Source organism: Tachysurus fulvidraco, chromosome 12, assembly GCF_022655615.1.
Source record: "Tachysurus fulvidraco isolate hzauxx_2018 chromosome 12, HZAU_PFXX_2.0, whole genome shotgun sequence".
Classification (NCBI taxonomy): domain Eukaryota; kingdom Metazoa; phylum Chordata; class Actinopteri; order Siluriformes; family Bagridae; genus Tachysurus; species Tachysurus fulvidraco.
Window position 1 is genome coordinate 24,933,998 of NC_062529.1, and position 144,179 is coordinate 25,078,176.

The 144,179-nt window shown below is 40.0% G+C and overlaps 5 protein-coding genes and 2 long non-coding RNA genes across 19 annotated transcripts in view; 6 read left to right on the forward strand and 1 right to left on the reverse strand.

Moving 5' to 3' along the window:
- Positions 1-29,433: 29,433 nt before the first annotated feature.
- LOC125145964 lies at positions 29,434-35,807 on the forward strand. Its single transcript, XR_007144454.1, has 2 exons — positions 29,434-29,943; positions 35,269-35,807. It is a non-coding gene; the product is annotated as an uncharacterized LOC125145964 (long non-coding RNA).
- A 650-nt stretch (positions 35,808-36,457) lies between these two features.
- On the forward strand, positions 36,458-45,874 carry LOC113641460. Its single transcript, XR_003440316.2, has 4 exons — positions 36,458-37,483; positions 44,333-44,394; positions 45,575-45,676; positions 45,792-45,874. It is a non-coding gene; the product is annotated as an uncharacterized LOC113641460 (long non-coding RNA).
- Positions 45,875-48,172: 2,298 nt separating this feature from the next.
- Positions 48,173-59,612, forward strand: zgc:154055 (uncharacterized protein LOC556036 homolog). Of its 3 annotated transcripts, none has more exons than XM_027144150.2 (11): positions 48,174-48,588; positions 49,712-49,765; positions 50,578-50,686; positions 51,141-51,266; positions 52,653-52,826; positions 53,495-53,712; positions 54,320-54,481; positions 55,030-55,171; positions 55,536-55,756; positions 57,647-57,798; positions 59,098-59,612. In XM_027144150.2, exons 1-11 carry the CDS (start codon positions 48,404-48,406, stop codon positions 59,280-59,282), a joined length of 1,728 nt encoding a protein of 575 aa, XP_026999951.2. In that variant the 5' UTR covers positions 48,174-48,403; the 3' UTR covers positions 59,283-59,612. The 3 variants fall into 3 exon arrangements, with proteins under 3 accessions (XP_026999953.2, XP_026999951.2, XP_026999955.2); XM_027144154.2 differs by lacking the exon at positions 48,174-48,588 and adding an exon at positions 50,294-50,415 and having other exon boundaries at positions 49,748-49,765; XM_027144152.2 differs by lacking the exon at positions 49,712-49,765 and having other exon boundaries at positions 48,173-48,588.
- A 2,146-nt stretch (positions 59,613-61,758) lies between these two features.
- Positions 61,759-69,527, forward strand: tdh2 (L-threonine dehydrogenase 2). Of its 3 annotated transcripts, none has more exons than XM_047821069.1 (9): positions 61,759-62,001; positions 63,477-63,659; positions 64,757-64,799; positions 66,264-66,334; positions 66,430-66,579; positions 67,091-67,263; positions 67,352-67,442; positions 67,568-67,837; positions 68,447-69,527. In XM_047821069.1, exons 2-9 carry the CDS (start codon positions 63,536-63,538, stop codon positions 68,575-68,577), a joined length of 1,053 nt encoding a protein of 350 aa, XP_047677025.1. In that variant the 5' UTR covers positions 61,759-62,001; positions 63,477-63,535; the 3' UTR covers positions 68,578-69,527. The 3 variants fall into 3 exon arrangements, with proteins under 3 accessions (XP_047677025.1, XP_026999869.1, XP_026999868.1); XM_027144068.2 differs by having other exon boundaries at positions 61,766-62,001; positions 63,530-63,659; positions 68,444-69,527; XM_027144067.2 differs by having other exon boundaries at positions 61,771-62,001; positions 68,444-69,527.
- Positions 69,528-77,134: 7,607 nt separating this feature from the next.
- LOC113641409 (neoverrucotoxin subunit beta-like) lies at positions 77,135-96,183 on the reverse strand. 5 transcript variants are annotated; one of them, XM_047821061.1, is made up of 12 exons: positions 95,852-96,183; positions 91,163-91,255; positions 81,770-83,520; positions 81,497-81,616; positions 81,078-81,166; positions 79,559-79,745; positions 79,364-79,477; positions 78,824-78,925; positions 78,619-78,707; positions 78,304-78,502; positions 78,113-78,226; positions 77,135-77,930 (listed from the first exon to the last, which is right to left on the reverse strand). In XM_047821061.1, the coding sequence occupies exons 2-12, from the start codon at positions 91,251-91,253 to the stop codon at positions 77,886-77,888; spliced, it is 2,901 nt and encodes a 966-aa protein (XP_047677017.1). In that variant the 5' UTR covers positions 91,254-91,255; positions 95,852-96,183; the 3' UTR covers positions 77,135-77,885. The 5 variants fall into 5 exon arrangements, with proteins under 5 accessions (XP_047677017.1, XP_047677016.1, XP_047677014.1 ...); XM_047821060.1 differs by having other exon boundaries at positions 91,163-91,258; XM_047821058.1 differs by having other exon boundaries at positions 91,163-91,273.
- Positions 96,184-111,642: 15,459 nt separating this feature from the next.
- Positions 111,643-124,044, forward strand: srrm1 (serine/arginine repetitive matrix 1). 4 transcript variants are annotated; one of them, XM_047821354.1, is made up of 17 exons: positions 111,643-111,795; positions 113,185-113,274; positions 113,818-113,940; positions 116,884-117,054; positions 118,647-118,732; positions 118,839-119,042; positions 119,164-119,367; positions 119,485-119,601; positions 119,767-119,921; positions 120,180-120,260; positions 120,417-120,503; positions 120,581-120,725; positions 121,023-121,106; positions 121,232-121,540; positions 122,065-122,281; positions 122,774-122,953; positions 123,356-124,044. In XM_047821354.1, exons 1-17 carry the CDS (start codon positions 111,775-111,777, stop codon positions 123,461-123,463), a joined length of 2,382 nt encoding a protein of 793 aa, XP_047677310.1. In that variant the 5' UTR covers positions 111,643-111,774; the 3' UTR covers positions 123,464-124,044. The 4 variants fall into 4 exon arrangements, with proteins under 4 accessions (XP_047677310.1, XP_047677312.1, XP_047677311.1 ...); XM_047821356.1 differs by having other exon boundaries at positions 123,363-124,044; XM_047821355.1 differs by having other exon boundaries at positions 118,854-119,042.
- Positions 124,045-128,788: 4,744 nt separating this feature from the next.
- The window catches only part of clic4 (chloride intracellular channel 4), a 17,923-nt gene continuing 2,532 nt past the window's right edge, over positions 128,789-144,179 (forward strand). The window contains exons 1-4 of one of the 2 annotated variants that reach the window (XM_027144144.2): positions 128,789-129,199; positions 140,697-140,806; positions 143,221-143,346; positions 143,525-143,631. In XM_027144144.2, the coding sequence (XP_026999945.2) occupies positions 129,134-129,199; positions 140,697-140,806; positions 143,221-143,346; positions 143,525-143,631 (409 nt within the window). In that variant the 5' untranslated portion in view covers positions 128,789-129,133. Of the gene's footprint in view, positions 129,200-131,190; positions 131,391-140,696; positions 140,807-143,220; positions 143,347-143,524; positions 143,632-144,179 lie in introns of those variants that run through there. The other variant, XM_027144145.2, reaches the window with a different exon arrangement.

The window sequence follows — 144,179 nt, forward strand, 5'->3', positions numbered from 1 at the left end:
TGTGTGTGTGTGTGTGTGTGTGTGTGTGTGTGTGTGTGTGTGTGTGTGTGTGTGTGTGTGTAAAATATTTTTATTTTTTCTTTTATTATTGTTCGGAATTGTACTTTTTTAGTGAACATACTGTATCTCTCTCATTAAATTAATAATTGATATTTCAAAAAGAGAAAAACATTTTTGTGTTTGTTGAAGGAAATTGGATAAAGAATGAGATGTGAAGTTGCAAATGATTATAACTCAATTCCTATAAGATTTTTTATTTGTAATTTTCTTTTGCTTTATTTTATATATATATATATATATATATATATATATATATATATATATATATATATATATATATATATATATATATATATATATAACACATTTATCTGTTTTACACTACTTTTAATAAAAACAAGGCCTCCCATTGTGAGGACCCTGAAAAGACAAGGTCTAAGTCTGACTCCTTCATCTAAAGATTCAAACAATAGATTAAGTAGAAGAACTTGAAGAGGATCCTTTGTTTGTCAGCAATACCGGGATAAAACAGACCCAAATGTAGGATAGCTAAAATAAAAGGGTTTATTAAATAAAAGACACAAAATCCTGAACACAGACACAACAAATGACATGACACGAGACGACACGAGACAACACCAAGGACGAGGATTCCGTGCCACCATAGGTAACGCGGCACAGTTAAATACACAAGACAATCAACACATCAGGAACAGATATGCAGAGATGGGGTGAGGAGTAAACAAGGGTGGGGCAGACACGTGACACAGAACATGAATAAAAGCAAGTGGCCAAAAGTCTGGGCTGGATTCTGCCATTGTTAGAAGATCGAGGTACTTCGAGGGACTCCTGCGTTCAAGGTAAGACCAACTCTGATAGTCGATCTTGTGTTCTAAAAACTAACCCGTGCAAACTAGGACACATTCCTTAGTGGGATTGTGGAAGGGTTTCCTACTCAATATACGTCAATATACGTCAGTATAAATTACTCTGTATGTTTTTAGTTGTCTTCATAATCTGGATGTGATTTTATAACAAAAATTAGAGGTTCATCTGAAGAAACAATCACATAAATTATAAATCAAAAAGATACCAGGTTTAGGCTTCCAAGCATCACCATATGGTCAAAAGTACAGTAACATTTGAAGAGGTGTGATGTGGGAAGAAACGTTTTCCAAATCTGAACCTAAGCAGTAAAATGTTAGTAGACTCTGACATGAGCCATCGATGTAGGACTTCATTGGATCAGGGACTACCAGATTACCTGTATGAGTACTGTGAGTAACCCAGTGAGAAAAACCAGTAACAGTCCCCAACAGTATGTCTTATATCTTAAACACGTCATGCTGGAAAACACCACTGAATAATCTGTTAATCAAAATCTAACGTAGTTAAACGTCATTTCTGAAAACTGAAAGTGTTTTTTTCTTTAAACAATTAGGCCTTGGACTCTGTATTTATTTGATTGGCTAGGATTAAAATATCGTGTTGTCACTGGAGAAGTTAAGAGGGTTGAGCTTAAGCTTAGTATAATACAGGGGCAGTTTTACTTTCTTTTTTATTTCGCACATACACTAAGACATCGCTTTTGCAAGGTAAGGACACTTTATTATGATACTCAGAAGAAATTATTATTATTATTATTATTATTATTATTATTATTATTATTATTATTATTATTATTATTATTATTATTATTATTATTATTATTATTATTATTATTATTGTTACAGGTTCTCAGGAAGCTTGACTGTATATTAATTCTACATAAATACATTATTTATAAAATACATATGTATGAATAATTCTGCATATAAAATTATACTATTGTATTATATTCACAAAATAACATGCTGGTATGATTATTATTTAAAGTATTATTATTTATTTAAGTTGTGTTTAAGCACTTATGTTTATAAACAATATAAAATATTATTAGTAATAATAATAATATTATTAATGAATTTTTTTTATTTTCCCTTTGTTGCGGCAGGACAATGGAAACAAACCAGTATGCTATGAATTCATATTTTGCAGATGTGGCAAAACATCAAAAAAAAAGGAGAGGCAGCAGGTATGCCACACATACAGAATGACAAGAAAACAAAATTTAAAATTTCTGCTTTTCCATGTAAAATACATTTTTCAGAATTAATTTAATCAAAATATGATGTTGTCAGGTGCTGTTGTGGGTTTGAAGGTTTAGGCTTCCAAGCATCACCATATGGTCAATTTGAAGAGGTGTGATGTGGGAAGAAACAGTTTCCAAATCTGAACCTAAGCAGTAAAATGTTAGTAGATTTTGACATGAGCCATGGATGTAGGACTTCAGTGGATCTGGGTTACTACCTCTGTATGAGGGCAGAGAGAACTGTGTCCATATTATTGGCATTAAATCTAAATTAGTTAATGTGGGTGTTGAACTCTAAGGGTGTGTCTTATCTCTTGTGTAACAGACACGTCATGCTCGAAAACACCACTAAATAATTTGTTAATCAAAATCTAATGTAGTTAAACGTCATTTCTGAAAACTGAATGTTTTTTTTTTTTTTACCAATTAGGCCTTGGACTATGTCCTATTACTTTATTTGTTTGGCTAGGATTAAAATATTGTGTTGTTTCTGGAGAAGTTAAGAGCTAAGCTTAAACTTAGAATAATACAGGGGAAGTTATTACAAACATAGTAAGACATCGGTTTTGCAAGGTAAGGAAACTGTATTATGATACTCAAAATAAATTATTATTATTATTATTATTATTATTATTATTATTATTATTATTAGTAGTATTATGGATGAGCGAGTACAGCATTATCTGTATCTGTATCTGTTAACCATATGAATTATCTGTATCTGCATCTGTACTCTGAGTGGGTGGGGCCTAACCCGGGCGTAGGCGGGGCTTGTCTTGAAATGGGCGGGGCTTTAACCAGTATGTTATTTTAAGGATGCAATTGATATGGGGTGATCAGAAATTGTTATATTTATTGCGGATTAGAAAAATATTTACAGGACAGCATCAGGATTGAGCTTCAGATCAATGGTTTTGATCACGATAGCAAACGAACTATATTACAGAACAAGTTTTGCAACAATGAAAAAACAATGCAGAAGTGCAATTATGAAGTAAAATGTAATGAACAACAAAACTTTCGTTTTTAACTTTTTTAAAAACATTTTAATGATCAGTGTGATTTTTTTTTTTTTTTTTGGTTCTTTTTTATTTTTTTATTTCCGCACCAGGTGTGTGTGTGAGTGTGTGTAGCTTAATAATTAATTTGTAATATTTATAACACTAGCTTACTACCTTTAAGTTTTTATGAAATACAGCAAAAAAGTGTCAGACACTCAATGTCTGGTTACTGGTTAGAGACAGCTGAAGGTTTAAAAAAGAAAAAAAATCTCCGACAGGCAGAGACACAATGCGAGTCGCATTCTACCAAGCGAGCACCACGTGTGAATGAACCCACGTTTACCAAAACTCTACTGATTAGTAAGTACGTATTATTAACGTTACAACCAGAAGTAAAAAGCTGAAGAAACCCTAAACATTAAAATGGAAAAGACCCGCGAATCCGAGTGTCTGAAGGAGAGACAGCAACACAATACATCTGTATGTGTGTATGGGAGGGGCGCTGTGACTAGCCTATCACAGAATGCTGACACAATCAGATACCCAATGATGATTTTCATTCAATCCGAGCACAGATATTGACTCGTATTACTCGTATAATACTCGTACTCGGCAGAAGTGCTTTATCCGTACCGGATACTCGTTTCAGCCGAGTATCCGGCTCATCTCTAATTATTATTATTATTATTATTATTATTATTATTATTATTGTTATTATTATTAGTATTATTATTATTATTATTATTATTATTATTGTATTTATATTTATTTCCTCTGATCCTTTTTTGATGCAGCACAATGTATACAATCCATCTGAATGATATCAAGGCACTGATAGAAGCTGTGGCAGAACAGCAAAATTTGCATGTAAGAAAGAATCTGATGACAGTTTATGTCTTCGGATTGCTTACTGCTTTGTTGGTGGTTGCATTTGGCCTAGTTGGATTCGTAGCAGGTACAGTATGCCATACATCAGCATGTCAGGGAAACAAAACTGTGTATTTCTGCTTTTGCATGTAAAATACATTTCTCGGAATTAATTTAATCAAAATATGATGTTGTCAGGTTTTTTTATAGGAGCTGTACGAAAGAGTTGGGTGAAAGAGGTAACTCTAATCCAAGCTCTCGAGGCTCTTTCAGTTGCAAAGAAAGAGAAACTCTACACTGGTGTCAAAGCACAGCTCGGAGATTGGGATAATGTGGATGCCCTGCTGAACAGGGGTTTGGATAGTCTCATCTTAACGAACAAGGTTACAGATGCTCTTCAAGAGTTTTTCAAGAAACAAGACATGTCAGTTGTACCAAAGCGACTCTAAAAACTTTATACAACTTCAGACATAATCTCTGTTCACTGTAGTGTGTGTACCAAAGACAAAATCTCCCCATAAAAAACTGAAAAAGATGCCGATATACCTATACTATTTTTTGCTAAAACTATGATGTTAATTTTAGTATAAAGGCTATATGTAATAATCATTTACAAAAGATTAATTAAATACGTGTAAATCTCACAGGCAGTGTTTGTGTCTCATTTGTGTGTGTGTGTGTGTGTGTGTGTGTGTGTGTGTGTGTGTGTGTGTGTGTGTGTGTGTGTGTGTGTGTACATGTGTTGTTTGTTTAGACAAAAAGGCCAGAAATATGGAGATTAAAAAAGTGTTTTTAAATTAATTTATATCTTTACGTATAAATTATGTAAGCTACATAAATAAGATTATATAATGAATATCACAGTCAAAATAAATACAGAAAAGTCATGACTTATTATTATATTATTAGGGCCCGAGCACCGATGGTGCGAAGCCCTATTGTTTTTGCTCGGGTTTATTTTTATTTCTTTTTTTTAGCACACATTGGCCAATTGGGGTCCCTTATCATGCTCGAAAACTCTTGAAATTTGGTACACATGTCAGAGTCCGGCAACGCTAGGCTTGGGCAAAGGCTGGAATACAGGTGTGGCAGAGGGGCTCTGTAGTGCCCCCTGTAATGAAAAAACAAACATTTGTGCACAGATCGGGCAATTATGTACGCACATGTACGAGAGTTGGTACGAATATAGATCTCATCGAGATGAACAACTTTCTAAACTATGAGCTCCGCCCAACAGGAAGTCGGCCATTTTGGATTATTTCATAATTGCATGTGGTGAACTTTTAAGTAGTCCTCCTAGGGAATTCATGCGATTGACACCAAACATGGTGAACATGATGCCAAGACTTTGCACTTGCTAAATTCCGAAAGGATTTTTGATATCTCCAATGGTGCTGCCACAGGGAGGCGACTAAGTTATGACGAATTCAGAGAAACAGGTAGTGTCTAATATCTAAAGCAAAAAATGTCTTATTGGGATGACACGCAGTGTGTATGTTCGGCCAAGGATTCGGATCGCATCGATGTGCTTATTGTGAGTCCCGGTTATAGCGCCACCAACAGGCCCCAAGAAGTGTGTCAGTCACAAAGGTGGATTTTTTCACAGTTGCATGCAATGAACTTTTAAATGCTCCTCCTAGAGGGTTCATGCAATTGAGACCAGACTTGGCCACCATGGCGCAGAGATATTAGAGATGCAAAATTGTGAACAGAATTTGATATCTCAAACACTGTTGCCATGGCATTGTGTCAAAGTTTACTTTTATTTCAGGCATATTTAAGGCTTTTGGCGTGCTTAGATTAACTTGAAATTTGACACATACATCACATTTGAGGGCTGTTAAGTGTGGACAAAAAGGTCAGACAAAGGTGTGTCTCTTAAGTGGCTCAATAGCCCCCCTTTTGTCTAAAATGTGGGGTTTCATTTACCTACAGTTCCCAAATGGGTCAGTAACAACATAAAATAGTCCACTGATATTTACCCACTTGATGCACTTGCCCACCATGCATTGTTTTCTGGGAGGCACCGTATAGCGATAAAAAACGTGTGAGGGCCCGCCATCGTTGCTTGCAGCTATATTTAGGGCCCGAACACAGATGGTGCAAAGCCCTATTTTGTTTGCTAAGGTTTATTTATTTATTTATTTATTTTTATTTGATTTTTTTTGCACACATTGGCCAATTGGGGTCCCATAACATGCTCGAAAACCCTTGAAATTTGGCACACGTCATGCAACGCTAGGCTTGGGCAAAGGCTGGAATACAGGCGTGGCAGGGGGCCCCTGTAATGAAAAAACAAACATTTGTGCACAGATCGGGCAATTATGTACGCACATGTACGAGAGTTGGTACGCATATAGATCTTATCGACCGGAACAACTTTCCCACTCTAAACTATGAGCTCCGCCCAACACGAAGTCGGCCATTTTGGATTATTTCATAATTGCATACGTTGAACTTTTAAGTAGTCCTCCTAGGGAATTCATGTGATTGACACCAAACGTGGTGAACATGATGCCGAGACATTGCACTTGCTAAATCCCGAAAGTGTTATTGATATCTTGAACGGTGCTGCCACGGCCAGGCGACTAAGTTGTGGCGAATTCAGAGAAACAGGAAATGTCTAATATCTAAGCCAAAAAATGTCTTATTGTGATGACCCGCGGTGTGTATGTTCGGCCAAGGATTCCGATCGCATCGTTGTGCTTATTGTGAGTCCCGGGGTATAGCGCCACCAACAGGCCCCAGGAAGTGTGTCAGTCACAAAGGTGGATTTTTTGACAGTTGCATGTGGTGAACTTTTAAATAGTCCTCCTAGGACATTCATGCGATTGACACCAAAAGGGGTCAACATGATGCTGAGACATTGCACTTGCTAAATTGTGAAGGAATTTTTGATATCTTGAACGGTGCTGCCATGGCGAGGCAACTAAGTTATGGCGAATTCAGAGAAACAGGAACTGTCTAATATCTAAAGCAACAAATGTCTTATTATGATGACACGCGGTGTGTATGTTCGGCCAAGAATTCCGATCGCATTGATGTGCCTATTGTGAGTCCCGCGTATAGCGCCACCAACAGGCCCCAGGAAGTGTGTCAGTCACAAAGGTGGATTTTTTCACAGTTGCATGCAATGAACTTTTAAATACTCCTCCTAGAGGATGCATGCGATTGAATCTAATGCGAAATTGTGAACAGATTTTTGATATCTCAAACACTGTTGCCATGGCATTGTGTCAAATTTAACTTTTATTTCAGGCATATTTAAGGCTTTTGGCGTGCTTAGATTAACTTGAAATTTGACACATACATCACATTTGTCGGCTGTTAAGTGTGGACAAAAAGGTCAGACAAAGGTGTGTCTCTTAAGTGGCTCACTAGTGCCCCCGTTTATCTAAAATGTGGGGTTTCATTTACCTAGAGTCCCCAAATGGGTCAGTAACAACTGATATTTACCCACTTGATGCACTTGCCCACCGTGCATTGTTTTCTGGGAGGCACCGTATAGCGATAAAAAAACATGCGAGGGCCCGCCATCGCTGCTTGCAGCTATATTATTATTATTAATTTCCCCCATCTTTATATGCATGGTGATGTAAAACATACAGAAAACATAGAGGTAAAAATTAAAAGCTCAGTTTGGATTTTAGGTTGTCTTGATGTTTAATCCTACATTTACAAAAATAATTTAAAAAAATAAAAAAAATAAAAACCCTGAAGAAAGGCACTTTTTAATAAGTTCTCAAAAACTGAATTCAGAAGAAAACAAGCTGAAGTAAAGCCAAAACTGTAGATCAGAGACAATGTGTCACAAAATTAAATGCAAAGGAACACAAGCTAGGCCCAGAGTCCATACAAATGTTAACCAAAATAGAAAATGACTTAAAAAAACAGCGCAGGATAAAAAGAAAAAAACAAACAAAACAAAGATTAAAGAAAACAAGAAGAAAAATGCAAGTTGATACCAGTAACATAAGATGGCAGAATTATGGCAAAAATTTAGAAGGGTGGTGGTGTTTAAAGGGGCAACAAGAGAAGCTGGGGACAAAACATCAAACACTGAACAAAGAATCAGGGGGAACAAATCTACTTCATTACAGGAAACCGTGCACAGGTGAGAATAATGACAACTGATTAATTAAAGTCTAAGTCTAGTGGCCAAACAAGTTCATAATTCTGACACAATACTTTCTGGACTTTTACTTGGTTCTGCTTCTACATGCCTGATATTTATTTGACTTTTCTGTCTTCCTAAGTGTGTATTTTAAACCTGTAGGAAACTCTAATATCCATGAAATAACCTGCAATCCAATTTGGGTTATTTGTGTAAACTCTATACACAGCCGTGTGTGAAAATCCCCTGATTGTATATATTGTTCTGCTGCCACGTGATTAGATAATTTATACTGACGTACGTGTCCCTTAGTGACACTTGTTTTTGGATAGGAAACTCTTCCACAATCCTACTAAGGAATGTGTCCTAGTTTTCACGGGTTAGTTTTGAAAACACAAGATCAACTATCAGAGATGGTCTTACCTTGAACACAAGTGTCCTTTGAAGTCCCTCAGTCTTCTAACAAAAAGATCCTCTTCAAGTTCTTCTACCTATTCTATTGTTTGAATCTTTAAATGAAGTAGTCAGACTTAGACCTTCTTGTCTTTTCATGGTCCTCACAATGGGAGGCCTTGTTTTTATTTAAAGCAATGTAATACAGATAGATGTGTGTAATATATGTAAAGTAAAATATACGAAAATTACAAATAAAATTTCCTTCAAATAATCAAACAGTATTAGAATAAGGGGTGTTCGATTCCCTCGTCTGCCTTGTGTGTGTGTGGAGTTTGCATGTTCTTCCTGTGCCTCGGGGGTTTCCTCCAGGTACTCCAGTTTTCCTCTGGAAAATTGTCCGTAGTATGTGAGTGTGTGTGAGTGAATGAGAGTGTGTGTGTGCCCTGCGATGGGTTGGCACTCCGTCCAGGGTGTATCCTGCCTTGATGCCCGTGACCCGAGAAGTTCGGATAAGAGGTAGAAAATGAATGAATGACTGAATATTAGAATATGTAAAAGTAATTAAAATGCAAAGATTTTAACAAACTAAGAAACACTCTCCAAGTGTAAGCTTGCCTTTGTTCTCTGATGCACACAGAGTATAACATGCACTGAGCTTGTTTACACTAGAATGCACACCCAGATGACATTTCATGAGCCTTATATACACTTTGTAACATTGCTATTGCAAGTTGGATTTCGCTGTTGAGTCTGGCCACCTTGGGCTTTTTCGACAGCCAACATCAAATTTCATCCTCCAAACATTTCTTGTCTGTGACCCTCAGAGTGCTACTCATGTTTTTTCCTTATCTTCAATGTTATCAATTCTATATATGGTTATATGGTTGCGGTTAACTTCCTGTAGCTGCAAAGCTGTGATACCATATGACTGAAACCTTCTCTCCTTGTCAAATCTTCGACAGCGAGCCTTGAAACACTTCATTTGCAGGTTTCCGGGTTTTTTTGTTTTGGTTTTTTTTTGGGAGGGGGGTCGCTGCGGGGGTCACTCTTGCCTGTCTTCAAAACTTGAGAGCCCTGTTATTATTATGTTTTTTAGTTGGATACCTACTGTACATTCTGGCTCTGCTTTGCTCCTATGTTTCTGTTCCAGCATTGTTTGAGGTCTATAAGCTATGAATATTATGGACAATTTAGAGACATCAAACAGTCTATAATGTGTGCAGGAGGAAACTGGAGAACCTGCAGGAAACTCCACAAAGCAAAGGGACAATCTGCAAACTGTGTGAACTGAAGAGATTAGGAGGATTAGTCCTTTAAATAAGGATTTAGTAAGATTTAGACAATCATACGTTAAATCTTTTCTATGAACCCTATTTCTTGTTCAGTAATTGGATTTATTTATTTCCTAATTCATGTACTTCCATCAGCTGGTCAAAATGAGGAACTACAACACAATGGACAGTGAAGTGAGTCCTGTTTATTCACGTTTAATGGTCAATTTAAAAAAGTAACTTAACATTACCACATCCATTGTGAGCTTTAATAAGCACAATACATCCATGTTAAAAGCAAATTATGTTAAATTTTAATCTACATTTTGAAGTATTGCAAGACTTTTTAAAAATAATCCTAGTTTATCTTCTTTCAATTCAATTCAATTCAAGTTTATTTGTATAGCGCTTTTTACAATGGGCTTCGTCTCAAAGCAGCTTTACAGAACATAAACATAGAACAGAAGTTAAACAAAGGAGAAAAAAGAATTAATATAGTAAAAAGTTAAGATATATATAGTTCACAGTGTGTATGTATGTATGTATGTATTTATTTATTTATTCATCCCCAACCCATCCTCATATGGGTGGAACTGGGGGTGAGATTACAAATATACAGTCAAACAAGTGTTGAATTGGTGTAAAGATCACATGGAGTTCAGATCTCCTCTTGGTATCACAGAGTCCAACTGGAGCTGGTAGATCTGTAGATGTCTCAGGATTTTCATAGAGTCAGCCTCATCTCAGTGGAGGTCCAAAATCTTCATTGCACGGAAGACGATCGGAGCTGGTACTATGTCTGGATGCCTCGGGATGGGTAGATAGAGAGAAGCAGTGTAGAGGGATTAACATATTTGCTGTTCATAAAAAGGTGCAAGTCTAAAGTATTGGTGCATAATTTTATGGGATGTATTATGTGTGTGTGTATATCTAGCTATTAAACATGTAAAGTATCTAAATGGTTTGCATTAGAGTCACACTGCTTCCTCTACCTCTGAGCTTGAAAGGTATTCTGTGTTATTTATTTATAAACATAATACATCAGTAGAATCAGATGTGGTGGTTAAGACTTTTACTGATGATTTGACGAGTTCATTACGACGTGTCTGGATTCAGTACATTTACCTAAAAAACAAATCCAAAGTATATCCAGGCTAAATCAAAGGATATCTGTGTCCTAGACAAGGTTATTGTCATGGTCAGCACACCGCACACAACTCACTGGTCAAGCGCAACACCTAGTCGGGCATCATCAACAGCTGACGTGTCTCACCGTGCTTACCCAAGAGCTCGCAGCGGCGTTGCAGGACCTGCAAGAAGCTACCGGAGCGCCAAACCCACCGCCAATGGCAATGGCCCCTCCCGCGGCCACTTACACCACTCCTGCACCCACCAGCCCCAGACTAGCCTTTCCAGAGAAGACTGGGCCACCGTGGTGTGGAGAGAGAATGCCTTCCCTTCCTTTGACAGCTTTCTCGCACAATTTCGTACGGCCTTCGACCACTCCGCTAGGGGGGAAAGCGCGGAGGAGCGCCTGTTGGCCATCTCTCAGGGCGATCATACTGCTGCCGAATACGCGCTAGCGTTCCGTACTTTCGCCACAGAGACAGGCTGGGAGGAGCGACCACTGAGACTACTCTACCGCAGGGGCTTAAACCCGGAGCTGCAAGCCGCAAACTTGCCTGGCTGCTTTTGTGGATCTCTCCATACAGTTGGACAATTTAATGCGCTGCGAGCTCTTGGGTGAGCATGGTGAGACACGTCAGCTGTTGATGATGCCCGACGAGGTGTTGCGCTTGACCAGTGAATTGTGTGCGGTGTGCTGACCATGACAATAACCTTGTCTAGGACACAGATATCCTTTGATTCCTGGGCTACATCATTTCGGCCAAGGGGGGAACACGCCAACCGAACCCATCATTCCCGAAACTCACATCCTCACTCCCATTCAGTGGGATATCCTGACCGATATCTCCCAGGTCAACACACAAGTGCCACCGCCAGTCAAATGCCCATCCGCCAAAACATACGTACCCAAGTCCCTGCCCACGCCCCTCCTGGAACTCCTGCACACCAGCCCTGCCTTTGGCCACCCCGGCATTGCAGGAACAACCCACCTGGTCCAAAACCAGTTCTGGTGGCCATCACTGGCCGCAGACACAAGCGAGTTTGTCCGAAGCTGTGCGGTGTGTCACACCTCGAAAGCCTCTCACCAATGCCCCACGGGCCTGTTACGATCTCTGCCTGTTCCACAATGACCCTGGTCTCACATCGCCCTAGACTTCATCACCGACCTGCCCTAATAACTATACGGTCTAATAACCATACGGTCATTCTAACCGTCATTGAACAATTCTCAAAGGCCTGCCGTCTGATCCCCCTAGCCAAGCTCCCCACAGCCTTCAAGAGAGGGCCAAAGCAGTGTGCAACTTTGTCTTCTGCTTCTATGGTCTGCCAGAGGACATAATTTCTGACAGGGGTCCCCAGTTCCCCTAGGGGGAACACCCCAAGTATCAACCCGGCCAATGGGTTTGGCTCTCGACCCGAGACATTTGGCTCCGCCTACCTAGCCGAAAACTAATCCCCAGATCCTCAGACAGATCAACTCGGTCTCATACCGTCTCGCACTGCAACCCAATTATCGCATCTCACCCACCTTTCATGCCTCACTGCTGAAGCCTGCCCGGGAGGCGAGAGAAAGCCCTGAAAGCACCACCGATACGTCCGAACCGCCACCACTGCTAATCAACGGCAAGGAGGCGTATCAAGTCGAGCTACTAGACTCCAGACGCCGGGGGGGTCGCCTGGAGTATCTGGTCGACTGGGAAGGATACGGCACGGAAGTGGACGAGTACTAAACTCTCTTCCAGACTACACTCCCCAGCATCCATCACCTACACTGATTACACTGCCACCTTCTTACAATAACACACTTCATATATAAACAAACTTGAACTTGACTTCTGTGCGAAGTCTCAATTTGTTCTGACAGTCATTCTGAGCGTTTCTGTATTTTCTGATTTTCTGGTCTCGACTCTGTTTCTGATTTTCGACTTTCTGATTGTTTGCTGCCTGCCCCGACCTTCTGCCTGCCCTCTGACATTGGTGTTTGCCTGCTCTGACTCTGTCTGACTTCGTGTTTTTGTCTCAATAAACGCTGCATATGGATCCTCAGCCTTATGATGCCTCCTTACAGTTATAGGTCAGACCATAAACAAATGGTGTCACGCAGTCAGCCGAGGGCCGTCAGTGTCAAAATATATCTGGAATCTATCGTACCAAGATAAATCCCCAAAAACTGCTTTAGCAACAGATGTTGATTTTAACCCTAGAGTTTGATGTTAAGTATAAATTTTAGATATTATTTGTTGGTGCTTTAAAAGTAACCGGTCCTCATCTATGCTCTCCTCTGGTGCTTTGTGGATGATTAACACTTCTAGCTTTCTAATTCCATTTCATTCTTTTCATTTCATTCACTTAAGGTGTTGGTCAACATCGACACCAGATTCTGGGCTGAGTGCAAGATGTCACCTAATGGAACCTGATAAACAATAACATTTGACTTTAACACATAAGCAGTGAACACGTATTGCATGACCTGTGTATTCCAGTGCATGTACACAGCTGTTAGTAAGTTAACACTTAAAATTGCTAATTCTTTAATGTAGGCCTATCTCATCACGCTACAGACTGCAGTGATGACCTCCTAAACAGCTGTATTATTTAAGCACCTAATGTAACCTTACTCTGAGAGCTAATCTTACTTACTATAGTTAACCTATATCTGTAATATTACTCCTCTCTGTTATTAGTGATAACTAACCCTTAAACATGTCCGAATTTGGAAGGAAAAACCAACTTACCTGAGACGATGAGCAGTGTTGTAATGTAACGGAGTATTTTACTTAAGTATATGTACTTAAGTAGAAATGTCATGTATCTGTACTTTACTTCGCTATTTAAGTTTATGTCAACTTTCACTTTTGCTCCACTACATTTCCTAGATAAAATGCAGCGTGCACGCACAGTCAGAGCTGGAGGCGTTTATCTATAACGTTAATCGGAAAGCTGCAAATACAGCAACCAAAAGCAGTGAAATTTCACTATTCTTATTACCAGAGTTGTAGCACAAACAAAATATTAATGCAAACATTCCATTCATTCACCGTCGCGCATCCTTTGAGGTAAACGGACATGCTTATAAAGTAATAAACGACAGTCACAGTAACTTTATTGGAACTGTTAGTGAACTTGATTAACACTTGGTATCAGTCACGGCTGTGGCTTGAATATTCTGTAGATCGCGATGCATGCTTTTGTCATCCGTGTCGCGTGTTCGGTGTTGCTTTTTTTGAATTGCCACATTTAAAAAATCTAAAGTTACTTAATTGATAAGATCTGTTAAGGTGTCAAAAAAATATTACTAATGCAAAAAGAGAGAATTTAAAAATATACATGTTAACCCTTTTTATATATATAAAGTTACTAAATAGTTCCAAAATATGTAAAAATAAATACATAAATAAATAAAATAATAATAATAATAAAAAATAATAATAATAATAATCCACCTGGAATATCACTTGGCACACCTTTCATTTCATATCTGGAGCTGGGCCTGATATATACCCTCTATGGTTCCCAGTATTTCTTAGAGTCCCCCGGTGCCATATCACCTTATTTACCGGCATCACCTCCTATGTTTTCTAAATACACTAACCTAATTTCCCCTTATTTCCCTTCACCTTTTTCCCATATGCCCATTTATGGATTTTCCTCCCCTTAGTTCTCAGGACCTAGGTCTGTGAACCAATGTCTTTTTCATTCAACATAACAAGTTATAGTTATGAGCTAAGGTCTGGGAACCATGGTCTTCTTCATTCTACATAACAATTTATGAGCTAAGGTCTGGGAACCAAGGTAATTTTAATTCTATATAACAATTTATGAGCTAATGTCTGGGAACCATGGTCTTCTCCATTCTACATAACAATTTTACATTTGTTATTACAAATGTGCTCAAAAAGAGCCTTACTTCCTGGTCACAGTGGAGGATTAATCCTTTTTTACTGCTACAATGAACAAGTTTCCTCATTTCATTTCTTGCTATGATAAAAGTTCTTGATTATATTGGTTATGTTGTATTACTGTTTTTGCTAAGCCCTTGCTGTTATAATGTTGCTTTGTATTTTGATTTTCACTTCCTCACACATTTGATCAGAGAGCTCAGACTGACCAGGCCTGACAGCACCGAATCTGGTTACTTTTACTAAGTTACTTTGGTTATAGTATTGTAAGGAATAATACTTTAATTATTTCTACTAAGATTTTTCACAACATTACTCCCCCCCTATGAGACTGTAAAGTCTCAGCAAAACTTATGTTGCAGTGTTCTGGACTCATATATCTATCTAATCATGACGACCTCTACCCCAGCTCAAAACTAGACAAACAAACGCAAACTAAAACAAACATAAAACAGAACATTACTTCCCCACAACGAAAACAAAAACCCATAATACATAAAACATAACAAACACAATAACATAAAACAGAATATTACTCCACTACATTGACCACAATTCACATGTGCTCTTTCTCAGAAGGTGAGCCAGGAGTGAGCGAAAAACCCTCTAGATGCCAGATTTGACGGAAAATTCTCACTCTGCCCGCATATATAGCGCGACAGTGAAAATTTTTTATTTTTGTCACCAGGGTCACCGAAACACACAGCATAAACATATGACAAAATAAACAAAGGACAATTTCACGGCATGAGAGAACTAGTTGTCCCTACGACCACCACCAGTAATGATTGTGATGCATGGTTTGAATCCACTGTGACAAGGGGGCCCAAATGTGACGGCCCACACGTAGGGATCCCCAGATGTCTTTGTGGCGATTTATGGGAACAACCGCATCCGAATCACCCCCTGCCCATGAGTCCATGAAAGTGGGTGGCCCTTGCATATCCTGTAGACCTTGTCTCACATATTTGGTGTCCAGTTAGATGCACGTGTAGCAGTAACCAGGAGCGTCGTCGAGGCGACAAGCAACACCTCGTGGGCTTGCCTCTAACCGGGCACAGGGGTCGCTGGACTTGTCTCTGGTCACTCCGCGAGTTCGACTTGGCCTGCAACAAAGCCTTACAGACAGCACAGAAACAGGCAATAGACCAGTAGACACAAAATACCAACACCCATTATATAAGCATATGTACAGAAACGTTTGTGTGTAGTCAGTCTGGATTCAGTCACAATTAAGGCATTAAGGCCATCACCAGTAATGTGATGCCTCGCGTACATTTGTACATATGAAAAATATACACACACAGGGGACACAGACAAACAGGGACACACACCAATATGTTACAGTCCTGTATATGCGCAACTGTTCTCGTCCAGCAGTGGGAACGAGTCTGGATCCAATTAATCAGACATACACTGATCCCCTTGACTTAATACATAGTGGAAACTTCTGGTTAGGCCGCATCTGAACAGTCATATCTGTAGGGATTGGCGAGGCTACTGGCTGATACGCACAGGATCTACTTATGTTGCCCATCCATTTCGGCCCATGTGTTCTGGCTGCTGAACCCATCAGGCAAAGTGCAGGACATAAATATGTATCATTATATGGAGATTTATCACACTCATCCACACCTCTAATAGGCATTACATAGGGAGTTTGATTAGACCGGTCATGGCATATTACACAGGTACTGTTTGCAGCGACCTGGTGAGTGGTTTCTGTCAGCCACTGTCAATAGAGGTTTCCCTCGATGCCGTCAGCTGTGGTAATGTATTGGTTAATACTGGTCACTTTAACGTAATCCTGAAGTGCCTCGTACTCCCCCCGCACCCTGGAGCGGCGGGTTTCGCACTTACTATTGCCTGAACTGCTACATTTAGCCCAGAAATCAATGCCTGCCTGACGAAACTGGAAGCCAGGACTCCAGGCAGGGACGTAGACATAGACTTCATATGTTCCAAGGAATAACGTTTTCTGCAATGAGGATGGATAAACTGAGTCCGCGTGGAGACTGTAATACCATAAGGCATGGATTAACTTACAATGTCCGCCGTCATCACCCCTGGCAGGTTGGCCATTGACAACAATGCTGGTTGTTGGATCTTCGGTCGCTTAATTCGAATCTCTAGGGTCAGGGTGTAGTGAGACGATGACTGGTTTTTTGCCCACTGTATCGGGTCTGATACTACTGCCGGAAAGGGACCAGTGTAGTCAAAAGAATACATCATAAAGTACAATGTGTCATTCCATGTTTTCCTGTGCTTGCTAGCATGGGCAAATAATCCTAGAGCACACTTTATGTGACTTTCAATAGCTGTCTCGGCTGATGTCCTGTCAACTCCCGCCATTATGGGATAGGAGCTTTTCCCCTGAAAAACTGTGCGTCCTTCCATAGTGGCAGAACCTGTGCCTGTACTACCTCTGAGCCATGAGCCTGATTCGGAAATGTTATAGGGCAGCGAGTCATTATGAGTGTCGTTTGATTGTAGGGTATAGGCACGAATTTTAACTGTAAGAATTCCTACTGTGATTTCCAGATTCAGAAGTATGCCTATCACACATGCCATATAAAAGATTTGTACAGTAAGTCTGTCCTTATATTGTTCATGAGTTCCATCGAGTTTATCTAGTGGTTTCTCGTCTGTGCTCTCCTTTTGGGGTGTGGCTAGTTGCACCATGATTCACAAACGTTCTGTTATAACTTTAGTTCTCAAACAATATCTAATCTCTAAATATATAATCCCTCGCTGAGCTTGTGTAAACTCTTGGATTACCCTCAACAATGTCGTCTACAGGGGCTAGGATTGATGTCTCGACATTCCTTGGCAGGTGGATTTGCTGTGTGCGTGCTCTGGCTCTGGCTCGTGTTCCAGCAGCAGGGCCTGTCACTATGTCAGGACCATAGAGATCACTATCATCCTCGTCGTTGCTTTGATTTCAACAATGTTTCCCAGTCTTTTTCTTTTCTTTTTTCGGCTGGTGACTGACCTGCCAGCTGTTGTCCTGCCTCAGACGTGGAAGGCTGTTCCCCGGTTCTTTGTTCTATGGTGAGTGGCTGTGTTTGGGGCTGCACCCTTGTTTTTGAGGTTGAAGGTTCTTCCCCAGTGTCTAAAGGGGGCTCTTCCCCAGTATCTGCTACAGCTGTCGCACGACAACAATGATTAAGGTGATACCAGTATTCCTTACCTTCGACCTTGACTGCAGTGGGGGTAGCTAACACCACTTTAAAAGGTCCTTCTCTTCTTGGCTGTCTCCAATGTTTTCTCTTGAATGTTCTGATGTACACGTAGTCTCCTGGTTCTACCTGGTTACGTGCTTCCTCCACTGCTGTGCCATGCGTAGCCGGACTTAAATGGGTTAAATGCTTCACATAGCTTGACATTTCACCTTCCATCTGTTCAAGCGATGGGCCCTTATAGGGTCCTCGTGTAAAAGCCATGGGCATCGGCCTGCCTGTCACCATTTCATGCGGTGTCAAGTGCGTTGTATGATTTGTCTGTGAACGCATTTTCATCAGAGCCAATGGCAAAGCCTTACCAAATTCAGGCTTGTGCTGGCACATATTTTTGCAATTTTCTCTTTTAGCACACTGTTGGCTCTTTCTACTCTTCCTTGTGAGCTTGGGTGATAGATACATCCCATCTTTTGTTTGATGCACAAAGCTTGTGCAATGGATTCAACTACTTTGTTTACAAAATGAGGTCCATTATCTGAACTCAACTGATCTGGGATACCAAACCTCGGGATTACTTCTCTACACAAGAATTTTGCCACTGTCTTAGCATCATTCTTGGCACAGGCCACTGCTTCTACCCATCTAGTGAACATGTCAATCACCACCAAAACATATCGCTTTCCTTCTGCTTTTTCTGCCATGTCCACAAAATCCATCATTAAGTGTCGAAACGGCCCTCGAGGTTCTGGAATGTGTCCTATTGGGGCCGTGAAACCCTTTCTGACATTTCTTTTAGCACAAAGTTCACATGTTCTTAGTGTTTTATCTACGTAGCTGGCTAGGTACGGAGACCACCAATTTTTTCTGATAGTGTCTATTATCACCCTTCTATTACAGTGATCTATCCCGTGTGCTTCCTTTATCAGCATTGGTAACAGGGCTGTGGGTGCCACCCACAACCCCTCTCCGCTTCTCCATACTTCTTTCTCTTTGTCCTGAAATGCACCTCAATTTCTCCACTGTTCTACTTCTTCCGGATTGGCTGTGTTCTGTGCATCCCTCACATCTTCCATTGACATCTCTCCTGGACCTGCATCTGGCTCTTCTCCCTGCATGAGGTCCATTATGCATTCAATTCAATTCAATTCAAGTTTATTTGTATAGCGCTTTTTACAATAGACATTGTCTCAAAGCAGCTTTACAGAGCATAAACATAGAGCAGAAGGAAGACATAATTAATGATAAAGGAATTAACGAATAATAAAAGAAATAAGAATTTACAGAATAAAAAATCTAGGTTATTATTAGATGTATATAGTTCACAATGTGTATGTATTTATTCCCCTATGAGCAAGTCTGAGGTGACTCAGGCAGCAGTGGCAAGGAAAAACTCCCTTAAATTGGTAAAGGAAGAAACCTTGAGAGGAACCGGACTCAAGGGGGAACCCATCCTCATATGGGTGACACTGGGGGTGTGATTGTAATATACAGTCATTTAAATGTTGTATTGGTGTAAGGATCATGGACTTCGGATCTCCTTAGTATCACAGAGTCTAACTGGAGATGTCTCAGGATTCTTAGAGTCGGCCTCGGCTCAGTGGACGTCTAAAGATGCCTCGGGATGGGTACAAAGAGAGAAGCAGTGGAAAGGGATTAACATATCTGCTGTTCATAAAAATGTGCCGGTCTGATGTACTGGTGCATGATATTATGGGATGTATTATGTGTACGCCTGACTAAAGAGATGAGTTTTTTAATCTACATTTAAACTGGGAAAGTGTGTCTGAGCCCCGAACACTATCAGGAAGACTATTCCAAAGTTTGGGAGCTAAATACGAATATGCTCTACCACCTTTAGTAGACTTAGATATTCTGGGAACTACCAAAAGTCCTGAGTTTGTGATCTCAGAGGTCGTGAAGGATTGTAACGTGTTAGAAGGCTAGTTAGATACATGGGAGCTAAACCATTAAGAGCTTTGTACGTAAGTAGCAGCAGTTTGTAGGCAATTCTATACTTAACTGGTAGCCAGTGTAGAGATGATAAAATTGGGGTTATATGGTCATACTTTCTTGTCCTAGTGAGAACTCTGGCATCTGCATTTTGGACTAACTGTAACCTATTTATTAAAGATGCAGGACAACCACCTAGTAATGCATTACAATAGTCCAGTCTAGAGGTCATGAAGGCATGAACTAGCTTCTCAGCATCAGAGACAGACAGGATGTTTCTCAGCTTGGCAATATTTCTAAGGTGGAAGAAGGCTGTTTTGGTAGTATGGGCGATATGATTTTTAAAAGACAAGTTGCTGTCTAATATAACACCGAGGTCTTTCACTGTTGAGCTACTAGTAACAGTACATCCCTCTAAATGGGAGTTAAGTTGTGAGAGTTTCTGTGCACTGGTTTTTGGACCTATGAGTAGTATTTCTGTCTTATCGGAGTTTAACGATAGAAAGTTGCAGCTCATCCAGTATTTTATCTCTCTAAGGCATTGAGGTAATTTGGCCACTGTGGCTATTTCATCTGGTTTTGATGAGATATATAACTGTGTCGTCAGCATAACAATGGAAACTAATCCCATGTCTTCTAATAATGTTCCCTAATGGAAGCATGTATATAGAGAAAAGCAGAGTTCCGAGAACTGATCCTTGAGGGACCCCATAATTAACTGGTAATAAACTGGAGGATTCACCATTTAATTCTACAAAATGGTATCGATCAGACAGGTAGTATCTAAACCAGTTTAAAGCCTGTCCATGAATACCTGTGTAATTTTGTAAGCGAGCTAGAAGAATGTTGTGGTCTATAGTGTCGAATGCAGCACTAAGGTCAAGTAGAACTAATAGCGACATACAGTCTTGGTCCGAAGCTAAGAACAAGTCGTTTGTAACTTTAACATGTGCATCCATCCCCTACTGCTGCCTTTTTAGCTGCTTCATCAGCTGCAGTGTTTCCTTTTGTTATTGTTGTTCCATCTGTTCTGTGAGCTCTGCACTTCACAATAGCTAATTTTTTAGGCATCTGTATCGCTGTCAGCAGTTCTGCTATGGCTGGTCCATGGGAGATAGTTGAACCATCAGCTCTCTGGAAACCTCGCTGTGCCCAGATTGGTCCAAAAACGTGGCATACCCCATACACGCATATGCTGAGTCAGTGTACATTGTACAAGTTCTCCCTGCTCCTAGCTTACAAGCTGCTGTCAATGCTTTTATCTCTACCAATTGAGCTGGTTGTGGGACAGTCACTTCGCTTATTGTTCGATATACATTCTCCATGAGGTCGTATTCTATTACTGCATAACCCACTTTGTTTCCCTCATTGGTACAATAACATGATCCATCCACGAAGAAAATTTGTTGTGCCCCTAGGAGAGGTTGGGACTCTAAATCTGGTAGTGCTTTCAGGAACTTTTCAGATTCCTCTGTACAATTGTGTGGAGTCCCTTCACTCGGCAGCACCATCCTTTTGGCTGGGTTGACTGTGTTGCATCTTTCAATTGTCAATTCTGGTGCTGACAGTATCACATCATACCCTGTGCGCCTTGCATTGGTTATTATGAATGCTTGACTTGTCAATAATGCATGCAGTGCATGTGATGTATACAGGGTCACAGGGTGACCCATTGTGATGGTAGAAGCCTTTTAATATGCAAATGCTGCTGCTGATAGAGCACGATAACATGGCGGTATGCCCTTCTCAACGTTATCCAATGCTGTGCTGAAGTAGGCAATAGGTTGTTTTCCTACCCCTTGCTGTTGCTGCATTAGTACGGCCGATGCAAAGCCCTGTCTTTCTGACACGTATAGGTGAAATGGTTTGCTGTAATCTGGACTGGCCAGCGCTGGGGCTGAGGCTAGTGTGCACTTCAACATCTCGAAGGCTGCTGATGCTTCTGGTGTCCATGTCAGCTGTGTATTGGGCTTAGCCTGATCTACAGCTTTTATCATGTTTCTAAGTGGTTGTACTTTTAAGGCAAATTCGCATATCCATGGTCTGCTAAATCCTGCCATGCCCAGGAATGACAACATCTGGCGCACGGTTTGAGGTCGTGGTGTATCCCGTATAGCTTGTACATGAGCCGGTAATATTCTTCATGTTGTTCCTGCTAGAACTCGACCTAAATATTCCACCTTTCTCTGGCAGAATTGTAGCTTCTCTTTGCTAACCTTGTGCCCGTTGTTTGCTAGGGCCTTCAGTACTGTTATTGAATCCTGTACACATTGCTCTTTTGATTGGCTACAAATCGGGAGGTCATCCACGTACTAGACCATCCGGCTCTCCAGTTGTAAATTCACCAGATCTCTGGTCAGTACTTGGTTGAATATTGATGGACTTTCGCAATAGCCTTGGGGCAGCCTCGTATAAGTATACTGTTGCCCACGATAAGTGAATGCAAACAAGTGCTGAGAATCAGGGTGCAATGGGATACTAAAAAATGCTGAACATAGATCAATTACTGTGTACCATTTCGTTCCCTCTGGAATATTTGATAACAAAGTGTGTGGATCTGGGACTATTGGGGTCTCAGCCACCACTATCTGATTGACTGGTCTCAAATCGTGGACCAATCTCCATTTATCTGATTTAGGCTTTCTGACCGGAAAAATTGGAGTATTGCACTGACTCCTAGTGGGGATTAAAACCCTTGCTTCTAATAACCCTTTAATAGTTGGCCCTATCCCTTCTTCCGCTTGTTTGGATAATTAATGTGCTTGCTAAAGCACATTCTTATTCTCTTGCATTATTATTATTATTATTATTATTATTATTAATGTGCTTGCTAAAGCACATTCTTATTCTCTTGCATACTTATTATTATTATTATTATTATTATTATTATTATTATTATTATTATTATTATTATTATTCCAGACACTTTTTCAGCACTTAACTTGTCCCACAGCTTTTGTCCTAGACCCATAAATGAGGTGTCAAATCGACCGGCTCATTGAGGAGAGGTGTACTATCTATTTTGTAAGCGATCAGAATTCCAGAATTCCCAGTATGGAAGCTCAAAGGGGTGTTTTTTTCCCCATAGACTTGAATGGGGAATTCTTAAAATCTCTCTGTAGATGTGCTAACATCCAAAAGAGGGCAGCAGACACCAGTGAATCTGTCAGATCACACAACGTTGAAAGAAAAAGATCAAGGACGGAAGTAAATTTTTCGGTCAGAAACGCGTTTTGGATTAAAGCGTTTTGGATTAAAAGGCTTACATATTCCAGTTCCTTAGATTCCTGGGGATTTTTTACAAGCATTTCTTTTGGAAAATAAAGTGAGAGCCGAAAACAAAGGACGGACGTGGATTGTTGTTTACACATTTCGGTCAGAAACACGTTTTGGATTAAAGCGTTTTGGATTAAAAGGCTTACATATTCCAGTTCCTTAGATTCTTGGGGATTTTTTACAAGCATTTCTTTTGGAAAATAAAGTGAGAGCCGAAAACAAAGGACGGACGTGGATTGTTGTTTACACATTTCGGTCAGAAACACGTTTTGGATTAAAGCGTTTTGGATTAAATGGCTTACATATTCCAGTTCCTTAGACTCTTGGGGATTTTTTACAAGCATTTGTTTTGGAAAATATTACCCCAGTGAAGAAAGGTAAGCGCCGCCTATTTCCGGTGACTATCAACTTGGATTAAATTAGTATGATGGCTATAAATCATATTATGCTTTGTGTGTGGGCTTAATAAAATCCTGATAGTCTAAGCTTTCAAACAATATAACATTTAACCGTGTATTTAATGCTTAAACCTAGTGGTCGTGTGCCTTGGACAGCACGGCGGTCACATATGTTGTTGTTTCTGCCATTTGTATAACTTTTTGTTGTTTTCAACTATCAGTGTAGTTTTTATAATTTTTTAAGAACAGCAACGGCTCTTTTAAGAGCCACCCATTAATTAAAATTAAGCACATTTTTTCTTTGTCTCCTCACATTACATAATTATTTTTTAAACATATGACACGTATATCACAAAGAATGATAAGACTGACTTTAATATAATAAAGCTTGGGTTATTCTTCACATTAGTGAATTAATACATAAACCGCAAAGGATTCCTCGTCTTCCTGGATGGCTTAGTGGATAGCAAATCCATTTAGCATGCAGACATTCGGGGTTCGAATCTACCCTTGGACAGTTTTGTTTTTTCTAAAACTTTATAATAAAGGTTCATTAGTTGACATTAGTTACCACATTACTTAACATGAACCAATAATGAACTGCACTTCTACAGCATTTATTCATTTTGTTCATGTTAATTTCAACATTTACTAATACATTATTAACACCGTGTTAACATTACTTAATATACTGTGAACTAACATGAACAAAGAATAAACTTTATTTTAACAATGATTACTAAATACAATAATTTATTGCTCATGGTTAGTAAATGTTAGTTAATACATTACATTTGAACTAATGATCCTTATTGTAATGTGATTATATTTTTTCCCAGTAAAATCACTGATTGATGCTTTAGTTCAAGATCTTCATGGCGCTTGTTTCAGGAAAAGATACATGGATTTTCAGGTGTGCTCTTTTGTTGCAGGTGAGAAACTAGTCTGCAAATATAACCATAGTAACTGTGCAGCCATACGCTAGCAACCATGTAGTGCACCTTATGAACCATATTGCAATATAAAAGAAGCCATATCTCAGTTACACAACATAAAACACTCAGCACAATGAGGGGAACTGACGTCACGTGCAAGCACATTCACATTTTCTTTAGGAAATGTACCGTTCTAGTTGATATTGTCTTTGATAGGGTAGTGGTCTTATTTGTATTTTTGCTAATCCTGCTGATTTGACTAGTCCTACATCTGTTGCGTGTTTAGTCCACAATTGCTCTGGGACTTTACTTAGTGATGCTTCTACTTCTTTCTCTGTCAGCTCCTCTTCGTCTTCTAATTGTGACATCTGTACCTCCACTTCTACTCTCACCTGTATTTTTGTCTGCTGACTAACTAGCATGGTGGTAGCTACTACCTGTTCTGTCCCCTTATAATCTATCTTTAGGAACGTTTTGTCTTCCGACATACATACCCTAGAATATGTTGTTGTGTTCCATTTCTCTACCCTCCCTGCTTCTCTCATCATAGGCCCTAAGTCTTTTGATTCAAAACCTTGCCCGATCATCAGGGAGATGTGGGAGACTGCGTCTCCAACTTGATACCATTCTTGAATCTGCTCAGGGAGTACAGCATATGTAGCTACTCCTTGCCGACCAAGTACTATGCTGTGCGTGCTGATGTGATATTTTCTTTCTTCTAGTCGTTCTTCCCATAATGATGCATATGCTTCATATTTTCCCCCTTCATCATATTTCAGGGTACAATGCCATGGTCCTCTAGCCTCACGGCAATCTGGACGTATGTAGTTTAGCCATGGTTTCCATTCCGAGTATTCTTGCCATATTTTTGCATCTTTGTCCTTGACTTCCATCCAATACACTTTGTCCAGTTCTGTCATTTCCTCTTCTTGGCTTACTACTAGGTATTGTTGAGCTAACATTTCTGGGTGTGTTATCCACACTCCTGTTGGCCCACAGTGTATTTTGGCTCCTAGTTTGCAGAGCACATCTCTCCCAAGAAGATTAGCTGGAGTGTCTGGGGAATAAAGTAGAGGTGCTTGCACTACTATTCCTTCTATAGTAATCCATTGTGGCTCAGTAAATCGTAGAGTCTGAGTTTTTCCTGAGAAGCCCACTGTTATTATTGCTCTACGTGTGAGGGGAAGCTTTGTGCCTTCTTTTCCAATGCTTGTAAATGTTGCTCCTGTGTCAATCAGGAATGGGGCCTGTACTTCATTTCCAATTCCCACCATAATTGTTGGTTCTTGTGCAGGGTGCAATGAGGTGGTACACTGCACCAGCTCCCCCTCTGGCTTCTCTGGGCTTCTTCACATTCCTCCTGGAGCTGGGCCCAATGGGCCCCCTCCAGGTGGTGCTGGGGCTTGTCCTTGAAATCCTGGGCCCATCCATTGGCCTGCCCAATTTCCAGCTCCTTGTGGTGTTGCTGCGAGTGCATGCTGCATTCCTGACTGCCCTGCTCCTTGTTGAAGCATTGGAGCAGGCATCTGTGCAGGCACCTGTTGTCTTCCTTGGCTTCCCATGACCCCTCCTAGTGCTCCATACTGTAGGTAGGGACAGTCTTGTCTCGGGTGATTGCAATTCCAGCAGGTTCTTCTCCCTTGTCCTACTGTTCTCCAGGCAGGTCTTTGTGGAGGTTGTCCTCCTTGTCCTCCTCTTCCTCGACCTCTGGGTGATCCCCATCCGCGTTGTTGAAGTGCATACTGAGGATTCATGGGATAACTCGTTGGGTATTGCATTGGGTATTGCATCATAGTTGTAGGCAGTGGCTGTGTCTGTGTCATCATCACTTGTGGTATTCCTCCATTTTGACGTGGCACAGCCTCAGCAGCGGTTGGAGCCACCATGACTGCCACCTGTTTTGAGGCATACTCTTTATCTTCCTTCTTCTTCTTTTCTTGGCTTTCTTGTTTATTTCTTGCTAGTTCTCACAGCTGCGCCTTGTGCAATTGCACTACTAAATCTTCTGCTGCCTTCTTTGCCTCCCTCTTCCTCTTTCTGTGTAACTCTGTATGGTGCATTACATTTGCTTCGAAGGTGTCCTATGGCATGGTGTTTAGACCCACCACTGTCTCCAGTTGGTCTTGGACTTCCTCAGGGAGTGCCCTTTTTAACATGAGTTTAAACAGTGTCTCACTTGCGGGTGTCTCATCCCATGCTGCTCCCATCTCCTCTCTCCAGGACTCCTGAAGTTTCAGTTTGAATTGAGCAATTCCTTCTTCCTCGTTCAGTTTTATCTTTTCCAGCTTTCCTGGGTCAGCTTTTAGTTGGGCACATATCCCTTAGCACATTCCATAGGGTATTCCTGTATGGGCCGAAGGCTATTCCGTCTCCCCTTGGATCGTCAGCCATTCTTTCCAACCCAGCATTATTGAGTATTTCCAGCACTTTGGCTTTTCCTACGGTCTGGCATAGGATTGCCTTCAGATCAAGTATGGCCAAGTGTTGTCCGGTTGTTTGTTCTTCAAATCTGGTAATCCACCTTTGCATCAATCCAGTTATGTCCATGAATGTCCAAGGCACGTAGTGTGCCTGCCTCCCTTTGACTTTCTATCTTGGTCATCTGGGAGAGGGGAGCTGGACTCCTCGTGTCTTCTCTTCATGTCTTTTTCTCCGGGTGATAACTGTCGTATTAACCTTTTCACTTGCACGCTTGTGATCTCCAGTTCTACTTCACGTGCTTTCGCTTCCTTCTCCCAACTGTATTGATGGATCCCGTTGTACTCGGATCTGTAATGTTTGTTAGAAGATGGGGGTTGGAGCTGCTCCTCACATTCACCTGATGGTGGGGCTGTAGCCTTCTCTTACTCCTGTTCTCTACTCTGTTCTCCCCTTAACCCCTTTAACCCTGTAAAGCCCACTGTTGCAGAATTACAACACCACCTTGTTTATTTGTCCAGTCACCTGGCCATGAACTCACCCTACCTAAACATTTTTTTTTTCTTCCATGACTGGCTTTGTCAAGATCCGAATAAAATTCCTCAAAAAATTTTCTGTGTTCATTACAATGTCTAGAACACATACATATTTAGTTATTTTGGAAAACTAGAGCTTGTTATGTCCATGCTGTAATTCTACAACTTTGGGCCAAAGTGATAGTCAAAATAGTCTGTGCACCTTATGCCTTACATAAAGACACTGCACTTCTTACATCATCACAAATCGAAATTTAAACTGTAAGATGATTCATTGTAATTCATTTCTAAATGTGCTTTTCCTTTAAATTTATACTTATTTTCAATTAGACCATAATTACACAAAAATACATTTTATGTGCTACTTGAAACTCCATCATATAGAGCAGTATCTGAAACTCCCTGTATCTTTGTAGTTTTTGTTTGTTATTTAACTAAACGATCCTGAGATTCTTTATGAGTGTTGCCCAAGTAGGAGATTTTTGGGGTGATGCCTGTTGCATTGTTCAGGGACAGGTGCAAATGGATATGCTGGATAATATGTAGGTCTCTCTTTCAGTTAGTCTATTCTTCCAGTTTGCTGCAATAGTGGATACACAAACACACTGTGTAGCAAGTGCAATGTTTGCCTGTGCTTTTCAGTAGAAAATAATTGTCTTAGGGCCTATCACTGCACCCAATCACAGACTTTTAACCACACAAAAAGTGACAGAAACAAAAGCTCTCCTAAATTTTTTTCCTCTCAATACCCATATCAATAAATGCCCATTCATACATCATATGATTATGCACAGTAAGCAATCAACCCTGCAAATGAATGCCTAAATGCTCTGTATATCTGATCAGACAAAGTGAGTACAAATACAGAAATTCTGCTCCTAGCAGAGCCCAACGTTGTATTATTACAACATTTTCCTAAAAAACTTACTAAAATGTAAAAAATTAGAAAAATTTCTCATGCTTTCTCTTTTTACTTCTCCCCAGCATTTTATTCTTACTTTCATCTTCCTACATTTTAACTCATCAAACATCCCTCCTTCAGGCCACTGCAACTCTCCTTTTGTCCGTTCTTGCCATGTACTTTTTATTAATTTTTCAGCATTCTTGTGCTTTATTATTATAATTGCAGCTGGAGTAATTAAGTTCTTCCCTCTGTCCATCATGCACCCCTGTCTTGCCCTTGTGGCACTGTCACATGGTTCTGTGACTATTTTAGTTGAATGTTTATTCTTTTTCTGGTAAACGTGGTTGTGCAGGATTCCTTCTAGTATGGTTCTCAAGAAAGACAAGGCAGATATTAGGATCAGAGTATAAGTCCAATAAGTACAACTTTAATTAAAATTATAATTAAATTAAAATTGAATAAAATCAATCAACTGCACATACAACTAATTACATACTCAACCAAATATTGAACCATTCCATTAATTAACTCACTAATCAATCAAATAAATTACCAGTTAAATCAATTAGATAATTAATCCAGTAAAAATTAAATTGTTGTTAAATTGTCACTGATAAATTCTCCCAACTGGTTCATCATCCTCATCTAACGACTCTACCCAGTTAGATAATGCTCCAAATTTTCAGCTCCCAAAAACTTTGACACTCAGGGAACAAAACAATCTCATTGGAAAAAAACAATCTCTAGTTTCAGATACAAGTGTCAGGGTGATTTTAGGCTTTACTGGCACCCAACTGGCACCCACCCAAGTGGAATTTTACTGAAGCAAAACACTACACCTGGTTTAACACTACGGAAAACATAGGGGCTAAAAAAGACACGTCTTAACTTTCCCCAACAAGAAAACAATTTTTTATGAAGTCAAAAAGGCCCAAGAATGGATTTTATATGAATGTTTTTTTTCACTAGGCATTAGTATCTGCTCCCAAAGAACACAGGAAAGCTATTCTGTGTGTGTGTGTGTGTTTGTGGTGTGTTCTAGGATTGCCCGATACAGCTTGGGAATTGAGTCATAACAGTCATAACTGTTTTCACAGTGCTCTAGCTGGCAGCCCTGCCAGATGGCCTTTATCGCTCCTCTTTGGAATCGTCTCCTTATTGGCTAACGAGATATCAGGGTCTCACTACTTACTACTGGCTGGCCCAACTGCCAAACAAACGGAGGGTGTTCCGGATATTGGCTTCTAAGCTGTCTATCTCTGCTCTAGGGGCACATATTAGCTCAAGTGAAGCCTGGACTACAAATATGACACCGACGTGTAGTTCGTCAACTGGGAAGTGAGAGCCGGAAAAAAAATGGATGGGAGTGAACTCCTGTTTACAGTCTTCGATCAGAAAAATAACTATTGTGAGGCGAGCAAAGCAATTTGGATTAAAAGGCTTAGATATTTCTTGGACCCTTGGGGATTTATGAAAAAATATTGGGTTTTGGTAATATTACCGTAATATTACCCCAGGGAAGCGAGGGAAAAGTTTAAAAGTAAGTAAACAAACTAAACTAGCAACTTGATTATATTTGCTACTGCTGTACATCCAGCTTTTGTGTGTGTGGGCTTAATAAAATCCTGACAGTCTAAGCTTTCAAACAATATAAAACAAAACCGTGTATTTAGAAACTATATCTTCCCTCCACTACTTTTCCTTCTTATTTTCACTCAGTGTACCACTCTGTGTTTCATACAGTCCTCTGTTATAAATAGATGTTCTGCTTGTTGTGTGTTATGTTACTTACCCCCCCCCCTTTTTTCCCCAAGTGAGTTCTCTCACTTATTTTATAAGTGCCATAAAACACTTCACAATTGCTTGTACTTTATCACACATCAAACTGAATCGTCATTCAGTTTGACAATACACAAATACACATGTGCACATAAACAATTCATACACATTACACACCGTATACGTATCTCCGTATACTTATGGCCGTAAACTTATTGTATACTCATTGGCGTACACTTATCAATGTGTACTCATTGCTGTATACTCATGAAGTGTACTTATCGGCGTATACTCATGATTGACGTGTACGTATATGAATACCTATGAATACATGTATTCAACCGTACACCATTACCGTATAACTTCAACGTATACCATGCACTTTACCGTGCACTACCAGGAGCTCCCCAGCCTTACCAAGCAAACCTGCCTCGCCGGGCAGCGGTATCTAGGGCCAACACGTTTTCTCCACACCGGCGGTACGCCACAGGAATTTTCTCCACCTGCCAGTTCTGTCAGTTCTGCTGTGAGTTATATAGCACTCACACCGGCACAGGAATTTTTATCCTTAACACCAAAAATATAAATAAGTAACAAAATGTATACAACAGAATTCACTCATGAGATTTTTTTCTTTCACACACACACACACACACCCCCCTCACTCTGTCTCTCACTCTCTCTCTCTTTCGCCGTGTGTGTGTCTCTGGGGTGCCATTAAATATGTCGTAACTCAGAGCCCGTCTCCAAGTCGACACATCGCAGGGTGTCCTCCTCTCTTAGACGTTTTGGTTACTAAAGACTGTTTTAGTTAGACTTAACTGATAACTCTATAATTACTACAAAAAACACTGAGAAAACTCCTCATACCTGGATGAGAATGAGCAAACTTCTTTATTGTGGTCAATCAGCCAACAATCTTTTAAGAGAAATTGCCAAGTTGAAAACCCCCAAAAAGAGCATGTCATGCAAAAACTCTCGCAACGTTCTTGCAAAAGTAAAAAACACTCCCCCCCACACACACACACATGCGCACACACACGCGCGTGCGGGGCTGCCTCCTTCATCTGGCCAGAAGAATTTGACACACGGACACGCGCACAGGCCCTCAGAAAATCTCCTCAATATATACCCTGGCACTCCTAGGCGCCTCCTCTATGGTTAGAGTCCCACGGTGCCATATCACCTTATTTACCGGCATCACCTCCTATGTTTTCTAAACACACTGACCTAATTTCCCCTTATTTCCCTTCACCTTTTTCCCATATGCCCATTTATGGATTTTCCTCCCCTTAGTTCTCAGGACCTAGGTCTGTCAACCAATGTCTTTTTCATCCTACATAACAAGTTATCGCTATGAGCTAAGGTCTGAGAACCATGGTCTTCTCCATTCTATATAACAATTTATGAGCTAAGGTCTGGGAACCAAGGTCTTCTCCATTCTACATAACAATTTTACATTTGTTATTACAAATGTGCTCAAAAAGAGCCTTACTTCCTGGTCACAGTGGAGGATTAATCCTTTTTTACAGAATTTTTTCCTCATTTCATTTCTTGCTATGATAAAAGTTCTTCATTATATCAGTTATGTTGTATTACTGTTTTTGCTAAGCCCTTGCTGTTATAATGTTGCTTTGTATTTTGATTTTCACTTCCTCACACATTGTTGATCAGAGAGCTCAGACTGACGAGGCCTGACAGCACCGAATCTGGTTACTTTTACTATGCTTATGATTACAATAAACATCTTTGGCCTACAACATCGCCTACATATGTCTTATGACACCAATTGTAATATTTTGCAAGGCCTAATACTTTACTTTGGTTATAGTATTGTAAGGAATAATACTTTAATTATTTCTACTAAGATTTTTCACAACACTCCCAATCTGCCTTTTACTCTGAGCTAGAAAAGAAAAATATGGAAAGTGGCTACTGGACTGCTGCCATGTTTGAATGCCTGGCTTTATATAATGAATCAAGAAGATGTTTTTTTTTTTTTACAAAGAAAAACAAAACATGAAAGTCACCCAAGAGCACAGTTTACCTATAAATCAGCACATTTAGCATATTAAAACCTTTGCTATAACATGTCCTCAAAGACTTCATGTTTATTTCATTCATGTTCATTAGTGACTCAGCTGTTCGGACACCTAGGGGAAGTTCATTCCACCACCTCGGTGCCAGAACAGAACAGAGTCTTATTGTATACTTACCTCTTAACCTGTGGGATCAGTCAAGCAGTGCTGGTAGATCTGAGGGTACAAGGTGCAGTGTGAGGAGTGATGAGGGCTTTGAGGTTAGAGGGAGCTGGACGATTTCTGGCATCACTGATGCGTGCGGCTACCAGAAGCCAGTGGAGGAACACAGCAGTGTGGTGGTGTGGAGAACTTAGGCAGGTTGAAGACAAGTCGCACAGCTGCATCATGGATCATTTACAGAGGATGAATTGTGTTCCTATGTAGACCTGACAGAGAGAGCTGCAGTAGTCCAGTGTTGACATAACAAGAGACTGAACAAGTACCTGAGCAGCCTGTGTGGGGAAAAATTACTGAATCCTTCTGATGTTGTAGAGAAGAAACCGACATGAGTGAGTCACATTAACAACATGTGATGAAAAGGACAGTTGCGTGTCCACAGTTACCCCAAGGTGGTTTGCTGTGACTGAAGGGAAGAGCAGATGCGGATTGTAAGGTCATGACCTGGGGATGAATCACCTGCTAGGATTGAGCTCCTGATAAACTGTCATCCACAATGAGATGTTTGCCAGGCATGCTGAGATCCGTAGAAAAGTTGTGGTATCTAAGGGTGGGAAAGAGAAGATACACCTGTATGTTGTGTATCATCAGCATAGCAGTGGTAAGAGAACCTGTGTGATGAAATAACTTTACCATGAGAGTGAGTATGCTGGGAGAAAACAAGAGGAGCCCTGTACTGAGCCTTGTGGGACTCCAGTGGAGAATCTGCATGGAGCATGTTACTCCCCTCCATGTTACCTGATATGAGCGACCCTCCAGGTAGGAAGCAAACTATTCCCATGGTGATCCGCAAATTCCAAGATCCCTGAGGGTAGACAAGAGAGTCTTGTGGTTGACCGTATCAAACCCTGCTGAAAGGTCGAGCAGGATGAGGACAGATGACAGCTTGGCTGATTGGCATTAGCATGTAGTTTTCTCAGAGACATCCAAAAGGGCTGTCTCTGTTGAATGATAAAGCCAAATAAATACATTTTTAAATTTAAAAAAGTTTAATAAAATATGATTATATACTTTATTTACATTATGGATAATTATGGTAATGGCAATGAAGAAGAAAACCACATTTTATTAACACATCGCACATAAATTATAAAACTGGTTGCAAAAAAAAAAAGATAGACTTTACTTATAAAACCCTACAGGATTTATTACTGTAGCTGTCATTCATTTGTACAAAGCTGTGAAGTTCCTAAGTAACTATTTTAATAAAAATGGCGTCTATCTTTATCTGAATGCATCTGTCAAAACATGCTGGTAAAATAGTACAGTAACAAATGACAGATTTGATATCAAATTATGTTGTTCCTAATATATTCCATAAAATATATTATTTCCTTTTGTTTCCATCTTTCTGACTTTGCTTAATGTTCCATTCCAAATGTTTCCCAGTAGGAAAATTTACAGTCCCAATCTCAATCGTTAAGAGTCAGGAGACAAATTAGGACAATGACCTGTTGCACATGTTGCTCATTAATACAGTTATACCATGAGTTTATTACAAGCAGAGTTGTTTAGTAACTGGTTTGGTTATTACATGCCTGATATTATTTTGAACTTTACTGAATCACTGATCAGCTTAGTTTTCATTTTATAATGAAGTTTATTTGCAAATGAATCCTATCTGTCCTTTAAAACGGGGTTCATTAAATATTCAATTCAATTCAATTCAAGTTTATTTGTATAGCGCTTTTTACAATTGACATTGTCTCAAAGCAACTTTACAGAACATAAACATAGAACAAAGGGTTATTATAAGAATAATATAAAGATTCATTGAATACAAAATTCAAGATTAATATTAGCAAGTCTGAGGTGACTCAGACAGCAGTGGCAAGGAAAAACTCCCTTTGATGGTAAGGAAGAAACCTTGAGAGGAACCAGACTCAAGGGGAACCCATCCTCATATGGGTGACACTTTAGGGTGTGATTATAAATATACAGCCTAACAAATGTTGTATAGATGCAAAAGATCACATGGAGTTTACATCTTTTTAGTAAAGCAGAGTCTAACTGTAGCTGGTAGATCTCTGGATGCCTCAGGGTTCGCAGGGTCGGCCTCATCTCGGTGGTCCAAAATCTTCATCGCACGGAAGACAATCAGGGCTGGTATAATTTCTGGATGCCTCGGGATGGGTAGAAGAGAGAAGCAGTGGAGAGGGATTAACATATCTGCTGTTCATAACATTTGCAATTCTGATATAATAGTGCACAGTATTATGGGATGTATTATGTGTACACCTGACTAAAGAGATGAGTTTTTAATCTACATTTAAACTGGGAAAGTGTGTCTGAGCCCCGAACACTAACAGGAAGACAATTCCACAGTTTGGGAGCTAAATAAGAAAATGCTCTACCACCTTTAGTAGACTTAGATATTCTGGGAACTAGCAGAAGTCATAAGTTTTGTGATCTCAGAGAGCGTGAAGGATTGTAATGTGTTAGAAGGCTAGTTAGATACATGGGAGCTAAACCATTAAGAGCCTTGTACGTAAGTAGCAGCAGTTTGTAATCAATTCTAAACTTAAATATGCATTTATGATATTAATAGCTGTGTGTTTAGTTCTGTTGAGCTGTGTGTTGAGTAGACGACAGCAAATTTACACTGTTATACAAGATGAACATTCAATACTTTACATTGTAGCACAGTGTCATTATTTCATTGTTGTCACATGAAAATATATAATAAAATATTTGTAAAAAATATCGCCAAAACAGCATCAGCCAATCAGATGAGAGAGAGCAAGTGTTGCATGGCGTGAAGTGCTTCCAGGGAGGTGAGGGGTCATTTGGCGGGAAAACTAATGCATGTTTTTTTGTCTCCCATACAGGAACTCTTGAATAGACCAAAGAGAACGATGCCTCCTGAGCCCACTTCCCTGACGGTGGTCCCTGAACCCACCTCCTTGACGATGCTCCCTGAGTGCACCTCCTTAACGATGCTCCCTGAGCCCACCTCTTAACGATGCTTTCTGAGCCCACCTCTCTAAACGCACCTCATGATGCTCCCTAAGACCACCTCCTTAACGATGCTCCCTGAGGCCCACCTCCCTGAGCACACCTCCTTAATGATGCTTCCTGAGCGCACCTCCTTAACGATGCTCACTGAGCACATCTATCTAAACTCACCTTCTAAACAATTCTTTAGACTATTTTCAGATTTTTTATTATCTGTGTGTGCAGTTGCTTTTCTTAAAAACTTCTAGAAACAGTCCAATACGGAATCCAGCCCTAAAAGAGGGCGCATTAAACTTGCATTATATGAGAGGCTTTGACCATGATTCAGGGTTTCATCTATGACATGCTTTTGTTGTGTACCAAAAAGTTATACTAAACTCAATTAAAACCATTATATTCATTTATTCATTCATTCATTCGTTCATTCATTCGTTCGTTCATTCATTCATTCATTTTCTACTGCTTATCTGAACTTCTTGGGTCAATCAACCTACTATGCATGTCTTTGGACCAGGGGAGGAAACCGGAGTACCCGGAGGAAACCCCCGAGGCACGGGGAGAACATGCAAACTCCACACACACAAGGCGGAGGTGGGAATCGAACCCCCAACCCTGGAGGTGTGAGGCTAACGTGCTAACCACTAAGCCACCGTGCACCCCCACCATTATATTGCAACCAGAAATTACATTATGGCACATAGTGAACACACCAAAAGACACAAATAAGTAAATTGCCAGTAATCATCATGTTCAATTCAAGTTTATTTCAATTCAAGTTTATTTGTATAGCGCTTTTTACAATAGACATTGTCTCAAAGCAGCTTTACAGAACATAAACACAGAGCAGAAGGTAAACATAATTAATGATAAAGGAATTAACGAATAATAAAAGAAATAAGAATTAACAGAATAAAAATTCTAGATTATTATTAGATGTATATAGTTCACAGTGTGTATGTATTTATTCCCCTATGAGCAACTCTGAGGTGACTCAGGCAGCAGTGGCAAGGAAAAACTCCCTTAAATTGGTAAAGGAAGAAACCTTGAGAGGAACCGGACTCAAGGGGGACCCCATCCTCATATGGGTGACACTGGGGGTGTGATTGTAATATACAGTCAGTTAAATGTTGTATTGGTGTGAGGTTCAAGGACTTCTGATCTCCTGAGTACCACAGAGTCTAAATGTTCCCTCCCGGTTCTCCTCTCCATCCTTAGCTGATGTTAAACCACACCCTTACTGTCAAAATTGTCTATTTGTCCATTTGCCTGGGAACAATGTGAAATTTATTGATATTTAATTATACATTATTATGTTCCAAATCTATTCTAATATATCATACTGACTCTATTGTAAATTAAATTATAAGAATCACTGGTTAATCAATGGTTAAATCTCTAACTCTGTTTATGTTCACATTACCATGTTGATCTACAGTAACATACATGCTTTTTTCTGTAATGTGACAGATCTGTTTGTCATGACTGTGTAGACAAAAAGGTTTTCTTCATTATTAATGAGATTAAGAGAAATGAATGTTCCGTGACCTTTATGACAGACTAATGGTCTGTATTGTTTAGTCTTTCTCAAAGAACTGTTGTTGTCATTCATACATAGCAACCATAATAGAAACTATATCCGAGAGTCACAATGGTTGCATAAATCTGAATAATTTCATTGCACATTCAATAATCATATATTTTTGCCACCTGAGTAGATTCTGTGTTAAAATGTAAATGTCCAGTAGGGGTAATTTTCAATATTAATTGCATTGATATATATCAAATGGTTTACAAGCTGTTTGGTTTTTGTAATTAAAAACCTTTCTGTAAATAGAATCTGTCCTGTAAACAGAAACTTAATCACAAATGCATGAAACCAAAACAAAATGCCATGTTATGACTAATTATTATTTTTGGTAACACACCAGGTGGGTAACTTTATTTCACTTTCAGTTTTGTTTGTCATTTTTCCATATGCCAACATATAAAGCTGTGTAATTGAGGGTTGAGCATAAACACACTACAGCACAGAAGCAGCTTCAGTGTATGAAACCTTCTTCGTTTGCATGAAAGAAGAGACCTTTAAATGTAAGTAAGAAATTTAATAAATAAATAACATGGATTTCTAAAACCACAACATGCTGTATATTACTACTGTGTTTATAGCATACTTGCTGTACCAAATAATTATAATAAAAAAAAACATTTTTAAATAAACAAATGAGATAAATAAGATATGATTATTTTTTTTTACATTATGAATAATTATGATGATGAAAAAGAATACCACATTTTATTATCACACATAAATTATAAATTTATTATATAAACTGGTTGCAAAAAAAAAAACAGATAGACTTTACTTATAAAACCCTACAGGATTTATTACTGTAGCTGTCATACATTTGTACAGAGTTGTGAAGTTCCTAAGTAAATATTTTAATAAAAATGGTGTCTTTCTTTATCTGAATACATCTGTCAAAACATGCTGATAAAATAGTACAGTAACAAATGACAGATTTAGAAAAATATCAAATTATGTTGTTCCTAATATATACCATAAAATATTCTATTACCTCTTCTTTCCATCTTTCTGACTTTTCTTAATGTTTCATTCCAAATGTTTCCCATTAGGAAAATTTACAGTCCCAATCTCAATCATTAAGAGTCAGGAGACAAATTAGGACAATGACCTGTTGCACATGTTGCTCATTAATACAGTTATACCATGATTTATTACAAGCAGAGTTGTTTAGTAACTGGTTTTGTTATTACATTCCCGATATTATTTTGAACTTTACTGCCTCACTGATCAAGTTTTCATTTTATAGTGAAGTTCATTATGGTTCATTAAGGATATGAATGCAGAATAACACAGCATAAAAATATCTAAATATATTTTACTTTCTCTGAAAAACGTAAATTATAAATTAAAAAGATACCAGGTTTATTCTTCCAAGATACACCATATGGTCAAAAGTACAGTAACACTTGAAGAGGTGTGATGTGGGAAGAAACGTTTTCCAAATCTGAACCTAAGCAGTAAAATGTTAGTAGATTTTGACATAAGCCATGGATGTAGGACTTCAGTAGATCTGTGTTACTACCTCTGTATGAGGGCAGTGAGAACTGTGTCCATATTATTGGCATTAAATCTACATTAGTTAATGTGGGTGTTGAACTCAAAGGGTGTCTTATCTCTTGTGTAACAGACACGTCATGCTGGAAAACATCACTGAATAAATTTTAATCAAAATCTAATGTAGTTAAACGTCATTTCTGAAAACAGAAACCATTTCTGAAAACAGAAACCATTTCTGAAAACAGAAACCAATTAGGCCTTGGACTCTGTCCTACGACTTCATTTGATTGGCTAGGATTAAAATATCGTGTTGTCATTGGAGATTTTAAGAGAGTAGAGCTTAAACTTAGTATAATAAAGGGGAGGTTTTACTTTCTTTATTTCTCACATACACTAAGACATCGCTTTTGCAAGGTAAGGACACTGTTTTATGACACTCAGAAGAAATTATTATTATTATTATTATCATTATTATTATTATTATTATTATTATTTACAGGTTCTTGAAAAGCTTTACTGAATATTAATTCTACATAGATACATTATTTATAAATTTCTTATATAGAAATAATTCTGCATATAAAATGATACTATAATACTGTTAGGGATGAGCGCGGATCCGTTAGGGATCAGCGCAGACTTGGTGCCATGTGCGTTTGTTGTTTGTTTGCATCACGTGATTGCCCCATCCACGTCTGCTCCTCCCCGGTCATCACACCTGTTTCCCGTTGTGTGTGATTGTCCATGTCAATATATAGTTAGTTCCCCATGTGTTAGTATATTTAGTTCCCCATGTGTTGTGGTTTATGTTTGTCTTCCTAATGTATTAAACCCCTTTCATTTGAAACTATCCTGCGTATGGGTCTGTTCCAAGCCACCTCTGCCAGTGTCCTAACAGAATGAAGCCGCCTCGACCATGCAGACCCAGCAGGATAGCTTCCAGCTCGGACCGGCTTTTTTTTCTTTTCCCCCTGGACTGTTCCGCCAGTCCTTCTGGTGACATCGCTCCGCATCTCGCCGGTGAAGGACGCCCATCCACTTCCGGTTCCGTTCCGAGGAGGACGTCGCTTCACCACTTTCGTGGAGGGTGTCACCATGTTATTGGGGTTCCTTTTTTTTTGAGGTGCCCTGTGGCATTGCCCCGCATCTCGCCGGTGAAAGACGCCCGTCCACTTCCGGTTCCGTTCCGAGGAGGACGTCGCTTCACCACTTCCGCGGGGGGTGCTGCAGGCCCGAGGCGGGGGCGCCTTCCCGCCCTCCCACCTCTTTCCTTCGCTCGGCCTTCAGTTCGGATGCGGACGTTGCCTCGGCCCCTTAGCTCGGCTGTGGACGTCGCTCAGCCCTTTCCGGCTGCGCCGCCGTGTGCCTCTGCTCCCCCCACCTTCCTCGCCGAGTGCCTCTGCTCCCTTCGCCTACCTCGCCGTGGTCCTTGCTCTCCCCACTAGCCTCGCCATTGTCCTTGCTTCCCTCACCTGCCATTCGCCATGGACCGCGCCCCCCCCCCACCCCGGACCTTGCCGGGGTATGGCACTTCGGGAGCCGCGCCTTAAGGGGGGGGTTCTGTTAGGGATGAGCGCGGATCCGTTAGGGATCAGTGCAGACTTGGTGCCATGTGCGTTTGTTGTTTGTTTGTGTCACGTGATTGCCCTGTCCACGTCTGCTCCTCCCCGTTCATCACACCTGTTTCCCGTTGTGTGTGATTGTCCGTGTCACTATATATGTGAGCCGCGTTGCATTAGGCAGCGCAGCTTCATTGATAATATTGTTAGTTCCCTGTGTGTTGTGGTTTATGTTTGTCTTCCTAATGTATTAAACTCCTTTCATTTGAAGCTATCCTGCGTACGGGTCTGTTCCAAGCCACCTTTGCCAGGGTCCTGACAAATACTGATTATTATATTCACAAAAACATGAATTACCTGCTGGTGTGATTATTATTTAAAATATGATGAGTAAAGTAGCTTATTTATTTAAGTAGGTTTTGTTTAAGTGCTTATGTTTGTAAACAATATTGAATTTTCTTTCATTATTATTATTAATGTATTTTAATTTATTTACAAATTTATTTATTATTTATTTATTATAACATAAAAAATTGCATGTAACAAAAGAGTGTGATGACAGATGTAAGTGTCAGATTGGTCTCTGGTGGCTTAGGAATGGCATTTGGCAAAAGTTGGAGCGATAGCAGGTATGCCACACATACAGTATGTCAGGATAACAAAACTGTGAACTGAATTCAGAAGAAAACAAGCTGAAGTAAAGCCAAAACTGTAGATCAGAGAAAATGTGTCAAAAATTAAATTAAGGATTAAGAATTTAAATTAATTAAATGCAAAAGAACACAAGCTAGTCCAGACTCAAGTCCAGAGTCCATAAAAATGTCAACCAAAAAAGAAAAATGGCTTAAAAAAAACAGGCAAAGATTAAAGAAAGCAAGAAGATCAAACAAATTGATACCAGGAACATAACATGAAAGAATTATGGCAGAAATTTAGAAGGGTCGTGGTGTTTACAGGGGCAACAAGAGAAGCTGGGGGCAAAACATCAAACACTGAACAAAGAAATTGGGGAAACAAAGCTACTTCATTACAGGAAACCGTGCACAGGTGAGAATAATGACAACTGATTAATTAAAGTCTAAGTCTAGTGACCAAACAAGTCCATAATCCTGACACAAAAAAACTTTCTGGATTTTTACTTGGTACTGCTTCTACATGCTTGATATTTATTTGACTTTTCTGTTCTACTGAGTGTGGATATAAAACCTATAGGAAACTCCAATATCCATGAAATAACCTGCAATCCAATTTGTGTTATTTGTGTAAACTCTATAGACAGCTGTGTGTGAAAATCCCCTGATTGTATGTATTGTTCTGCTGCCACGTGATTAGATAACTTGATGTAATTTATACTGACATATGTGTCCCTTAGTGAAACTTGTTTTTGGATTGCGTAGGCAACCCTTCCACAATCCCACTAAGAAATGTGTTCTAGTTTGCACGGGTTAGTTTTTAAAACACAAGATCAACTATCAGAGATGGTCTTACCTTGAACGCAGGTGTCCTTCTAAGTCCCTCAGTCTTCTAACAAAGGATCCTCTACAAGTTCTTCTACCTAATCTATTGTTTGAATCTTTAAATGAAGGAGTCAGACTTAGACCTTCTTGTCTTTTCATGGTCCTCACAATGGGAGGCCTTGTTTTTATTTAAAGCAATGTAATACAGATAAATGTGTGTGATATATGTAAAGTAAAATAAAAGAAAATTACAAATAAAATTTCCTTCAAATAATCAAACAATATTAGAATAAGGGGTTAGTGGTTAGCACGTTCGCCTCACACCTCAGGGTTGGGGGTTCGATTCCCACCTCCGCCTTGTGTGTGTGGAGTTTGCATGTTCTCCCTGTGCCTCGGGGGTTTCCTCCGGGTACTCCGGTTTCCTCCCCCGGTCCAAAGACATGCATGCTAGGTTGATTGGCATCTCTGGAAAATTGTCCGTAGTGTGTGTGAGTGTGTGAGTGAATGAAAGTGTGTGTGCCCTGCGATGGGTTGGCACTCCGTCCAGGGTGTATCCTGCCTTGATTCCCGATGACGCCTGAGATAGGCACAGGCTCCCCGTGACCCGAGAAGTTTGGATAAGTGGTAGTGAATGAATGAATGAATGAATGAATGAATAATGTCTAAGATTCTCCAGAGAAACAAAGGATACAGTAGATTCGGATAAGTGGTAGAAAATGAATGAATGAATGTTTTTTAGTTGGAGACCTACTTTATATTCTGGCTCTGCTTTGTTCCTATGTTTCTGTTCCAGCATTGTTTTACGTCTATAAGCTACAAATATTATGGACAATTTAGAGACAGCAAATAATCTATAATGTGTGCAGGAGGAAACTGGAGAACCTGTGGGAAACTCCACAAAGCTCAGGAGAGCCTGCAAACTGTGTAAATTAAAGAGATTAGGAGGATAAGTCCTTTAAATAAGGAGTTATTAAGATTTAGACAATCATACTTCAATCTTTTCTAAGTATGAACCCTATTTCTTGTTCAGTAAGTGGATTTATGTATTTCCTAATTCATGTACTTCCATCTGCTGGTCAAAATTTGGAACTACAACACAAGAGACAGTTTAGTGAGTCCTGTATATTCACTTTTAATGGTCATTTAACCCTTGTATGTTGTTCGGGTCTGTGGGACTCAGATTCATAAATATCAATAGTTTTGAAAAACTTTGCTTCCTTGTAAATTAGTTGATTTTTTCCCACTCATAACTTGATTAAATTTGATTTACATTATTAAATATTGATATTACATTTTATTAAAAAACAACAAAAAACAAGTAGCACTTTAATTAAAAATGTGATGTAATAAAGGTAAAGGGCAAATATTAACCATATATGCGGTTTATATTGCTTGTAATTGGGATGAAATAAACATCTGTAGAGTATTTTAACATAAAAATTTGGATTGTGTTGAATTAAAAACCTAAAAATGCAGCAGGTCCAACAGACCCACAAACACTGGCTGAGTAACAAAAATACAAACACCATACAAGGGTTAAAAAAGTGATGTAACATTACTACATCCATTGTGGGCTTTAATAAGCACAATACATCCATGTTCTAAACAAATTATGTTAAATTATTTAATCTACAGTTTGAAGTATTGTAAGACCAAAACAATTACTTTATTTACTTATACTTTTTAAAAATAATCCTCTTTTATCTTCTTTACTTCTTCTAACATCAGATAAATGAACAAATCTGATAATTAACATAGAAAGAAGGAAAAGAAATCTAATAATTAGCATTGCGCTACATTGTGCTACTATTCCTAATAAAACCTCAAACCCAATCCAAACACAATAAGATAAATTCAGGAGGTAAACGATGTAGATCGTACCAGGTCTACCGGTACATTTAATACAGTTTCCTCTAATTTAGTATTTTAGTCTTTACATTTTTAATAATAAAATGGGGTTTTAAAGCCACTGATTCAAAGGAGTAACAGACAACATCTGGCTATTAAACATGTAAAGTATCTAAATGCTTTGCATTAGAGTCACGCTGCTTCCTCTACCTCTGAGCTTATATCAGGGAAGAAGGTGGCAAAAGACCAGACAGTACTCTTTAAGGTTTATTGAGAACAACGGAGTGTTTAAACAGGAGAAAGGTCTAATAGTCTGCTTAATCTATTGATAAAAAAAGAAATCAGCAAAATCATACGTGGTGGTTAAGACATTTACTGATGATTTGACGAGTTCATTACGACGTGTCTGGATTCAGTACGTTTACCTAAAAAAAACAGATCAAAAGTATATCCAGGCCAAATCAAGGGATATCTGTGTGGTAGACGAGGTCATAGGTGAGACCATAAACAAATGGTGTCACGCAGTCAGGCGAGGGTCGTCAGTGTGAAGAAATATCCAGAATCTATCGTATCGAGTTAAATCCCCAAAAACTGCTTTAGCAACAGATGTTGATTTTAACCTTAAGAAATGCAGATATAGTTATAAAGTCATAAATTACACCAGAGTTCAACATGTGACTTAAATCTAGAGTTTGATGATAATTATAAATTTTAGATATTATTTGCTGGTGCTTTAAAAGTAACCGGTCCTCATCTACTGTACACTCTCCTCTGGTGCTTTGTGGATGATTAACACTTCTACTGTAGGTTTCTAATTTGGATCTACTGTATTTAAATCCTTCTCTGAAAAGAAATCTCCTAACACATGAACTCTTAATAACTCATTCATTCTGTTCTTTAATGTAAATAAAAATATAATTTATGTGCAGTTGCCAAAGAATATCTAAAAGTGATTTGTGTCATTGTGTTAATTGTGTCCTTTTGTATCTAGGTGTCCACCCAGTACTTTCATTTCCAGTGTATTTGAAGCTTAAAACATGGAGACAAACAGAGGTATTCTTGTCATGTTGTTCATTTCATTTGTGTGTGCTGATTCTAGCTAAAGATAAGTTTGAGGACAGAAAGTCTAATATGGAAATCTAGTTCAGTATCAGATGTTTTAGTCAGATTGACCTGTCACTGGAGGACATTTAAGGTACGTAGAGTGATTTCTGTTTTTAAAATAATTGACTAATTTTACACTAATAATAAAGCATGTTACTGTTGCTATTGTATAATTTATGTAGAGTTTTGTCTTAAATAATTTCCTGTACATGATCAAATAAATTCCAGCCTACTAGAGATAGCTTGATGTACGTTTCACCCCTGAAGACTGTAAGAAATAGTAAAAGAACTGAAAATAATATAATCTTATATTGGTATATTTTAAGAAAATTTACCAAACTGATGAATATTCTTGACTTGAACTGAAGATCTATGCTTTTGTGTGCACTTTTATATAATATACATATAATGGAATCCTTTTATATAAAGGCAGCTACTTTTAGCTTAAGCATGAGCTATAAAATTGAGCTTATTTAATGGTTCTTGAAACAACAGGGCAGTTCTGTTAAGAAAGCAGGTTCTGATGTTTGAACATATATAAATAAAATGTATGAGCTATAGGTGTAGTATAGGATAATGTGCCCTGGTTTGAGCCAAGTTTTTTTGGCACACATGGGCAGTATGCTAGTGATCCAGTAATAACATACAGAGAAATAAGATTACTGAGTCACTCCTCAGTTTGTATGTTTCCACTCTGCGATACCTGAGAGATGTTGTACAGTCTAATGTCCAGGGGGACAAAAGCGTTCCTCAGTGTTGTAGTGGAACCTGACAGAGACAGCAGTCTGTCACTGAACACACTCCTCTGTCTGGTGAATATACTGTGCACAGGGTGAAGGGTGTTGTCCAGGATGGAGAGCAGACATAAGAGATATAAGATATAAAAGAAAACTAAAGAATTAAGAGGCTTGAATCACATAAGAAATAAATTATTTTACTTGCAGGAAAGTGATAATTCCAGCACATGTGCATAAGAAGAGCCGAAAGGCTTGGAGAGTAAAAGCACAACAACTTTAGGAATCTTTTTTCTTTTATGAAGCTTATTACCTAATGCCTCTAACGGTACGAGGTGAAAATAAACTGACTTTCAAGTTTTTATTTGTTTAAGTTATGCTTTTGTGTTTTATAGACATGACAACGGCAGTAGTGCAGAAAATGGCATTGGGGGCAGGAATTGGTCTCGTGGCTGCTGGTGTACAATTGTTTGGTGGCACTCGTGGATTAGTGACAGGTTTAGTATTTAGTATTACACTCATAAATATAACACAGGATGTATGATTTCTTGCATTAAATTGTTTGACTTTATGTAAAAACCTACTTCTTTCTCTATAACTTGAATTTATCAGGTGCGGCTGTGGGAGGTGCAACTCTGTTTTTTGTGAATCTAGATCTTAAGCATCTATCTGAAACTTTCAAGACTCTCTCAAATGAAAAGAAAGACGCACTCCTGAATCTGATCCTATCACTGACCTCTATTGCTTTTGATCTCTGGAAGGATTCTGATAACATACATCTGAACAGTAAAAGTGCTTTTCGTATTATTGAGAATGGATTGTCAAGGGGAATTCCACAGCAGATTCTTGAACTCATACGTGATGAGGAATAAGCATAAGTCCTGCTGAGTCTCACATCCATATATACATGATGTAAACTTAATAAATTCATTAATCATTTTAGTTCTATCTTTTATATCTGTATGTTACTTTGCCGGTGGATTTGATTAATTGTATGTCTTTGTATGAGATTATTTTACTAAATAACCTATATATATCACATGTTTTGTGTGTGTGTGTGTGTGTGTGTGTGTGTGTGTGTGTGTGTGTGTGTGTGTGTGTGTGTGTGTGTGTGTGTGTGTTTTCAATATAATTGATGCAAAGGTAAAAATTTAGGTCAGTTATCATCATCATCATCATCATCATCATCATCATCTTCTTCTTCTTCTTCTTCTTCCTTTCTCATCTTGACCACAGTAACACATCACACACAGGACTTCCTGCTACCACAACAAACTAATTCCACCTCATGCAAAATGCAGCAGCAGGAAATATATATATATATATATATATATATATATATATATATATATATATATATGTGTGTGTGTGTGTGTGTGTGTGTGTGTGTGTGTGTGTGTGTGTGTGTGTGTGTGTGTGTGTGTGTGTCTTATACATCTCCAAATCATGTTTTTATGCAAGTACCAACATTCATCATGATACATCTGTCACTAAACCTTTGGGGTTTATGTTTTTTTGTTTTCTTTCTAATATTGTCATTCTTATTACATAAATTGCCAAATTTAAATTCATATCCTGAATTTTAGATTTTTCATATTTTTAAAGCTACACTGTAAGCATTTATAACCATGGTTAAAAGTGCTATTCAAATAAAATGTAATTAAATTGAATTAAATCATAAATTATTTCACTTTTTCATTTACTTCGTTAATTTTACATTATTTTAGTTGTTTAAATTTTACTCTATTTTTATACCTTAAATTTATATACATTCTTATATACACTAATATATTTTATATTAGAAAAATATCTTTATCTTTTTTCTTTATTTCACTGTTATAACTTGTTTATTACTTACTTATTGTTCATTTGTGTAAATTAATATTTCATTTTTACTACTGTTTTTTATTTATTTCTGTTCGAGATTTTATTATTATTATTATTATTATTATTATTATTATTATTATTATTATTATTATTATTATTATTATTATTATTATTATTACTAAACAAGTAAACACATCGTCAGCAGCCCTGTTGGTAAAACTTCAGTTTGGTTAAAAAAAAAACGGCTTATGAAACTTTTCACTTCCTTCCTCTTGTGTGTGAAGCTCCGACCCACAAAAGCAGAAACTGAAAGTGTGCTTGATCAAGTCTCCTGATCATAAAACCAGACAGATCAGACTCTTGTCAGTACACGATCTGAGTCACATCTCGTACTACATTTTAGTTTCATATCCAAACAACAACAACAAAAGTATTAAAGTATTTTTTTTTCATTTAGGGTGTAGACCAGCTGGTGTTTTCCATCAACATTCTGTTTAATCCGTATTAATGAATCCGTATCCTAATCCATATTTATATACGTGTAGACACGTTTGCATCTGAAAGACACCAAAAAATGTTATTGAAATCCTCTCTGATAGGAAGTGATTCTGGTTACATTTACAGCATTTAGCAACATATATTTTTTTATCTCATTTTACACAACTGAGCAGTGGCAGCTTGATGGACATGGGATTCGAACTCGTGACCTTCCGAAAGACTAAAGCTGCATCTCTCACTTTAGGTATATAAGAAGCAGGAGATACATGCAGGAGATACTGTATGTGCTCCTCTATCAGCCTTGGTTTTATATTAGACAGGTTGTGTTTAAACACCTTTTTTTTTCTTTAATTCTTAACTTTAATTGTAATTTAATAGACTACATGATAAATACAAATCATTTTTATTAGCATTCACTATAATGCACTGGTTAATATCGAGGGGCGGAGCGTGTAACAAATAGAAAAATACATTGTGAATCATATTTACTGATTCGATTCTTTAAAAAGAAATTGATTCGCAAACTCTTACTGAATCGATTCTTCGATTTGTTTATTTTTCATATGAGCACGACATAACAGTCGGTGTTGAGGATATAGATCAAATGAAATCAGATCAAATAAGTGATTAAACGTAGAGATTCGGCAGCTTAGTTAGTTTAGTTTAGTTTAGTTTAGTTTAGTTTAGTTTAGTTTAGTTTAGTTTAGTTTAGTTTAGTTTAGTTTAGAGTTGCGAATCGACTCTTCATATCAACTCGTTTAAGAGTTACATTAGAAAAGAACCGATTCAGTTATCACTTCTTAAAACAGCGGAAGGCGCTCGGTTGAAAGTGTATTTGAGGTACTTTTGTGAGACCTTTCGCTCTTTTACGTGATGCTTGATGTTTGTAGTGAACTGAAATGGAGTTTTCAGAGCACATTAAGACGGCTAATGTGGAGGACGTGGTGCTGAGTGATTGTTCCAGACCACCGCGGAGAGGAGCGCTGTGTGTGACCGGACACCACCTCCTGTTCTCGGACAGACAGGAGGACAGCACCTGGCAACTCCTGCTGCTCCTCAGAAACATTGATGCCATCGAGAAAAGGTAAAAAAAAAAAAAAATGAAAATAAAAATCCAGTGAATCCTCCTGTTGATCCTGTGTCCCATAAAGTCTGGTTTATTTCGACCATGATTATATGCACAGGATTCTATATATAATAAATAAATAAATAAATAAATCCTTATAATAACAGGAGACTTTACAGACTTACAGAGTGTCATTACAACAGAAATATCTATTATACATATAAATAATACAATAACAGATTGAAGTCGATAATTTAAAAGTCAAAGGCAGTATTTCTGGTCTTACGGTAAGGTCCATGGTGTGTGTCTGATATTTGGTTTATAAATACACTTATCAGAAAGGTTTATCTTGGCTTTGCCTTCTCACAGAATCATTAACCGCACAGCCATAAGGATACACATCCTGTCCATTGGGAGGATCTAATACAGTATGTAGGTTTGTTTTGACTTGATGCCAAAGTCTTAAATAAATGATACTGATCTCTACTGAGGATGGATCGATACAGAATTCGCCTCAGTATCGTGCCGATTCGCACGCGTTACGATACTGACATTTGATACCGTGAGACCTAAAGAAAGTGAATGTTGTTTTTATGACGTGACATGATGATAGTGATCTGGATGTATTTCACGATTAATGATAGCGATCTGTGCAAACTGTGGAGCTACGGCCACGTGCTGGAACGCGAGCGCTACAGACATCTTAACTATAAAACGAGTGTTATGTTGTAATACAGTATGTTGTTCTTTCAGCTCAGCTGCTATCAGGGGTTCAGGCGTACGTCACTGACAGCTGAACACAAACTACTCCAGATAAGATAACAACTGACACCAAGGCTCATTTAAATCATGCGTTTATTAGCACAGCACTTTTTAGACCACAGCAAAATGAAGATAATATTGCGTGCCTTAAATATGCAGCTTTCACCTGAAAATATAGATAAAGTTTGTGTTAAAAGTGATTTAAGGGTTTAACACAACTACGGTGTAATTAGCATTTAATTAAGTTTTGTCACGTTCAGCTATATATTGATTTTCCAGTTTTGCTGCAGTTTGTACCAGATACATTGTGATATCTCGTAGAAATGTCTTCACAACGCTCTCTCTCTCTCTCTCTCTCTCTCTTTCTCCTCCATGTCAGTGTTGAGAATCTTCTCGGATATCCTCAGGGCTTCAAAGTAAACCAGAAACAAAGGTTTGATCCAGCTGTGTCCCAAATCGCAAGCAAAAAAGCACAAAATGGCCCTTTTTTATTTGTGATGTATATAAATAAGTATCTTCGGGCCTCGTTTTGTCTGCGCAGTGTTTGTGCTTATGTCGCAAGAATCTTTTTTATTTTTCATTTTTTTAAACTTTTTCACGTTAGCTATATTTGTCGCTTTTTTGAGTTATGAATGTTAAAAAAAATGAAACAACATTGCCCCTCTGCACGTGTTACTCAAAGGTGTTCCTCAGAGCTCAATCCTAGGCCCTGTTATATTACACCATTTTATACACCAGAGCTGCATTGCATTTTTCCTGGTTTGTTTTCTTTGTATTGCTGTATGTGCTTAAGCTTTACATGCATTTATAGATAAAAATCGTATGATTAACTTTATTGCTTCAGTACCTTGTTCCTGTTAGCAGTGAGATTGCGGAAGAAGGTGTGATACCTTAAAATGCTACTCACTTTCTTGTACAGACTGGAGTGTAAAAATAGGATCTGAAGCTGTTTCTTTTCCAGCTTTTTGTGTTCAAGTAGCAGAAAGCAACCGCTGCTGTAAATCGAGCATCTAAAGTTTTGACGGTGCAAATGGTCCGTCTTACTGTTTACAGTCTGCTTACTGATGGCAGCCACGCTCATGTGTAAGCTTCAGCGCTTCCTCGTGCCTTCTTTCAGTTTTTTCTGTAATGGCACAGCTTGTGAACTTTTTGTTTGTGTGTGTGTGTGTGTGTGTGTGTGTGTGTGTGTGTGTGTGTGTGTGTGTGTGTGTGTGTGTGTGTGTGTGTGTGTTTGTGTGTGTGTAGAACAACCGGGTCGTCTGGAAGCATTGTGATCAAATGTAAGGACCTGCGCATCCTCCAGCTGGATATTCCCGGCATGGAAGAGTGCCTGAACATCGCCAGCTCCATCGAGGTTCTTGCAGTTTATTAACAATTCAGAAATATGGAGTAATCAGATTGCAGCACTCCAGGTTTTAAATCACTGACCAATCACATACTCTCAGTTTATCCTGATATGAAGAATAAACATTGCCATAATTTAAGTAACGTAGGCACAATTAGTATTGTTGAATACTGGAATCTGATTGGACAGAGGGTTTATTAGGCATCAGAGGTTTATATTAATGTGCTGGTTCTGTAGTTCATGTCTGTAGATGTCTATTCTCTATCGTTTTGTAGTATGCTGTCGTTTCTATAGTAACAGGGACTTCATTGTGGACAAATTGCTGCGTTTTTTTTTTAACACAGTTTTTTGGCTTTCTGTACGATTGAATTTGTGTTTTGTGTGTGTGTGTGTGTGTGTGTGTGTGTGTGTGTGTGTGTGTGTGTGTGTGTGTGTGTGTGTGTGTGTGTGTGTTTGTGGTCAGGCTCTCTCCTCTCTGGAGAATGTTACAGAAATGTACCCGTTCTTCCACCGGCCTCGTGGGCTCAGTCTGAGCGACCCCTGGGGTTTATCTTCTACAGAGCAGGAATACAAACAAACAGAGAGACTGGTGAGCTTATCTCCAAAACACACACACACACACACGTGCACTCACGTGCATTTCTATACCTCTTAAAGGAAGACAAAGAGGAAACAGTTGCCTTGGCACAGGAAGTGAACGAATTGTTGTGACACACAATTGAAAACTGACACACTCACAGTAAAAGAAGCGCTGTGTGTGTGGGTGTGTGTGGGGGGGGGAGTGTGAATATGTGTGTGTATTCTTTGACTTTTTGACATCTTCTCCTCTGGTTCCTTTCTATTTGTTTTCTTACTTTTAAAAATATATGCTTTCACTTTCTCTCTCTCTCCCTCTCTCTCTCCCTCTCTCTCCCTCTCTCTCTCTCTCTCTCTCTCTCTCTCTCTCTCTCCCCCTCTCTCTCTCTCTCTCACACACACAAAAACACTTTTTTTTAAGTCACCTCACCTCAGCCCCTCTTCGAAGGACGATAAGGATCTTCTAGACATCTCAGACTAACAAAGAGCTGCGAGAGAGAGAGAGAGAGCGAGAGAGAGAGTGAGAGAGAGAAAGGAGAAGAAAGACAAAATAAAAATCAAAAAAGAAAAAGGAAAGCTAAATAAGAATGAATAAATAAAAAAATATTACAAGACAAAAATCAAGAAAATGAAGTTGTCTAGCATAATGACAAGTAAACCAGAAGCAAACATCTAAAAAGAACATCTATATGTGCGAGAAAATTCTAGAGAGACGCTGAGTAGTAAACACACATATATCAAATATATAATATATAAATCTAAAATAAAAAATTATTAATTGTGTTAGAGGATGTTAGGACTCAGCCCGGACTTTGGCCATGTGCGTTTTGTTTATGTTCCTCCTCACGTGTCTGCCCTGCCTTTGTCTTCTCCTCCCGTCTCCACACACCTGTTTCCCATTGTCATTATCATTGTCTATTTAATTGTGCCACGTTGCCTCGTGCAGCTCAGAATCTACTGTGGTTTTGTCCTGTTGTCCTGTCTCTAGTCTGTGTCATGTTTCGTGTCTTTTTGTTATTAAACCCTGTTTATTTTGTTATCCTGCATTTGGGTCTGTTTTATCCCACGTTCATGACAACTAAGGTGTTTAATTATAAAACCACGGAACTGAATAAAGTTAAATTCATGCAGCCAATCAGGGACAGGCATGTCAGGTGACTACACAGAGGGACATGCCCCTCAGATTTGGACTAATAGTTTTATGCTCAATTCGAGAAGATTTTCTAGTCATTTCAGCTACATTTAGCTGGTGCAGGACACTGAAATGAGACCAGGTTCCTCCAGGAACATGGTGCTACCTAAAGACCCACAGCTACAGAGAGGTGGAGTTAAATATATTTTAAAGATATTTTTATTCCTCATGATCATTTCTCTTTTTGTCTTTTTTTTTCTTGAATAGTGGGACAGATGGCGGCTGAGCACAGTGAACCAGGATTTCTCGGTGTGTAAGTCGTACCCGGGCACCGTGATCGTACCGAGATCGGTGGATGATGGCACTCTGATGAAAGCAGCGAGATTCCGACAGGGCGGCAGATTCCCCGTGGTCTGCTACTGCCACCATCGCAACGGCATGGTGAGGCCAAAAACTGTCTAATTGCATTGACAAAAAAATAAAAATCGACATCAAGATCAAAGGCCAGGTTTTACATCTTGAAAGTAGTTGTGTGTTATTAAGGGCCGTGCTTTCATACCTCTACTCTTTCAAAATGTGAGAAATGTGTGATCTGTGAAATCTCAAGGCTTCCGTGACTCGTATTAAATCCACCAATAGGATGACAGGAAACTTGTAGGACAGCTGACGATAGCACAAGATAGACAAGAGGCTATGCAGCTCACTTAGTAGAATGTTTATGTTTATGGTGAATCTGTTTTCTGTGAATCAGGTACGCTTACGGATAAGTTAATCAGATACCAGTCATTTAATGCAGTCTATTTGATGCAGAATTCAGCCCTGATTTGAATGTAATCTTGTACGGTTTGATGAGTAAGAGGCTTAGCACAAGGCGTCCCTCATGTATCTGTATTAGGCCCTTATTTAATTCTTATATATTTGTAATTATCCTGTATATATCAATATATTTGTAATTATACTTGTGTATATATAAATGCTTATAAAACAACAGAGGTGTGTGTTAAGTGAGTATGTTGAGTGTATAGATCAGACAGGAGTGATGTAGACGTCATCTGTGCTGCTGCTGCTGAGAATCAGAATGATTCATTCAAGCTGTATTTGGTTTCCAGGTGATCATGCGGAGCAGCCAGCCCATGACAGGAGCCAATAGGAAGCGCTGTAGGGAGGATGAGCTCCTCCTCCAAGCGGCCATTGACGAATCAGAGCTGGGTTACATCATAGATACGCGCTCCGCCCAGCAGGCCCAGCAGGCCAGGATGACCGGCGGAGGGTTCGAGTCGAAATCCTGCTATCAACCCTGGAGGAGATTACACAGACACATGGAGAGGTGTGTGTTATTTACACAAGCACGTGAGGTGTGGTGTGTGTATTCACTATATGTGTGTATTCACTGTGTGTGTGTTTGTGTGTGTGTGTGTGTGTGTGTGTGTGTGTGTGTGTGTGTGTGTGTGTGTGTGTGTGTGTGTGTGTGTTTTCGCTCTGTGTGTGTGTGTATGTATATATAATAATATATAATAATAATAATAAATAATATATATATATATATATTTAGTGTGTGTGTATTTACTGTGTGTGTGTGTTTACTGTGTGTGTGTTTGTATTCACTCTCTTTGTGTTTACTGTGTGTGTGTTTGTATTCACTGTTGTGTGTGTGTGTGTGTGTGTGTGTGTGTGTGTGTGTGTGTGTGTGTGTGTGTGTGTGTGTGTGTGTGTGTTTGTATTCACTGTCTGTGTGTTTACTGTGTGTGTGTTTGTATTCACTGTGTGTGTGTTTGTATTCACTGTCTGTATGTTTACTGTGTGTGTGTTTACTGTGTGTGTGTATGTGCATTTACTGTGTGTTTGTATTCACTGTATGTGTGTATTTACTCTGTGTGTGTGTGTGTGTGTGTGTGTGTGTGTGTGTGTGTGTGTGTGTGTGTGTGTGTTTTCAGAGGTAAGGTGTTACAGGAGAGTTTAATAAAGCTGGTAGAAGCATGCACAGACTCGTCCCACAACATGGACCGCTGGCTGAGTAAGCTGGAGAACTCCAAATGGTTGTCTCACGTTCATACTGCGCTGTCCACCGCCGGACTCGTGGCTGAGTGTGTAGAGAGGTGAGATCTGTTCCTCCAACAAGACTCGTGAAGCAACAAGGAACAGTTAGAACTGATTTACAGCAGTGTACACCAAACGATGCAGGAAAAGAAGTGATTAACTCTTATTAAGTGACATTTAAAGGTCACACATTCTGACCAATCAGAATCCAGAACTGAAAAACAAATATTACACATTATATATTTATTATACATTTTCTATTGTTTTTAGTTTATTTAATTCAAAATTTATACTTTAAAGTAAGATCAAGTAAAATAAAGTACTTTAGTGTGTTTGTGTGTGTGTGTGTGTGTGTGTGTGTGTGTGTGTGTGTGTGTGTGTGTGTGATAAAATGGACTTTATTTTACTGCTTCCTTTAAGAGTAAAGTAAAACAGTAGAAAAGATTGTAAGGTGCACATTTTGTTTTGTGATCACTTCTGGATTCTGATTGGTCAGAATTTGTTTACTCATTTTTATAAAGTGCAGCCGCAGATGTTTGCTGTAGTCGTATCTGTTATCGATTGCTCTGGTCTGCCTTTGTAAGATGTTGTGTTGTGTATATTTTAGAGATGGTCACTCAGTGTTGGTTCATGGCTCTGAGGGAACAGATACCACGCTGTTAGTGACTTCACTCGCTCAGCTCATCATGGATCCTGAGTGCAGAACATTCATGGGCTTCCTCCGTCTGCTGGAGAGAGAGTGGGTACAGGTGAGGCACTGTGTGTGTGTGTGTGTGTGTGTGTGTGTGTGTGTGTGTGTGTGTGTGTGTGTGTGTGTGTGTGTGTGTGTGTCTTTTCTTCTCATCTTGTGTTTGTGCCTTCTCTTCTCTTCTCCTCACCTTTCCTCTGGTGGGGGCAATTACTTTCCCACATAGAACTAGGCAGGTAAGTTTTTACTCGGGTTTTTACTCTTTGTGTAAAAGTAAAACTTGTGATCTGAATGATAAGAATCATTTACATGTGTCAAATATGCAAAAAAAAACGTTTGGAGAAGAGACACATTCGGGTGTGATGGTCAGGGGCGCACATACTTTAGGCCACACGACAGTTGTTGTTTTTTTTCCTATATACCAGGCAGGTCACCCATTTCAGCAGCGCTGCGCTCACTCAGCTTACTCTCACGCCCGGCTGAAGCACGAATGCCCGTCCTTCCTGCTGCTGCTGGACTGCGTGTGGCAGATCATGCGTCAGTTCCCTTTGGCGATGGAGTTTAGCGAGGCTCTGCTGCTCAGACTGGCACAGGAAGCCTACGCCTCCAACTATGGAACCTTCCTCTGTAACAACGAACATGAGCGGTGAGCCGAACCTTTACATACCTCAGACATTTTATCTCTCAGATATCATGCAGTAGATAGTGGGCTCAGGGAGCATCTTCAGGGAGGTGGGCTCAGGGAGGTGGGCAGAGGGAGGTGGGCTCAGGGAGTGTCATTGTCTTTGGTCTATTCGAGAGTTCCTGTGTGAGAGACAGAGAAACACGCATTAGTTTTCCTGCCAAATGACCCCTCGCCTCCCTGGAAGCACTTCACCCCACGCAACTCTTGCTCTCTCTCTGTTTTGGTGGGCTCAGGGAGCATTGTTAAGGAGGTGGGCTCAGGGTGGTGAGCTCAGGGAGCATCGTTGAGGGGGTGGGTTCAGGGAACATCATTAAGGAGGTGGGCTCAGGGAGCATCGTTAAGGGGGTGGGTTCAAGGAGCATCATTAAGGAGGTGGGCTCAGGGAGCATCATTAAGGAGGTGGGCTCAGGGAGCATCATTAAGGAGGTGGGCTCAGGAACATCATTAAGGAGGTGGGCTCAGGGAGCATTGTTAAGGAGGTGGGTTCAGGGAGGTGGGTTCAGGGAGGTGGGCTCAGGGAACATCATTAAGGAATTGGGTACAGGGAGCATCATTAAGGAGGTGGGTTCAGGGAGGTGGGTTCAGGGAGGTGGGCTCAGGGAACATCATTAAGGAATTGGGTACAGGGAGCATCATTAAGGAGGTGGGCTCAGGGAGGCAGGCTCTGTGAACATTGTTACGGAGGTGGGCTCATAGAGGTCGGCTCAGGGAGCATCGTTAAGAAGGTGGGCTCAGGGAGCATCCTTAAGGAGGTGGGCTCAGGGAGCATCGTTAAGGAGGTGGGCTCAGAGAGGTGGGCTCTGTGAACATTATTAAGGAGGTGGGCTCATAGAGGTGGGCTCAGGGAGTATCGTTAAGAAGGTGGGTTCAGGGAGCATTGTTAAGAAGGTGGGCTCAGGGAGCATTGTTAAGAAGGTGGGTTCAGGGACCATTGTCAAGGAAGTGGTCTCAGGGAACATCGTTAAGGAGGTGGGCTCAGAGAGGTGGGTTCAGGGAGCATCGTTAAGGGGGTGGGTTCAGGGAGCATTGTTAAGGAGGTGGGCTCAGGGTGGTGGACTCAGGGAGCATCGTTACATAGGAAGGCTCAGGGAGCATCATTAAGGAGGTAAGCTCAGGGAGCATAGTTAAGGAGGTGGGCTCATAGAGGTGGGCTCAGGGAGCATCTTTAAGGGGGTGGGTTCAGGGAGCATTGTTAAGGAGGTAGGCTCAGAGAGGTGGGTTCAGGGAGCATTGTTAAGGAGGTGGGCTCAAGGAGCATTGTTAAGGAAGTGGGTTCAGCGAGCATCATTAAGGAGGCGGGCTCAGGAAGGTGGGCTGAGGGAGCATTGTCAGGGAGGTGGGCTCGGTCAGCATCGTCAGGGAGGTGGGCTCAGTCAGCATCATCAGGGAGGTGGGCATCCTTCGAGGTAAACGGACGTGCTTATAAAGCTATAAACGACAGTCACAGTAACTTTATTAGAACTGTTAGTGAACTTGATTAACACACTATATATGGCCTAATAAAATACGACATGTACAGATCAAAAATGCAGCAATTCTGTCCCGAATGATTTAAACAGGGCGAGTCCTTACCAGCCGGTGCGCGAATACGAATGTAAACATAAATACATTTATTATATGAATACGTTATTGTAATTGTCGATGATAAAAACTTCTTCAACTTTGCCAAATTTATACTAAAGAATTTCAGCCAAACATGTAACGCTTAGTGTGAGAGAAATACGTTTTATTGTTCTGCTTTTTAAAAAAAAAATCTCAATGCAATACACTTTATTTCTGGAACACAAAGACTACGAATATTACTACAGGTATTAGAATGATTTTTTTTTTCTTCTGTCTTTTCTTTTTCAGACACATGTTGCACGTGAAGGAAAACACACACTGTCTATTTGGGTTTCTATTGCAGTGTTTAGAGAGAGAGCAGTACATTAACCCTCTGTACGAACACACACAGCTCACCGTCTGGCCTTCAGTACAGCCGCAGTCTCTCCAGCTGTGGAGCGGTGAGATCACACACACCACACACACTCACTCCATTACATTCGCATGCACTTCATTCGTATGTGCTTGGATTTCTGGATTGCTTCATCTCCAGACCACGAAGCACAACATCGAGTGTTTATTACATTGGCCCAGATCGGCATTAGTGATGGGAACAGTGTATTATAAATTTTAGAGGTTTATAACTCTGCAAGATATCAAGTTATTTAAACCAAACTCGGCCAGCTTCTTTAGGGTGATGCTCTGAACAATGGTTTAAATTGATGTACTGACTGGCCTTTCGGTTTTCCCGTAGCCCCGCCCTCAACTTATGCAAAATGCAAAAAAAAATTCCACAGCATTGACATGTGACACATCAAAACACTCAGAACAATGCAGGGAACTTCCTCACGGGTATTCAGATGATGTCACGTGCAGCCCCGCCCCCAAAATTAAAAATGACCACAAAATGGACGTGTCATATATCAAAACACTTAGCACAATGAGGTGAATTGCTTCACGGGTAATGGGTGATGTCACATGCTCGTATCCACTCTCCTGCAAAAGTATTGGCACCCTAGCATACTGGCCTTCGGGAACACTTGCTCCGACAAGCCAACATCAAAGTTTGTCGCGATTAACTTTACAAATCTAGTTTATTTTGTTATTGTTATAATAGTTTCTTAAATATATCATGTTCAAAAACGACATTAATAATAATAATAATAACAATAATAATTGTTATTATTGTTATTATTATTATTATTAATGTTATTATTATTATTATTGTAGAATTATCATTGTATTTTTATTTTTATGTCTTAATTTCCTTAAATACCTATTTAATTTATATTTTATCTTACATCTAATTTATACTCATTATCTGAATTTATTGTTTTTAAACTAGATCATATATCAATAAATAAATTATTTATTTACAGCTATATTTTTCCTAGGCTCTTTATTTTACTTGCATTATTAATTCTTCAGGGCAAAAGACTGAGCTTTTTGGTGCCTTAGTAACATGACAAGAGATCATGTAACTTATTTGGCTTTCCACAGCGTTATATGAAGCTATAACCAGATTTAAAAAGGGACTATGATAAACAATGTGATGATTGGCTGTGATATGAGAGGACTGAAAGACTAAGGTGTGAGTCGTAACGTGTGAATGAATCATGCCTTTGTATCAGATTCTCAAACCATCTTCAGTGTTTCATTTGAGTGTGTGTGTGTGTGTGTGTGTGTGTGTGTGTGTGTGTGTGTGTGTGTGTGTGTGTGTGTGTGTGCGCGTGTGTGTGTGTGTGTGTGTGTGTGTGTAGGACTCTTCCTCAGGTGGACAGAACACACTCAGATGATGGACGAGGCCCGAGAGGAGATCAGGACTCTAGTAAATACATACAGGAGCGAGAGGATGAGCAGTGATGAAGCCACACACACACATCTCACACACCGAGACATTCTCACGGTTCTCGAGAACGACATGGACGAGCTGACCATACTGTGATCTCCTCTCTGAACCTTCTCTCTCTGTTCACATCTCACTCACCTTGTCTGTTTACATTCGATATCAATGCAACTTAAAAAAAAATTAAATCCTGAAATTATTTGATTAATATTGAGAAATGAAACCAGAAACTCAGGATCTTCCTGTTTGTCGAGGGAGGAAGAGGAAGCTACGAACACCAGAGTTTTGGTTTCAGGTTCATGCACACCGTCCTTCTTAATACTCTGAATTCACACTGTTACTCTCGGGTTTGACTTTATGTAAATAAAAAATCCAGGCTGCTGATATTGCTGTGAATTTCTAACTTAATTAAAGGCTTTTCAAATGTGACATATTTCCCTGTGTGATTATAAACCGAACAGAATCCTGGGTTTATGTGGTCAGAGGTTTCACACAGCTCCTACTGCCCCCGGGGGTAACACTGAATCCTGGCTCTTCAGAATCTGCCCTTGTGTCACACTGTACATTCCTAAACCCTGCTGTAACCTTCTTCTCATTTGCATATTCACGCATCGACGACCCTGATTGGATAAATCCGGCGTGCGAACGCTTTAAATAACGTCTCGTCTCACACTTTCATGTCAGTGAGGAAAAAACTTGACACTTGACGGATCATTAAGAATTGGGACTAAAATATAAATATCTATTTAAAAATATAATCACAGATTTCATAATAACTACAGGTCTGTTGTTCTGCACCCAAACAGTTATTTTTTTATTTTTTTGCTCTTTTTAGGTTTGCCGTCCAATTTTTTGTCCAGCCGTTCCTTCATGGATATCCATCTTCTGCTGATTTTTCAATCAGTTCCTTAAATACCCTTATTTTTTTATTTCTGACTGATGTCCAATTTGTCCTGAACAGACTTTTCTGTCCATAATTATAAATATAAAATACTCCAGTTTTCCTGCACCATATTATTTAAATGCTGCAACTAAAACCACATGATTAGCATCATATTACAAGCAGCTCACAATTAAAAACAATGACTGCTAACTTGACTTCTATCTCTCGAGTCCAGATTCATGTCTTCTGGCCTCAGAGGATTGTTTTTCTGATTATTTGAATGTTTGTTAGTGTGGAGTGCTAAGATTTAGGGTTGGGTGACGTGACAATATAATGTGGTGACGTGGCAATATAACAGTGCTTTTTTTTTTGCAAAACTTTTAGTAGTGTGGAAATCATGATTATTATTTTTTTTACATTTGTAGCAGAGTTTTAATGCTGGTGATTGAACAAACCCACAATATATATCACGATACACAGCCTAGAGAATAACACTGAACACTGATGGTCAGGTTTATTTTGTATGTTTCTAACTGCAGTCACAAAACTAGTCCAAAAAATGAAAAATCTTCTTTTAAAAAATTGACAGCTGTCACCTTATAAATATTTATTACTAGCCTCAGTCATTATCTAGTTAAATTAAATTTCTATAGAGCTTTTAACAATGGACATTGTCTCAAATCAGCTTTACAAAACATAATACAAGAAATACAGTACAAAAGTTTCAATATTAATATAATACAAAAGTTTAAGATTAATATGAGATATATTTAAATCTGTTTGTATTTATCCCTAATGAACAAGTCTGAGGTGATGAGGTGAGGAAAAACTCCCTTAGATGGAAGAGGAAGAAACCTTGAGAGGAACCAGACACAAAAGTGAACCTCATCCTCATTGGGGTAACTGTTATAAACACCAGAGTGTTACTATGAATAATGTCCTTTCTACAGTCAGATATAGTCTGATAATTGTGTATTGATGAGTTGGTTGTTGTAATTAAAGACCACACGGAGTTGGCTGTTGCTAGTGTCTAAATTTCCCACGTGTTCACTTGTCAATATTCCCATGCCTAAAGCAAATATTAATGGGACGTAAATATGCGTGAATAACGTGTGTGTGTGTGCGTGTGTGCGTGTGTGTGTGTGTGTGTGTGTGTGTGTGTGTGTGTGTGTGTGTGTGTGTGTGTGTGTGTGTGTGTGTCTGTCTGTGTGTGTGCGCGCGCGTGCGTGTGTGTTTGAGTCTGTATCTGTGCACGTGTGTGTGTGCTCGCGTATCTGTGCGTTTGTCTGTGTGTGTGTGTGCGCGCGTATCTGTGCGTTTGTCTGTGTGTGTGTGTGTGTGTGTGTGTGTGTGTGTGTGTGTGTGTGTGTGTGTGTGTGTGTGTGTGTGTGTGCATTCGCGTGTCTGTGTGTTTGTCTATGTGTGTGCTATTAAAGTATCACGCCCTCTTGTGGCTCGTTATAAAATGGCCACACAAAAAAACAATAATGACATTTTAGCGTGCTAGAAATAATTACATGTTTTTATTAACCATTAATATAATAAAATATAAAATAAGCAATAAGAATAAGGAACAATTTGGTCCTGGTATATTTATTTATCTGTGTTTGTATGGCTTCACAGTAAACAGAGAAAAAGACCAGCTCAGCTGAACACCACTACAATGAAACTGGCCCAAACAGCAGTCAGCAGGTTTTTACTTATGTGTCGCCTCTGAAGCTTTGAGCGCTAGTTGTAGTCCAGTGCAAGTGATTATCAAGCAGAGAGATAGCTTTAAGAACTACATTTCCCAGAGACGCTCGCGGCACCCGCTGGTTTTACACCATAATCTCTTTATTCTAAATCTCCTAATTCGAAGGTCCTCCTGCTGCCATCAGTGGAGTCACAGAAGTCTTCATTCTCACCGTGTTACTTCACCCTGCAGACCTCAAACAGGTAGGAAAGTTTTGTTCTTCTGGGGATTAGAACTGAAAATGTGTGTTAAAGTTGAGCCTCGAACCGATTTCACACTGTTCACACTTTCAGCATTGAATCAACACCTGCACGGTTGTGTGACGTCATTGTTGACGGTATTGTTGACATGACTTTATAGTGTTTAATTAACATAATTGACTAAACACTGATCCTGTTATTGAACTCATATAATATAATTTTATAGTGTTCAATAAACACCATAAGTGTTAAAATTACTCTTAACTAGTTTATTTAAACTTAATGTGTCTACAGATCCATATTGCAATGTGGAATTAACACTGTCATTAACACATCGTTCACATAGTACTGAAATATAGTGTTTAATTAACACCTTAAGTGGTACAATGACATCTAAAGTGTTTATTTAAGCCTGATTTGAATTAACACATACAGTATTGAACCTAATGATAAAATTACCTTTATGATGATAAATGAGTGTCGGAACCAGTGTTAATTTAAGCTCATTTAACTCAGATAGTATTGAAACTTATTAGTATTGAAATTACTCTTACAGTGTTAAATTGATAGCTGAGGTGTTGAACGAAATGTTAGTATTACTTTAGATCTAACGTGTACAAAAATCACTAACCTGCATAGTATTGTTGTATCTAATAGTGTTCAATTAACACTTTGTCAGTGTGTATTTAAGTCTGATGTGTAGAAAAATCCATGTTACAGTATTGAATTCATTCATATTGTATTGAAATGGATGTTCAGTTAACACCTTAAATGTTGTAAATATTTATAATGTGTTTATCATTACTGTCTCACTCTGCGGTTTCCTAACTAAACTAAATAAGCCAATTTAAGTGTTGAATTAACACCCAGTCTACCAAATTAACCTGCTCAATAAGGAATTAACACCTAGACAGCCTAATTAACTCTGTCAGTGATGAATGAACACTTACAAAGTCTATATTAACTTATTCGTTACTGAACTAACACACACTGCTGAATGAACCCCCTGAGAATTGAATCAACACCTACACGTTTGAATTAAGGTGCTAATGATACTCATATTACATGTTAAATGTGTTAATTAAATACTATTGTATTTACGAACTCCATTCAATGGTGTTAAATGGTGTAGCGGTTATTTAAATTCATCGATATATTGTTGGTATACAAATTAGTACATTAATTAGTAATCCAACACCAACAAACTTTTAGTATTTAATAAAGAATTTTGCTTGATTCGGTCTGCCAGTGTTGAGTTAACTTTTCTAGAGTTTAGAATCAGAATCAGAAAGGTCTTTATTGCCAAGTATGTTTTCACATACGAGGAATTTGTTCTAGTACAGGAGCTCCACAGTGTAAACAGAATGGCAACGATAAGACATGAACACGTATATAATAAATGTAGTTAGTTGTATGTACAGTAGACAATAAAGGCAGTTGTTTATTTGAGTGTTTTGTGTTTAAAAATCACTGTGCAGTTTTTGATTAGCATCAGACGAGACTTGGTGTTTAATCGAGAGTCCGGTTTCAGCCGAATATGAAGACGTGCACATTTTCCCGCTTGCTGTGTCGATCCATGAGTTGGTCACCGAGACAAATCAGCTGTAGGAGTCCACAGTCTTCAGATCATCCATCAGATTCCCCTCGAATCCTGATTACTGGTACGTCACCGAGAACGGACGTCTTCCTCATCAACTCAATATTTAAAGGATTTCCACCACAGCTTTGTTGGATTCTGGATCCTCATTGGGCAGACGGTGTTGATTTGTCGGGTTCTGACAGTAGCACAGCTGCACATCACACGTATTAATGTAGATCCCTTCAGACGTACAGATTAAAAACATTTAATCATATTTATTTTTTTGTAAAGAAAGTACAATTATTCAAGCAGAGTCCTGGTGGCACAGAGATGTGCTTTAACCCGTGAACACGCAGCATAATGCGCCGTCGAGTAAATACAATACAGCTGAATGGTGCGTTCAACTGCATTGTATTTACTCGACGGCGCATTATGCTGCGTGTATACGGGTGGTACGCAGGCTAAAACCTGAGACCATTTGTGTCTCTCTTCCTGGAAGATTTCAAGCTTGAGACGAACGTTGATTAACCTAATTAAGAGAAATAAGATGTTTAATTTGTGGTGTAGTTATAAATGAAAGATGAGTGAAGTAAATTGAAGCTCTGGGGTTTATTTGAAGCTAAATAACTGGTTGAATGAATGTTTTTGTTTTTGTTTTGTTTTTTAATCTGAGATCATCCTGATTGATCCTGGTGACAAAAGCCGGGTGGTACACGGTGTTGTGTGGTGTCTAGCGGTGTTTAACAGTGCACTCAGCTAGCTGCATTGTGTTTACACAACACCGTATTATGTTGCATGTGTATAGGTTAAAGCAGCCATTGAGACTGACGTAAAGAATAAATCCACATGACAAGCTGTTACTGGAAATGAATCAACAACAGTCCAACCTCAGCTTTTCATGTTACTGAGAAACCGCAAAAAAGTTGGAACTTCCAGCGTTACCCCTGAAACTGGAGACGCCTTCCGTTAATGTAACATACAGAAAACGTCACCATGTCAGTTGTTACCATAGAACTGTAACCTAACGGAATGACAGCATTCATCCAGAATAATAAATAAACCTGTGATTTGCAGCTCCACTACTTCTTCAACACCTCCTGACCAATCAGAATTCAGATCTAAAACAGCACTAAATCCCTCTCTCTATCTCTTTCTCTTTCTTTTTCTCTCTGTCCGAAGGTGGACTCGGGCAGCTCGGGGTCGGTCTGGCGCAAATGCTGAGGTGTGTATGTGAGAGAATCTGTTATTGCAGTTAGCATTTAGCATTGGATTAATCTACATGTATTTCACACTTAAGTCTCATGAATGTCTTAGCTAATAAGGAAAGAAAGCAATTGTATAGGCTTAAAACTCTCATGCTAATCAGACTCCAGCTAAACAACAGCTTGACCAAGCTGAGAACTATGTGGGTCTGGCTTGAGCCGGGTTGATTGACATGATGTGTCCAAAATCAGGATTGGTCAACCTCCACGTAGCAACCACTCAGTCACAACGGTTAAACGGTTAGCTATCACTCGCTACATTATTGTTCACATCCTACATTAGCTTTAGCTCCTTAGATTATCTTTCAATCGCAAGATTAAGATACCTATTACACTCTAGATTGTGTTATATTTGTGGAGGTTATCTTTCACTCTCAAGGTTAGCTTTCAATAGCTAGGGTTAGTTTTCATTAACTAGATTAACTTTCACTCTATGTTAGGATCCACTCTCTAGGTTAGCTTTCACTCTCTAGGTTGCCTCGTGAGTTAGTAAGATCAGTGAATAAAATAGCTTTCGGTCTTTAAGTTGACTTTAAAGGTGCGGTCTCCGATTTTTGAAAGCCAATGTTGACATTTGAAATCACCAAAACAAACACGCCCCTAACCCAAACGGGTCCCACCCCTGTATCGATAGCTCCACCCATACATACATACGTAACCCAGGCAACTACTGGAAAGAAATGTGTCTTTATCATAGCTGAAGGGAAGAACAATACGATTGTAGATAAACAAACAAGCAAAAATGCCACACAAGCATAATGATGTAAAGGACAAAGGCATATATTAGTTCTGTGTAACAAAGCAAAACCAACGTTACTCACCTATCGAGAAGGAAAAAAGCGCCTCGGCGTCTTAAGTAAAGTCGGCCACATATTCACAGGTCGGAGTTTCCCGAGTCAATAACTCCTGAGCTAAACGCTGTTACTACACAAAACGCGGTTGTAGCTGCCTCTCTACATTACTACGATAGAAAAGAGGTGTTATTTGTGTAGTAACAGCGTTTAGCTCAGGAGTTATTGACTCGGGAAACTCCAACCTGTGAATATGTGGCCAACTTCCTGCTCCTTCAGTTCTCTCCAGCGCTGGAAAGCTGATCCTATATTAACACGTCCTACTTCTTGTCCTTATCGTAAGTCTTTCTTCTCTTTCTTTCTTTGTTTTTATCCTCCATGTCAATGTTAAAACCGCTTTCTGCTAACGTCACACATGCGCACCGAACACTCTCTCCGCCCCATATTGACAAGCCCCGCCCCTTTCTGCTCATTGGTACACGTTTGTTTTGTTTTTTGTTTATTATTCGCCCCGACTCAGTTTTCTGAAGCATTTCTCAAAAATCACAGACCCCACCTTTAACTTTCTCAATTAGCTTTCAATCAGTTTTCAAATAATTAATAAACCACAAAGTAAACACTTTCTGATCTTAGGCAGCAGTTTGGCCGAGAAAACGTGATCCTGTCCGATATCAAGAAGCCTTCAGCAGAGGTGTATGACATGGGTACACAAATTTGTTCTCTACATTCAGTGAGAAATGCTTTGTGCTGGTTGTTGTGTGAAATGTTCAGTGTTTGTTCGCACTGTTGAGGTGTTTAGGTCCCTTCGTGTACGCTGATGTACTAGATTATAAGAACCTGCGTGAGCTGGTGGTGAACAATGGCATCAACTGGCTGGTGCATTACAGCGCAATGCTCAGTGCTGTGGGAGAAACCAACGTCCAGCTGTCCAGAGCCATCAACATCACAGGTTCACCTCTACTCCTCCATCCTCTCCTCCTCTATTCTCTCCTCCTCTCCTCCTCTATTCTCTCCTCCTCTATTCTCTTCTACTCTATTCTTCCTCTATTCCTCTATTCTCTCCTCCTCTTTTCTTTGATTTTTTACTCTTCTTTTTTCTCCTTTGTTCTGCTATTTTCTCCTTTATTCCTCTATTCCTTTTTCTCTGTTCCGTTATTCTCTACTCCTGTATTCCTCTGATTCTCTTTTCTCTTCTTCTCTATTCCTCCTTTATTCCTCTATTCTCTCTTCCTCTTTTCCTCGATTTTCTACTCTTCTATTATCTTCTCTTTTCCTCTACTCCCTTATCCTATTTTCTCTCCTCCTTTGTTTGTTCTCCATTTTTGTATTCTTTCCTCCTCTATTCCTCTGCTCTCTCCTCTTCTATTCCCCTATTCTCTCCTCTGTTTCTCTATTTTCTCTTTCTCTCCTCTATTATCTTCTCTTCTTGTCTAGTCTTCATCTTCTCCTCATCTTCTCAGGGCTACATAATGTATTAGACCTGGCTCTGGAGAACTCCATGCGTCTCTTCGTCCCCAGCACCATTGGAGCATTTGGTCCCTCCTCTCCCAGAGACCCCGCCCCCGATCTCTGCATCCAGAGGCCTCGCACCATTTACGGTGTTTCCAAAGTCCATGCCGAGCTCATGGGCGAGGTCAGCTTTTCATTTCACATTTTTATTTTTAGACGTCTTCATTCTGAGAGGAAATGTTAGTGTTATCTGCTGATCTGTTGGCTTTTAGTATCTTCACCATAAATACGGCTTGGATTTCCGCTGTCTGCGTTATCCTGGAGTTATCTCAGCTTACACACACCCTGGTGGAGGAACCACAGGTAAAATTTACCCGTTCACAATAAATAAAAAACAATTCCGATCTATACATTGACCAAGAACTCTGGAGTCCACGGTGCTTTAGTGGCTTGCTCACTTTCTTCAGTAACTTGTTCTCTCACTTCAGACTACGCAGTCCAGATCTTCCATGATGCTCTCAGCACTGGACACCACGAGTGCTACCTGCATCCAAAGACACGCCTACCCATGATGCACATTTCCGACTGCCACCGGGCCACTGTCGAGTTCATGCAGGCTCCTGAATGTCTGCTCAATCTGCGCACCTACAACATCGCCGCCATTAGCTTCACACCCGAGGAGGTGGTGGAGGAGATCCGCAAACACCTCCCTCACCTGAGGGTCACCTATAAATCAGACCCAATCCGTCAGAACATCGGTACCAACCAAACCAAAAGCAGTCAGACAATAGCTGTTTGACTGGATGGATGGATGGATGGATGGATGGATGGATGGATGGATGGATGGATGGATAGATAGATAGATAGATAGATAGATAGATAGATAGATAGATAGATAGATAGATAGATAGATAGATAGATAGATAGATTAAGGTATAGACAGACTGATCAGTAGCTGTTTGAATGATAGATAGATAGATAGATAGATAGATAGATAGATAGATAGATAGATAGATAGATAGATAGATAGATAGATAGATAGATTGGATGGATTAATCAGGGAAGAGATGGATCACTTGTATGATGTATGGATGAAAAGGGGAAATTACGGAGAGATCGATAAAGGAATGGACAGATGAAGGAAAAGGGCTAGAAAAATTGATAGTTGGAATAAATGACTGGATTCTCAAATGAATGAAAGGATGAAGTAATAAATACATAAATGAATAATAGGGGCCTGACCTGATGGATGGATGGTTAATTTTGGTATCTTTTGGTTTGTGTAAATTCTCATTGATTGGTGTGTGTGTGTATGTGTGTGTGTGTGTGTGTGTGTGTGTGTGTGTGTGTGTGTGTGTGTGTAGCAGACAGCTGGCCAATGCGATTCGATGACTCTAACGCTCGGAGAGATTGGGGCTGGGAGCCGGCGTTCGGTCTTCCTGAGCTCGTCGTGGAAATGCTCAGTGACCTCCATAACAAGCACGGACCTCGGTGTTAGCTAGCAGACTCGTCACACTACGGCGCTGCTAATGACTTTAAAACACGGCGTGTTTTATCTCTTACAAAATGCAGGCATCTGCTCAGGGTCAACACTGTGTACATCACATTAGAATAGTGTAGCTTGAGAAGTCCTAGAGAAACCAAATCAGCCTTATTTCAGATATAGTAAGGTTTGGTGCAGAACATCACATTAACTTATACATTTTATTCATGAATTTTATACCTTCTGTAGATTGTTAAAGATTTTAGAAGTAGCCAAACCCAAATCAGTGGATTTTTTTTTTTTTTAGAACGATGGATTGAAGGATGACGAAAGGTGCAAGAAAACAAACCTGAGTTATCTGTACCATGTTTTTCTCTTCCAGAGGAACGATACTGAAAGTGCAGCACTAAAATATTAGTTTAATTCTACTGTAGGCCTCATGGCGATGAAGGAAAGAGACAGGATGCAGGAAGGATGAAGAGAACATCCACAGCTGCCTGGTTTGAGCTAGCTGCTTTTAAAATATCCCAAAGAGGTGTAAGATACAAGGGATTTTGAAAGCATCGAGGTTTCGGTATTGAAAATATACAGGATGTAATGTTTGGATCATTTTCAGGGCAAAATAAGCTGGAAAAAAGAAGGAGAAAAGAAAAGGAAATATCTGTCTTTATCCACTGCATATGATTTTGGAGATACTGTAAACAAACATGGTTTTGAGTTGTTCATTTTGAAGATAAATTTATTTTGATGACATTCTCAATGAGCAATTGTATAATGAAAGATTATACATATTAAAAAATATAGAAAGCTTCTCTCTTTATTAACCATGGAAGTGTGCTTTTAATATCAGTACGTGAACTCGGATGTAAATTACTGGGTTTTTTACAATTGTGAAATAAACCATTTACTCTGTGTGGTGAATTTGTGATTTTTTTTTAATAAAGAAGCAAAAATAACCTATTTTATAACGTCCTCGGTAGAGTCTTTGTTCTCTGTGTGGGGTTTCTACAGGTTCTTTGGCTTCTATATAACTCTTAATATCATTGATCTTAATATCATTGATCTTGATACTCTTGTTGTAAATTAGTATAATATCAGTAAGGACACAAATGGATTAATGCCTCAGGCTCAGTGATTCCTGGCATCGGGTCATTTCTGGTTAGACTTCCACTAGACACAAGAGCATTAGGGAGATCAGGACCTGATGTTGGCTGAGGAGGTCTGGGGCACAGTCAGTGTTTCAGTTCATCCTAAAGGTTGTCAGTGAGGTTGAGTGAGAGTGAAGGGTGTGTGTTGGACACTTCAGAGTTAACAGTGTGTTAAGAAAGAAAAGAGTGACCCACCCATCTCCAACCCCCCACCCAAACATGGCAATGGGGGTGTTGTGTTTGGTAAGAATCACTGAACACAATTTAACCAAATACAAAGTATTTATTCAAATTCCATTTATTCATTTGTGTGTGTGTGTGGGTGTGGGTGTGGGTGTGTGTGTGTGTATATACAGAATATAAGTATCAAGCTAGTATCAAGTATCAAGCAAGTTCTGTGTGAAAAGACATTATATGCAATATAAATAAATGAAAATACATGTTTACATGTTGCTCACTAATCAACTATTTATAAATGATGAGAGAAATCTGTGTAAAAATTTAGTGCCATTTTAGAACATTATTTTTATTTAAAAAATTGAAAATTAGAGATTATTAATTTACTGGATCAAAGCTTAGATGGTATAAATTTCATAAAATCTAATTTTGCATAGCATATAGCTTTGATAGATTAAACTAAACCCATATATATGCATGAACAGAAACTATAGTTAATTAGATATCATCATGGGGGGCACGGTGGTTTAGTGGGTAGCACGTTCGCTTCACACCTCCAGGGTCGGGGTTCAATTCCCGCCTCCGCTTTGTGTGTGCGGAGTTTGCATGTTCTCCCTGTGCCTCGGGGGTTTCCTCCGGGTACTCCGGTTTCCTCCCCCGGTCCAAAGACATGCATGGTAGGTTGATTGGCATCTCTGGAAAAATTGTCCAGTGTGTGCGTGCGTGCGCCCTGCGATGGGTTGGCACTCCGTCCAGGGTGTATCCTGCCTTGATGCCCGATGACGCCTGAAGCCAGGCTCCCCGTGACCCGAGGTACACAAACACACACATACTAGCTGAGATCACGGTATTTAAAATCGAATTGTAATCCATACAGTTTTCCCAGCACTAATTCAATCAGTTATCTTTTTTTTTCGTAAATATAGTTGTAATAGCCACCAGATGGGGCCAACGTTCCGCGTAACCTTTTAAACTTATAGCTTTTATTACATATAGCTTTTATAGATTAAATATATACATGAACCCATATATATACATGAACAGAAATTATAGTTAATTAGATATCATCATAGCTGACCTATTGGTCTACTGTGACAGTAAGCTCTCTCTCTCACACACACACACACACACACAAACACACACACAAACACACACCCAAACACAAACACACACATACATATACACACACACACACACACACACACACACACACACACACACACACAAACACAGACATACTAGCTGAGATCACGGTATTTAAAATCGAATTGTAATCCAGTTTTCCCAGCAATAATTCCTTCACGATCTGAACCCGTTATCATTTTTTTATTTTCTACAACAGCCACCTGATGGCGCCAACGTTCCGCGACTCTCTGAATTCTGAAGTGGAACCTTTTAACTTTTGTCTTGGAAAATAACAAATTCTAAGACTTTCAGATGTTAACCAAATACATATTTAAACAAACGTAGACAGATTTAGATTTGAAGAATCATGATGTATTATTCAGTAACTGAAGATTAAGATTAAGTGATTTAGGTGTTTTAGATCACGGCTGAAACTAATCACTACAGCAGCAGAGTTGGACAGTCATGAAGTCATTTAATTCCTAAAACACAATTTCATACTTTTGGCTGATCAACAAGTGATCTCTCATTTTTCACAAATAATACTGTTTATATCTGTGCACTAATGTACAGTAGCCAGTGAATGTGTGTGAATTGTGATCCTGTGATCACCTTTTTGTTCATTTGCGCTCTCTATCTTCTCATTTTATATGATATTTTATGATACCTCCTATGACCTGGTGTCCACATACGTGGACATCACATTTTTGTTTTGTGCACCATGGGCGAGGCTAGCCCCTTTTTAGCACCCCTAAAGCTCAGCAACCCTAAAACTTGGAGTAAGAAATTTTGTTATTCTAAAATTTTGTTCGTCTTTTACAAGGTTAAATAATGTCCAAAACATACTCTGTAGTTTGTGGTTTAAAATGTATGTGTTAAGGATGCAAATGAAAACATCCCCCTTAGCAAATGGTGTCATCCTCTTCTCTTCTTCTACTTCTCCTCTGTACCTGCACAGCTCAGCACGACCGTCATCCAGCGCGAAACACACGCAGAGTGCGAACCCGTCATGTAGTGTTGTGAATCAGCTAAGTTGCCCCAAAGCTGTGTCTCACACTTCTTTAACATTGATTTAGTTGAATCAATGTTAAAATGATAAAGTTATTTAAACGGAAGCATGAAGAAGAAGAAGCCATTATTATTGCCACACATACATTACAGCACAGTGGAATTATTTTCTTCACAGAGTGCAGGGGTGATACAGCACCCCTGGAGCAGGAAGGGTTGAGGGCCCAGCAGTGGCAGCTTGGCTGTGCTCGGCCTTGAACCCTGATCCTCCGATCAACAACCCAGAGCCACTGAATGGAGGCTGTTACAGCAGCATACTTCATAATATTTTTTGTTTTTCTGTGAAAAGAAGGTGGGTGGTGGCAGTGTGGATCATTGATGCTCAGCACCCCTAAAGCTCTGACCCTAGAATCGCCCCTGGTGTGCACCATAATACTTAATTCTCTGTAACTGGAACCTGTTGTACACAAACGTGGACACTTACACTGCCACCTGGTGGTGTCAGAAAAGAAAAACTCTTTACATAGAAATTTCAAGATGGCGGTGAACACATCTGAAAAGTCAGACAGCCACATGAGACCAAAATGTCCTCAAGGTAAAAAATCTAATAAAATTTCATTGTTGATTCTGGTTAAGTTATGTATAATATTGTTGTATGATTAATATTGCATGAAAATTCTACAAAATTTTTTTAACTTGAGGTTTCCATATGTGGACAATGGGACTTCATTGAAAATGTAAAAATGTTAGCAAAAATATAACTATGAAAACATAGTTTGGGAAGAATTTGTTACAAAACATTTACAATAGTTTACAACAGTATAAATTGACATTGCATGTGTGATAAATAACTTTACATTGATTTTTATTTTATTTTTCTCATGATGTCATTTCCAGCACGTATTCCTTTGTCAAAGGCACTGGAATTAGTACTTGAGTCAATTGCTGGGGACCACTCAGAGTTAGAGAACTTATCTGACATTGATGACCCCATAGAGCAGGGGTGTCAAACTCAAATTCACAGTGGGCCAAAATATAAAACTGAGATAAAGTCATGGGCCAAACTGAATATTTATTGAAAAAATAACTGCAACTGATCTGTAATGTTCAACCTTTTTCATATGGAAACAAACTTTAGTTTTGCTTAAACACAGGATTTGGAACAACCAGAGCTTGTTATTACAAACACATAAGAAATTAAATCTGAAATAAAAGACACATCAGTGGTGTTCATTTCTTATTTAAATAAATAAAATAAATTATGCCTCTCACTGTATCATTTTAAGTTCCTTTTTGAACTGGATCTTTTTCAAAACCAATGACAAAACAACCAAAAATAGTATTTCATTCAAGGAAAATCCAATTTTTCGACTATTAACAGTTCATGCCTCGGAGTAGAAAAAGTGCATAAAGAAAACATGTATTTACAGCATTTAGCAGACACCCTTATCCAGAGTGACTTACAACTGAGCAATTGAGGGTTAAGGGCCTTGCTCAGGGGCCCAGCAGAGACAGCTTGGTGGACCTGGGGTTCGAACCCATGACCTTCCGAGCAGTATCCCAACACCTTAACCACTGAGCTACCACATCCCCACATGTATTCAAACTCAGTTTGCTACACTCTGATTTGCTCTGCACATTGTTTACATTGATTCTTGCCTTTTATCTGGGCACACGATGTCACAAACTTTGACCATATACTTTTTGACAAACTCTCCCTCGTTAAAGGGCAGATTTTGCAATCTCTGCTGCCACAATAAAGCTTTACAGCCTTTACGGCAGCTTCGCTTTTTTATTTCGCTTTCATGAACATAGTCTGCCGGGAAACTAGACTTTTTTCATCTCCTCCGCCTTCTGGAGCTTCTGCTTTACATCCAGGTCCTTATACTTCTCATAATGTTTCGTTTCATGGTGTCTTCTTATGTTATATTCTTTCTTTACAGACACGTTAGCTCAGTTAGCACACAAGACAAACAGGTCTGTCCTTTATATTCGTGAACAGATAATCTGCCTCCCTCCTGTCTTGTAAGCTCCTATTGTCCATCGTTCGTTTGGCCATTTTTATGGAGGGTGAATTAACTTGCCCGATGTGACTGTAACATGGTTGTTAACGACTGTCAACAAAGAATGAGGGGCGCTTGCTGTTCGTGACTACACGTCAATGCAATGGCAATGCATTCTAGGATTTGTAGTATTAGCGGAGCATGCGGCTAGCCAGCTGTAATGCACATTTGATATGATCTGATATTGATATGAGTTTGACACCCCTGCCATAGAGGATGTTGATTACCATACTCCACAATATGAGCCAAGCAGCAGTGAGGAGGACCCCAGTCCACTGTGGCCAGCCTGGGATGTAAATGTCGCCATGGTGAAACTTGTTGTCCAGAACGTAGCAATGCCATTTTACGTACAGCACAGACATCGGACCCAACGGGTTGAGTCTGATGGCTCAAACAATGACCCTGAAGAGCCAGGACCAAGCTTTCAAGGACAACCCAAGCAAGGACAAGGAGTGCACTGGAGGGCTGCTCACCTGACCCCAAACATAGCCCAGTTTGAGCCTGAGGAGGAAACTGAGCCGGACAGAGAAGGCTGGACCACACTGGACTATGTAAACCAGTATATTGATAAAGATTTAATGAAACTGATTGTATACTGCTCTAATGCAACAACACTAGCTAGGAGTGGGTAGCCACTCAGCACATCAGTTGATGAGATATTTCATTTCTTTGGTGCCTCAATTTTGATGTTCTGTGTCCCATACCCACAAATCAGGATGTATTGGTCCAGCGCGATAAGATTCCCAGCAATCACAGAAAGATTCACATGTGACAGATTTTACAAACTGAGGCAATCTATAAAGGTGGTCATTGATGATGACATTCCAGAAGACCTGAGGGAATGCGACAAATTCTGGAAGGTGAGGCCTTTTCTTGACTGCATTCTTAAAGGCTGCAGGTCTCAGACAAGACCCAAGATTGTTTCTATTGATGAGCAAATGATACCTGTCCTTTTCAACAATATCTGCCAATGAAGCCCAATCCAGTTGGCACGAAAAACCTTGTTTGTGCTTCACCAGAAGGCATATTTGAATTATATTAGGGTGCAGATGCACTGATTGCACAGGTCCAGGAACCAGGTGAACTTGGTTTGGGATGTTTGGTTATCCTGGTACAAAAGTGTACTGCGATCGGTTCTTTATAAGCATCAAAACTTTAAATCGAATGATGGAGAAGCAGGTGTACCTGACTGGTACAGTTATGAAGAATCGGGTTTCCGAAGCAGTGCAGAAGCTACCAAGTGATAAAACAATGAAAAAGAATGGAAGAGGTACCTCAGCAGAAGTCACCACTGCAGATGAGAAAATCTCCGTTGTAAAGTGGTATGACAACAAGCCGGTATTGATGCTGTCTGCAAGTGATGGGACAAGAAACAGAAACAATACAGTATGTGTCTATCAGACGACCAAGTATTGTTCGTGAATACAACAAGAAGATGGGTCAGGTTGACCTCACAGACAGGATGATCAGCTACTATAGAATGAGTGTCCATACCAAGAAGTAGACGCTTCGGATGCTCATGCACTTCACAGATGTTGCTTTAGCCAACAGCTGGCTACTGTACCGCCAAGACCACACAGTACGCGGCACACCAAGAAAGGGTATCATGCAATTTCTTAAATTCTGAATGGAAGTGGCTAAGACATTCTTGGCCCAACATAACAATGCACAGGAAGACAGTACAGACCTCTCAGAACAGGAAGACAACACAGACCATTCAGAGCCAAAGAAAAAGCGCCCTGTGAAGGAAGTGCCTCACATCTCAGTCCGCAGAAGGGCTAATGCACATCTTCCAGAGGTGGTCAACCTGAAGAATGCAGTGTGCTACAGAGTGGCAGGCTGTTCTGGGAAAACTCGAGTCCGTTGTGTAACATGCAAGGTTTTCTTGTGCTTGCAAGCTGAACTCAACTGTTATACAGTCTTTCAGAGCGGTTAAACGTGATCAACTGATTCCACAGATAAAAAGGACATTCATAGTTTGGAGTAGTTAAAGTTTTGGGCTGTTCATGGAAAACTCAAGTACGATGTGTAACATTCAAGGTGTTCTTGTGCTTGCAAGTTACTGTACTGTACATGCAACTGTTACACGGTCTTTCACAGTGGTTAAGTGCAAAGAAATGTTCCCACAGACAAAAAGGACATTCCTAGTTTGAGAAGTTTTAGAGTGTTACAAAAAAGAAAAAGCGAAACATAAGTTTTTTGGATATGATAGCTTGTTTCTTACAAATTTTGGTTTTCCATAAGAAGAAGGAAGAAGCCATAAATCAGTTTTTTTATTTGACACGATTTATTTATTTTGATCCATAAAATAAAGTTTAAAAAAAAACAAATAATTGAGGCATGTGATGAATTATTAGACTTTGCCCCTGTTCCTTAAGTCATGTCATTCTTTTCTAAATACACAACAAAGCTACACATTAGTCAAGTGGTGCACTTTAAAAAATGGTGTTTTACTGACTAGGGCAGTGGTGATTACAATTATTATACAGTTTCTCAATTTGTAATAACGAAGCAAGCAAGTCATTAAAACACACCATAATACATTTGGGTAAGAGGTATAATTAGTCAGAACAGTTATTCTTTACAATACTGCACGTGGAACATGCTTTTAGAAATGACCAATGAGCTCTACAGGTGAAATAGAGAATTACATCAGTATTTAAAGAGGAATTGACAAATTAAAGACAGCGTGCATGATGTTTAAAAGCCAATGTTGAGATTTGAAATCACCAAAACAAACACGCCCCTAACCCAAATGGGTGTCACCCCTGTTTTGATATCTCCGCCCCACACATACATACGTAACCCAGGCAACTATTATGGAGGGAACCTGGCCGAGGGGATATTTTTATCAATAAATGAAGTCAATGAGTAATACTATGGTAATACAGATGTGTTTTTGTAGTACTGCGTGTTGTACCGTGAAAGGTTTAGCTCCGTTTCACGCGGAAGACCAGTTCTCTCCAGTGCTGTAAAGCTGATCCTATATTAACACGGGTCCTACTTCTTGCCTTATTGTAATCCTTTTTTCACTTTTTGTTTTTATCCACCATGTCAATGTTTCAATCCCTTTCTGCTAATGTCAGACATGTGCACTGAACACTCTCTCCGCCCATATTGAGAAGACACGCCCCTTTCTGCTCATTGGCTACACGTTTGTTTTGTTTGTCGGCCCAGCTCAGTTTTTCTTTTGAGTATTTCTCAAACGACGTGCACCGCCCCATTAAATTAGAAACTCTGTCCACTTCCACCATGTATTTGGTGTTAGAATGGAGGAATTATTTTTGTTTTATTATTATAAGAACAAGTAACTAATTGCTTTGTTCTAATATCTAATTCTCAAACCACTGTTTCACTGAATTTATGTTTATAGTCTCTGTTAATATAAAATGGATCTATCTAAAAGGATATGTCTTTTGAGAGTACACGTCTCCAAATTTTAAACAGAAATCCTTCGAATTTACCGTGTGTTAGCCATGGATTAATTGTTTTAATGTGCTAATGCTGATTAATGCTTCAAAAATGTCTTTATCTAGACAGCTAATACAAATGACCTGTATCATTTACTGTAACAAAGGTATAATAACTATAACAAAGAATATATAGAAATTGGTTCTAACAATAATAAGCAAGAAAAATCACATAAGAATGCTCAGTAGGGAAAAAAGGACCGTTAATATATAGGAGCGGACTATTAATAAAATAGACAGACCATGTGCACAAACTGTGATATACTTTTGGTACTGTATATAGAATATAATAAAAAAAAGACAGGCAGTGATTTTGGAGCCGATGCAAAGCCTCAAATATTTGCAGGGAAGGTGACTTTCAGGTTCATATCACCCACCTATTAAAAAAAAAAAACGAAAGAATCTCTTAACATTCCTGATGCAGGCTGGATGTAGATAAACATATCACATGGTTAATCACTGATATTATTAAGCCTTTACCGAGTCCACACTAAATTGGGGTTGTTTGTATAATTTTATCCTGTTTAAACCCTATAAAAAAATAATAATTATGACCTACTTCAGTAATGGCAAAGCTGTTCATGAAGACGTCTCCATCAATGTAAAGTGTAGTCACTTTGTCCACCGGTACACGGTGCTCGAACGTGTAGCACCCCAGGCCATTCACCATCACCTGAACAAGTTTAAGCTTATTTAAAACAAATTATTAAAGTATTTACTTTCTCATTTCTTTTCACCATAATATCATACCTCATAGCATTCTGGGTTAATGACCACGAAGATATCAAAAGCTGCTCCACAGACAAATGGGCCTCCTGATGTCTCCACCCAATTCTGTTCCCATGTCCCATTCAAGCGGCTTTTAAGGACCACAGAGTATATACAGGGGTTGAAGTGAAAAGCGATGTCATGTTGGTCAGACAGGCCAGCCTTCAAATTTATTGAAAACCTGAAAGATTTTGTTTTAACAGTTATTTGACTGTACCAGAATATCTTTAGAAATTTCAAACTAATCATATTGTCTTTCATTCAAACTGTCATGAAATAAATATGCATTTAACATACTGTTCCCAATCTGATGGAACAACCCCTTGGAAGAACAACGCCAGACCAGGTCTCAAGCCTCCAGGGATTGATCTCAAATAATGCTTGCTCTGTTGTGGTTAAGCATCATTCATGTTATATCGACAAATCTCTAATCATGTGATTACCATAAAAATACAATCTTTTGGCTTGTTCATTTATTTTATAATTAAATGATGTTACTCACAGGGTTGCAGACTGGATGTGGCACATTAGACTGGATGTCTGAACGCTTTGTGCGAGTGATGTTTGTCTCTAGTTCCTTACCAAAAGTAGATTTGCTCCAGTTCTGGGGACAGCAGAGGTATACAAATTCAAACCCACGGATGAAGAAAATTATTGAAACCCGTTTGTTCCTCATTTATGAGAAAAAACAATTGTAGCAAATATACAAGGAAATCTGAAGGTGATCAAGGCAAGAGGATACCTCAACTAAAAACAGCACAAAGCACTAAAAATAAAACTAAAAATAAAACTTCTAAAAAGTGTAATTTAAAGAAATTTATAACCATGGCTAAACATGCCTCTGTTCCAACCTTTTTGAGTGTGTTACAAGTATCAATTTCTACATTTGTTTATATTTAACAAATATAATTAAGTTTGTCAGTGAAAGGACTGAAAATATTTTTTGTCCTGTTGTGTGTAAAATGAAGGTCCTAATGGAAATAAAGGAACTTTAAAAACAAATAATCTAAAATATACTAATAATACTATTCATCCAACTTACTGCAACAGTACCAACAGTGTTCATTTTGACATCTCCATGAATCTTAAACACATTCACTTTGGCCATTGGTATGCGATGATTGAACAGGAAAGTCTTCTGTCCATTTACATACACCTGGAAAGAACAGACACTGTAGGTAATTCTTTTAAACACATTCACATTATGCACATTCTCTTATTCTTTTAATTCCCATACCTCATAGCCTTCTGTTTTGATCACAACAAAAATGTCAAATGCTGATCCTTTGGAAATGTTACACTGTGCACGTTCTTCATACTGCCATATCTTTTTCACATAACTGTTGCATCGAATAGAGTCACTGAACCAGGACCTACAGTGAAAAGCGACGTCTCCCTCATCGGTTTCAAAATCCAACGTAAACCTGTTTGTAAAAAGTAGAAAATCCATGTCAAATTAAAGTAATACAATTAAGGCCTAATGAATGGAAGGTTGTGAATTTGTATACCAGGTCCACCAAGCTACTGCTGCTGGGCCGTTGATCAAGGCCCTAAACCAGGGGTCAGCAACCTTAAACACTCAAAGAGCCATTTGGACCCGTTTCCCACAGAAAAAAAAACACAGGGAGCTACAAAACCCTTTTGACATCTAAAATGAAGATAACACCATATATCGTTTTTTACCTTTAAGGAAAGTATAGAAAAAACTGTAGTGTGTTGCATGTATGAAATCAATGAGCTGCTACTGAGTAAACAAAATTTTATTTCTGCAGGCGAACAAAAATATTTTGAACAGTTTGAACTAAGCTTAACAAAAAAGACGCTGGGTTGAAGGTCACTTTCAAATAAAATGTTCAATGTCTAATTGAGTCCTCTTCATATTCATGATCAGGGCTCTCAAGTTTTGAAGACAAGCTTGACATCTCCAACACCACCCCCCACCACACACCCCACCACCACACACCCCTGCAACTCAATTTTTTTAATTGGTTGTTGCGTTAAATCTTACACAGATAGTGCTATTTTCTGATTGGCTATTATGTAGCCTCTTTATTTTGATTGGCTAATAAGTGTCAGGCTCGAATAAGAACTGAGACGCGCTTGATTCCTGCCCGCCGGTTCCATAGAGACAGTGGTGCGGACTGATACATTTTGGGCGCTGCGGCTTATTAAATATAAAAATAGTTAAAAAGTTTTTCTGTCTGAGAAATACGATGTGTGACAAAAGACCAAAATGCGTGACTGTCACTCTCAATGTGTGATACTTGACAGGCCTGAAATTGCCGTGACAATTGAACTTGCCGGCTGCAGCAAACCAAAAATGTGTCTGCTTCTGTGTGTCGGATTTCGACAAAAAAATTAAACACGGGTTATTTTAATGTTAGAAGAGCATCATAATCTTGGAATTCAGAATTACATTTTTTTAAAAACTATCTAACTAAAATAAAATAAATTTAAATTAAATATTTAATTTCCAAATCTACAGGGAGCCGCAGCAGAAGGATGAAAGAGCCACTGCGGCTCCGGAGCCGCTGGTTGCCGACCCCTGCCCTAAACCCTCAGTTATATAAAAAATAGATAAATGTTAATTGCTCTGTATAAGTTTGTCTGCTGTAAATGTATTCAATGTAAAAATTCTACTAACATATTAGTAGATGTATTAGTGCTTCTGGTACTAAAATTAATAACATATTAGTAGATGTATTAGTGCTTCTGGTACTAAAATTAATTAGTGGATAAATAAAGTGAATACATACGATTGACCGTTTGACAAAACGACCCCATGGAAGTACAAAGCTTTTCCCTCTCTCAGCCCTCCAGGGATTTCCTCACTGTAAGAAATGTTCTGTAGAGAGAGAGAGAGAGAGAGAGACAGAGAGAGAGAGAGACAGAGATATTGTCATTGCATTGTACAGGTACTGTACACAGCAACGAAATGCAGAATGGCATCAGACTAGTACCCAGCAAGACACGTATATATATATAATTTTTGTATTTATTTAAGTAAAAAGGACTTTAAAAAGTCTTTAAAAAAATAACATTTACCTGTAAATGTCAGTCTACCAGGTTTGACTTTGGCACCATAGTGCATTTTATGATGAATAATTAATGAATTTCTTTAATTCTGTGTGATTTATGTATTTTAAGGGTTTTGTTTTGAACTGTTGTTACTCACAGGATTGTTGACAATATTTGTAACCTCTGACTTGATAGTAGATGGAGACCATCGTGACATGCCGACAGTGGTCATTATTTTAGTCCTGAGTTCAGTAATGAGAGAAGGCATGGAGAAGTTCTGTGGCAAAATACATTATGTGCAAAATAAATACATGGATATACATGTTTACATATTGCACACAAATATTAATCATTTGTTTCATTATCTTTTTTTCTTTATCCACATTTGTGTATTAGGACAGTCTGATCTGTCTGATATATCATAACTGACCCATTGGTGTACTGTCACAGTGAGCCTCCCTTGAAAGGTGAAGGGGACAGAGTCGCTGGCTTCACTCACTCCCACATCACTAACAGCTCTGTATCGGACCCAGTATTGTTCTGTTGGCTTTAGTCCAGTCAATGTGAAGGTGTTCTGTGCATTTGACGTGTCTATGACTGTCCATTCCTCAACATCAGCTGCTGAATCATTTGAAGATTTCATCCTGTACTCAACTCTGAAGTGTAAAGTCTCTCCAGTTGGGGATTTTGAAAGCTTCAGGGTGACTTTCCCATCACTGGTCTCTACTACAGGTTTGGGAGGTTGGGATACAGGCTGGAGATCAGTTAGAGAGCCATTCTGATAAAGTTGGATGGAGGTTCCTGGATTGCTGGGATCAGATATGGAGGCAATGGTGAATTTGATTCTCTTCTCATTTTTATTGGCATTTGCAAAAGTAGTAAAGAGAGAAAGATTCTGCTTCATCCTTTTAGAAATGTCAGGAGAAGTGAACCAAGGCTGTGCTGCTTGGAGAATGGAATCTCTCTCACATGTTTGCCCCATCATTGTAAATCCTTCCGATTTGATAAAGTCCTGTAGAGCTGCTAGGCAGGAGTCATCATCCTTTAGAGATGTAAATGACAAACATACCACCACATCAACATCAGGATGCAGGCAGATGGAATTGAGTGACCCTGATGATTTTACAACTGTGATGTCCTTCAACCCAGTGGTATAGGAGCTCAGTATATTTAATTCAGTTGTAATGTCATCTAACCATTTGTTCATGTTGCTTACATTAAAGGGTGATGTGTAATGGATGCTCAGGATGTCCCTCAGTGCCTGGTCCTCTTGTGTCCCACCACGAATCGCTGGCAGAACTCTACATAGTGCCTTCTTTAACAAACCTGTATAATTTCTGTGTAATGCCTGAAACTTTAGCAACCTGTACTTTAGGTCAGGGAAATCATCTGTTATTTGTCTTTTGATCAAATCATTGCATATTCTCTCCATTTCACCGAATTCCTCCAGCAAACTTTCTGTTTCACACACCAGGCTCAAATCAATTTCTCTCAACAACTGTGCAGCCTTATCATTCAAAAGATTGAGAGGATACAGCCACACTGTCAGAGGCACGCCTTTACCTTGTTGCTTCATCAGATCAGGCACCTTCTTGTACACTTCCAGGGCTTCCTTGTATGTAGTGGGGTTTTCTTCAAGTTTAATGTCACCATAAAATGTGACACTAATATTCTCTGCCATTTTTTTTTCATCTTCAGTCATGTTAAGGGATGCTTTCCCCTCAGTGGAAAGGGTTGGGATCTTATTGACCACTGCATGAAGGTTACCTTCAATTTCCTGTTTGCTTTTGTTTTCTGCACTTGTATAATCAAACACCATAAAAACCTGAGCTCCATACAGTACAGCTGTAACTACATGAGTGGCTGTTTTCTGGTCAAATACTTGTGGATAGATGATATTACCAAGCTCCTTCATAGTGAGCTGTTCAAATGTTGTTGTCTGGCTGTACTGCATAGTAACTCTGCACTGACGTGCTGAAGATTTGGTATCTTGCAGGTACTTGGCCGATCCTTCAACCTCCACCAATCCACATAGGAAACTGGCTTTAAGGGAAGTGCTTATATCTAGGAGGTTTGCCTTATCACTGAGACTATCAGAGGCAGCAAATTTCAGATGTGTTTTAGGCTTCTGACGTACATCAAGGTCATCATGCAATGCATTTTTATCCCATAATGTAACACCTGAAAAAGGAAAGTGATGAGAAATGAGAGTTGATTCATAACTATTTGTGATTTAGCAAATATTTCTTGTGACATATGGAAAAATATACAGCTCTGTAAAAATCATTAGACCACTCCAAATTTTTTCTTAAGCCAGCATCTCTACATGTATGGCAGCCATTCCATTTCCGAATCCAAGTCTTATTTAATGAGGAAAAAGACCATACATAAGAACAAAACAGAAAACACAACATCAATTCAGACAAACCGGAAAAGGTGAGTATAGTTTCCAATCAGGGACAAATGATCAATGCGACTGATAAATTCTTGTGATCAATGTGAGGCAAAAATAACTCCCCAGCTGAGGTTTGCAATAGATGATAATGGTTGGACAATATACTGTAGAACTGGAGTAAGGTCTGCCTAAATTTTTGTGCCAGGAGTGTCATAAAGTGTCATAAACCCAACAGCAACGTGAAATATTGGTGGAAAGCATACCAATTGTATGATAGCTGTGATTGAAAATCTGGGTTATTCCACTAAATATTAATTTTTAATCTGTTCCTAAGCTAAAACATTAGTATTGTGTTGTTTAGAAATTAATATGAGCTTGTTTTTATATGCATTATGTCTGTTACAACCCGTGAAAATGGTGTATTGTATTGTGTTCTTGTACATGTCTGTGTGCAGGTTGATTCCAGGCCAGAGTTTCCAGCCTGCCCTAGCCTGCCCTGATCCTGCCCCCATATTGATGACATCATCACAAATCTGGTATATAAAGAGGAAGCAGAAGGAGGGTGAGGGGTGTTAGTAGTGGTGGTTGATTGTTGTGTTGTGATAGTTTGATTATTGTGATTTTGGTGATAGTTCTTGTTCCGGTTTTGACTTCTGCCTGTTTCTGACTCTGAGCTTGGTTTCCCCTTGGAATTGTTGCTGTGGTTACACTTTGTATATATACACATATATATCACTGTATATTGTTCACTGTTTCACTGGCAGTAGTGTTGTGGCTGCCTCTTTTCTTTGGGAGTGGGTTCCTTTTTCCCCTGTGTGTGTTGTGGAAGGGAGTTAGGGAAGTTCCGCTGTATTTTTCTTTTCTTTGCTTTTAGGTAAGGATAGTAACTATTTAACTATTAGACCTTTTTGTTTATTAATTTGGCCTGGGCCCACCTTGAAGAGACGCCAGTGTACTGTCAGCTGTAAATATTATTTATATCTGTAAATAATACACAAATACATTTACCTAGAAAGTCTACTTTGTGTCTTTTTTTTTTGGTAATTTATAAAGGTATCAAATCACTGAATACCGAGCTATAACTCTGTGCAGCCCAACCCTAGACTGGGTTGTAACAGATTTGTGGGCTCGTCCAGGATATCTTTATATTCAGTGTATAGTGTGTGGGTATATTGCGTCTGTGTGATCAAGGCATTTGATTTAATCACATTTACGCTGTGACCTTCATTGGAAGATTTTGATAGGTGCAGGAAAGATGATCTGCTCCTCATTGCTGATTTTTTCAACATGCCAGTTTGCCGGACAGCTTGCAAAAAGGTAGTCAAAGCGAAACTATATGAGGCACTTGTGGCTCAACAGGTCCTACCTACCCATGTCTCGTGATCAGTTAGTGGCTGTTCAGCAATCTGACCCTTCATTAGGACAGTGTTTTGAGTTTGTCTATAACCACTCTGATGTTAAGCAGTGTCAGACCAGGTATTTTCTGGAAGATGGAGTGTTGATGAGGAAATGGTCCCCTCCCGGTAATGATGATCATTGTTTGGAAACATTCCAGGTGGTTTCTCAGTTTGCTGAGAAATTATATTCTCAACTTAGCTCAAGATCATCTTTGTTCTGGACATGCAGGGATCCATAAGTCTCGTCAACATATCTTGCGTTATTTCTATTGGCCTGGTATAAAGAATGATGTTGTACGATATTGCAGGACTTTTCATGCATGTCAGTTAATGGGTAAACCTACTCAGGTTATTCCACCGGCTCCCTGAAACCTATCATAGTCAGCACAGACCCGTTTGAAAGGATCAAAGTGGATTGTGTTGGTCCATTGCCTAAAACACATTCTGGTAATTCTTACCTTCTGACTATAATGTGTGCTGCTACCCGTTTCCCCGAAGAATTCCCTATGCGTATGTTTAAATCAAAAACAGTGGTTAAGGCCCTTATAAAGTGTTTTACCACATTTGGTCTCCCTAAGTGTAATCTAGCTATGGGCGTCACAGTCCAGTGACTTCTGTGCCAGTCCCAAGCCCGGATAAATAGATAGGGTTGCGTCAGTAAGGGCATCCGGCGTAAAACATTGCCAAATCTAACTATGCGAAACGTCAGTACGAATTTCGTACCGGATCGGTCATCGGTGCCGTTGGCCTACAGGGCACCGGTGGAAATTGGGCTACTGTTGGTCGAAAAAGTAGAGGAGGGAGGAGAGTGCACAGACAGAGAGAGAAGAGGAAAGGTAAGAGTGTGGGACTGAGAATAGAAACTCTGAATGTTGGTACTATGACAGGGAAAGGTAGAGAGCTGGCTGATAGGATGGACAGAAGGAAGGTGGATGTACTGTGTGTACAGGAGACCAGGTGGAAGGGTAGCAAGGCTCGTAGTATAGGAGCAGGATTCAAGCTGTTTTATTACGGTGTGGATAGTAAGAGAAATGGGGTAGCTGTGGTCCTGAAGGAGGTGTTTGGGGGAATGTTCTGAAGGTGAAGAGAGTGTCAGACAGGGTGATGAGTCTAAAGTTAGAGATTGATGGGGTGATGTTGAATGTTGTCAATGGTTATGCCCCACAGGTGAGTTAGCGGAGAAAGTGAGATTCTGGAGTGATTTAGATGAGGTGAAGGAGAGTATTCCCACAGGTGAAAGAGTGGTGATAGGAGCGGATTTTAATGGACATGTTGGTGAGGGGAACACAGGGGATGAGGAGGTAATGGGTAAGTTTGGAGTTAAGGAAAGGAACCTTGAAGGACAGATGGTAGTGGACTTTGCTAAGAGGATGAACATGGGTGTTGTTAACACTTATTTTTAGAAGAGGGAGGAACATAGAGTGACTTACAAGAGTGGAGGTAGGAGAACACAGGTAGACTACATCCTATGCAGAAGAGGCAATCTGAAAGAGATTAGTGACTGTAAAGTTGTAGTGGGAGAGAGTGTAGCCAGACAGCATAGTATGGTGGTGTGTCGGATGACTCTGATGGTCTGTAAGAAGAAGAGGTCAAAGATAGAGAAGAAAACCAAGTGGTGGAAGCTGAAAAAGGTAGTGAGGAATTTAGACAGAAGTTGTGAGGAATTTAGACAGAAGTTGAGGCAGGCTCTGGGTGGTCAGGTAGTGCTGCCAGATGACTGCGAAACTACAGCAGAAATGATCAGGGAGACATGGAGAAAGGTGCTGGGTGTGTCATCTGGAAGGAGGAAAGAAGATAAGGAGACTTGGTGGTGGAATGAGGAAGTTCAGGATAGTATCCAGAGGAAGAGATTAGCCAAGAAGAAGTGGGACATGGGCAGGACTGAAGAGGATATACAGGAATACAAGGAGTTACAGCGCAGAGTCAAGAGGGAGGTGTCTAAGGCCAAGCAGAAGGCATATGACGGGTTGTACACTAGGTTAGACACTAGTGAAGGAGGGATCGATATGGGAAGGATGTGCAGCAAGTTAGAATTGTTAAGGATAGAGATGGAAGGGTGCTCACAAGTGAGGAGATGGAAGGAATACTTTGAGGAGCTGATGAATGAGGAAAATGAGAGGGAAAAAGAGTAGAAGAGGTGAACTCTGTGGAACAGAAAATAAGGATGAAGTCAGGAAGGCTTTGATGAGGATGAAAAGTGAAAAGTCCGTTGGTCCTGACGACATCCCGGTAGAGGTCTGGAAGTGTCTAGGAGAGGCAGCAGTGGAATTTTTTACTAGGTTGTTCAACAGGGTTTTAGAGAGTGAGAGGATGCCAGAGAAATTGAGAAGAAGTGTGTTAGTGCCGATCTTTAAGAATGACATACAGAGTTGCAGCAACTATAGGGGGATAAAGAGACAGTGTCACTGAAGAAGAGACAGGAGTCAGAGCTAGAGGTAGCCGAGTTGTTGAACATGAAGATGTTGAGGTTCTCTTTGGGAGTGACAAGTATGGACAGGATTAGGAAGGAGTACATCAGAGGGACAGCTCATGTTGTACGATTGGGGGATAAGGTTGGGGAGGCCAGATTAAGATGGTTTGGACATGTTCAGTGGAGGGAGAGTGTGTATATTGGTAGGAGAATGTTGGACATGGAGCTGCCAGGCAGGTGGCAAAGAGGAAGGCCAAAGAGGAGGTATATGGATGTAATTAATGAGGATATGAAGCTAGTGGGTGCAAGTGTTGAGGATGCAGAAGATAGGGATAGGTGGAGAGAGATGATTCGCTGTGGCGACCCCTGAAGGGAAAAGCCAAAAGAAGAAGAAGGTCTCCCTAAGTGTATACAAACTGATCGTGTGACAAATTTTATATCACGGCTGTTCTCACAAGTAATGAACACATTGCAGATTTCTCACCAGCTTTCCAGTGCTTACCATCCGGAGTCACAAGGTGCCGTGGAGCACTTTCATCAAACTTTTAAAACCATGCTGCCCACATTCTGTGTAGAAACTGATAAGGATTGGGATGATGGGGTGCCTTTTGTACTATTTGCTGTATGTGATGCGGTGCAAGAATCTCTTGGTTTTAGCCTGTCAGACCTTGTGTTTGGTCACTCTGTGAGAGGTCCCTTGAAAGCCCTGCAAGAACAGTCATTGGCTAAGTCTTCTCCCCCTTTGGGAAAAACAATTGTGAAGGATTTTCGACTTCTTCGTGAGCGTTTAGAGTTGGCAAGAGAGATGGCAGCAGCTGCATTGCGCTCTTCACAAGTGGCATTGAAAGAGCAGTATGACCGTAAGGCTGACATCATCACTAATCTGCTATATAGAGATTAAGCAGAAGAAGGAGGAGGATGTTAGTATTGGTGGTTGATTGTTGTGTTGTGATAGTTTGATTATTGTGGTTTTGGTGATAGTTCTTGTTCTGGTTTTGACTTCTGCCTGTTTCTGACTCTGAGCTTGGTTTCCCCTTGGAATTGTTGCTGTGGTTACACTTTGTATATATACATATATATCAATGTATATGTTCACTGTATCACTGGCAGTAGTGTTGTGGCTGCCTCTTTTTTCTTTAGGAGTGGGTTCCTTTTTCCCCTGTGTGTTTTGGTAGGGAGTTAGGGAAGCTCCAGTGGATTTTTCTTTTCTTTGCTGTCAGGTAAGGATAGTTATCTAACTATTAGACCTTTTTGTTTATTAATTTGGCCTGGGCCCACCTTGAAGAGACGCCAATGTACTGTTGGCTGTAAATATTATTTATATCTTTAAATAATACACAAATACACTTACCTAGAAAATGTATTTTGTGTCTTTTTTTTGGTAATTTATAAAGGTATCAAATCACTGAATACCGAGCTATAACTCTGTGCAGCCAAACCCTAGACTGGGTTGTAACATGTCTGAAACAATTTTGATGGAGTGCAGAATAGCCTTGTACATGCCTGGGGCAAATTCTAGACAGGTGGGGGCAATGGACAGGGCCTGCAAATCACCCACTCTTTTGAGAGAGGCCAAGGCTAGGAGCAGAGCCAACTTCAGGGTCAGAAACTTCTCAGAGGCGGACTCCATGGGCTCAAAGGGGGCTTCCAGCAGCCCCTCCGGGAGCACAGAGAGATCCCAGGAAGGAAGGCGCAGTCTACAGGAATGCCTCAGCCGTCTTACACCATGCAGAAAGCGAGAGGACAGGTTCATGGTTTGCAGCAATGGTGGCCACACACACCTTTAAAGTAGACAGGGACAGGCCCAGAGAAAAGCAAGACTGCAGAAACTCCAGCACCGTACCAACCAGGAAGTGAACTGATTCCTGACCGTGTTCATCGGATTAGAGGCAAAAAAGCCTACACTTCAGAGCATACAGTTTTTTAGTTGAGGGAGCTCAGGCATTCGGTAGAGTGTCTGTCACCTCAGATGAGAGGCCTGCTTCTAGGATCTGGTCCCCCATAGGGGCCAGACCCAAAGCTCCCACATCATGGGGCAGGGGCCTCTCATGGAGTGGACTCCTTCGTAGTCCGCTTGGCCGAGATGACGGACCTATGGTCCCCTCTCACCTGACGGGTTTGGGCCTGGGCGTGCTGACAGTGTCCACTGTGTCACCAAACAAGCCCTGAGTGAAATCAGGGCATCCAGGAGAAAGGACTTATCTTTAATACCAGTCCAATTGTGCCACAGGTGCTTCTCCGTGGCAACCAGCGCAGCCATTGAACAGCCTATTGAGCGGGCCGTCTGATTTGTGGCATGGAGCGCAAGGTTGGTGGCTCGGCAGAGCTCAGCTACCACCTGAGGTCCCAACCCCTCGCCATAGTCGAGCTCTGTCAGCAGGTCAGCCTGGTAGGCCTACAAAACTGCAATGGTGAAGGTGGCCTGCGCCTGAAGTCAGAAAGTGGTCGTCTAGCTTAGAACGGATGACACTTACCTCCTCTTCCGGCCAATCTAAATGTAACTTTGACACAGCATATCATTACCTCGAGGAGCTCCTCGAACGCCACTGATTACATTGCCAGTTTAGAGGGGGAAAGCCCCCCCTCACCTGCATCGAGCTCCTCAGCGCCCGACGCAGAAAGCAGCATGCTCTCTTCCGGGTCGAGAAAAATCTCAGCGCGAGCTCCCGAAATCGAGCGAACAGAGTCAGGGGAGAGGGCAAGAGAAAGGTAAATACCTGTCTCTTGCTCCACTCCTGCGAACCCCATAATCAAAGCCCCCATAGGACCCGAACCAGAAGGCGAAGCCGAAGCTGAAAATACAGCCAAGCGGGATCGAAGAGTACACAGGGCATGCTCCTCTCCCAAACAAACAATGCAAAGAGAGTACGTGTCATCCCCCGTGATATAGTGGGGGCACGGATGCACGCATCTCTTAAAATGTTCAAATCGCAACATAGTTTTTTACTTCCCGCCTAGCTTTTCCTAAAATATATATATTTCTTTCCCTGCACTAGATAGACATGACCGACAATTGACACACATAAACAGAGCGCTTCCTGTAGACAAAGAAGCTGGAGCAATGTGATGTCAATGCCCTTATATGGACTTACTGGCCCGTATTCACTTCGTCACGTGTCCGCCATTAAATTGGTGTGTGTGCACACAGAGCTTCGGACACAACTTCCTAACAGAAGCGTTCCCATAGCTTCAGCCCTGATGCAGCATCGAGTTTCCTCAAAAGGGAAAACTTATTTCAACCAGTTGTCAAATGTTATAAATGCTTTAAATGATATGACAATTGGAATTTGGGAGAAATGTTGTTAGTATTTTATAGAATAACAAAAACTGTTTATTTTACTCAAACATGTACCTATAAATAGTAAAACCAAAGAATTGTATAATTTTGCAGTGGTCTATTAATTTTTACTGAGCTGTTTATGCTGGGGAAGGACAAAATATTTAGCTTCTTTTAAGTAACTTATAACAAAAACTGACTAAGATTATATGTAAATTTAAGTTGATAAGTTATTTTTGGAAGTGAATTTGAGGTTTGAATTTTTAAACCCCTTCAGAGGTATTATTAATGACCATCAGCTTTAGTCTGCAAAATAGTTAATTGAATGATTATGTAAACTGCACCTGGAATAAAGGAGTCGCTCCGGCAATCATACAACATTCCAGGATACAGAGGTCTTCCCAGGGCAGCTATTTCCATGCATCTGGAATCCATGACTGCTGCAAGAGAAAAGGCTAGAAAATAAGAAGAAGAAAAAAAGAAGACGATTTGAAACTACAAAAAACTGACAATGATGATCAAGGCTGTAATCCCAAGTTACATAATAATGAGGGGGAAATGATCGAAAAGTTGAATGTATTATGTATTTAAAAGTGACAATTTTTTAATTCACTCACATTTAACTAAAGAGTGACAGCTGAGCAAGCTATATGAGCAGCTCAAGAAGGCTTTTAAATTATCCCTGGTAACACCTCTAACCTTGCCATTGTAGACTGCTTCTCCAAGTCCCTGTGAAATACCTGAGTGATCTTTGACCAGAGTACCTCCTGACTACTGCCTCTTTAGCAGTTTTTGAGACTGCCTTAAAAATTTACATTTACATTTACAGCATTTGGCAGACGCCCTTATCCAGAGCGACGTACAAAAGTGCTTAAAGTCTAATTGTTAACCTGCTTTTGAATCCATCTCTGAGTATTTGTTGTGACTAAATTTAATTTAAACAAGTTTCTAATTACTGGATTGAATTATGCAGAGTGATTGTGACTAAATTTAAGTATTAACGCAAATCAGTTACACTGTGATGATGTATGCCTCAATTTCAGGAACTATACCGTACACTAAAAGAATTGCCATTAAAATCTTATAAAAAGAAAAACAATGAAACTATAAAATTTACAACAAAATTTTTAAACACTAGAAATATTATAGTAAAATACTGAACCAAATACAACTCTTAATTTTATAAAGTATATATATATATATATATATGAATAAATACATATTTCATTATCGTATGACAGAGAAATACCGTTATACAAAAAAAAAATGTAATGTTGTAGAATGAAAACAGCTAAAATAAAACAGATTTGTAAAATCTGACCGCGGCACCCACACCACTGCCCACAAGCAGCAGAAAAATGCTCCTCATTCAGTTTCCACCCGAATTTTTAAAAAAAGCAGCACCATTTCAGCACCCCCACTGAGGAAGGTAGGAGTCAGCTAGGCTGCAGGGCGAATGGTGAATTGCCGACGTGTTTTTATCTCTTGGAATACAGAGAACTATGTTAATTATTAAGAAAGTTAATTATTAAGTATCTTGCCCAATTCAGCATCTTCTGTCTCTCTCTCTTCCTATATAATATTTCAGATTTCACTAGAATTGACTGCCCTAGGCTATATTATTTTAAGAATGACTAAATAATAGCAAGTTTAGACATGTAATAGACATGTAATAGTTTCTGTGCACAAAAACTTACGTTTCACAACGATGTCTCTCTCCACCTTCTTAATGCACAGTTAAGCTGTACACATTACAGGGAAGTGGCATTTATGTGTGTCAGGATTCAACCCGGATGTTTGGCCACGTGCCTTTTTGTTTATCTTCCTCGTCACGTGTCTGCCCCGCCTTCGTCCGCCCCTCCCTGTCTCCACACCTGATCCTTATCGTGTCATTGTGTCTTTTTATATTTAAGTGAGCCGCGTTGCCGAGTGCAGCGCGGAATCATTAGTTACGTTTACCCCTCGTCATGTCTAGTCTTTGTTAAGTATCTTCATTTGTATTGCTTTTGTTATCGTTTTTATGTTGTTGTCTTTATCATTTATTAAACCCCTTTCATTTGAAGCTATCCTGCATACGGGTCTGTCTCCTTCCACTTCCGGTTGTGACAGAATGATTCCGCCAACGAACTGAGACTCAGCAGGATAGCTTCCAGCTTCCGTTTTTTTTTCATCTTCCCCTGGACTGTTCCGGCAGTCCTTCTGACCCTTTGTTCTTTTTTCGGTGACATCGCTCCGCACTTTTTCCGGTGAGGGACACCGCTACACTTCCGGTTCCGTCCGAAGCGGTCATCACCTCACTTCCTTCGCGGAGGATGTCACCATACCGTTTTTGACCCTTTTTTATTTTTTGGTGCCCTGCGGCATCGCCCCACATCGCCCCGCAGGACGTCGCTCCACTTCCGGTTCCGGTCCGAGGAGGACGTCACTTCACTTCTTCCGCGGGGGGTGCTGCAGGCCCAGGGCGAAGGACCTTTCCCACCCTCCCACCCTTCATATTCTGGTCATTGGGACGTGGATCTGGCAGTAGTGCGTCGGGGGTTATGTGCGGCCCTCCAGCTCGGCTGTGGATGTCGCTCGGCCCTCCAGCTCGGCTGTAGACGTCACTCGGCCCTCCAGCTCGGCTGTGGATGTCGCTCGGCCCTTCAGCTCGGCTATGGAAGTCGCGTGGCCCTTCTGCTCGGCTATGGAAGTCGCGTGGCCCTTCTGCTCGGCTGTGGACGTCGCTCAGCCCTTCTGCTGGGCTGTGGACGTCGCTCGGCCCTCGCTGGCTGTGCCGTTGTGTGCCTTGCTCCCCCCACCGGCCTCGCCGTGTGCCTTGCTCCCCCCACCGGCCTCGCCGTGGACCTTGCTCCCCCCATCTGCCTTCGCCATGTTCCTCGCTCCCCCCATCTGCCTTCGCCGTGTTCCTTGCTCCTCCCATCTGCCTTCGCCGTGTGCCCCCCCCCCTCCTGGACCTTGTCGGGGTTTGGCGCTTCGGGAGCCTCGCCTCGAGGGGGGGGGGGGGTACTGTCAGGATTCAACCCGGACTTTTGGCCACGTGCCTTTTTGTTTATCTTCCTCGTCACGTGTCTGCCCCGCCTTCGTCTGCCCCGCCTTCGTCTGCCCCTCCATCGTGTCTTTTTATATTTAAGTGAGCCACGTTGCCGAGTGCAGCGCGGAATCATTAGTTACGTTTACCCCTCGTCATGTCTAGTCTTTGTTAAGTGCCTTTATTTGTATTGCTTTTATCATTTTTATGTCATTGTCTTTATCATTTATTAAACCCCTTTCATTTGAAGCTATCCTGCATACGGGTCTGTCTCCTTCCACTTCCGGTTGTGACAATGTGTAATAACGCATGTTCTGCTTTTTTTTTTTTTTTTTTACAGGATGTATGCAATGTCATTTATGTTCAAATTTAAAACAGACATGTAACAGATTTTACTATTTCTGCATGAAAAACATGTTTGTTATTTACATGGTTTTAACATAGAGGTATTGTTAAATTATACATATGACTTTTTCAATATAAGAAATGTTTTTATACACTTATTATTTCGAGTAATTGTGTCCAATGTGTCATGAAATATTTTAAAATCTTTACAGAAATATCTAAATGATGGCTTAATTTAATGATACTTCCTAAAAAGTTTTATTAACTTCAATTCATTATAAGTTATATCAAAGCTGGTATTACAATCCAAAAGAGGCTCATAGATCCAACTATTTTTATTATTTTATTCAATATATCAAAAACCATCATAAATACCTGCTTCAAACACCTAATTATTGAATAATGTTTGAGTTTCATATTCAAGATTACAAAAGAACATTGTGGTGAGATGTCTTTTTAAACTTATTAAGAAATTCATCCCAAAAATAATATCTGTAGTATTCTTTATAATAATTTCCATATTTGGCACACTTTTATAGAAAATATCAATATTTCCTCAGAGTATATTTCTTTTTTTTTTTTTTACTTGTACACAAAACACTGAAATTATGGACATTCTCTGTAAATAAAAATTAAATAAAAAACTAACTGCTATTTTACCTATTATGCTATTAATGGCAAAGTAATTGTTTTCTCATTTTTTCACAGAAAAAGCAATATATTTTTTATACTGTATTATTCTGTTGGTTAAAATGACACAGGTATGTGAAATGAACATAATTATTTGCATTTAAACATGTTGATCATTATATAAAGATTTTTGATCATACTAACACTTTAACATCTTTCTATGTAAATTTAATGTAAATCTTATTAGTTTTATATTTTATATAGTTTTGCATTCTTATTAATGGTGCTTGCAAAGCAACATTCTTGTTATCTTGCATACTGATTATAATTCTTCCGGACAAAACTTCGGCGCATAAGGAGAGGTGTGCTATGACTTTTATAAGCGATCCAACCAACGAAGTCCGCACAGTGGATGAAAAAGCGGCCAAAAAAGTCCCATAGACTTGAATGGGAAATTCCTAAAATTTAATTAATAATAATTAATAATTTAAAATTCCACTTGCACCCACTAGCTTCATATCCTCATTGCATTGCATTGCAATTACATCCATATACAAACTCTGCAATTCTGCATACAAACCTGCAAGTGTGTGAGAGAAAAATACCATCTGGCAAGTTACAGTTAAGCACTTAAAACTAGGAACAGCAGTACACTTAGAAAAAGTCAGAAAGTACTTGAATGTATTCTAGCATGTACTGTCCTAGCATGTACTTTGTAACTATACTCCATCACTAAACTAACACACACAGACACACACACACATTCAAACCTAAGAACAATTTATAGTCGCTCTGAATAAGGGCGTCTGCCAAATGCTGTACATGTACAGCATTTGGCAGACGCCCTTATTTTTCAACAGTAGTGTGCTACTTAATAGCACACTACTGTTGAAATGCATACTAACTGTACATTTGCTGTTGTAGGACAAACTCATCTTCAACCTACATTGGCCCAGGCTGCAATCTGACTATAAGTTTAAACAATAATGCAAAGTTTAATTTCAAAGAAGGAATGATCAGCCCAAGTCACAAAGACTGGATTCAGTTGAGGTAGGTTTATTGGCAGTCACAACGACAGCAAACAAACCAGCTGGTACCAGGGATACAAGTTAATCCAGTAGACGATACTTGCATGGAAATACCACTGGTTATTGTGGCCTTATATTCAGTTCAGACATAAACACTTTTTTCCACTCCCTCCTTCTCCTCCAGTAATTATACAACATTCCAGGATACAGATGTCTTCCCAGGGTGACTATTTCCATGTGTCTGAAATCAATGAATTTGCAAGAGAAAAGGCTAGAAAATAATAAGAAAAAGAAAAGGAGAAGATTTGAAACTACATAAAACTGACAATGATGATCAAGGCTGTAATATCAAGTTACATAATAATGAGGGGAAAATGATTGAAAAGTGACAATTTTCTTAATTCGCTCACATTTACCAAAAGAGTGACAGCTGAGCAAGCTCTATGAGCAGCTCACGAAGGCTTTTAAATTATCCCTGGTAACACCTCTAAACTTGTGAAGTAATTAATTCCACTTGCACCCACTAGCTTCATATCCTCATTGCATTGCATTGCAATTACATCCATATACAAACTCTGCAATTCTGCATACAAACCTGCAAGTGTGTGAGAGAAAAATACCATCTGGCAAGTTACAGTTAAGCACTTAAAACTAGGAACAGCAGTACACTTAGAAAAAGTCAGAAAGTACTTGAATGTATTCTAGCATGTACTGTCCTAGCATGTACTTTGTAACTATACTCCATCACTAAACTAACACACACAGACACACACACACATTCAAACCTAAGAACAATTTATAGTCGCTCTGAATAAGGGCGTCTGCCAAATGCTGTACATTTACATGTACAGCATTTGGCAGACGCCCTTATTTTTCAACAGTAGTGTGCTACTTAATAGCACACTACTGTTGAAATGCATACTAACTGTACATTTGCTGTTGTAGGACAAACTCATCTTCAACCTACATTGGCCCAGGCTGCAATCTGACTATAAGTTTAAACAATAATGCAAAGTTTAATTTCAAAGAAGGAATGATCAGCCCAACTCACAAAGACTGGATTCAGTTGAGGTAGGTTTATTGGCAGTCACAACGACAGCAAACAAACCAGCTGGTACCAGGGATACAAGTTAATCCAGTAGACGATACTTGCATGGAAATACCACTGGTTATTGTGGCCTTATATTCAGTTCAGACATAAACACTTTTTTCCACTCCCTCCTTCTCCTCCAGTAATTATACAACATTCCAGGATACAGATGTCTTCCCAGGGTGACTATTTCCATGTGTCTGAAATCAATGAATTTGCAAGAGAAAAGGCTAGAAAATAATAAGAAAAAGAAAAGGAGAAGATTTGAAACTACATAAAACTGACAATGATGATCAAGGCTGTAATATCAAGTTACATAATAATGAGGGGAAAATGATTGAAAAGTGACAATTTTCTTAATTCGCTCACATTTACCAAAAGAGTGACAGCTGAGCAAGCTCTATGAGCAGCTCACGAAGGCTTTTAAATTATCCCTGGTAACACCTCTAAACTTGTGAAGTAATTATACTGACGTACATGTCCTAGTTTGCATGGTTTAGTTTTGAAAACACAAGATCAACTATCAGAGATGGTCTTACCTTGAACGCAGGTGTTCCTCAAAGTCCCTCAGTCTTCTAACAAAGGATCCTCTTCAAGTTCTTCTACCTGATCTATTGTTTGAATCTTTTAAATGAAGGAGTCAGACTTAGACCTTCTTGTCTTTTCTGGATCCTCACAATGGGAGGCCTTGTTTTTATTAAAAGTAGTGTAACACAGATAGATGTGTGTAATATATGTAAAATAAAATAAAAGACAATTACAAACAAAATCTCCTTCAAATAATCAAACAATTCTAGTGTAAGTAGAAGTAATTAAAATGCAAAGATAAGAACAAACCAAGAAACACTATCCAAGTGTAAGCCTGCGTTTGTTCTCCTGATGCACCCTCTATCATCAATAACAAAGTATAGCACACTGAGCTTGCCTCTAGGTGAATGCACCCCAATAACTGGTTCTAAAACCCTATTTATACCATTTATTAGTAAGGTAAGGTAAGGTAAACTTTTATTGTCCCCAGTTTGGAAATTTGTCTTGGGCCATCACCCATGCTGCAGCCATACAGTACACACATTATACAAATACAATTCACAAAATACACAGAATATTAAATACATAAAATTACAACTCTATACTTCGTCTATTTAACAACTTTACAGATGCTGGGATAAAAGAGTTTTTAAATCTATTTAATCTGCAGCAAGGAACTCTGAACCTCCTGCCAGAAGGCAACAACTCATACTCTGTATTCAAAACATGGGAAAAATCACAGACAGTCCTCTCAGCGTGTCTTACAGTGGCATGTTCATACATAGTTTGCAATGGTGTCAATTCTTTCACTCCTATAATTTTCCAAGCAGTATGTATCATTCGTATCAGCTTTGATCTCGACTGCACAGATAGATTCCCAAACCATACTGTGTTACAGTATCTGATTAAACTCTCAATAACTGCCTGGGAAAACAGATTAGCATAAGTTTTTGATCAACCCCATGGATTCTCAGATGACGTAAAAAATGCAATCTTTGTTGTATCTTACTACAGGGATTATCCACATGTATATGCCATGTTAATGAATCATCAAAAAAGACATTTGATAATGATATTTATATGATGAGATCTGTGCTACATTTTGATTGTGGATGCTCAGTGGCCTGTGATCACCCACTCCTCTAGGATCAAACACCATTTCCTTTGTCTTACCTAAATTTAGAGCTAGGTGGTTGTTATCACACCAGTTCTCAAATCTTCTAATCTCTGAAAAATATTCAGACAGGTCTCCATCCTAAACAAACAACAAACACAGAGCAGCACAAGGTAGCCTGGGTCGCAACAGAGCAGTGCCTCCGGAAATATATCCATATACTGTATATATAGTATGAGGTAACATGGAGGGGAGTGACATCTGCTCCACGCAGACTCTCCACTGGCGTCCCACAGGGCTCAGTACTTGGTCCTCTTCTTTTCTCCTTGTATACTCACTCTCTTGGTGAAGTTTTTTCATCACATGGGTTCTCTTACCACTGCCTTGCTGATGATACACAACTTATTTCCTCTTTCCCACCGTCAGATGCCACAGCTTCTGACTGGATCTCAGCATGTCTGTCAGAAATTTCATCATGGATGACTGCTCATCAGTTAAAGCTCAATCCTAGCAAAACTGAACTGCTGTTCATCCCAGGTGATTCATCCCCAGGTCATGATCTTGCTATATCCTTGAACAACGATCTGATCTCCCCTTCAGCCACAGCTCACAACCTTGGGGTGTCCATGGACAATCAACTGTCCTTTTCCTCTCATGTTGCTAATGTGACTCGCTCATGTTGATTTCTTCTCTACAACATTTGAAGTATTCGGCCATTTTTGTCCACACAGACTGCTCAGGTACTTGTTCAGTCTCTTGTCATTTCTAGACTGGATTACTGCAATGCACTGCTGGCAGGTCTACCTATGAACGCAATCCGTCCTCTGCAAATGATCCAAAATGCAGCTGCCTGGCTTGTTTTCAACCTGCCAAAGTTCTCCCACACCACCCCGCTGCTGCGATCCCTCCACTGGCTTCCGATTCAAAACACTGATGCTGGCCTACAAAGCCAAAAATGGACCAGCTCCCTCTTACCTCAAAGCCCTCATCATTCCTCGCACTGCACCCCGCAACCTCTGATCTACCAGCACTGCTCGACTGGTCCCACCATCTCTCAGGGTAGGAGGCAAGTATACTACAAGACTCTTCTCTGTTCTGGCTCCAAGGTGGTGGAATGAACTTCCCCTAGAGGTCTGGACAGCTGAGTCACTGGCTATTTTCAAGCGCCGATTGAAGACCTACTTATTCAGGAAACACTTCAACTAGCACTTCTTTCCTTATCTTTTGCATTTAAAAGAAAAAAAAAAAAAACCTTTGACAATTTTTCATTGTAACTTTGAACAAATGTTTTAAACTCATGGCATCTTAAGTATGTAACCTAGTGAACCAGCATTAATGTATTCAATGTTAGAGATTTATGCACTTATGTACGTCGCTCTGGATAAGGGCGTCTGCCAAATGCTATAAATGTAAATGTAATTCCATATCGTCATTCTGCTTCTGTCAGCATCCTTTCAGCTATCCTGTCAGGCGTCTCTCACGATCTCATGCTTCGCAAAAACATACTGAGAAATCTCTTCAAATTTTCTGCTGATTGTGTGTTCTTATGCTGCTTGTCCTTTCTTGTCTAGTTACTTATTAACTGAATGTACAAAGACTGTTCATGTGAACAGTGGCTGTATGTGCTTAATGAAATTCACTACCTATGTATTTTTTACAGCTGCAGTTCATCTGTTTTTTTTAAATGATTTCTTGTAAAGTCGACACTCTACCTGTTTTCTTTACCTGTTGCTGGCCCTCTCACTTAAATCATTATTCTTTACACTAAAGATTTAGTCATTTAATGATTCTTCTGCTGCTGAGAGGGTTGATGGGTAGAGACCCAAGCTTCTATTTTTACTACTCAGGCTACTCAAACTACTTCTTTCTCATCTTCATTCACAAGCACACAAGTCACTCAAGCTCCACGGCGTGTTAACAGAAGAACTAATCATCCTAAGCGATGTGTCGTTAAACCTTATTTCATAACAAAGAAGTGTTTGAGCAGCATTGAGCCTTATGTGTGTATGTGTTTTTATTCCTAAATGTGTGTATGTAGGTGTCTTTTACTTTCCCATATTCGTGACTTTACCCATGTTCTTCCTGGGCCTTAACAAACGTAATGGCCCACTCACTGTATAATTTACCAGAAAATTTCCCTCACTGTTAAATTGACCTTGCTGTTCAAGCAGAAATTAAGGCAGCAATTAAAGAAATTAAGTTTAATGATTTAAATCAACTATCTACACTGTCTCATATCAGGAATGGCTTAACCACTGCATTATAAGCCTTGGACCTGGCTGGCCTGCGCAGAGCAGTAAAGACAAGAAACAGCTAAGAAATAGACTGGCTCACTCCATGTAGTTAAACAAAAGTCTGAAGAGAGACATTGTAACTTGTATGGAATTATGTCAATGTTGGCAAATTAGTGCTTATGTGGACAAACATAACAAAGGGTAAAATGGTACTGTCATGTGCACAGTCAACATTTTGGTATAAATATGGTTCTTAAGGAAAGTTCAAGGATTTGTTAATATGCAAGAGGGTCATCTTATGGACCACATAAATGTCACTGTAATGTCACCATGACATCACAGAAGTGAGTACAAATACTTTTCATGTGACAACACTAAAGAAATGACACTTTGCTTCAATGTAAAGTAGTGAGTGTACAGCTTGTATAACAGTGTAAATTTGCTCTCCCCCTCAAAATAACTCCACCACAGCCATTAGTGTCTAAACTGCTGGCCACAAAAGTGAGAACAATATTTTCCAGCACTGCCTGGTCTTCCTTGCCATTGTTTTGCATCACAAACCGAGCGTAGAATTGCACCTCATTCAGCGCATCTGGGAGGGATGCATCACTATCACAGGCAGGTCGTGTAGTTTGTGATTGCATATATGCCCCAAAAACATGCACTGGGTGTCTCCGCTGTCCTGGAAGTGGCTGTAGATTGTCTGGGCATTTGCCTATCGATGGCTTAAGACAGTTTGGCCCTTGCTGTTCTTAGGGCTGCCCTGTCCCTTGTTCTAAAGTTTAGGTCTGTAGTCTTCAGCAGCGAACTTTAGCAGTCATCCACGGCTTCTGGTTGGAGAATGTGGTGATGGTCTTTAAGACGGTACTGTCATTAATGCACTTCCGATGTAGTTGGTCACTGAAGCCTTGTACTCCTACAAGTTCACGGAGTTGCTGTTAGTTGCAGCATCCATGAAGATGTTGCAGTCAGTGCACTCAAAGCAGTCCTGAAGAGCAGAGGTGGCTCCTGCTGGCCAGGTTTTCACCTGCTTCAGAACCAGTTTAGAGCATCTGACGAGTGGTGTGCATGGTGGAATTAGCATAAAAGGGATGTGGTCTGAGTAGCCAAGGCTCCACACAATATGCGCCAAGAATGTTTGTGCAAACAAGATCCAGCATGTTTTCACCTCTCGTTGAAAAGTCCACATACTGATGGAATTTAGGGAGCACCAACTTGAGATTTGCATGATTTAAATCTCCGACGATGATAAACAGTCCCTCAGGGTGAACATTCTGCAGATTGCTAATAGCCCCATAGAGTTCACATAGCGTTTCTTTAGCATTAGCGCAGGGGGGAATCTACACTCTGACAATGAAAATAGTGGTGAATTCTTGTGGTAAATAAAATGGCCTGCATCTAACAGTCACAAACTCCACTAGTGATGAGCAGTAACTAGAAACAAGCACAGAGTTCTTACACCATTCCATGTTGATGTAAACACACACACCATCACCACAAGCCTTACTGCACAGAGCTGCATTTCTGTGGACACCAAATGAGGTGAGCTAATCTAGCTGAATGTTGGCACCCAGAACTCTGATGCTGAGCCATGTCTCCATGAAAACAAAGACACAGCAGATTCTGAACTCTCGCCATTTAGTGCAATCAAGTAAACCAGTTTAGGGTTTGTTTTTAACCTAGCATGGACACCTGCCCACTTACCGTGCTTTCACTTCCTTGAGCACTGCTTTTGCCATCCCCTCTCCTGGTCTCCGATATCAGGCGTCGCAGAGGAATGGAGGCCTGTTCTCCACAACAAGCCGAGGTCACGAAGCCTTTCCAGCACATGATTGTGCAGGTTGTTTGTTGTTTGGTTGATGTGAGGTAAACACCACTCAAACAGCAAGGGAACTTCTGCCAGGCATTACTCAGTGGGGCCTGGATACTGTAGTGCATGCTCTGAACTGTACTCTGAAGACTTACGCATTCAGCATGCTCACACTCAAGGTAACTGCTTCCCAGATCAGGTCCAAGGACTGGTTTGTGATGATAGACCTCAAAAATGTTTATTTTCACAAAGACACTTTTGCCAGAGCACAGCAAAGTTGATCAGGTTTGCTTTCGGGGGCAAAGCTTAACATTATTGTGTTTTTACATTTACGAAGTGAATGAATGCTGCCCTGGAACCGGGCATCCATGTACTGAATCAACTGGAAGACTGGCTCATTCTGGTCCAGCCAGAGGCTAGACCAGAATTGTGATTCCACCACAATGCGGGCATGCCTGGGCCCAGCTCAGGTGGCTCCCATCTTTCCAGCAATGAAAGCTATGTAGCTAGGCCAAAGCCTCTCTGTTGTTGAGGCACAGCCTCATTGTGGCAGCAGCCAAAGTTATCCCTTTGGGTCTGCTTCACATTCTAGCTCTGGGTCAGAGTGTGGGCTTTCATCCTTGCAGACATCCCCTTGGGTTCATATGGGTTACACGTAATGGGCTTCATACCTATCCTTTGTGTGGAAATACCCCGGTTTCTTGCATTGGGTCCCACTCTAGGGGCGTATCACCAAGGTCTCTTAGGACTTTTTCAACGGGTGGCTCACTTTCAGGCTGGGGAGCAACCTTAGACAGTTGCCCTGTCCAGGGTCTATGGGAGGGCCCTTATCTCTCATGGCACATAAATTGCCTGTAGATGAGGGTTGTGTACCTAATGATGAAACAATTTCTCCTACACTTCAAGGGCTGCCATGTGTTAGTGCACACAGACAGTACTGCTGTGCTTTCCTATATCATTCATCAGGGAGGTCTGCGTTTGCTTCCCCTGTTCAGGTTGGCACAGCAGATTCTGCTCTTGACAGAGACCTAAAGATTTCTTTCGCTGAGTGCGATTTTCATCCCAGTTCCTAGAGCCAGGCCACTCCTCTGCGGTGACAAAGACGCTATTGAATGCTAGGGCTCCCTCCACCAGGAAACTGTATGCTCTGAAGTAGAGGCTTTTTAACCTCTGGTGCGATAAATGTGTACATGGCTACTTTAAATGTGTACATGGCCACCTTCACTGCAACCAACAAATATTTCCCTAAGGTGCCCAAGATAGTGGGTTGTCCAGTGATTCTGCAGGCTTACTGTCCTCCAGCCCATGAGTTGGTGGAACAGGAGAGGCTGCATGTGCTATTCTCAGTAAGGGCCTTGAGGACTTCTGATTGTAAGAAGTAAGATTCTTGATTGTAAATTTCGTCCAGTAGGACGAAACAGGGAGTGCATATGCCAGTTTTCACGCAAAGGGTGTGATCTATAAAAAAGAAACTTGATGGGAAAATGTGCGCACCTTTAAGCAAACTTTGAGATGTGCGTATGCACATTCTGGAGACAAAGGGAATTGGCGATACAAATGGTGAGGTCGTGAACTGAAGTTAGACTGTAGAAAATTCATGTGAGAAGCATGATTATAAGAATTCATTCATTTTCTACATCTCAGGAGTCATCGGGCATCGAGGCAGGATATACCCTGGACGGAGTGCCAACCCATCACAGGGCACACACACACTCTCATTCACTCACACACTCACACAGTACGGACAATTTTCCAGAGATGCCAATCAACCTACCATGCATGTCTTTGGACCGGGGGTAGGAAACCGGAGTACCCAGAGGAAACCCCCGAGGCACGGGGAGAACATGCAAACTCCACACACACAAGGCGGAGGTGGGAATCGAACCCCCAACCCTGGAGGTGTCAGGCGAACATGCTAACCACTAAGCCACCATGCCCCCTACGATTATAAGAATTAATGACATTTAATTTTCACTCCATTTCATACATTATATCCACATTATCATGAAGATTAAATCCAACAGTGTTTTTTGTGCCGATTGTTTTAGGCTATATACATCTAGTAAAATCCAAACGTAATTCAAAATGTATTAAAAATAAAATAATAATAATAATAATCAGCGCTACTCCGTCCAGGGTGTATCCTGCCTTGATGCCCAATGACGCCTGAGGATAGGCACAGGCTCCGCGTGACCCGAGTAGTTCGGATAAGCGGTAGAAGATGAATGAATGAATGAATAATCAGTGCTGCCTTACAGTCACATTGTCCACAACGGGCGCGCAGGAGGAGATGGCGCGACTAAATGTGATACAGAATAGCATGAAATACCCATTTATTAGAGAACTGCAGAACACAGTGTAAAAACAAAATATTTTCCTTAATGTACATATATCATAAAATGTCAAAGTCTGCAAATACACCAATGGGAGTATAAGGAGAGAACAAGTTTTCAGGGACCATGATGATTTCCTGGCCCATTATGATGACTGGCTAATAAGCCGATTTAGATTCCCTAGAGCTGTGCTCTTAGATATATGTGTTGAATTGGGTCCAGTATTAGAGAGGGCAACACGGCGGAACCATGCCATCCCAGTCCAAATACAAGTCCTCACCACTCTGGGGTTCTTGGCAACCGCTGTTTCCAGCGGGAATTGACAGACAGGTAAATTATATTAAAAAAAATATAAGTAATCCTCAACATTGTGTCTAAAACCTTTTCGTATATGAAATAATTCTATTGGAATCTATCATCTCACCCTATTTGTCTGGTATATCACAGCCGTCCCTGAGTGCCATAATATCTGTCATTTTGAATGGTATACTTAATATGGGTAGTCGGAAATAAACAGGCCGAAATAAAAATGAAATTTTGCAGCAATGTCTGGTTTCCCAAATGTAATCAGCGCAATTAACTGCGCTCATGTTGCTATAAGGGCACCATCTGAAAATGAATTTGCTTATGTTAATAGAAAGCATGTGCATTCTATTAATGTGCAAATCATATGTGACTCCAACATGACCCTCACAAACATTGTGGCACGCTGGCCTGGTTCAACACATGATTCCTTTATCTTGACACATAACAGTGTAGGGAACAGACTAGATGCAGGCACAGTACGTGATGGCAGCCTTCTTGGTGAGTTTAACAATATTAAAAAGTAGAAAATGTAAAAATTTTGTTTTTAATATAATTATAACAATGTTGCTTTTAATATAATTATAACCTGCAGACGACAGTGGCTACCCCTGAGATGCTGGCTCCTCATCCATTTTTAAACACACAGAGTGCAGAGGAAACTCATTATAACGAGGTCCACTCTCGTGCCCGCGCAGTGATAAAAAAAAATAAATAATAATAATAATAATAATAATAATAATAATAATAATAATAATAATAATAATAATAATGTAAACAGAAAATCAATGAAGCATTGTTAAATTAACAAAAATATTTTGAAAATAATAAAAATACTACAGTAAAACAAAGTGAAACAAACAAATCAATTTTAAACAATACATTAAAATTATTAACAAATTACACAGAAATGCTGTAGTACAAAAAGCAATACAATACAGTTAAAAATACAACATGGCATTGTTAAAATAATGTTTGGTAAAATTTTATATAGAAAGAAATTGTATCCCTACAGATTTTTATAATTACCGATTAGAAAATATGCAAATACAGTAAAATTCTATCAATATGAAAGTTTTATGAAGTTTTATAGAAAAACTTTGAGTTTAGTTATCAGGTCCAGTATCAGTACAGTAGTAAAAAAAACTGTAATAGAAGTCCTGGTAAAAATATTTTTAACCTACTTTAAAACCTCCCTGACATTTGAATTTCTGAAGGGAATGTTGTGAGTTCAAATCCCAGTACTGCCATACTGTCTCTACTGGGTCCTTGAGCAAGATCTTTAACTTTAACTCCTAACTGCTTAGCTGGATAAAAGAGATAAGTATAAGTCACTCAGAATAAAGACTTCTGATAAATACCATTAATTAATTATTAATTAATCGATCGATTGATTGATTGGTTGGTTGATTGATAATTAATTAATAATTGATTAATTAATTAATACATAAATACTATGAACTAATTGTAGGACGTTTTCTTGCGTGATTTCACTTGTGTGATTTGCCTGATTTATAAGCATGGGATTATGATCAGCTTTCAAGATAATTGTCTCAATATTTCATTTAAAAAAGAAGACATATTAAGTTTAATAACATGCATTTATTTTGACCAAGAAAATAAAGTTCAGACAATGTGTCACACCTTAATTTTATTACTATTTATTCAATGGGCCTAATTAGTATATTGTTAATAGGATTTAATCAAGAAGTAAATAGTTTTACAATTCGTAATAACAAGAATAAACAAAAAACACACCATATTGCTATCGGGGAAGAGGTAAAATTAGTCGATTCAGTGCTGCTGCATTTTTTTTTAGAAATCAGCAATGAGTGCTCTCTACAGGTGAAATAGGGTAATTGCATCAGTATTTAATGAACTGACTACTGAAATAGAAAACAGTGTCCACTTCGACCTTGTATTTGGTGTTAGTATAAAGAGATGTGCTGAAACCTTTTTAACATTACATTCAGTGTCATATGTTCAGTTTCCACAATGTTTTTTTTCTTAAACGTCTGTTACTGTTTAATGGGTTTATCTAAAAGAATAGATATTTGGATATTGATAAAAATAGTACACAGCTTGTCATTTGAAACAGAAATCATACGATTATTTGAGCCATAGACTGCTCTAATTTTTGCATCAAAATGTCTTAATATAGAGATACAGTGTCACTTGTGTCATTTACTTTAATTACGGTACATTAGAACTGTAGTAAAGAACATATAACATATATATCCTTATAACAATAATAAGCAACAAAATATGATTTTGTCATAGGAAAAAAAATATATTAATAAAAAGACAAATCGTCCATAAACTGTTGTAATTGAGCAGAATATAAAAGGAGAATCATAAAGCATTGTTGTAAATCATTTTAGTTATAACATTGTCAAATCAAGAAACAGTAAGACCCAACTTCCTCTGCAAGTGCTTGTGCCTCCACTTTGGCTGCAGGATCATTGATTGTCTGTCTTACTTCTAGTAATGCATCCCAAACCTCAGAGGCCTGATACCTGATAGCATGAACACTTTGGAGCATCTTGTGTCACTCCATGACTTCACGGTTATGTTTACATGATTCTTTAAAACACTCCATCTTTGTGTGCCAGCTGAAAATAATGTAAAAAGCTTTTGCACATTCCCAAAATACTCAACTGAACCTTTTGAAGATTTGGCAGCATCTGCAATGACAAGGTTAAGGGTACAGTATGTGCTCCACATAGGACAAACACGACTCTGGGATTTTTTTTAAGCAGTCTGGCTTGTGCTCCTTGGTGCTTGCCCTTCATGTTGGCCCAATTATTGAAAGATTGCCCTCTGCAATCATCAAATGGGATCTTTAGCTCATTCAGCTTATCTGCTTATTCAGCTAAAGTCTTTAATTTGAGTAACTATTTCTTTCAGAATCTTTGCACTTATAATCTGTGCTCATTCTGTGTGTGCTGATCCAATGTAATGTGCATGTGTCCCTCCATCTTTAATTCTGCTGACATGATTTTCCATAACCAGGTCAAATCTTGCGTGTAATTCAACCTCTTTTAAGAAGTTTCCATTATCTGGTTGGAAGAGTTTGTCCCCTGAATGCTAGGTTACTTTCAGCCAGAGAATGTGTGATACTTATTAAACATGTAAGAACATCCGGCCATCTGTTTCTTTCTGCCTCAAAAATTGTCATTTGTATATGGTCGAGAGTCTGTCCCTGACTTAGGCGCAGATCAAGTTCTCTCCACTTAATCATGTTGTTTGTGTGTTCAGAACTACTCTCACGATGTTTCAGAATGGCGTTGATGTTTGACCAGTCATTTACACCTTCCTTTATTATTTTGTAGTCTTTTGTAGAAAAGAGCTTACAGCAAAAACAATACACAGCATTGTTTTTAATAGAGTATGAAAGCCAGCTCCTGGGAATCTTTTCCCCATTTGACAAATGTCTCTGTAATAAGCTTGAATGGAACCCACTTCTAAACTTGTCTTTAGGGTAAGAAAAATCCATTCCTGGTTTGAATGGACCTCTGCACACTAACTCAGTCCTCATTAAGTCTGTTAGGATTGAGGGCCAATCTGCTGGATTATTTGGTTGAGCAGGAACCGTTCTAATAGGGTCTGAGCTGCTTGTAGCTGATGCTGGCTGTACATCTCTGGTTGTTCTAGTACTGACTGAAGCTGCCTGTACTTCACCGGGGTCTGTGAAGAAGTCTGTCCTTGGTCTGTGTTAATATTTGTTGAAGCTGGCTGTACTGGGTTTATCCTAGCACTGCATGAAGATGGCTGTACTAAGTCTGTGATGGTATTTGGTGAAGCTGGCTGTACTGGGTGTGTGCTAGTACTCGCTGAGGCTGGAAGTGAATGAACTGAGCCTGTGCTTGTACTGGCTGTTGATCCAGCATCTCCTCTACTAACAAACTTGAGCATAGCACCTGTAAGTTATAGATAACTACTATTATTCATTTTATAAGCTGCATTAGGCCCCACTTAAACTGCCTCTGTCAGATTCCTCTTTATCCATTTTCAAATATAAAATCTATTTATAATATGACTTGGCTCTTGCAATTGGGGGAAGTTGTGGCCTAAAGGTTAGAGAGTTTGACACCTAACCCTAAGGTTGTGGGTTCAAGTCTCGGGCACCTCTAATTTAGCTAGTCAGATAGAGACTAGAGACAGAATCACATCAACTTAACTTTACTGTTATTTGCTCTTGCTGACATCAAACTTGAAGAGAACACAAGTTTACCTGATTTCTGTTCTTGCATTTCACTCTCATTTTGTTTCTTTTTTCTCTTTTCACAGCCAGATGGATAACTCCGCTTCATATTGTCATCTACACAGTAAACATTAACACGCGCTGTAAAATGAGGCAGGGGAGGCAGGGCCTTCTGTAATTTGCGGGGCCCTACGCAACTTGCGTAGTGAGCGTTTAGGGCTGATCGGCTCTGCTCAAGCCTCCAGGGATTGATCCTGAATATGGATTGTACTGTTGTGGTTAAGCATCATTCATGTTTTAATAATAAATCTAATGTGGTTAAATTATTACAAAAATGCAATCTCTTTAGCTTCTTTGTTCATTCTGAAATGAAATGAAGATGTTACTCACTGGGTTGCAGACTGGATGTGCCACATCATACTGGCTGTCAGATCTCTTTGTGCGTGAGATGCCAGTTCTTTACCAAAAGTAGATTTGCTCCAGTTCTGGAGAGAGCAGAAGTATACAAAGGATGCTTATGAAACCTGTTTGTTCCTCATTTATGACAAAGCAGAGTGCCGTAATGTTAGTAGTGGCTTAAAAAGGGAAAAACTACGAGTCTTGAAGTCACTCACACATAGTTAACTTAAAATGGATGGAGCATGAAAACTAAAATTCAAAAGGAAGACTCACTCAGTGATCAGTTCTGGACAAATTTCAACAGCTTTAAACAGCTTGATTGATTTCCAAACTCTTCGTAATTATTTTACTCTTATCTTAGTTGTTTCTTTTACAATACAGTTCTATATTAATATTCAGAATGCTGCTACTAATGCACAACATCACAGTATATACAGAGCATATACACAGCTACAGGGCCCTCGAGTATTAAAGACAGGCAAGAGTGACATCCCCAACCCACCACCCAAACCTGTCATCTTTGGTAAGGATCACTGAACACTATTTAACCAAGTACAAAGTGTTTATTCATTCATTCATTTTCTACCGCTTATCCGAACTTCTTGGGTCACGGGGAGCCTGTGCCTATCTCAGGCATCAATGGGCATCAAGGCAGGATACACCCTGAACGGAGTGCCAACCCATTGCAGGGCTCACACACACTCTCATTCAGTCACGCAATCACACACTAGGGACAATTTTCCAGAGATGCCAATCAACCTACCATGCATGTCTTTGGACCGAGGGAGGAAACCGGAGAAAAACAGACACGGGGAGAACATGCAAACAACACACACACAAGGCGGAGGCGGGAATCAAACCCCGACCCTGGAGGTGTGAGGCGAACATGCTAACCACTGAGCCACTGAGCCACCGTGCCCCCCCCCCCCACTGTTTATTCAATTTCCATTTATTAATTTGTGTGTGTGTGTGTGTGTGAGAGAGAGAGAGAGAGAGAGAGAGAGAGAGAGAGAGAGAGAGAGAGAGAGAGAGAGAGAGAGAGAGATTGTGACTGATGTTGTTTATTGTAGTTTGTTGCCTTTTTGGATTCCTTTATCATTTGTAATGTTGCTCCCATTTAAAACAGTTCAGCACAAGCCCAGCCATTTTAGGGTCATGATTGAGGACAATGTCCCGTCCAGAGACAAGCTGTTTCCTGTTGAGGTTTTGTTCAAACCGACCATCGAAAAAAATACCTTCTGGGCATCAGCATTAGAATGTGGAAGCACTAAAACCAAGGCTACGATCATTGACCTTTGAAAAAAGGAAGCAGGGGCCTAGACTTCTTGTTCTGAGCAGGTGTTGTCATTGAACCAGGGCCCCCTGGCACCATCTCAGTGCCCCCGGTTTGAGAACCACTGGCCTGGACTACTTGTTCTGAGCAGGTGTTGTCAGTGAACAGGCTTAAAAACTGTTGGCTAAGTTTCAGACACTCATGACAAACTGTTCTTATGCTACAGCATTAGAACACACATATTAGTGTGATGGTGAAGGTACACACACTCACACTCAGTTATACTACACTTTCAAAAACAACTTTATTAATCAATGGTTTTGATTCTGGTAAATTCTATGCTTTTTCATTTATTATTATCTTTAATCATTTTGTTTTGCATTCAGATGAAACTATTGGACAATATAATAATAATAATAATAATAATAATATGTCATTGCTTTTGCACAGATTTTGTGAGTTAAAAACTGGATAATGAGGCAGCAGCTTTGGCGCAGGTTGATGACGCCACTACGCAGGAGGCTCCATCCGGAAGTGACGGAGGCAGAAGAGCGATCTGAGAGGCGCCGCGGTGCATTGTGGGATGTGTTAGCTTGTCTGTACGCGCGCTGTCGTTCGTTTTGCTGACGGTTATAAAATGGACGCGGGGTTTTTCCGCGTAAGTAACATATACTGCGTGTGTTATAACGTTTTAGAGTGACAAATGTGTGTTATTATCTGACCGGATTGTGTGGGGATTGATTATTAGCTGCATTTTATAATTACTGTGTGTTTATAAACCTGTGGTGTTTAAGCAGGTTGGACAAAATGGCGGACGGTGTGCGCGAGGCGTTAGCATTGTTAGCACAGGCCTGTTTCTGTTAAATACCCTTTATTTTAGTGTGTGTTTGTGTGTAAGAGTGTGTGAGAGAGAGAGAGTGTAAGTTTGTGTGTGCGCGAAGCGTTAGCGTTGTGTAGTTCGAGAGTGTGTTTGTGTGTGCGCGCGAGGCGTTAGCATTGTGTAGTTCGAGAGTGTGTGTTTGTGTGCGCGCGAGAGTGTGTGTTTGTGTGCGCGCGAGAGTGTGTGTTTGTGTGCGCGCGAGAGTGTGTGTTTGTGTGCGCGCGAGAGTGTGTGTTTGTGTGCGCGCGAGAGTGTGTGTTTGTGTGCGCGCGAGAGTGTGTGTTTGTGTGCGCGCGAGAGTGTGTGTTTGTGTGCGCGCGAGAGTGTGTGTTTGTGTGCGCGCGAGAGTGTGTGTTTGTGTGCGCGCGAGAGTGTGTGTTTGTGTGCGCGCGAGAGTGTGTGTTTGTGTGCGCGCGAGAGTGTGTGTTTGTGCGCGAGGCGTTAGCATTGTGTAGCACAGGCCTGTTTCTGTTAAATACCTTATATATTAATGCGTGTGTGTAAGTATAGTGTGTGCGCGCGCGCACCTAATAGATACAAAATAATGTTTAACGTTAAAAAATTTTATCCTCCGTCGTGTTTCCCAAACTAGCTGAATGTTATAAACTTAATGTTTATATATTTGTGTATAAAATGTGATGATTATCGACACACAGGTGAGATTGTGTTGAGTTTGTAGTGAGTTATTATTAACGGAAGGGTTTAATGTCGGGGGATTTAACGGTGTGTTACTTTATTATTAATAACAATGTTTATAATCAGATTAAATCGCATGTTTACAGATGGTTAACGTGCTCTAATTAAACATTTCACACAAGTGACTTATAAATTTATTGTATAAATTGTTATAATTATCATGTGAATGTGATTTATCTTTTGTTAAAAAAATAAATTATTTACTGTGTGGAAATTAAACCGTTCTGATTTAAATGCATCAACGTTGGTGACCACAATGTTGTAAATAGAATTAAATCTTTCTTTTTTTTTTTTGCGAAATTTGTGATTTGGATAAATTTGGTTTTAATTTTTGGTAATACATTTAAAAGGGATTTTGACAATTTGTTGATTTTCAGTAATAATCTCATGATCTGTTTGGTTTATACATTTAACAGGCCCCCCCCTGTCAGTTCAGTGTTAATAAGTAATGCCCCCCCCCTCTCTTTGCAGGGCACCAGTGCGGAGCAGGACAACCGCTTCAGTAATAAACATAAGAAGTTGCTGAAGCAGCTGAAGTTTGCAGAATGTCTGGAGAAAAAGGTATGCAGTAACCTGGTCATGTTGATGTTTAATTCCGAGTTGTGGATCATTCAGGTTCCAAACTGTGTTAAATCAGGTCTTAAAGACTCATTCAGTGTTTAAAGGGAGTGTTAACTCCGTGGTTAAGGTGTAGGACATGAGTTCAGATCCCAGGAGCACCAGATTCACTGTTGGGCCCCTGAGGGAGGCCCCTAACCCTCTATTACTCAATTATATAATAGAGATTATTGTACGTTACTCAGGATAAGAGTTTCTGCTGTAGATGTTCAACCTCTTAACCATTATTTACACCCTGTTTCTGATATCTCTAACTTCCTTATAATGCTCCTTCTTCTTCATTTCCACTCTCCTCATTTCCTCTTCAGGGATCTGTGTGTGAACGTGTATGTGTGTGTGAATTTCAAATGTAGGGCCAATTATAAATCGAAGGAAGAGGGTGTAAATACTTTTGCACCCCACTGTATTTGCTGTCCACAGCGTAAATAGAAATCGATTTATTTCTCATCTTTGCTTATTTTATTTATCGGACCACTCTGAACACAGGTGGACATGACGAAAGTAAACCTGGAGGTCATCAAGCCATGGATCACGCAGCGCGTCACCGAGATCCTCGGCTTCGAGGACGACGTCGTGGTCGAGTTCGTCTTCAACCAGCTGGAGGAGAAGGTACCCACCCATTTCCATTCCCCTGATTCTCCTCTTCTTCTTTTTGTACTCGGATAAGTGCCAGGTTTTTTTTTGGAGAGAAGTGAATGCATCAGAAATCAGACATTAACTTAGAAAAAAAACCAATGTACTGTAACAAGACCCGAAAATTTAAAAAAAAAAAAAAAAGAAAGAAAAGACAGAGGCACGAGTAATTGTTGTGCTAGCACTGGGTAAAGAAATGGTTTGGTTTGGTTAGGTATTGGTTTGGTACTTTCTCAAGATGCTGTGATGTGTATCAGCGTGTCTTCTGCCCGGCACTTTGTTTCTAATGATGATGTGATTTATGATTTAAAAGGCCTGAACCAATATGGATGTTATTCCTTGCAACTGAAGTATAGCACCAACAACCTAATTAGATCTCAGCTGAGCCCAAAGTCTCGCTGAACCCCAGGTCTCCCTTCATCATGAGCTTTGTGTCTTTGAGGTGAGTTTTCGATCAGGGCTTGGCATTATGTCAGTGATGAATCGTGTCACTTTGTTTTTATTCTCTTCATTTGCAGGGGTAACATTTTTAAGTAGAAATGTACACATGAGCGAAAGGGGGGGGGGTTGAAGAAAAAAGTTATAAACGTGTAGAGTACAGTGTTGTTGTTTTTTTGGGGGGGGGGTTGCTAATGGTTATTGGTTTGTATTAGTATTATTATGCTGTAAAAAAAAAACAACCCTTTTTTAACCTTTTATAAATTTGCTAAATTAAAGATTTCAGTTTTTATTTCTTTTTAATTGTAAAATATATCAAGTTTGTTTTCTTTATAAAGAAAATATAATGACAAAACAAAAACAGATCTAAACAATCATTTATATGCTTTTTTTCCCCTCCCTTTTTGCTTTTATAAACATTTCTTGTAACACTTTGTGTTTTTGTCTTTAAATGATTAGAAACTGTAAGTGTTACATTAGGCTCACGAGCATCATTTGTATCAAGGCGCTTTAACACGTGAACACAATCCTCATTTGTTTGTAACACGTGATCGTTAGAGATGCCGCAGGATCGAAGGCCGGCGTTAGTGACACCGATATCAGGAGAAGCCAGAGGGTGGATCGGATATCGCAGGACACGCAGAGAATCCTGGAACGAATGATACGAACAAAGATTGAAATTTTGAACAAAAAAAGAAATTTAGTTTAGAAACAGGAATTGTTTTTACGTATGAAGAGATTTGATCATCTTATACTTTGTAACACAAGCCCATTTTAAAGGTGATTCAATAATGAATAAAATAATGTCACTGGAACATTTACACATCAGAATGAACGTGTTTATCTAATTCTTAAGATTAAATGAATTATTACCTGTAACGAATCACCATAAAGCAACTCCTGGTTTGTACAGTGTAACCGTCTCAGTTACCACACTGAAGATGATGACTCTTCAGCTATAATCTTAGTATAGACGCCTCATTTTGATCTATTTAACGTTACGTTGGTTCACGTCACGTCCCAACAGCTGTAAACAATCATCAACTCACCAGACTGTCTGAAGTTAACGAGACAAAAACAACACGGCTCGTCATGCTGCCAAGAAACTAGAAGTAAATAGAGTCAAGCTTAAAATGACACCGTAAACATCTGGGACTGGAGACTCCTTCAGTAAATGTTCAGTAAACTTCTCTGTATAAAACGACTGAAACCAAGGAACCCACAAAAAGCTTCCTAAAGATGTTTCTTAAACACTGCAATGACGAAGTGCCGACACTGGAGACTCCTTCCTTGATTTTTTTTTTAATTAATTAATCTTCACAAATGAGCTGTTGCTATGGAAGGGATAACATATTACAATGAGTGTGTGAATGTAATAATTAATAACTGTGTGTAAAAACGACACCTTCTGATGAGATCCAGGTATCAGCAGTGCTGTGGTATAAATACATTACCGTGTCCATGCGCAGGAAGAATTAGACCTTTTAAACTCATCACTGGACGTTAGATCAGCCTGCGGAAAGTTCTGTAGGTTTTAAACAGTGGCCGTGCAGGACGAGGGGCAACGAGTCTTTGGGCATTTTAATAAAGACGCAGGCTGAAATGGAGCCGTAGTAGCATTCAATGGCTCATTAAGTTCACTCTTAACAAAGGTTTAAACAACCGAGATGATATTTTTAACTTTTCTGTATTTCTGCACTTGAATTAGTTCTGACTGCAATGAAAGAAAAGTAAAGAAAGAAAAAAAAAAACAATTTTTTTTCCTCCCATGTCCTGTGTACTCATTATTGCTTGTTCGTCTCTTGCAATTTAGATAAGTGATATAACATTATACTCAAGGTGGTTGAGTCACAAGCAGTAGGGAGGCGGAAGCGAGCCAATCGGAGCGTCCCTGTCTGTGCAGGAGCGGCGGGCGCTCCAATCCCACAGCCCCGAGGATGCGCACACACTGAAGACGGTGTACTTCCGGACTGTACTTTGGCTCTTTGGGGTTTTTGACACACTCTGTATTGTGGATTTATTGTTGCTGTGTCCCAGCAGTTAGGGGAGGTAGAGGGAGGCGGGGCAAAGCTTTTCAACCTATCTTGCAATGCAAGGAGTTCTGGTCTCATTATCATTTCTATTCATTATAATGTGTGTTTCTGTCTACAAGGAGGGCTCTATTCTATTCTATGCTTTTTTTTATTTTATTTTTTATTTATTTTTTTTAAAAACACACAGACCAGAAACCAGAAGTAATGCATGCTTACAATTAATCAAGAATATTCTGCAAGACAGGATTCAATAATCAAATCCAGCAGCTAACTCCTTATCGTAAATACTAGATTTTATATATTTGCTGTAAAGGGTTAGGTTTGACCATCAGAGCCCGTACTTTATTTATTTTTATTTTTTTGTCATGCGCAGTCATTTCCTGTCGCCGTATTAAGCTCCCCTCTCCCCACCACTCTGCTCTCTCTCCGTCCTCCATGTGTGTTGTAGAACCCAGACGGTAAGATGATGCAGATTAACCTGACCGGTTTCCTGAACGGGAAGAACGCACGCGAGTTCATGAAGGACCTCTGGCCCTTGCTGCTGAGCGCGCAGGAGAACATCGCCGGGATCCCGTCCGCCTTTCTCGAGCAGAAGAAAGAGGAGATCAAGCTCAGACAGGTGAGAAATGGGAGTAAAATGATTATCTGTGTAAAGGATCCTTCATTTTGGGACAGAGACCCATATGCTAGCTGTAAAAAGAAGAGAGAAAAAAGCCAACTATCTAAAGACGCCAACAATAATAAGCTGAAACCATAAATTATAAAAATCACTAAACGTTAACTAACTGCAGGTGAAATTAGGGCTGGGCGATAAAATGATAACGATATGTATCGCGACAGATACGGGATCGATATCAATAAAAAATGTGTGATAAAACGTTCTATATTTTTTATTCCTTGTCGGAAGAAATCAGAAGTCGCGATGCAAGTTTCGTTGCATTAACAAAGGCATTCGCTCTCTGGTAACCTAGCAATGTAGGGAGTGACACGCTAACAGCCAATCGTGTAACAGTGTCCAGTTTGGTTGCGCCATATCGTCGTCTCGTGCCGGTCTGCTGGATTCCTCTTCAGTAACCGGTGACTGATGAGCAGAAAATGAGCCGCAGCGAGCGAGGAAATTGTAAATAAAGGAGGAAAAGTCAGCGTGCCAGTATTCTGAATGTAGTCACACCGATCGTGTCTGCAAATTATTTTATTACACTTTATTAAGAATTTCTTACATTTTCTGTCATTTTGCACCTTAAAGGTTAGGAGATGATAGTTAAGTGTTCATTGTGACTTTAGACTTATGTTTACATTATAATTATTTGAGGTTTCCTGGTTGTCGACATTTCTGACTTAACTGAGGGGATTCTGATCAGAGGAAGGTTAAGTTTCAAATAAAAATGTTTAAATGTAATATATTTTTCTCCTGGTCCTTATTTTAAACTGGTCATAAAAAATATCAATAATTATCGATATTGACCGATATGTAACACTGATATCGTGATACAGTTTTCAGCCATATCGCCCAGCCCTAGGTGAAAACTAGATTTAGAAGAACGGGGGCATAGAAGCCTTTATGATTGCCACATATACATTATAGCACAGTGGAATTCTTTTCTTCACATACCCCAACTGAGGAGGTTGGGGTCAGAGTACAGGGGCAGCTATGATACAGCGCCCCTGGAGCAGAGAGGGTTGAGGGCCTTGCTGAAGGGCCCAGCAGCGGCAGCTTGGTTGTGTGGAGCCTTGAACCCCGATCCTCCGATCAACAACCCAGCGCCTTAACCAGTTGAGCCACAACTGCCATTTATGTAGAGAACCTAAAAGATGGCGCACTAGTCTGAGGAGGTTGCGTTCGAGACGTCGTTTCCATTCGTCACTGCCGTCCCTCATTTGCCTAAAGTTGCCTGTCGTCAAAAGCGCAGCTCTGCGTAGGAAACTGACCAGCCGCCTGTCGCTTGCTCGAGTATCCAAAGGTAATGAAGGGCTCTTGAAGGCTACCAGATTAGCAAACTTCCATCTTAGCAAGTCGTCGCTTCACTTCGATTCTGATCTGTAACCGTGCAGATTTACGTCGATCAGTTCTGAGTGATCGGTTCAGCTGAAGTGTTGTTGAAGGATTTGGTCCTATATTTAATGACTTGTTCATCATTAAGCATCCAATCCTGTGCCATTGTTTTACTCCTATATCATTTCTGTTAAATGGTGGTTTATCTGTTTGAACAGGAGTCACTGGCGGTATTGAAAAAGGTAGATGAAGATAAGAAAGAGAGAGAGAGCAAAGAGAAAGCTCAGTCCCGGAGTCCCAAACGGTAAGTTTAAATAATAGATGCTTGTTTTGTTTTTTGTTTTGTTTTTTTTTACTTTGCAAAATAAGTCATTTGTTTATGTATATTACGGCTTTAAACAAACCTCCAGTCTTTTTGTCTCCAGGAGAAAATCCCGTTCACCTGCGAAGCGCGAACGGAAACGCAGCCACTCTCGTTCACCTCGACGCAAACCCAGCCCACCGGCTCTTCCCCTGCCCAGTCCACCCAGCAACAAACCCGAGCCTCAACCAGAGCCCGACCAATCAGAGAGCTCCAAACCAGAACCTCTTGTCCAGGAGGCTTCCTCCACCAGGTAACTGTGGCAGAAAGCATGAAGACATTATTAATTTGTTGTAATTAAGAGCAGTCCTCGGACCTCGGGTGGTTCGGTGCATGTCTTTAGGTCCTAAATTCCTTCTTCCTTTCCTGTTCAGTGATCTGACGAACGAAACAAAGCTGGATCCGGTGGCTGAAGTTCCTAAGGACGCGTCTCCGGAGAAACCTACAAAGGTGGAGGACAAACCGAAACCGAGAGATAGAGAGAGAGACCGGGAGAAAGACGGACGCAGAGATCGTCCACGCCATCGCACACGGTCTCGCTCGCCTCGCCCACGTCGTCGCCACCGGTCAAGATCTAGGTAAGTCAAAGTTTGCTCTGTTTGTAGTGTGTGTGTGTGGGTGTGCGCCTTGACACTGTCTTGTAAGCTTTGCTATCAGTCTGGTCATCCTTCATAATCTTCAATCCTTCATCATAGATCATACTCACCTCGGCGTAAACCGAGCCCGAGGAGACGCATGTCCCCCAGACGCAGGAGCCCCCCAAGGAGACCACCTCCTCCCAGACACAGACGCAGCCGCTCTCCTGCCCGCAGGTACGTCTCCTTTTCAGTGTTAGCAGAAATGAAGTATATTTGATGGATGTATATATTGTCTTTAATGTGTTCGTGAAGTTAGATTCGTGCTTTATTCCGTATTTGATTATCATTATTACATATTTGAATATGGTCTTTCTTTGCCGTCCTCTTTCTCTCTGCCAGGCGGCGTTCACGTTCTCGCTCGTCTTCAGGCAGCTCTTCTTCACGCTCACCTCACAAGAAGCCAACTAAACGCAGCTCCATCACACCACCCAGGAAGCTGCCACGCCGCACTGATACATCATCCAGCCCCAGCAGGAGGCGCCGCAGCCCCTCAGGTACGTCTCTGTGTGTCTCTCTCTCTCTGTCTGTCTCTCTGTCTGTCTGTCTCTCTGTCTGTCTGTCTCTCTCTGTCTGTCTGTCTGTCTGTCTGTCTCTCTTTCTGTCTCTTTCTCTCCTTCTGTCTCTTTCTCTCTCTCTTTCTCTCGGTCTCTCATGACTTGAAAAACTTGTTTGTTTTCCTAAAAATCACACATTTCTCTGATCTGTTAACTTGCAGTTAAAGTGTTAACTTTAATACATATTGTGACATTCAGGTTCGGCTCGGCGACCCGCTGGGAGAAACGAGTCGCCTTCTCCTGCCCCTAAACCCAGACGATCAGACCTCTCCGAATCCGGTACGTGTGATTGACTTGCTTGCTTGTTTATGAACTTTTGTGTACTAACACGCATCAGACTTTCTGACGCACAACAAAAATCCAATCTAGTTAGCTAATGGTAGACTTGGGATGTTTGTGTGTTTTGACTAACGAGACCCCACTGCTGTGTTTTAGAGGAGGATAAGTTGGGGAAGGGGGCTGCGGTCGATTCAGTCCAACAGCGACGGCAGTATCGTAGACAGAATCAGCAGTCGTCTTCAGGTGGTTGTTTTGTCTATCAAGTTTATCTATTCTAATAGCAGGTGGGTATGTGGTATTAACGTGTGCCCCCCATTTAGATACCGGATCATCCTCCTCGTCCTCCGAGGATGAAGGGCAGAGGAGAATGGGCAGAGGGCAACCAGCAAGGAACGGGGACATCAGGAGGAGGCGGAGTCACTCACCCGTGTCACCTAGGAGACGGCACAGAGACGTATCACCAAGGTGCGGGTTTGTTTGCCTTCAGTAAAGGGTTAATAAAAGTTGCGTAGCGTACACGGGATGTGGTAGCCTAGTGGTTAAGGTGTTGGGCTACCAATCAGAAGGTTGTGAGTTCGATCCCTACGTCCGCCGAGCTGCCACTGCTGGGCCCCTGAGCAAGGCCCTTAACCCTCATTTGCTCAGTTGTATAAAAATGAGAAAAAATGTAAGTCGCTCTGGATATAAGGGCGTCTGCTAAATGCTGTAAACGTATTCCACAATTCAGATGGAAACATTTAATTCTCATGACTTTTCCATCAGAAAGAGACGATCTCCATCTCCTCGTCGTCACCGCTCACCTTCACCCAGACGGCGTAGGTCACCATCGCCTCCACCCAGACGCAGGTATTACATTCTTATAGAATTCAAAATAAATCAATTCTGCACCCTGAACTAACGAGAGAGAATTTAAATTTTGTAGAAAGTTAGAGATTTTTTTCTTCTGAGGCCACATTGTGTTGTCTTTACAGGTCGCCCTCACCCCCTCCTCGCCGCTATTCACCGCCCATCCAGCGGCGCTACAGCCCATCGCCTCTTCCTGCTCACAAGAGACGCCCTTCTCCTTTACCTGCTCCTCCGAAGCGCAGCAGTCCACGCTCGTCTTCCTCTCCCCCTCCACGCTCGCGCCGTAGCCCGCCGATGTCCTCAGGACGCCAGAGCAGCCCGCAAGGCAGGTACCCGGCTGCAGGGTCATCCCCTCAGCGAAGGGGCCAGTCTCCGTCCCACGGCAGAGCCATTCGCAGGGTGTCTCGTACACCTGAGCCACGGAACTTGCAGAGGTGAGCATGCTTTTTATTAGAAATTAAGGTACATGTCTTAACACATTTTTGGTATAAATGTGTGTTTACCTGGTTGGCTTTCTACTTAAATATTTAAGAGATATTTATTTAAATATTTGGTTGGATATTTAAATAACTTTAGAGCTGTGATACACAGTTTAGTATGTGTGTGTTCACAATCTCAGCATTACACCATGTCTTTACTGAGTGTCAGAGGTGTGAAATGGTGTGAAAGACACAGTGTGAATGTAATTAGGGCAGCGTTTGGATTCAGTTCAGTTAAATAAAGGAAAACTCTTAGGGTGAGAAGAAGAATGTGTTTGTGATTTAAAGTATTTATACGTTATATAACTGTGGGCACTGAGATTGTTTCCTGAATGAATAAATACATAAATAAAAGTGCAGTCCCAGAATACTGGAATCCTGCTAAGTGTGCACATCAATCTGTCTGTAATCACTCACTCACTCTTCCCCCCCCCCCCTCCCCCCCTCTCTCTCTCTCTCTGTGTCTCGTCTTTTTACAGAGATTCTCAGAGCCCACGGCCAATGAGAAGACAATCATCTCGTTCGCGCTCTGCCTCTCCTGATCATTTCCCAGCATCCTCGGCGGCAGCCCCCGTGTCTCTCAAGAGGCCGGCGTCTGCGTCCCCCTCTCCGTCCCCCGCTCGCTCGGCCAGCGGCTCTCCCCCACCTCCGGCTAAGAAGGCCAGCAGTGCCTCTCCAAGCCCCTCCCCCAACAAGGTAATATACGTCTCATTTAATATATAGCATCTCAGACAAACCCCAGGAAGGAAACACCAAATAAATCTTCAGCCAAATATAGAAACCAGTATTGTGTTTCTTCAGACGTCTGTGATCATCTGTGCTAACTTTGTAACTATGATGATCAGATCTGGCATCAGGGCAAACGTAACGGTGGCTGTAATAATAATATATCGGCATGTGTTGGTTGGGTGAAGGGCAGATAAATGATCAGATGGCTGGTTAGATGGGGAACAGAATATGTACAATATAAAAACACAATACATTTATAGGTGCTATGACTTAAAGACCAGGTTCCTGGGTGTGTTTCATGTTTATTGCTGAATATCTACCTTATATCTCAGAGCTGTTATCTTAAACCATCCAGGATTGTGCCACATGCCCCACTTGTGTGACTGTTATTAACCCTCTACTGATGTATTTTTCTCTAAAAACTGACCGCAACTCTCTCTTTCTCTCAAAACCGTTTAGAACTCTGACGTAGACGGCGGCAAGAAAAAGAAGAAAAAGAAGGAGAAGAAACACAAGAAGGAGAAGAAACACAAGAAGCACAAGAAGCACAAGAAGGAGAAAGGCGGCGCCGCTGCTCCGTCAGGGGACGGCCAGGAAAACGTCCGGACGGAGGAAGAGCACGAACCCAGTCAGAAAAAGGTGAAGTGTGCACTTCTGATCCGCTGAAACCAACGTTCGTGCTAGCAGGTCGCATGAGGGCGTGGCCTGTTCGACACACTTCTAAAGCTCAGCCCAATCTAAACAGCATGTTAGTCACATGAACCGTGACACCGTGCTAGCTTCGTTTTATGGTTAGATTAGTAACGTGCACAGACTACACACACAATCATCTCTGCTCCTTTCTTCCCAACTTTTGTAATCTCACTGAGATGTTTAGAGAGAGAGATTTTGAGTGTGTGTGTATAGTGTGTGATTGTATACTCTCAGGAGTAAATATCCAAGCACAGGGTGTTATTAATGATTCACGTCTGTTCTACTGCTCTGTATGCTAACATGTAACTAACACAGATCAGATTTTAATTAATGCTACCTTTCCTGAAGGAATCAGAGAGTGAAGTAGAGGACAGTCTGGATGATTTGGAGAAGCACCTGAGGGAAAAAGCTCTACGTTCCATGAGGAAAGCCCAGCTGTCTCCTCCCCAGTCCTGAACCACCACCCTCTCTGTCTCCCTTTCACATTATGTTTTTTGGACATTTTGTTCAGCTTTAGATTGTATACATTGTTCAAGGTTCACTCCCGACGTTGATATGGTGGATTTTTTTTTTTTTTTTCTTCGATGCAATCTTTGTTGAACTTTTCAGCATGATATTTGTTTCTTCATCCACTAAAATGCAGTTTTACAAAATTAATAAACATCCTTTTTGTCCCCTACCCCTTTTTTCGCATCTTTTTTTTTGCAACCGATAACCAAGATTGAGACAGAGTTAGTGTAGTTTGTTTTGGTTTTTTCTTTCATAACCTTGCCCAGTGTTGGGTTGTTGTTTTTTTTTATTATTTTTGAAGTTTTCTGGGATTTCAATGCACATATCTGTTTCACTATTTCCCCCATGCGCATGATCCGTACAGTAAAAACACACACTGCACTGTGCAAACAAAGAGAACAAGCGAAAAAGCTCTGTTTCTCGTCCCAACATTTTGTTTTGTAACTTTTTAAGTTGTTTAAAGTTGTTGAACCGTTTTAAGATTTCTGGCTTTGAAAAAGTCGCATTAAATGAAAATATAAAACTTGCATCGTGTCTCCGGTGGTTTATTTACAAGTTTTTAATCTGGTTTCTCACTCCTAGAATGATTGACAGATGTGTAAGTGTGAAATTACATGTAGAATGCTACCTAGAAGCACCACCCCTTCTTCCACATCAAGTTTTTGTCATACTCTGATTTTATCACTGCAAGGCTCTATTCAGTGTTTCTAATTCCGGTTGTCATAGTAATAACATTTATTAGCAGGCGGAGCAACTTTTTTGGAAGGATATTTTTAAAATTCAGCAGTGTATATCTGCACCATATGGGGAGCACGGTGGCTTAGTGGTTAGCATGTTTGCCTCACACCTCCAGGGTTGGGGGTTCGATTCCAGCCTCCACCTTGTGCGCGCGCGCGCGTGTGTGTGTGTGTGTGTGTGTGTGTGTGTGTGTGTGTGTGTGTGGAGTTTGCATGTTCTCCCCGTGCCTCGGGGGTTTCCTCCGGGTACTCCGGTTTCCTCCCCCGGTCCAAAGACATGCATGGTAGGTTGATTGGCATCTCTGGAAAATTGTCCGTAGTGTGTGTGTGCCCTGCGATGGGTTGTCACTCCGTCCAGGGTGTATCCTGCCTTGATGCCCGATGACGCCTGAGATAGGCACAGGCTCCCTGTTACCCGAGTAGTTCAGATAAGCGGTAGAAAATGAATGAATATCTGCACCATAAGTACAAAGGAGTTATTATATTAGCTTTAGATCAATAAACATGCAGATAGATTAAATCTTTAAATTTGATTACAGTTTACTGATCAGCTCTGAGATGGTTAACATACTAAATCACGTAAATGTCCGTCACTAACTGAAGGCAACGTGGAAGCGTCTAGTTTTCCTCATCTGATTTACAACTCGAGCGATGGACTATTGATCTAATAACGACTTGGCTTTGAATTTAAACAGTTTTATTTCTCTGTGTTATGCTGCTACGTGATACAGCAGGAATTTGAAGAGAATTGACTGGTTTGTTCCAAATGTCACATGTTACACTCCTTCACTATTCAAAGCCATTGTGATGGACAAGAACTGAGTGACATTTTTTATAGTTATTATATAGTTATAGTTGTTTATAGTTTTTATAGTTGCAGAGACCAAACTGGGGAAGAAAGTAAATTGAGCACTTGGTAAGCACTTAAATGGTGAATCCTCCAGTTTATTGCCAGTTAATTATGGGGTCCCTCAAGGATCAGTTCTAGGACCTCTGCTTTTCTCAAAATACATGCTTCTATTAGGGGACATCATTAGAAGACATGGGATTAGTTTCCACTGTTATGCTGATGATACATAGTTATATATCTCATCAAAACCAGATGAAATAGCTAAATTGTCCAAATTAACCGAGTGCGTTATAGAGATAAAAGGTTGGATGAGCTGTAATTTTCTGTTGTTAAACACTGATAAGACAGAAATACTACTTATTGGTCCAAAAACCAGTGCACAGAAACTTCCATTAGAGGGATGTAGCTCAACAGTGATGTGTTATATTAGACTACAACTTGTCAAATCATATCGCCCACACCACAAAAACAGCCTTCTTCCACCTTAGAAATATTGCCAAGCTGAGAAACATCCTGTCTGTATCTGATGCTGAGAAGCTAGTTCATGCGTTCATGACCTCTAGACTGGACTATTGTAATGCATTACTAGGTGGTTGTCCTGCATCTTTAATAAATAGCTTACACTTAGTCCAAAATGCAGCAGCTGCCAGAGTTCTCACTAGGACAAGAAAGTATGACCATATAACCCCAATTTTATCATCTCTACACTGGCTACCTGTTAAATTTAGAATTGATTACAAACTGCTGCTACTTACGTACAAGGTTCTTAATGGTTTAGCTCCCATGTATCTGATCACATGCACATTATCATCTAGTGCTTGCTAATATTATGAACAGCAGCTATGTTAATCCCTCTACACTGCTTCTCTCTTTCTACCCATCCCGAGGCATCCAGACATTGTACCAGCTCCGATTGTCTTTTGTGCCATGAAGATTTTAGACCTACTCTGAGATGAGGACAACTCTGTGAGAATCCTGAGACATCTAGAGATCTACCAGCTCCAGTTAAGACTCTGTGATTCTAAGAGGAGATGTGGTCTTTGTGGTCCATGTGGTCTTTGAGGACAACAACCTCCTCATCAATAAAACATTTATCAGACTGTATATTTATAATCACACCCACAGTGTCGCCCAAATGAGGATGAGGTTCACCTTTAAGTCTGGTTCCTCTCAAGGTTTCTTCCTTTACCATCTTTACCATTTTTCCTCCCCACAGTCACCTGAGTCACCTCAGACTTGCTCACTGGGGATAAACACAAACACATTTAAATATATCTAATATTAATCTTGAATTTTTGTATTCTATTAATCTTTATATTAATCCTCATAACATTTCTTCTATGTATCAAATACAATTTGATTTGATTTGATGTTCATGATCTGTAAAGCTGCTCTGAGACAATGTCAATTGTTAAAAGCGCTATACAAATAAATTTTAATTGAATTAAATTGAATTAGTAAAAAAAATGGACAATTATTTTACGCAATAACAGAACATTCTGAAGCCATGTCAGTTATTGTGTAATTATCAGCATTGTGTCTGTGTGTTGTTTTACTGCAGTGGTCTTTGGCCCCATGGTGCAGATGTTCACCAAGTGGTTCAAGGGTTATATGTAAATCTTGGGTTTGTCTCGTTTAGCTATTACACACACACACCCTTTAAAAGCCCAGTCTCGTCCTCTTTCTCTTCTCTTTTTATGTTCATGTTTATATAATATTCCTGAAATTAAATGTAAAATTAATTTGTTGTTCAAACTCGTTGTGCATCAGTTTTTTAATTGAATGAAGCATTTTTTTGACTCGATACAGTGAAGTTCCTCTTAACACTGCAGATTAAATTCCTTTCACATTAACATTTCCTCAAGTGTAATATTTCTCTTTCCAAAAAATGTGTTCCTCCCTGAAAAGATTTAGAGTACACTTTAGCTGACAAACCCCTCCCGTGGAAAAATTGGCCATAAAAAGAGTTTAACAGCTTTTATTTATCTTCTTCAACTCAGATGATTTGTTTTTAATGAGCTCTTGAGATTATTTTTTATAACTAATAGTAAAACCTGTTTCTAAATCATGTTAGTTTTCTGTTTGTTAATTATATTATTTACTGTTGTTTGAATGTTCATTATTTCAGATGTGTATATATATATATATATATATATATATATATATATATATATATATATATATATATATATATAGTAGATTTTATTTAAATAGTATTAAAAACTGTGATACTGACTTGGGATGTTGTCCTATTGTAAACTTATCACATTCCAGGTACTTTAGTAAGCTGAAACCTGTTTGGCTGAAAGATAAGATAACTGCGTGTGTGTGTGTGTATACATGTTTTCAGGTCTCCTTGGTGTTCCTCAGGAACACCATAGATGCCCTTAGTGACTTTATCTTCAGCAGCCAGAGCAGGCAAACCGATCGAACCTCATTTGTATTCTGAGGAATAAAACACATAAGTTATACTGTATATTTCATGTTATCATGTTACTTCGGTTATCGTTTCCATAGCAATGGCTAATTTACAGGGCGGCGTGAACGAGTTGAACAGTTTCTGACCAATCACAATACAGAATCTGACAGAGCTACGGTATCAATGTACATGTTATATTGATTATGTTAATGTTGTTTATTTTTTAATTTCATTCATTATTTATTTTCTTGCAGTTTTGTGATAGATTCAACTCAATATTTACAACTTTATGGTCTCAGCAATCGCTCCCTATCTTAAAAAGACATTCCAGCTTCGAGGTTTATCTGGATTCATGTGGACATAGACTGTTATCTGTAAAATGTGTTATTTTCAATCGTTAGTGACCGAAAAGAGCAGTAGTGAAAACAGAGTATGATGAAGTTATGTATCGGTTGAATAGACATTATTTGTATAAACCTCAGTATGTGGCCTCGGTATCCAAACCTGAGACACGGTGCAGATGAACCTGGAAACACCTTCTGACCTGCAGATTTGTGAATTTTATATATGACTGAACAGTAGGACAACATTCAGTCCCTTTGTATCTTTGTAGACATTTTTGTTTTGAAAGGGAAAAACTGGAGCCATTGATAGGTATCAGCTGGATAGGAAGTGAGTCTGTCACTTGTTCACTCATTGACAGTCAGAGGAGTTTGTATAATTAACAGAGATGGGGGACTCGAGTCATATGACTTGACTTGAGTCAGACTTAAGTCGCAAATTTGAGACTTGAGACTTGCTTGACAAATATTAAAAAAAGACGTCTTGACATTGACTTGACATTCATGTCTTGAGACTTACTTGTGACTTGCACATGTGTGGCTTACTCCCACCTCTGATAATTAACCATAAATAAAACCTTTGCTAATGTTGAACTGGTCATTACATCATTCTAGGGGAGGTTATAACCTGTACTGCAGACAGCCACCGGGGGGCCTCAGAGACACTAGGGCTTCACTTCTGAATCCATGTTGTGACGTCCAGACATTTATTACTGTCTCTGATCTGTGTGTGTGTGTGTGTGTGTGTGTGTGTGTGTGAAAGAGAGAAAGAGAAAGAGTGAGGCAGACCCCAACCCACAATTCTGTCCCTTATGGCTTTCCACAGTACAAGATAACCGTGCCTCGATCCCTCTGCAAAACCCCGCCCACTCTTTTGTACGTAGTTACGTCATGCCTTTAAATATTCCCGTTGCTTTTTTTTGTCCTCCTCAGTGTGTCCACATCCACGTCCACAATCATCCCGCCCCTGAGTCCACACACACTCGCACTCGCACTCACACTCACACACAGGCTGCTGCTGCTGCTGGCTAGCGATGCCGAACTGAGTCCTAATCCTGAATCTGTGACAAAACAATATATAATAATCTACTGGAATAAGCGCCGTCGACGGTGATTTATTGTCCCGGTCTGAGAGACTGTTAGCTTCAAGCTAACTCAGCGCTGAGGAAAGTTTGCGCGAGGACCACCTTCAGTGCGCGCACGCGCGCGTGTACGTGTGTGTGTGTGTTTTTTCTCCTCTAAATCAAATTTCACACGGAAAGTTCGGGAATGTCTCTGTCGGTACCGCAGAACGGACAGGGCGATAACGAGCCCGCTATCGAGCTTTTTGTCAAGGTAAGTCACAAATGTATGCCTTTATTGATTGTTGTGACGTTTCACGAGCCAGCTGCGCGAGCTCAAACCGTTAATCGTACAATTTAAACAGATAAAACTAGCTGAATGTTGGACAAAATATTCACAATTTCATCGAAATTTGAGATTAAAATTGTAATTGTTAAAACTAGCTGAATGTTGGACAAAATATTCACAATTTCATCGAAATTTGAGATTAAAATTGTAATTGTTAAAACTAGCTGAATGTGGACAAAATATTCACAATTTCATCGAAATTTGGGATTAAAATTTCGATTAAAATTATAATTGTTAAAAGTAGCTAAATGTGGACAAAATATTCAGCATTTCATAGAAATTAGGATAAAAAATTGCGATTGGAATTTTTATTGTTATTTCTAAATTAGTCAGCAGTGATTTATCATTAACATTTTTTTTACCGGTACTTCTGATATAAAATACACGATATTATCGTGATATACTGAATGGGATGTTAAATGTTAACCGATATTTAAACAGAAAGTATTTTTAATTATTAAAACCATCAGGAGAAGGAATATGTTGCACTTTTGGGTTTACCATCAGGAATATGTATCACGATATATCTCTGAATGGTGAATTGTTGCAGCTCTTGTCTTGTAGCTATTAATCACACACAGCAGGTTTCTAAGCTGTTTTACAAAATACAATCTTAAATTCGTGTACTCTTATTGTTGATATAAATATATAATAAAGTAGCAACATAGTTTTTGTCTTTAGTTTATTGTGATATTTCAGTTATGTCAGGTAAAGTAAGTGCTACTGAATTCTGGATTCTGATTGGTCAGAAGTGTTGGTCTGGCGTTTCTATATATGTAAGAAGATGTTTAGTTAACGTTTATGGATGGAGTCTCCAGGGTCGGAGGTAAAGAGAAACCAAACAATTTCTGAAACTGTATTGTAATCATTGTTGAATTGCTGTAGTATAAGAGGAATAAAGCACTTCCTGGTGGTTGATTATTTTCCTAAAATGATACGATGTGAAGTGTTTTATTCTCGGGTCTTTGATGTTATTAGTGCCTAAGCTTGTATTAGTTAGCCTTATACTCAATGCTTTTGGAAAAAAATACTTTGTGTTAGGTGGCTTTAAAATAATATGTAGTCATCATATGGATGAAGTACTGAAAGTACCAAAAAACAAAGAATGAACGGGTGGATCGTCTGTCCTCTTCTGGTACCACACCATCATTTTCATTTGCTAAAATTGCTGGTATAAAACATGGATAAGACACAAACTCAGAAAGAGGACATTGGTCGAAAAATGTTTCCGCCCGGTTATGTTTGATGGAAAGATCGAGACGTTTGTCCTTTGCTGTTTTTCTCTCTCTCTGTCTCTCTCTTTCTGTCTCTCTCTTCCTGTCTACAGCTTTTGGCTTTTGTCTTTCTAGAAGCACAGCGTTTTGGAAGAGAGCGGGAAAATGGCAGAGAAAAAAAGGGGAAGGGAGAGGGGAGCTCAGTGGGAGGGCAAAGAGAGAGAGGGGGAGAAGAAGTCTGAATTCACTCAGAGCCCATAGTTTCTTAAGCTGTGGAAACAAACCAAAAAAATTAACATTTCGATCGAACCGCTGTTTTGTCTGAACAAATTTCACTTTCCATCATGCCAAGCTACAGCATCAAAAACTCCAAATATGGAACAACCCATTCTAACTTTTTTTTTTTCTCGTCCTTTTGCCTATCCAAAAGCTATAAATGTCCGACTCACCCCCGTACAGGGTGGTATCTTTTCTTCTCTCTCGCTCTCTGGCCTCCTCCTACACGAGGCCTACAGAGAGTTCAGGATTCCAGGATTGCATTCTCTCCGACTGAACTGGGATCAGTGTTCCTGGAATCTGTGGGAGACTGTAATCTAACGAAAAGGCTGCAGCAGCAAAACGCTTCAATCCTCCAAGGGGACCGCTTTAGTCGAACCTTTTCTAGTTTCACTTTTATTCCTATTTTATTATGATGATTCACAGGTCCAGTATCAGAGATGTAGTGAGTGCCGATTTCTCTCGTCTTTAAGTCTGTGAACGTTACAAGCAACGTATATTAAAGTCTAGTCTTTATGTGGTGTTAGTCAAAGACTCACACATTCTTGGCATGTATGAAAGGAGCTACCGTTGGAATATGGATTGGAGCATGACGAATTGCAGCATCAGACATCCCGAACATCAAGGTGACAAAGTTCTGGCTGTGTGAGAAATCATTTGATTAAATCGTCCAAAGACGGAATCAAGAAGTTTAGAAGTTTTGTTGCCTATGCTAGGAGGATTCAGTCAACATTTCCATAGTAACAGACTGAGAGTCTGTTGTTTTTCTTCTCAGACGTGTTTAATGTATAATTATTTATACAAAATATGAGCATTGGTTTTCCTCCTCCTGCACTATTTTTAATTAGTTCAGTATTATACGGAGTTATTTATCCGGTCCTACGTTGCCTAAGTGGGGGTTGTGTTTTCCTCTGTACATCCGTGGGTATTCCTTTCCCCATCCTTTGTCTTTCCCCTTTCCATCTTCCTTTCATGCCTGTTACATTACATCTGTTGTGTGTTTTTATATATAGAAAGGAAGTTAGAATGTATTTTGTGTGTGTGTGTGTGTGTGTGTGTGTGTGTGTGTGTGTGTGTATACATGAACGATGGAGATTTGAGATTTTAGGTTTATACTCTTTCTCTGCTAAAGAATCGCTTGTTGAAGGCTTCCTTAATGCTGCAGTTTATTACGGATGAGTTTGTGTTAAACAAATTTTACAGTACGTGTTTAACTAGACTTGATTCTACTGCAAGGATTTTAGAGGTCATCCTTGGGCAGGTTCTTGCTTTTTCTTTTTTCCCCCTCTTTTATTTCCTTCTTTCTCATCGGCTTGATGTCGTCACAGTGATCTGTTCCACAGTCTCCTCTTTTGCTTTATTCCACCAGCGTTCAGCATCTGACCATTCCTAATCTCTAGTATAATTAGAATTGCTTTGTTTCCAAACAGAAAAAAAAACTCTGCATCGTTCAGTTGGATCTTTGGGTTTCGCACCACACCCTCTTTCCAGATCCTTCTGTAGCTCCCTTTTTTTTATTCCCTTTCTATGTACAGAGAATACCGGTTCTGTGTTTACACACAAGGGTGAGCGGTGATCACAGCTCCGTCTCTGCGGGCGTTTACACGTGGCTATGTTCATCAGAGTGTATCGCCGGTTTCTTTTGTTCCTGCCGCAGTTTCAGGTTGCCGTGGTAACCGCACACACACCCCTGCGGAGCCAGCGGTTAAGACGGGACACGATGTTGCACTGGTGTTATTGTAAATGTTTTCACATTTGTTCCTTTTACCGGGTTTCATTTTAGACAAGGTTGTGCAAAAGGCTCACTGTTTTGTTTTTTTGGTTTAGTTTATTTTAGTTTATTTTTAATCTATCTCTGTGATTCTCCTTTTGTTCATGTCGATATATAACAGTGCCAGAAATCATGTCAGGAGGTCTGAGATATCCGAAGATCTCTACAGAACCTTTTAACAAATTTTCTACCACTGTGCTAAACTAAGTAGCCATTAGTTTCTTCTTACTTATCAACAGTACTAGCATTGTAGCTCTACTGCAGAACTAAAGAGTGTTAAATTAATAAAAATAATGTGTTGTTTATATTTCCTAGTGATTAAAGTGCCACCGTTCATAAGCATGAGCAAAAATTAAAATGATAGAAATACATATTTTAAATCAATGGCCTTGGACAGATTTAGATGCTTTTCCGTAATAACTTACAATCTTGAAGAAACTTATCTTGCTCCTGTTCTTTGTACAGAACATTTTAAGCTTTGTTACTGTGAAACCTTCTGGCGGAGGCAGCCAGGTTTTTGGCTCATAATTTCTGAGAGATAATACTACTGTAAATCAATTATTACAATGGAATACATATTTTCTAATCCCAGCGTGTCAGACACTATGTACTGAACACTTTATTGCTTTATCGTCTCTTACACACCAATTTTAACCGCATTAGGTCATGACCGGGGTCAGGAGAAGCTGAGAGAAAAGTTTAATTAAAGATTTTAATGTTGTAATGACAGAGGACAGCATGACGATCTCATACAGATTGACTTTTGATTCACTACGAATCAAAAGATGACCTTTTTACAGGAAGCCACAGCAGTTTTGAAGACACTAGACCTGTTTGTTTGCAAAACGAAGGCAAAGAGCAGTGCGGGCATTTCCATAGGACGATCCTCGACGCCCAGCGTGCCTCCAAGTCAACTGTGCTGTTACCTCGTCAAGGGGTCTAACCTTAGTGCCGGCATTTATTGTTCCATAACCTCAGCTCTTTTTGCACTGGCTCTTCAGTTTAATTATTTGTTTGAGTCATGGGACGAGCTCGTGCCGAACGACACGGCCTTCATGTAAAGCTCATATCTGTTCATATGGCCACTGTGAGGGCCATAAAGTCAGAAGAAAGAAGTTATTTTGACGATACCGAGTTAACAATGCTAGTGAAATTCAAATGTTCTTAACAGGAATACTAAGATGTGTAACATAACCAACGTATCAACACAACACAAACAGGAGTCGGATCGCTCGTATTTGGTCAGGTTTAAGGAGATGGAGAGCGAGAAGATTGTGTGTGAACGTATATGACGTGTGTGGGCTATGTTCAGGTTAGGATTATTTGATACAATACTACTGAAACAATATGATTCAATATGATATAGTTTTCATATGGCAAGATTTGGTATTTGGTGATACTTGTGAATCTAATATGGTTGAGTTCTTTAGGCACCGATTCTATTATTGACAATACCACAGAATACGACAAGAATTTATGAAACACAGCCTGAGAAACCTGTGATTTATCACGACGCATAACACTGCAGTAGACTAAATTAATGCTGGCTCAGCAATGCTTCCTTGCATAATGCTGAGAGTGTACGCACGCACACACACACACACACACACACACACACACACACACACACAGTAGATGGTACACAGTATCGTATATTAAATGCTTGTAACCTACATTCAACCTTCGGCCGCACAGTTTCCACTTTTAATAGCCGAAGTTGCAGGTGAAGTGGGCGTGGCTGGGCACAGAGAAACATTTAGGCCAAGTTCACCTTTATGCAAACATCAGTCAAAGCACAAGACGACAAAGCAACCTCTAGCATACTCAACATTATATGGAAAGAAAATGGCCTGTGTGTGAAGGCAGGGTTCTGACAGCGAGTCCTCTTTCTATTCTACGTGAAGGAAAGAGACAGATCCGCAGATGAGCAGCTGAAGAGGCTGTTTTTCTTCAAGGCTGCACTCTCGTAAAACGGCTCAAGAGTCTCCACAGCATTAATTATTGCCCTGCTTTGACAAAGGGTGTGTGTGCGCGAGTGTGTGTGCGTGCGTGTGTGTGTGTGTGTGTTTGTGTTTGATATTGTAAAAAGAGAGCATAAAACCTTTATAAACCCAGACGTCACCAACTGACGATACTCACTCACTCGTCATTTTTTTCCTCAGAGACTCCACATCCCATGGAACATTTGTTTCGTTCTGCTTTCTTCCTCTTCCACCCCCCTCCCCCCACCCAGCCATCATCATCATCATCATCTGCATTCCGTCTGGTCTTTGTCAGTCACGTCCGAGTTATGCAGTGCCTAACACCCTTGTGATACAGAAGCGTGTTTAAAAATACACGTTGGTGTCAGCGTCCAGCTATCATCATCTGTTTGTGTGAAAAAATTATGTTCTTCAGGAATTTGTGAACAATCCAGATGGTGTGTGTGTGTGTGAAAGTACAAGAAGAATGTTATTTTTATACTTCTGTCTTGGTATCCATATTGATTTGAGACCTCTTTTACTGTTGTCGCATGTCATGTGGGCATGGGCAGTAGCAGATGTAAAGATGTGCTGTGTCCTGTTAGGATGGTGTGAATCTCCGGAGGTTTCCAACGTTGCCTAAAGTTCTGTGTGGTGTAAATAATGTAACAAAGAACAATTCCGACATGCAGATGACACGGTATGAAGGATAGAGATGTCCTCGGTAGACTGGTCGAGCTTGTCTCTTTTGTTTGGCAAAAATATTTTGTGCCCACATGTTTCATATTGACTCACGAGTCACGGTTTAGGCCGCACTCTGGGGCTCGTTCGGGGGGAAGTTTGCTTGGTCATTCAATTCCATTTGGGTCGCGTTTGCTCTTTGCTCAGTATCAGTGATTGTCATTGTCAAGACAGCATTGTTTGACTGATTTTTGCAAATTTTTAAGGAACATAGTACTTGTTCTCTCTCTCTCTCTCTCTCTCTCTCTCTCTCTCTCTCTCTCTCTCTCTCTCTCTCAGGAAATTCACCACTAATGAGACATTTCCTGTGAAATCAATGCTAGTAATGAGAGTCAAACTTAAAATTAGAAAGATTTACTAAATCAGATGAAGAGAAAGAGAGAGAGAGAGATGTACGGTGTAGAGAAGAAGGGAGTGGTCGATTTGATTGTTAGGGTGGAGCGGTATCATATTGTGATATTTCTTCCCGGTATGTCGTACATCTCAACATAGAATTTTACACCAAGTCCTGGTTGTAGGTTCAGAGGTTTTTGGATAAAATAAATAAATAAATAAATCCTTGATGACAAAGTGTACATGACATTTCACACCTAGCCCCCTCCCCCTTGCCTACCTGACCCATACTTAGTCCACAGGTCCTTTACTGAATACAGAATTGAGGTCATAAAGATGACCAGTCTCTCTCTCTCTCTCTCTCTCTCTCTCTCTCTCTCTCTCTCTCTCTCTCTCTCTCTCTGTGTCATGTGCTATTTGTGACAGAACTGTGTGCGTGTGTACTTTTGGAGTGGTGTAAGAGCACAGATTTAGCACTGAGTTGAGACAGTTTATAGAGTGTCCCAGCCCTACAGTCTTCTCTGCCTAGTTTCTTCCTCGTCCTGTTTCCTAGCCCGGAAGTGAGCAATCACAGAACGTATAAACTAAACACTGGGTTGTTTGGCCTCAAGCGTAAATAAGCACCCCTACAGTCACCCCTCTGTGTGTTAAAGTGGAGTAAATGATAGCACTGATTCCCCAGGATATATTTATACACCTAATGTCATCATGGTAGTGTGTCATACTAAAATCACCTAATGTCATCATGGTAGTGTTTTCCTAAAACTTAGAAAACTGACAATTTCCCAATTTGCACAAACTTAAACACACACACACACACACACACACACACACACACACACACACACACACACACACACACACACACGAGCAACTGACACACTGGTTCTGTTTCTCTTTGACACATAACTGTTTGTAAGAATCTCATGGCTCTCTACCTCCCTCTCTCGCTTGTCCCTCCCTTTCTCTATTGCACTCTTTCTCTCTCCTTTTTTGGGTAACAGTGTGGTCTGGAGTCTCATAAGAAGTGTTTGCCAGTTAAAGAGCTAAATTTAGTGCTCCACTACAGAAGGATGGAATGCCCCAAAACACACACACAGTAAATTGCTTGCGTTGGGATTTTGCCAACCATCCATGGGGAGTGAGTGTGTGTTTGTGTGTGTGAGTGTGTGAGGGAGAGAGAGAGAGAGAGAGAGAGAGATTCAGATTCAGAGAAGGACATAATATTACTTTAAACTAAAGCCATGCAAGCTACATCTTAAATACCACACCCTACACATTGTACTTTTCACTCTAAAAAATAAATAAACCCTACACAATGATGCCTTTTAGCTGATTCTGAATGTAAAATATCAAACATTAAACTGAGCATCTACTTCTCAAAATCAACAAACTACAGTAAGTGTGTGTATGTATCTGTGCACTGGTGTGTGTGTGTGTGTGTGTGTGTGGATACTTGATCATGTCAGATACAGATGGAACACCTTTCTTTCTTTCTTTCTTTCTTTCTTTCTTTCTTTCTTTCTGTTTGTCTTTATTCCCCTCCTCTTTTTTTCCCTCTCTCTTTCCATTCATACTGGATATCTTGACGCACACTGGATGAGCTCTGCCTCTGATTTAGAGCGCACACACACACTTAGCTGTGAGCGTGGCATGACTCACTGCCTGTGTTGGACAGCTGTGCTCATTAGGGTGGTTAACCTCATTTGAATGTTAGGGTGTGTGTGTGTGTGTGTGTGTGTGTGTGTGTGTGTGTGTGTGTGTGTGTGTGTGTGTGTGTGTGAGATGGATTTGTCCCACTGTAAAATCAGTGACAACTGTGTGTGTGTGATGGATTTGTCTCACTGTAAAATCAGTGACAACCGTGTATGTGTGTGTGTGTGTGTGTGTGTGTGTGATGGATTTGTCTCACTTTAAAATCAGTGACAACCGTGTGTGCGTGTGTGTGTGTGTGATGGATTTGTCTCACTGTAAAATCAGTGACAACCGTGTATGTGTGTGTGTGTGTGAGATGGATTTGTCCCACTGTAAAATCAGTGACAACCGTGTGTGTGTGTGTGTGTGTGTGTGTGTGTGTGTGTGTGTGATGGATTTGTCTCACTGTAAAATCAGTGACAACCGTGTGTGTGTGTGTGTGTGTGTGTGTGTGTGATGGATTTGTCCGACTGTAAAATCAGTGACAACCGTGTGTGTGTGTGTGTGTGTGTGTGTGTGTGTGTGTATGATGGATTTGTCCCACTGTAAAATCAGTGACAACCGTGTGTGTGTGTGTGTGTGTGTGTGTGTGTGTGTGTGTGTGATGGATTTGTCTCACTGTAAAATCAGTGACAACCGTGTGTGTGTGTGTGTGATGGATTTGTCCCACTGTAAAATCAGTGACAACCGTGTGTGTGTGTGTGAGATGGATTTGTCCCACTGTAAAATCAGTGACAACTGTATGTGTGTGTGATGGATTTGTCTCACTGTAAAATCAGTGACAACCGTGTGTGTGTGTGTGTGTGTGTGTGTGTGTGTGTGTGTGTGTGTGTGTGTGTGTGATGGATTTGTTTCACTGTAAAATCAGTGACAGTCACACGTGTGTGTGTGTGTGTGTGTGTGTGCGAGAGAGAGAAACTCTGTCACATTCAGTCATCCATATTTCAGAAGCACTGTTTGCTTGTTTTCATATAATAGTTTTGCATAAAGTGGGCGGAGCCGTGCGTGTACGCCTCCGGTTGCTGTGGTTACTTTTCACCATATATAGTGTGTAATGCTAAACATTTCTCTCTCTCCCTGTTTTTCTATAATGAGCTTTAAAGGTATGACTATTGCCAAAGCATTGATGATTAATTATTAATAATAAAATCTATATTTAAATATAATTGAATCTTTTCTCTGAGCTCTTTTCTCTTATTTCTGCTCTGCAGTGAATAACCTGCTTCTCAGAGGGAGGTGTCGAACAAAAGGGCACTGTGATGATTTGTTTGTTTGCAAAGAATACTCTTCCAGATGGCTGTGTGTGTGTGTGTGTGTGTGTGTGTGTGTGTGTGTGTGTGTGTGTGTGTGTGTGTGTGTGTGTGTGTGTGTGTGTGTGTGTGTGTGTGTCTTTCCAGCTCTTTCTTCCTCTAGAAGAGGCTTTTGATGCAGCAGATGTTCTCTGTGAGAGATTATGGGCCAAAGACTGTCTTGGACTTTCTGTCTGTCTGTCTGTCTGTCTCTCTCTCTCTCTCTCTCTCTCTCTCTCTCTCTCTCTCTCTCTCTCTCTCTCTCTCTCTCATGAAACCCATACTAAGATTGGCTTCATCCACTTTATACTAAAAGTGGAGATAACAGTGATGTAGATGTGTAATGGTGATGACTGAGTGAAAGGACACAGCGTGTGATGATGATGTTGATGTTGATGACTTGCTTCTCTCTTCTTGTAGAGAAGTGAATCAGCGGGATACAACCAGGACACTTATATAAACATTTCACACTCTCAGCAGTGTGCATTACGACTTGGCGTGTGTGTGTGTGTGTGTGTGTGTGTGTGTGTGTGTGTGTGTGTGTGTGTGTGTGTGTGTGTGTGTGTGTGTGTGTGTGTGTGTGTGTGTGTGTGTGTGTGTGTGTGTGTGTGTGTGTGAATGCACGCGTGAAAGTTCTTGGAGGCAGAGTCTCTTGGAGGCAGTCTCCTGTTTTAGAGGAAACACTTGGCTGTGACTAAATCCTAAACAAACTCATCATCAGGGCATGATGGTTATAAGTCACATTACTGCCAAAGCTCTCTGTCCCTCTGTCTTACTCTCTTTGTCTTCTGTCTGTGTCTGTCTGCCTCTCTAGCTATAATTTTTTTCTGTGTGTCTCTCTGTCTGGCTTACTTTCTCATCTCAAAGGAAATGCTTGGGCCTAAACCTAAACAAACTCATTAGTAGGATATGCGTGGAATGCTTTTTCCATCCGAGAGAGGAATTAAAAATGAAATGATGGAGTGGCTATAAAAAATGTAGGGGATTAGAGAGAGAGAGAGAGAGAGAGAGAGAGAGGGGAATTAAAAATGAAATGATGGAGTGGCTATAAAAAATGTATAGGGAGGGAGAAAGAAAGCGAGAGATGTTTAGAAAGATCTCTTTCACACTTATGGTATTGTTTGCTTTTGTTTTTTTATTTCTTTAAGCACTTGTTACTTGTTCCCATGTGCTCTCTCTCTCTCTCTCTCTCTCTCACACACACACACACACACACACACACACACACACACACACACACACACACACACAAAGAGAAATTCCATAAACCTGCCCTCTTTCTTTTTGTCTTTTCTCAGTAATATTTAATGATTTAGGATTTTTTTAGAGCCATGTGTTAGAGAAGGAGACAAAGGAATGTGGCAATAAAAATGTGTTGTTTTTTCCCCCCAGTAACCTGGAACCCCCACAACACACACACACACACACACACACACACACACACACACACAGGATTGTTGGAGATTTTAACTTGAGTTTGTACAATGTGAGGAATGTAAGGAGTGCTGCATGATTTAGACACACTGAAGTAAGACAGATGCATAACCCACACACACACACACACACACACTCTTTCTCACTCACACACACACTCTTTCTCACACACACACACACACACACACTCTTTCACACATTATCTGAGCATGGTACTTGGTTGTACTGAGAGATGAGATGAGTGTGTTTCAGAAAGCACACACTACAATATTAAACACACTAAAATAAAGACCAAAAAAAAAAAAATTTATAAACGACTCGTCAACCCTCCTGGCAGATTAGTATTTTCTCCGACCGGAGGATGTCGTTGCACTTTCATATCATAATCATATCAAATTAAATTAGGTCAGTTTTTTTTAACCGTGCCATTGATATTGAGTGTGTTTGTGTGTTACTGTATTAAATTCCTTCTCTTGAAGCACTTCAGGAACTACAGGAAAGAACATTTATTTCCTTAAAAAAATAAATTCGAAATAATGTTTCACCGTTTAACTTGCTGTGACAGGATTAATCCCAGTCTGTGGGACTGTGCTAATCCCACCAAGTGTGATGGGGCTTAATCCCAGCATGTATGATGAACGTAACCGTGGATGTGGGACTTCGGATTACGTATTAACTAAATGATGTGTGTGTGTGTCTGTGTTTCAGGCTGGCAGTGATGGAGAGAGCATAGGGAACTGTCCCTTCTCCCAGCGCCTCTTCATGATCCTCTGGCTGAAGGGAGTGGTATTTAATGTCACCACCGTCGACCTGAAAAGGTACACTCACCTACAAAACACATCAAATTCATTAATCCCTTACGAACAATATAAGCAGTGTGAGAGGACATGATGAAACCTCATTTAAATAAGTTAGGGGTGTGTGTAATAACACTCGTATGATCATTTTCATATAATAGTTTTGCATGAAGTGGGCGGAGTCTCGGTTAAACTCCTCGCATTCGACGTGTCTGTGGAAACTTTTCATCGGTGTTAGGTCGGAGTTTTCATAAGCACACACGATTCCGACCGATAATATCCGAGCGTTCGGTCGCTATGTACTGTAGCACACGTTCAGCCGTGAGTGTAGCGAAAGTGTAAATATAACGTGAAAAGGCGTCCCGGTTCGAGCAACGCTGAGATTTAAGTTGTCGACGGTGCTGTTTTGTACAATGAAGTTATTTGTGGAAGACGTCTTGTGAGCCATGTGGAAAAAATAAGGTCTCTCTCTCTTTGAGATTTTCTACATATGATCCCATTCAGCCTACAGAAGAGCTTCTTGACACTACAGCAGACAGAACAGTCATTGTGTACTTGTTCGTGTGTTTTACTTCTCCTCGGCTGAACAGTAGCTTCTCTGTGCAGCGCTAGTTCACACCGCAGCGTTCTCTTCATCTCTGACCACTTCACACACACATCACCACATTGCTAATAGGGTGAGGGCACTTCCTGTGCTCATGCCAGAGATGTGAGGTCATTTCCAGTTGTTGTGCCTAGAAGAGTGGTAAGTGCAGCGTGTACCAGACTCTTATTAAGCTCAGAATAATGATGAACGATGACAGAGATACTGTATGTACTGTGTACATTTAGTGGTGCAAGCACTGAAAGTACAGGAACGTTATTGTTTGTTTATCTGTTTTATTTTATTTTTGCCTGAAAGGGCACGAGACTTGGTGAACAGATAATACTCAGGCAAGAGATTGGCTTATCGGTCGCGATTTAGTGTCACATTGTGCTTTGGAGCATATCTCAAGAATGGTAAATCTCTTACGGCTTGTGTGCCTCTGTTGCGAAAAGGGCAAGATTATGAGGTCAGGTCTAAAGTTTTGGGCGTGGTCGTGAATTGGGGCGGGGCTAATGATGACGGCATGTTCCAGTCAGTTGTATTCTAGTCAGCTTCAGACTTTTTCAAGGTGAATTATTTCTTTGTCCTTTTTGAGTTGGCAAATTTGCCATGTGCCCGAGGGGAGATATATTTGCATTTGTTCTGATGTGTGCTTCGTTCTAAACGTGCTTGCATTGAGTCGGTATGAAAGGACGTACAACCTTCAATAATCCAATCAAAAATATCTTAGACTTTTAAAATTTGTAACAAATCTGTAGGAGTGTGTGTGTTTGTGTGTGTGTGTGTGTGTGTGGGTGGGTGGGTGTGTTCCGTTTCAGCAAACTGCTCTTTCATCTGAATTTCATTATATTTAGCAAAAAGCCGCCCACTTCACAGACACACCTGGAACGAACACACACACACACACACTCTCTTACGTATGACAGCCCTTTGTATTGCAGAGGTTTCTGGAAACGACCGGTCCGCTGGTTATTGTTGTTCTCCAGATGAATCCTGACCTGCATGTGTTCGACCCAAACAAAATGGAACAATCATTCTATTCACACACACACACACACACACACACACACACACACACACACACACACACACACACACTCTCTCTCTCTCTCTCTCTCTCTATAGATGAAAATTGCTGCTGGAAATAAAAAGCTAGGCTGTTCTAGATAACCTCCGTGCAACATTGTGCACTGGTCCAGCAAGAAATCATTCAATAAAAAGCTGATGTTAATTGAGGAGCCAAAGTCATCTTCATCATTAGTCCATCAGTCATCATCATTATTATTATTATTATTAGTCCATCAGTCATCATCATCATTATTATTATTATTATCTCATACCAACTCAAGAATATGTTTGCGCAACAGATGGATTGGTGGGTAGATGGATGAGTGGATTGGTGAATAGTTAAGTGAGAGGATGGACAGATTTGTTTATGTATGTGAACGGATGGATGAGTGGGTGAATGGATGGATACGTGGATGGAAGGACGGATATGTAGATGAATAGATGCAAATTTATGCTAAAACATGCAAAGTTATAAATGAAACAAAAATTATAAATATATAAAATAATATAAAATACATTGTACCAGTGTGATGGGGTGTGAACATTGTAGATATAAGCAGCAGACTTGAGTGGCATTAAAGGGGGTAATGAAAACGTGGAAAAGAGAGAGAGAGAGCGCGCTGTCCTTCTCCAAAGTGTTAATGAAAGTAAAGAGCATCATGCACATGATTTCTAGTAGACCGTTTGATTCAAAGCATCTGTTTACTTAGAAACCGGAAAACACCACTTGTGTGTGTCTTTGACACTTCTGTGTGTGTATGTGGTTTTTTTTTTTTTTTAGGAAACCAGCAGATCTTCAGAATCTGGCTCCAGGAACACACCCTCCTTTCATCACGTTCAACAGTGAAGTCAAGACTGATGTTAACAAGATTGAGGAGTTCTTGGAAGATGTGCTCAGTCCACCCAAGTGAGTGTGTGTGTGTGTGTGTGTGTGTGTGTGTGTGTGTGTGTGTGTGTGTGTGTGTGTGTGTGTGTGAGAGTGTGTGTGTGTGTGTGTGTGAGAGTGTGTGAGAAAGTGTGAGCTCTGTATGATGCATGTTACAGAGCTGTGTATTTATGCATCCGTGTTGTGTTTTTACGCTCAGGTACACTAAGCTCGGTGCCAGGCACCCTGAGTCCAACACAGCAGGGATGGACATCTTTGCCAAGTTCTCAGCCTACATCAAGAACTCCAAACCGGATGCCAACGAGGGTGAGAGATTGTATCTTGCAATAGATCCTAAGTGACAAGCAATAACACCACCGTGTTGATTAGGCTGAAATGTACACACACACAAACACACACACACTCACACAGAGACGTTGTCTTCTGCTATTGTTTGCTGATAGACATGACAGTGTGACTTATCCATAATTTACATATCACACAGGCGAGAACACACCCTGTGCTTTACATGCAGCTCCCACACAAAGACTGTGAGGCTTCAGGGAACAAACCCGAGTTAGGAAAAGATAATAAAACAAATACATACTGCTTCAGGGATTATTTGGCATTTTAATAGCACAGCTTTTCCTTTAGTATCAGCATTATTCTGTGCTTTGAATGACAAGAAACCACAAAATAACTGAAAGGCAAAATGTGAAACTCAGGTAAACAAGACTGCAAAAATGAAACTCTGTTAACCAGGTGATGTGGTTTTTTCGTGCAAGATTGGACATACATACATACATATAAATACATACATAGATAGATAGTGACCTGGGTGTGTGTTTTATTTGTATTGACTATCATTATATTTA

Bases quoted from the DNA above. Each gene is read 5' to 3' on its own strand.
- zgc:154055 (XM_027144150.2), top strand. From the start codon at position 48,404: ATGGAGTTTTCAGAGCACATTAAGACGGCTAATGTGGAGGACGTGGTG. The intron at 53,713-54,319 runs GTGTGTGTTATT...GTGTGTTTTCAG, and splicing joins TTACACAGACACATGGAGAG to AGGTAAGGTGTTACAGGAGA. The intron at 55,172-55,535 runs GTGAGGCACTGT...CCTATATACCAG, and splicing joins TGGAGAGAGAGTGGGTACAG to GCAGGTCACCCATTTCAGCA.
- tdh2 (XM_027144068.2), top strand. From the start codon at position 63,536: ATGAAGACGTGCACATTTTCCCGCTTGCTGTGTCGATCCATGAGTTGG. The intron at 64,800-66,263 runs GTGTGTATGTGA...TTCTGATCTTAG, and splicing joins GGTCTGGCGCAAATGCTGAG to GCAGCAGTTTGGCCGAGAAA. The intron at 67,264-67,351 runs GTCAGCTTTTCA...GTTGGCTTTTAG, and splicing joins ATGCCGAGCTCATGGGCGAG to TATCTTCACCATAAATACGG.
- LOC113641409 (XM_047821061.1), bottom strand. From the start codon at position 91,253: ATGGATTCCAGATGCATGGAAATAGCTGCCCTGGGAAGACCTCTGTAT. The intron at 78,926-79,363 runs GTAAGTTGGATG...TGCTGTCCCCAG, and splicing joins ACACTGTTGGTACTGTTGCA to AACTGGAGCAAATCTACTTT. The intron at 77,931-78,112 runs GTAGGTCATAAT...TTTTTTTAATAG, and splicing joins ACAGCTTTGCCATTACTGAA to GTGGGTGATATGAACCTGAA.
- srrm1 (XM_047821354.1), top strand. From the start codon at position 111,775: ATGGACGCGGGGTTTTTCCGC. The intron at 117,055-118,646 runs GTGAGAAATGGG...CTGTTTGAACAG, and splicing joins AGGAGATCAAGCTCAGACAG to GAGTCACTGGCGGTATTGAA. The intron at 122,954-123,355 runs GTGAAGTGTGCA...CCTTTCCTGAAG, and splicing joins ACGAACCCAGTCAGAAAAAG to GAATCAGAGAGTGAAGTAGA.